Source organism: Hoplias malabaricus, chromosome 5 (assembly GCF_029633855.1).
Source record: "Hoplias malabaricus isolate fHopMal1 chromosome 5, fHopMal1.hap1, whole genome shotgun sequence".
Lineage (NCBI taxonomy): Eukaryota > Metazoa > Chordata > Actinopteri > Characiformes > Erythrinidae > Hoplias > Hoplias malabaricus.
This window is the reverse complement of record NC_089804.1, coordinates 43,958,409-44,087,768: the sequence shown is the minus strand read 5'-3', so window position 1 is coordinate 44,087,768 and position 129,360 is coordinate 43,958,409. Positions and strand designations below refer to the sequence as shown.

Here is a 129,360-nt window from a genome sequence, read left to right as displayed (position 1 = left end):
CTAATTGTTACTGGCCACTACAATTATTTTTCTTGATTTATTTTAGTGTTTCTTAAAGCCAGAAAGTTGCCATTTAAAATGCCTTTAGTTTTTTGTCATATTTGTGATCTGCTTTTTTTCTACAAAATTAAACAACTGAAGGAACATCCTCAGAGACTGGTGATTCCATAATTTTTGCCAGGGGCTGTATTTAAAGAAGAATATCTTCTGTTATTTGTATTCATTTTGTTTCCAATTTTTTTAGATCATTAATAAGAGGCTTCAAAATTTCATTAAAACCATATGTCTTCAGATTGTTGGTGTAGAAAAGAGTTGCAAGATGTACATCCATTAGCATCCAATTAGAGTTACATTTAGGAGGAAGGTTTTTCAAAGTAAAATAGACACCACCAATTTTGTGTACACCCTTCTTGGAACTTAAAGGTTTTGCTGTTTCAAAGTCAGCATAATAGAGCAAAACCTGTAGAGCATGCCTCACTTGTGAGAAGAGGGAATGTTTTTGGACCGCTGCACTTCCAACACCAGGTTAAAGTGGATGTGATTGAGTGAGGAGGAAATTATAACATACAGGGCAGAGGCCCATCATGACCAGGATTGAGAACCACTGCCCTTAATTTACTTTGAATCATTCCTTCATTAATCAAACAATTCATTAATTCATTTTCTGAAATCAGTTCATCCAGTTCAGGGTCATGGTGGGTTTGAAGTCCGGAATCACTGGGCACAAAGCAAGAATGCACAATGCACAGGGCACTAGCCCATCACAGGGCAGCACACACTCACACCTTTAGATACTTTTCAATAGCCAATACTTCAACCAATTAGCATGCATTTTTAGACTGTGGGGGGAAACCCCAGCACCTTGAATACACAGAAAGAACACACCACATCAGAAAATGATCTGAGGCAGGCTTTGAACCCACTCTTCCAGAACTCTTGAGCTGTGTGACAGTGAAACCATCTGCTACACCAATGTGCTGCCCTTACTATAAATGGAAGATTTCTAAATGACAAGACTCAAAAGACAACATTGAATTTCTAACAAAAAGTCCAACACTACATACTTGAAGGTAGAGATGGTTGGCTGCCTGGGCTGAACTGATCTTCACTGATTTTTTCCCCCTCTTGAAGTTGGGGGAAGTAGATGCAGAAGCAGGAGAATCGCTGACATATAACTGTCCCATCCTAGAGAACACACTTAAAGTTACAAATGCTTTTTAAAATCTTCAGCAATATATTGGGAATAAAAAGTCCCACTTACCATAGATATCCTAGATATACTGATTTGGGCTGAGTGTCCTGCAGTCACTGATAACCCTGGGCTTGAAAAAAGTAGGCCACTTTGCCAAAATCCTATTGAACACCTCATCTCCCAACATCATGGCGAAGTCCTGGTCAAAGAAGGAGTCATACAATTTCCATACTTGATTAAATATACAGGTTGTTTAAAGAGTAGAGACCTATCTAATATTTAAGATGATATTTCTTACAAATCCAGGAATGTCAAGGATACATGGGAAGACATCTAGGACTGAAACTGATGCATCCTTATCATGAACCATCTTCTGCCTATACTGGAAATTTGCTCTCATTCTCTCTTTGACCACACACTCATCTGTTGAGTGCCTCTTTGTAGATTTATCCTCCCTGTAATAGTCTCCAAACAACTGTTCACCACTTGGGTAGAGCTTCTCATCTGCTTTTTGGACTATCCTGATAAGTAGGCCTTGAATGACAACAGAGGGGAGCCAACAGAGGTGTTGCGCTGCTGAACTCTCTCAGTCCTCCATGGTAGGTAGCCACAGGATCATAGTATTGCTCCTGTTTTGGGAGCAATTAATAAATGTCAATTACTGAGACACAGCAGTTTGGGTCTTCAGCAAAAGAATAACATTAACTCAGATAACAATAATATTAACAATTAGTTGAAGTAGTAAAATTAAGGATCCCTTGTGCCCGGTGATTCCGGGTAGGCTCCAAACACACCACATACCAGAACTAGATAAGCGGTTACAATAAATAACTGAATGAATGAGCAAAAGGAAGGAAATAAATAAAACACACACAAACTAGCATTCTTTATTATATTGTTATGTTTTCTATATTTTTATGAGCAAAATCATTCCATTCACTAAATAGACCTACCTATAACTGATTGCCTCGAAGACATCTTGAAGTTTAGTACACCTGACTTCACAAGCACCTCGATGATATCTTCATCTACTTCTGTTCCTGATTCATCAGTAAAAATGAGCTGACCCTCTCTCAAACATTCAGGTTGCAGAAAAGAATTCACTGTTACTAGGAGAACAAAAATATGCTGCAATAAGAAACCTAGGCACAGTAAATGTAATATAAAATGTACTATATTCAAATCATCCACTTGGTGATTTGCTTGCTGTTCTGTTTCACGGTGGTTCTTAAGTACTTCAGGCATTTATTTTTTTTATAAGAGAAAGGCCGTCCTCCATTTTGTTTTAGTCGTAGTTCAGGCAAGCTGCAGTGTGCATGGACCTTCATGTTCTCCCTCCTGTTTGAGCCTGGAAAACATATGCCTGTAAGTTCTTGAAATATTAAAACTTGTGATGAGGAGTTTAGAAAGATATAAAAATTTCACTAACATTTCTATCATAATGTTTACGTTGTGTTAGCTTAATCCATGCTGTGTCAGTGCATTACCTCACTAGTAGAGGCTTGCCTCTCTATATTGCCATGTTGGTTTCAGATGCCTTTATGTGACTTTAGTTTGAGTCTTAGAGTATACAGTATTGCCGATTTAAAGGGAGTTTGCATTTGTGAATATATACAAGAGCTAAATAGCTAACTATTTACATGACTATTTACAAACCGGATTCCAAAAAAGTTGGGACACTAAACAAATTGTGAATAAAAACTGAATGCAATAATGTGGAGATGGCAAATGTCAATATTTTATTCAGAATAGAACATAGATGACAGATCAAAAGTTTAATCTGAGTAAATGTAACATTTTAAAGGAAAAATATGTTGATTCAAAATTTCACAGTGTCAACAAATTCCAAAAAAGTTGGGACAAGTAGCAGTAAGTGGCTGGAAAAAGGAAATTGAGCATATAACGAACAGCTGGAAGACCAATTAACACTAATTAGGTCAATTGACAATATGATTGGGTGTAAAAAGAGCTTCTCAGAGTGTCAGTGTCTCTCAAGCCAAGATGGTTAGAGGATCACCAATTCCACCATTGTTGCGCAGAAAGATAGTGCAGCAATACCAGAATGGTGTTACCCACCATAAAATAGCAAAGACTTTTAAGTTATCATCATCCACCATGCATAACATCATCAAAAGATTCAGAGAATCTGGAACAATCGCTGTGCGTAAGGGTCAAGGCCATAAAACTCTACTGGATGCTCGTGATCTCCGGGCCCTTAAACGTCACTGCACCTCAAACAGGAATGCCGCTGTCAAGGAAATAACAGAATGGGCTCAGGAATACTTCCAGAAAGCATTGTCAGTCAACACAATCCACCGCACCATCCGCCGTTGCCAGCTGAAACTCTACAGTGCAAAGAGGAAGCCATTTCTAAGCAAGATCCACAAGCTCAAAAGGCACAAAAGAGGCATGAATGTATCCCAATTCCGCTCTCAACTCTCTGCCCCCTTAAACACTTCAACCCTCGCTTCTGCTCAGCTTTCAACAACATCATCAAAGTAAACATTTTACTGGAGGATTTTCGGGCAAGAAATGGGATGGGGCAAAATCTGCAGACAAAAAAATGCATTTTTTAGGTCCCAAGAAGATTACTTGTCCAGGGAAAAGAGGCCGAACTGGAATGTGAAATATGGCTGAACTAACAACAGATGGTGTAGTGGTGCCACCTTAACTTCTCTCTGTAAAATATAGCTGAATTAACAGTTCCTACTTGTGTATCCTTGTTTCAAAATTAGGTGTCAGTCAGTAAGCGTAAATGCGTCTCCTAGGCTATCGGTATAGTCCAAATATTCCATTCCAGGCCACCTTTAAAAAATTGTGCCATTTTCCTTAGGCACTCATCTTAAGTAAATGACCATTTCACAAAAACAGATTTATAAAAAATACCACCTTAAAAAGTCTCCCATTTTATTTTACAAGCCTCCTTCAAAAAATTCCAACTTAAAATAAAATTCATCCATTTTATTTAGTCTTCCTCATTGAGTTTATTTGTTCATTTATTGACTAATAATCGACCATTTTAAGAAACCTTACCACAATAAAAACACTCCCATTATATTTAGACTACCTTGTTCAATAAAGTGCTGCTAGAATTTTACATTCCCCCTTAAAAATCTGGCTTCTTTAAGTCTGTGCCTTATTCTGGTACTGCTATGCATTAGGCTCAATGTGCATGAGTCTGTGTGTCTATGAGTGTCATGTTCATAACAACATCCTTGTAATCACGTTACTCTTTTGTGCTATATGGTCTAATATGTGGTCAGAAGATTAAGAACATATTCATACACACATACTCATTTCAGCAGGCTGTTTTCTCAAAGGGTGGAGGTCCATGTGTTGTCGCAGCTGTGAGACTTGTCATGTTTTCTTTAGCACCTCACATATTGCCTGATAAACTGGAGGAATGGAAGGAGAAAAGGGGAGAGAGTAAGAAAAAAGTGAGGGATGTGTCAGTGTTCAGACCACGCCAGCTGAAATGGAGGACAGGAGACTTCTTGAGAGCCCACTGTCATCAGGAAAAAAAGGGAGAGAGAAAAGGATGACAGATGCTGATAGATTGAGAGATATTGAGAGAAAGAGGGTGTGGAGAAGACCGTCATCTCCAGTGCTATTTTGACTTGGATGCTCTTGATAAACACGAAGGCGTACGACAGAGATCAGGGGCTAATGTTACATTAGCATCTTATTGCCTCCAACAGCTGAGTCTTTGTCAGCTGTCATCATAACTCTCAGCGGTGGAACGTACACAAGCGGTTTATCACACCTGACATTAACGCCCCAGTGAAATGGCGCCCCCGTCTTTTTTCTATACATTTACAGGGCCTACAAAATCACATCTAATTATCGGCTGACATGTATCACACTCTCCAATAATAAACTGCAGCGGTGGTGGACCTTTTTCTGATCTACAGGAGTTCATTGTTCAGATTCACAGGAATTTGCACAAGTTGGCTTGTGTTTAAATGTCTCAGAGGTCAAGAACAGGACCTTAGTGGTCAAAGTTTTTCTTAAAACCTTCGACACCATCATCATCATGATTAATATCATCATCATCTTTTCCGCTTATCCATTTCAGGGTCCCGGTGGCAACAGGACAAGCAAAGAAACCCAGACGTCTCTGTACCCCGCAACCTCCACTGGCTCCTCCACGTGTTCCCAGGCCAGCCGGGAGATATAATCCCTCCAATGTTTCCTGGGTCTTTCCTGGGGGCTCCTTCCAGTTGGACACGCCTGGTATATATCCAGTGGGAGGCGTCCAGGAGGCATCCATACCAGACACCCGAACCACCTCAACTGACTCTTCTCGATGCGAAGGAGCAGCGATTCTACTTGGAGCTCCTAATCACTGAGCTCCTCACCCGATCAAAAAAAAAAGTACGCCCAGCAACCCATCAGAAAAAAAACTCATTGTGGTCGTTTGTAGCTGCGATCTTGTTCTTTCGGTCATTACCCAGAGCTCATGACCATAGATGAGAGTGGGTACGTAGACTGAGCGGTGAATTGAGATCTTTGCTTTATGGCTCAGCTCTCTTCACCACCATGGTCTGGTACAGTGATCGCATTACTGCAGATGCTGCACCTAACCTACAGTCAACCTCATGATCCCGTTCCCATCACTCATGAACAAGAACCTGAGATACTTGAACTCCTCACTTGGGGTAGGTTCTCACCCCCTACTTGAAGGGAGCATTGGGAGAATTGTGTTATTGTTTTGTTCCTGTCTCCCTCCTTGTCTCCGCCTTAGCTCCACCCTCTTGTTGTGCATCCTTTCTGGTCCTGCCACCTCGTTATCTGGCCCAGGTGTTCCTTGTCTGTGGTGTGTATTTAGTTCACTTGTTTCACTGTTTGGTTATTGTTGCTCTAGTCTGTCTGTTTCTCTCCCTAGCCTGTTAGTACTGTTGTGTTTCTGTGTTTCTCTCTCTCTCTTGCTCTCGTCTGTTGGTATCTCCTCTGTAACTATCTGGTGTGTCTTTGATTACATGCGCTTGTCTGGTCTGTATCTAATAATGCCTAGGTCTCTCTGTATTAGTATTCCTGTCTAGTTATTTCTAAGTATCCCTGTCTAAGTCTCTATGTCTAGATATCATCCCTGTCTAGGCCTATTTGTCTGAGTATCGTCTGTCTGAATGGCTCAGAATTTTATGGTCTTAATAAATCTAATGTGTTATTGTGTTTGTGTCTGCCTCAGTCAGTCAACCTGGTCGTGACAGGCAATGCATGAATCTAGTAGCCACTTCTATACCTCATTATCATTTCCTATCCATTGTGAATGCAAATAGACATATGGGTAAAAATTATTGTTATTGTTATTTGTATTTTGTATGTATTGTTATTTATTTATTTTTTATGGTTTTCTTGAGAATGGCGGAGCTACTGTGTCTGATCCACTGTGTTATGGAAACATGTGAATCAAGTACCATCTGATATTTAAACCAAGATGTCTTATCCAGTGTGAATACATCATAAGCATCACTGACATCTGTTAGTAAAATAGCATTACGCCAGCTCCCCACATAAACCTATGCCTGACAGCATAGGGTCTTGGTGGGTGTTGTGTTAGCTCACCTTCCTATTTGTACCCTTTTTTACCATTCTGCCCTATATAGCTGATATGTAATTGAACTCGCCATTCATGTAAAGTTCTACTGAGACTGCCTGTGCTGCCCCCCCCCCCCCACACACACACACAATTGTCACTGTACAATTTGCAGTCTGCCTTATATTTCCATTTTTATGCCAGCATTTATCAGCTCAAACTAAAACAACCATTTGGTTCCCTTAAATTTTCTTAAAAATAGTTCCTAAAAACTTGAAGGAAGGGTCATAATTCTCTATGCTTAAGTATTTACAAAATTCCTTTACAGCTTATGGGCATCTTCCCACTCATGCAGAAGGGCTGGACTCACAGCAGTTTCCTATTAGGATCAAATTGGCCTCGCAGCCCTTACCTACTTCCTGTGTCCGTGTGGCATTCCAGGTCCATGTTGACATAATTTTTATCTCTGCATTCCGGAAAAGGCCAAACATCTGACCTTGGGAACCCAAGCAGGAAAGCATGTGGGGAGGGGGGGTGTGATGTGCAATTTCCCCTCCTAAAGGCCAAATGCCACCTCGGGGACTGTCCCGGTGAGTAACAGCAGTCAGCATAGCCGCAGGCTGGACAGCATCAGCTGATGAGGAAGCAAAGGTCTGTCCTGACGTCGAGTTCAGTTTGGAACATTTCCAGGTATGTAAACAATACCAAAAACAGAAATATGTACAGAGCAGTACACACTAATACACCACCACCATCCTGCAGTGCTGAGAATGATCCACCACCCAAATAGTACCTGCAAAGGTCTTGACCATTGAAGATTAGAGTAAAAGGAGGTAACAGTCAATAGAGTTGATTAAATGTACAACGGGTGTACAAACAAGGTCATCTGACTGATGTATACATTAACAAAATCATGTTGTACACTGTAATATGTACTCAATGTGTCCATACCTACTTAAAGGAACACCACGTAATATTTTTACTTTACAATTAAAGTTTCAAAATCATTGTGAGGCTTTACTGACTAGGGAGAACCGAGCCTTTCATTCCTACTGCAGGCTCAGCACTACAGAAACTGCACTATGCCACATTTTGAAAGGGTAGGAAAACAAACCCATATCTTACTAAATCCCCCTAGTACTAAATTGAGGCTCCCCCTAGTATTTAATTTTTAAAGCATACTTAAATCTAGAGATGGGGTGGGAGGGGTTGGTTTTCTACCCTCTTCCTAAAGTTCCATAGTGTTTAGTTTGCTATTTTTGTATTTTCCCTCAGCAACTTTTTTTAATTAGCTGTTTAAGCAGTGACCCCACCCAGAGCGGGTGCTACATATTTTACCCTGACCATGCAGAGTTAGACAAGGAAACACTACCTAGTACCAAAATAATTTTTTGTTTGTAATAAGCAAAAATGTTTAATTAGTTAGAAAGGATCCTCATAAATTTAGCAAAGCAGAGGTGATGGCTTATTTCAGGCAGCGGAATTATGAATCCAGTGAGTATTTCATCAAGAAACATGAGAAATCATCACAAATGTAGTTGCAGTAACTGTAGTTAGTAATATAAAGTGCAATCTTACAGAGCCCCCAAAGTCTCGTGCTGGAAAAATATTGTTTAGACACTTGAACCGTTCCCTCAATTTAGTAATTATTTCCCTCAATATAGTAATTTGTTCCCTCAGACATGACACATGAGCGAGTTTGGCGTGGGACAGGGGGCTCCTGTTGTGAGGCACATAGCCGCAGACAAAATCGCATCTCATTTTCAAGCAAATTATTCAGTTAAAACCAGTTGACCTGCTGTTGTCTTTATTTATCAATTACCACATACAAAATTAAATAAAACCTAACTGTTCTTTTGTGGACAGAATTAAGCCTCAACCGAAAATGAGATCAGACAACACCTCATTGTCCACAAGAGGGCACCCTAAGATTTAATTTAACACCTCATTCACAGTAATGAATAATATGACACTTCGGGAATTTTTGACCCTGATTTTGGCAAAAGGGACACATTAAGACAACCAGTGAGTCCCTTATTGCTGGTCAGATCCTAATATTGACCAGTGTGATATGTCCATAACACAATCCAATGCAGTGTATGTTTGTAATTAATATTCACATAAATTACACTACTCCAATGGAAAAAGAACAGGTCCAGCTTTCATATGTTACCTTCATCTTGTATCTGTTTATTAAAGGTAGTGTACCTTTATTTCCTAGGTTATGCTTTGCTGCAGACAATATAGAATGAAGAAAATAGTTATAAACATATGCAATAGCCTAAATTAATCAAATAATTACAAATAAGCAGCTTCTACACAGCGTGCTTATTTTTTTATGGCTTTATTCATTTTTTAAACATTCATTCCTGGAAAAATATGACAATAGCAGGTCAGCTGGATTTTACTGGATAATTTACTTGAGAATGAAATGTGATTTTGGCCGTGGCTATGTGCAGCACCACAGGAGCCCACTGTCCTGCCTCCAGCTGAATGCTCAATTAAAAAGAGTCCTGTCAGATTAAAAATTCTGCCTTTTTTCACTCTCTCCTCGACCTGGACTATTAGTATTATAATCTATTAAAAAATATGGTTGTAACGTGTAAATAAGGAATGGACAGTAGAGATCAAACGTGTGTCCTAGTGCATAGCCTGTGTCATGTCTGTCTAAATTGAGGGAAAGTATTACTAAATTAAGGGAAAACATTACTAAATTGAGGGAATGAATTACTAAATAGAGGGAACAGATTACTAAATTGAGGGAAAGAATTATTAAATTAATGGGGAAAAAAACATACTATACTCTGCCTCCACACCAGCTCTTTTTTGACACAAAGTGATAATAGAAATGCATTGAATGAAATGGGATGTGCTGGAGCATATGGCAATGTTTACCATGCCCATTGCTAAGCATGAGCTAAAGGTGTATAAAACCTTTCCAGCACTGTGCTGTTGAGCAGTGGTGCTCCATTCAATACATTTAGACAGGGCCGTGGTGGTATTAGTGATCCAAAACTAATCATCATACACCAGTACCAGAACTAACTCTTACCATAGCAACGAGAGCACAAACTCCCTCTTCATACCCTTGATTTTAGACATTCTTACTGACGAATTTGGGGAGGATTAAGCACCATTATGTTCCTTTTAGGGAAGGTTTGTCCTCGTCCATGTATGACCTCAGCATCAGGCATGGGTGTGTTGAAAACAAGCCTTTGGCTGCATACACATGGAGCCATTAAAGACACGTCTGTGCTCCAACACGTATACAATCTTCGCTGGCCTTCCCTGGAGTTTTCAGCTTCACTATGCGTTAAATACAATGCAGCTAGTTTTAATAAACACTTGCACACAAACTCCTAAACTCTTAATTTTGATGAATAAGAGTTATTTGGGCTCATGGCATAGTAGAAGCAATTTTGGCTCCCTGAAAAAAATCTTTCAGTGATCCATTCTTCAAAGACGATGAGATAAAACAACTCTGATGAGCAATGCAATCTATGCAGCGGATAACGAGGACAGCTGGTGCCACTTTACCATCCATAAAAACATTTACAAATATGCTGAATATGCAAAGCAAATCAAAGTTATCATACACTCCCCTCACACAGTCTTCACTATGGAGGCCCTGAAGGGTAAGATTAAAAAAAAATAATTATATATATATATATATATATATATATATATATAATATAGTGACCTTGGGAATTAGAAAGGTGCCACTGTCAGGGACGCGGGGTGGACTGACGGAGGCAGACGCACTTGCTAAAACACAGAATACTTTTATTTCTACAAAAGATAACAAAATAGATAGACAGACTAGAATAATGAGACAGGATACTGAAACAAAGAAAATAACAAAACAGAGAGACTTGAACAGAATGACCTGGACAGAGAGACTTTGACAGAAGGACAATACATGGAGAGCTTAACAGGGGCCTAGACAAAGAAGCTAAACAGAATAAATATGAACACAGAAAGCTAAACAGACCTGAGACAAGAGAGATACAAAACTGACTTAAAGGGAATGAGTAACAGACAGACAGACAGTAGAAAGCAAACTATAGGTGGAATGTCCAAACAAGAAGCACAGAGACAAGGGAACACCACAAATGAACACCATAGACAAAGGACACCTGAACTGATAACAAGGGACAGGATTACAAATTAGACACTGACAAGGAGGAGGAAGAAAGGCGGGACATGGGCGGAGACATGGACAATAACAAACAGATTTCCGCCACATAAAATAATAATAATAATAATAATAATAATAATAATAATAAAGCACCAATATTGTTTCATTAATATGTAAATTATTGTGGGTTATTGCTATCTCAATATTGTGGGATTCTATCTCATTATTGTGAGATATTAAGTCAATATGTTCAGATACTATCTCAATAGACTTTTCCACCGTGTGGGTCCAGCTCTACCCAACCTGACACGTATTGACTCAACTCGCTTAAAGCTTGTTGCTTTTAATTGGCTAACCCTCAGCATATTACACCAGTTTTTACCAGCAGGTGGCTTTTTTTTATCATACCCTTCCGGGCTTTCAGGGAACAGGGAACATTTTTCAGAGACACTAAGTACTAAGAATTGGCATGTTGTACCATCTTTGACTAGCAAAGTTGTTTAACTGATATTTTTTTATATTATTCAATTCATTCTTACACTTCCAGGCTTCAGGGGGATCAGTGGAGGAAAAAAATCTGAGGTGATGTTGATAATTACCAGCTTTGACCACAAGAGAGAAATACAACACAATAGCCTGCCACTGCAGAGACATGATCATGGAACACTGAACTTTTCCATCGCTTTCTTAATTCGGTGCTAACTGAAGGACTATTGAAACTGAAAATCAACTACTATTCCATCTGTTAAAATAGCGTGATATATTTTTACATTTCTGTTGTCTCTAAATAAATTTACCATAGTATACTGCACTATATTTTATTTATATTACTTACACTGTGGACTGTTAAACAAATGCATTGTCTCCACATTTCACTCACCTCTTTATCACTGTCCACAACTCTATGATCTGTAACCCCTCCCACCGCAGGCGTTCCAAGTCTTGTCTTGTGTAAAAGTAGGCCCTATGCAGCAGTATCCATTTTCTATGTCTTACCTTTGTTTCAATTTGATTTTAAAATTTCATTGTTGTTTCATATTTATACATTTGTTAATGATTATCGAAAAAATGAGTGTTTACTTTGATGCTTTACAACAGGGTCACCATTTTGTGTTTGCCATCAGAATGTTTTCTTAATGCAGTCATAAATATTGTCTTGACCAGGGCTTGCCCAAGGGTGCAATAGGTAGGGTCATTTTGACACAGCTCCAAGGTCTTCAGTGCTGGATTCAATCCTTGAGTCACTGTCTGTGAGTAGATTAGTGTTTCATTCTGGTGCTCCAGTTTCTTCTCACTGTCCAAAAACCCGTGGTAGGTGGATTTGCTGTGTGAAATCATTCCCTGTTGGGAATATTTGGGTAAACTGATGAGATTCTGACCCTGTCTAGTGTGTGTGTTCCTGCCTTGAGCCTAATGACTCTGGGTGGGCTCCACACCAATTGCGACTGTAGGTGGAATTAAATAGTTAGATGACTGAATGTGGGCGGCACGGTGGCGCAGCAGGTAGTGTCGCAGTCACACAGCTCCAGGGACCTGGAGGTTGTGGGTTCGATTCCCGCTCCGGGTGACTGTCTGTGAGGAGTTGGTGTGTTCTCCCCGTGTCCAAAAACACACGTTGCAGGTGGATTGGCAACTCGTGTGTCTGTGTTGCCCTGTGAAAGACTGGCGTCCCCTCCAGGGTGTATTCCCGCCTTGCGCCCAATGATTCCAGGTAGGCTCTGGACCCCCCGCGACCCTAAATTGGATAAGCGGTTACAGATAATGGATGGATGGATGGATGACTGAATGTTGGAATTATGGCATTTACCCAGATTCCATATCTGTGATCTGCTGTGATTACATATTAGAAGCATCTAATTGTTCCATTATAAACCCACCGTGAACAAGTCTAATGCCAGCCTTTCAGTAAAGCGTTCACTGTTGCCGACAAGTCACCCACATGAAAATAAAAGCCGAGTTTTGCTAGATGAGTGGTATGTTCCCATCATCTTGATCAGTTTATGTAAACTGGTCAGGATAGCTGTCTTCAATCTTCAACACATCTTGACATCTGCAAAAATCAACTGTATAATATAGGTTTCCAGTTTTATCTTACAAAACAGTGACCAGCAAGACCCCCTATCTTTACAGAATCATAGTCTGACTAAATAAATCTGTCTTTCCTGTTAAATTTTTAATTGAAAGATGAAAATGTAATGTAAGTAAATAATATTTTTATTGCATAAACATATTTTAATATGGTTATATACACCACCTAAAATATGTGAATTTGAAAGACTTCATACCACACAGTGAATAAAGCCTCTTGGTTGTGTTGGTGAATATTTTTACAGGTCTAGGTGTGGCCAGTCCCATTCCATTGAGCCCATAACTCTGTTGTAATAGATTATTGTTGCTTCATAACGCTTTACAGTCATACAAATGTCATTTCTGCTTTCAGCTTTCCCTGCAGATGCAAACTCCCATTTTGTAAGCAGTAAAAACACAACCTAATTATTTTTTCACATGTATAATTTGTTCACATGATGAGTTTTAGGATTATTTAATATAATGACTGTGGCAAATCAGGAAAAAAAATGTAAATGCATGCTGCAAATAAACAGATTTTAAAATTTAAATCAATATATTACACACAGTGTGCTGAGGTTTTTAGACACCTTGAATAATTAGATTTTTATGCTTTTAGCGCCACCTCCAGGGTGTATTCCTGCCTTGCGCCCAATGATTGCAGGTAGGCTCTGGACCCATCGCGATCCTGAACTGGATAAGGGTTACAGATAATGGATGGATGGATGGATTAACCAGTCATAAACAAATATCTGGATAACTCTGCTCAAAATACTGTTTTCTGGATAGTAAGTAAAATAAAATGCACATGATGGCACTTTAGGTGGATTGGCCACTCAAAAGCTTCCATAGGTGTGAGTGTGTGAGTCAACGTGTGAGTGTGTGTTGCACTGTTAAGGACTGGCGCCACCTCCAGGGCGTGTTCCTGCCTTGCACCCAGTGATTCCGTGTAGAGTCCGGACCCACCATGACCCGGAACTGGATAAGTGGTTACAGATAATGATACAGATCATGTTTTTTAGCCACACTCATTGCTGACACAGGTTTTCAACACTGGACAGCTTGCATAATTGAAATAGGGAAGCCTGAAACAAAATGAAACACTTAAGAGCAGCCCACAATGTATTACCACAATGCTCAATGATGATCATTGGATAGAGGTGTGTGAATAGCAGTAAACATTTTCAGTAACACATTACCCTAGGGTGCTGTTCTTAAGGCTACATGATACCTACATAAAGCCTTTATGACAACTGAGATAAGCAAACATAAACATATATAAACACTTATTACAAAAGGCTGATCATGATCTGTCCATTAGTAAATGTTACTCTGTAAAAGTACATGGTCTGTCCAATAATAGCTAAATGTTAATTTTACTGTGCAAAAGGTCATTATAAAACCCTCGTACCTCTAGGTTTGTCCATTTGTATTTCTTGCCCTGTGACATTATTTTAGCCCCATGCTTGTTTATATTTTGACACAGTGTTTGTTCAGTTTGTTCAGGGAAGTAAAGTTTGAACACATCAAGGGATGTACATGTAGAGGTGGAGCTGAGCTGTGGCCCTGTGTCTGAGCTGGTCGAAGCCTAGGGACAAGAAGACTGGTCTTTTTATGCTTGCCAGGAATGAAAGCAGAAATGAAAATAATTTTTTTGCAATGAGAAGAAAAATTACTAAGGGACAGACTAGGGCTGGGCAATTAATCGAAATCGACATTCAGAACTTCTAATCGAAATAATCTTGTCTATATTGATTATTCTTATTCGTTTATGTCCCCACTGTGTTCATGTACAGTCCCTTTAAACCACACTACCAAGCTGTATTTAAGTGACTCTGCCCCCTATCTGCCACATGGAAGCAACCTAAATGCCTAGGCGACCAAGCGACTCAAGCAGCTCGTACCAAAGAAAATCACAGTGTCTGTGGTTTGGACGTTTTTACAATGTGAAGTAAATATTACTAAGGGACAGAATTTTGCCAAAGTTCATGACTGTATCACATCAGTTTCATGTGTTGTGCACATAAGCAGCATTTAAGCAAACAAATTAACCAAATTACTGAGATATTAATGTGAAAAGGTTTTTGTAAAATACACTTACCCATCAATGAATAAAATTAGTTTTTACATTCCTCTTCGTCATATGAATAAAACCCCTCTGTCTCTGAAGCTCCATTATCCTCACTGCTGCTTTCAAAAGCGCTGCACCAACAAAAGCAAACTTTTTTAAGCCATTTCTATTGACGTCGACTGAATAATAAATGAAGAGCAACTGAAGGGATTGGTAAGTCCTTTGTGAATTATACAAACATTTCGAAATGGGTTCCCAGAGGCTTTAAGGATTCATAAATGTAATGTATTTTCACCAACAATCTGTGTCACTTGCTGTCTTTTGGAATAAGTGTTTATAAATATTTATGTATGCTTATGTAGGTGTCATGTAGACTTAAGAACAGCAGCCTACAGTAAAATGTTACCAAATTTTCACTGGTGTGAGAATAATATTAGAGAATGATCTAATACCTTTGGGATGAGTTAGAACTGTCTGTGATGCAGAACTCATAATCCAAAATCTGTGCCTGACCTCACTATTATTTATGTGGTTGGTTCCAATCACATGCTTACAGTAATGTCCCAATATCTACTAAAGAGCCTTCTTAGAAGTCAAACTACATTCAAACTACAGCACAATTTATACAAATTACCTTACATTGAGTGCAATATGCAGGAAGTAATAAGTGCATTAAAGAAAGACTTTCAGTGCAAGAGATACTCTCGGAAGAGCTGGGTTTTCAAGGATTTCTTGAATGCAGAGAGGGTTTCTGTTGCTCTGATGGTGCTTGGAAGCTCGTTCCACCAGCGTGGTACCAGAGATGAGAATCGCCTCGACTGACCTGTACGGGGGGTTGGTCGTGTTAGTTGACGCTCCTTTGAGGAATGGAGAGGGTGGGTGCTAACGTATGGTTTTAAGAGTCTATTGAGGAAGATGGGAGCAGAACCAGTGAATACTCTGAAGGCCATCATTAGTGATTTAAATTTGACGTGAGCAGCTAAGGGTAGCCAATGCAGCTCAACTAATAGGGGCGAGATATCTTTACTAGATTAGGATATTATTTGCCCAACATATCATTTGCAGTGCACCACACTCAACATAACCCAGCCAAAAGAATGTTTAGTTTGAAGTACAACTAACAGAATGCAATAACTTTTGCAAGCACACAAGACTGTTTAATATGCAAACAAATTACTAAATTAGTTAGGGGGGCTAAAGAATGCTAATAGTGGGGTTTCACTTTGGTGATCTTAAGTTGGGGCATGAGACTCAGAGGGCTACTTTAATATGTTCTCTACAAGGGAGGCACCATTCAGCTTCTCCCTTTCCAAAGCCAGAACGCCTGATGTCATTAAACTAACAGAGGAGAGCCAGGAGAGTGCACATCAGCCGTGAGAGCCAGAGGAATCTGGAAAACATTCTCTCTCCCACTTTTCCACCATGAGGCAATGCATAGTCATTTACTGTTCGCTCCAGCACCAAACGTCACAATGGCTTGAAACACCAGGCCTCCATTTCTCTTCATTGTGTTTATTCAGATTTGTGTGTGTTTTCCAGACCATTATCGGGTCTATAAGTAGTTATGAGCTAAGTCTATTGTCCATGAGTACTCAGTAAATGAAGCTCTGTAGTATGCTAACACATTAACAGCTGTGTAAAGTAAGGTGACCAGATGACCTAAAAATGAGTCTGTCCGAGATTTCTAATTCCCCAAAAATGTCTGGGATTTTGCTGTCTGCAGGCTTTCTCCCGTCCCATTTCTTGCCATAAGGCCTAAACCCTTTGTTCACTTTGATGACGCTGTTGAAAGGTGAGCAGAAGGAGCGAGGTGTTTAAGTGTTCAAGGGGTCAGAGAATTGAAAGCTCAATTGGGACAATCGCGCCACTTCAGCACAGTAGATACACACCCACCGAAACATTTTGGAACAGAAATGTGTTGAATGTTGTTGAGGTAATATTTATCATAGTCTCTGTGCCCCTATAATGATTTGAATACACAGACACATCTCATCATTACTGATTTTCTGATGAGTTAATTAGCTACACCTGCACAGCTTTTTTTTTCAATTAAATCCAGAGCACCACAGCGATGTGTTACTCGATATAAACGAGGCTGTGAATTAGTTAGCTACAGCAGTTTTTATCAACTAAACCTTTATAGGAATGTAGCTAGCTAAGTCAGTACATAAATATCTTGTTCCCAGCGATGCCCTCTTCCTTTATCAAGTATAGATTACATGTTTGATAAAATGTTTAGGTGTTTGATTTTTGGAAATATTCAAAAAAATCAATGTTAAAATGTTATATTTTCTGGTAAAGGAGTTGCTTTAATGTCATCTCAACACAGTGCTTCAATTTTGTAACTTAGTATGAACAGAAAATAACAGGCCTTACAAGATCATACACTGTCAGCAACTGACAAGACAAACTGTGACAATACAAACAAGTGTCCTCTTTTTTGGAAACCAAAATATGGTCACCCTATTGTAAGACCTTGTACATAATCTGCAATATAATGACAACAACCAAAACATAAACAGAATAACCTGGGTTAGTTATATTTCTAACAGAAGGTACTGTTCACACGCCACACATGAGTAGTAGTAGCATATGTATGGAAGCAAATCTGTCTCATCAGACTTTGAAATATTACCACCTTTGAATCTTTTGCACTGAAATTATGCATCTGAATATAATTGCTCTTGAATAGAACTCGTGAATTTTTACTGTTATTATTCAAGGTTAATAAATTCAGATAAAAATATTCAAGCTCAATAAAATTTCGAAGTTGCTCAAATTCGGTAGACGACATTCAGCTTCCAAAATACGAGTCACTAAACATTCAGATACACATCCGGGTCAACATGGATGAATCGATTCATTTGGATTTTCTCTTTCACCTTTAAATGGTGCAGTAGTTACATTCTGTCGCCACTAGATGGTAAAATACGAACACAACTTCTACACCGTGGAAAAACTGCACGTTTAGCTTCGTTCCGCGGATATCTCTTTATTTTCAAAGTGTCTCAAAAATCTGAAAGTCTCACTAAAGACACAATATAAAGACTATTGATGTTGTTCTTGAAAATTCACGAGTTCTATTCAAGAGCAATTATCGAAGCAAAATATTCAGAGTTGTAAATCTGAAGACTTAAATTCAAAAGCAGCAAAATTCAGATGCATAACTTCAGTGCAAAAAAAATCAGTGCTACAAATTCAAAGGTGGTTATATTTCAAAGTCTGATTTGCTTCCATACATATGTCAGCATAGATTTCTAATAAACAGAATGAATTATTTGACTTGTTTACTGGGAAACGTCTTGGTGAATGTCTCCCCCTGCTGGGGTAAAACCAAAATAACCTATTAAATGATAAGTAGTCGTTTAGGATTGGTAGCTTTTTCTCAGAGGTGGGCGGGGAGGCGCTTTGCATTTAATTTAATGCAAAGTCTAATTTGTAAAATGTAGTTAGTGATAAAATTCAAACATGAGTTGAAATTTTGCATATTTTCCCCAACATATATATATATATATATATATATATATATATATATATATATATATATATATATATATCATCCTTTGAGTGCCATTTCAGTTAACAGAATTACATATAAAATATAACAGACAAAAATCTGTGTGATATCTGATCTTAAATATATGATATAGTTTGTTAACGGATTACTTTCATTAATTGGGGAAAAGTGTGTTCTTTGATTTTTTTTAAGCATATGTCCACAAAGAGAGAATAACAATTTATTTCTGTCACTGTTTTATTTTGTATTAAAAATAATGTTTCATATTAAATAACATGAAGAGGAAGTGACATATTACATTTTAGAAAATGTGTATTTTTTTCAATACTGAACTTTTCAGTAAAACTTGTCAAAACTGTCAGAAACTTATTTATATGGTAATTAACTATTTCATAGAATTAATACTTTTTTTAATGGGCAGTATATAATTAAAACTGAGTCCTAAACCTGATACAGTTTATAAACCATATCAGCCAAAACATTAAAATGACCTCTTGTTTCTACGTTTGTTGTCCATTTTATCAGCTCCACTGCACTTTGTAGTTCTATTCCATTCCATCAAGGGACACCACACACTCACCCAGGCACTCACACATATGGAAAGTTTTGCATAGCCAGTCCACTTACCAGTAGTTTCTGTTTGGACTGTGAAAAGAGACTGGAGCGCCCAGTGAAAACCTGTGCAGACAATGGGGAGAACACACACCAAAATCTGTACAGACAGTGACTGGAGGTGAGGATTGAGCCCAGGACACAGGAACCCTGGAGCTGAGTACAAGCAAAATTGCTGTGCCACTTAGCTTTAAATCAGACCGAACGTGGGCTTGCAATGTAGGTGAAGCAACAGATGGACTACAGTGTCTAACTGTAGTAATACAAAGTACTCCTGTGTGGTCAGTGGAACTGATAAAATGGACCATGACACAGAAACAAGGCAGTGGTTTCAATGTTGTGGATGACAGATAAATAAAAAAAGACACTCAGAACAGCCTCCATTTGACACTGTTCTGAGTGTATTGCTCGTGTGAGCGTTAACAGAGACTGAGGGTCTAATAACTCAGAGGAACCCATCTACCCGCTCTGTGCAAGTCAAAATGGCTCTGCGACACGTGACTGGGCAGAGTGTTTGTAAACACGCGTCGAAAGCATGTGATCTCAGTGACGACAACTGGCGACGGCCAATCAGAGCGCGGGGGTGTGTGAGGGGGCGGGGTTCGAATGTGGCGCTGTGGAAATTTCTATGCTCTCGGACAAGGTGTTTTTTTTTTTTTTTTTTTTTTGGACGTTCCCAATGGTTGACAAATGAAGACCAAACCGGAGCGGTCCTCACCGTCACACTGCCTTAGAGTCAGAACAGGGTCCACCTCCGCCCGGCCAGGTGAGTGAGGGACTTCACTGAGAGAGAGGAAAGCTCTGCACGGGGTGTTTTTCACCCCCCCCCCCCACCCCACCACACAGTTCATTTTAGGAGGGAAGCCATCCTTTAATGTCAACGGTTGACGCAGGTTAGTCACGCGGTTTAAACTGCATGTCTCCGTGCTGTAAACCTGTTTACACGCAAACCCGCTTCGGGAGGCTTTAAAGCGATGATGCCGTAATTTCTAAATGCGTAAATATTCTCACTGGCGAGAAAAACAAACCAAGGTGGGCACTGCGGGAAGGGGAGGGGGTGCTGCGACATAGGTGTGTGTGTTCAGTTCTCACTAGCTGGTCCCCACAACGTAAATTTTAACATAATATCAAAATGTAAAGTGAATAGATGCTTTAAAATGTGTGTAAAGTTGTTGTTAGAGTTAGTGTACGGTTTAGAGAATGAATGAAAGTCTATGGAATGCCCGCTCATTTGATGAAAACAAGGATGGAAGAGTTTGTACACGTTCAGGGTCCTAGGAAATTTCGAGAACTAACCAAAAAATGTTGAATATTTGTAGATACGAAAGCTGCGTGCTTCGTCGCTATTTTTTTTTTTGTGATACCCCCAGGCACTTGAATATACGAAATATTTATGAGATATATAGGTCACATATATATATTTTACGTAAGTGTAGCTTACATATGTTGCATATATATATATGTGTGTGTGTGTGTGTGTGTGTGTCCTGGAAAGTCATAAAAACCAACTACGTGTGTATAAGCCAAGCCCTGATGTTACGTACTACATATTTACACCCCCCCCCCCTCCCCATGCCCTGAGCCATTCACACCGATAGACACTCCCTAGCATGAAGGCTAACAGGTCGGAGACAGACGTGTAGGCTTTAATTACTTGAACGAGCAGGTTATTTGGCTGAAATCTCTTCCCCGAAATGAATGAAGCCGTGTGGTGGAGCGGCCGAGCTGTCGGTCTGCCTCAGGTTTCCTGTCTGCTGTCTTTAGTTTATGTAACGTGTGCGCGCGCGCGCGAGATGTACGCTTTTCCACCTCTAAGGTCCTGTAAGTACACTACCTCCAGTGGTGCGCTAAATCCGGTCGTTTAGGGTCGTATTAGGAAAGTGCGCAGCTTTTATTACCCATGTAAACAAAACGGTTGGGCGTGTTTCTTTACTGCCTCGCTTGATGGCGCTGTTGGGCACGTTTAACCTCTGACACATATGCGGTGACGTCTATATCATGTCATATATTTGAATAGAGCCGCCTCAAGTTTATGCAGCTGACGTTGTTGGTATAGAGCAGTACAAATGATCGATATCTACTTACTTTGTAAGCTGTTGAGGGAGGCACAGTGACCACACAGGCTTCCTATAATCAGACCTAGAACAAATGCTAACAGGAGGCAGGAGACTCATGTTTCAAAGCACTGGAACACCCATTAGTTTTGTTTAGGAAAGTGTCCATAGAGGAGAGCTGTGTTGCTCTGCTCGTAACAATCTAAATCTGAACCCTGGGTCCTAGAAACTACCAGAGTTCTGAGAAATGTTGGGGTAGATAAAATACAGAACACTAGTTGGAAAAAGGACTACTGTCAGTGTTGGAGTTTGTAACTTGGCAAGAGATTATGGAATTGGAAAGAGGGAAAATAGAACAGATAAGATTACTCATTTTAAAAACAACCAGAAACATGAAACAGGGATGGGACATCATTAGTAAAGGGTTCTTTTGTCTCATGCTATATATATATATATAAGTAAATAAAACAACTGAGTTCTTTGGCACATTAGGACTAGATGGTGATTAGTATTTAAATGCTGAATTGGTGCAATAACCCTATCATTTAGAAGAGGGCATGTAAATAATGATCATGAAAGTGATCAGTCCAGAGGGAGTGGAACTCCAGCGTTCCCATGAGGCTCCGTCATGTTATGGCTTATGGACTCCTACGGTAAACTAAAGCCTTATGCATTACAGTCAGTGGCTGCACTAACGGGGTTAGTTGTTATGTCGTGTGGATGTGTTTAATAAATAAATCTGTTCACTTCATTGACAGCTTTCACAACTCACTCTATGGCGCAGACTGAGTCTGTGTTTAAATATTATAATAAATAATAATCCAAATATTATTTCTCTAAATATTCTGACTTATTTATTTATACTGACATTTTTCTCAGAATTTTTCAGACTTTAAACTCAGAATCATTCTGACATTCTCATTTTTTTTATATAATGCCGTGGCCCTAAAACTCTGTTGTATATATTATATGCATAATCTACAATAAAATGAAATATAACAAAGAATTGTTTATCACAATTGTATCAGTGATTAAATAAATTATTGTCATATTGCCCACTGCTAATTACAGTTCTTTACGTCTTATTTTACAGTCAGTGAAGACTGGACAGCTAATAAGGTAAGTTCAATAATGCACAATGCATATCAACTACTAGGTAATAGTTTTACATTAAAATAACAGATTTAAAATCATTGTGACCTGTAATAGACAGAATAGAACCTCTGTTGTTGCTACTCTGGGCTTAGCACTGCTGAAACTGCACTATGTAATCTTTGGTGGAAGGTAGGAACCCCCTACCTTGATTTAAGTACAGCTCTGTAAACGTGAATCATCCTCTGCAACCCCTACTAAATCTTAGTGTTCCTTGAAAATATCCAAATAATTGTAATCATTTTCCCCCCTTTTATTCTAACAGTGTTTAACAGTGAGTAAAGACCTGCCTGTGTTAAACTTTGTTAAACCTTGTAGTTTTGCCTATGATATAAATTTCTTAATGAAATTCACAGTTTTTAATTATAAAACTCTATTGCACTTGTAGCTTATGGTCACACCACCACAAAAAATAATTTGGATATAAATGTAATGGTAGCTTTGAGATCTGCTTCAGAAAATGCATGATGGAATTTGCTTGTAGTATGTTTCAAGTTTTTCTGTTTTTTTTCCCATGTAAATAACAAATATTCATCCACAGTGGATGAATGCTTACATATTCCTCTAAAGATATTGATAGATGCTCTCCAGCATTTTGTGCTTTCTTGGCCAAAACTTAATGTTCCATGGCTTTTCTGAATGGACAAGTCAGGGGCAGTTAAAGTGCGTCATTCAGGGCCTGTTCCACACAGTTTAGGCTTTGCAAGGCAGCTGAGGCTTGCCTGACTGCGTAGCCAGTCCACCAGGCTGCTCTGCTTCTGGCAAATTAAGCCTGCAGGAAGTGCAGCTCACAGGAGAGATGACACAGCTAAAATTAACCGGCCCGTCGCCTGCTGCTGAATGACAGGGCATATAAATAGCAGACAGGAAGGACCTCTGTTAGCATGCTTTATTAGCCACTGTTGGCAGTACCAAAAACAGTGCAGAGTGGAAAATGGCCCTGTAAGCAAACAGTGGGGAGGGGATAATTAAATCCAATGATTGAACAATATATATATACACACACACATTGGGTGACTGCCTTTGAGGAGTTTGGTGTGTTCTCCCTGTGTCTGCATGGGTTTCCTCTGGGTGCTCTGGTTTCCTCCCACAGTTCAAAAACATATTGGCAGGTGGATTGACTACTCAAATGTGTCCAAAGGGGTGTGTGTGTGTGTGTGTGAAGGACTAGCATCACCTCCAGGGTGTGTTCCTGGAGATTCCGGGTAGGCTCCAGATCCACCGCAACCCTGAACTGGATAAGTGGTTATAGAAAATTAATGAATGAATATTCTAGCTTAGAACCCCAAAACCAGGGGTATTTATTTAAAATTCATTAAGATCCAGTTAGAGAACTTCCTTAAGCCAAGTTCTGGAACATATATTGTGTATTGTAGTAGCTATAATCAACATTTTACCTAGTTATCAACAACTGAATGACTAATCAAATTACAGTAAAAGTCAAACAGCATAAAAAAAATATTTGTCATATCACATGGAATTGGACTAATTATAAATAACAGGTACTCTGTTCTGTTCTTATCTCAAGTATAAAAAAAACTTTTGAAAATAAAGTGCCTAATGATTTGTCTTTGATTTTTTTTTACTTTGCTGCTTTCTCCACTAGCTTCTCAATATTGTGGCCCCTACCCCGTTTGCGGCACAACTAGCAAGGTTTTTGGCTTTTTGCTGAAGTGCAGTAAACAGACTCAATGTTGAATGTTCTGAGAACACCCATTCATATTTCAGCTGGAAATCATTATCTTTATTTATAACCTTTCTGGTTTTACTCCGTACAACACTGCCATACCGAAAGTGTCCCAAAATAACTTTGATCTCGTCCTGTTGGCTATTTTTTACTGACCCCAGGACAGCAGTGTATAGAGCCCTGCTCTGTATGCGTCATTCTATCTAGTTGCAGTGCGCACCATAATGCACAGGTCTGATTGGCTGCATAGTATAGCGTGTAATATGTTCAACACTTTCTATTGGTCAGTGAGGTTCTGTACTGTTATGGCTAAGAAAGATACACCAGTTAAAATAAGCACTTTTTAAAACTAAACTATTCTCAGTAGTTTATCAGTTAAAGGTTCAGATCCGGATCCAGGTGTTCTCCCTGTGTCCGCGTGGGTTTCCTCACACAGTCCAAAAACACACATTGGTAGGTGGATTGGCAACTCAAAAGTGTCTGTATGTTTGAATGTGTGTGTGTGTCTGTGTTTCCCTGTGAAGGACTGGCGCCCCCTCCAGGATGTATTCCCGCCTTGCGCCCAATGATTCCAGGTAGGCTCTGGACCCACCGCAACCCTGAACTGGATAAGCGGTTACAGATAATGAATGAATGAATGAATCCGGATCCAGACGCCTATTGGTGACACTTGGTTTAGACCCGCAATGCAACCCTGACACAATTTGATTAGCCTTTCTCTTCATACCGAACTACTATAAGCATAGATACAGGTGCTGGTCCTACATTGGAATATCATGATAAAGTTGATTTATTTCAGTAATTCAATTCAAAAACTATAACTTGTATATTATACTCATTCATTACACACAGCCTGATATATTTCAATTTAATTTGAATTACTGCAGCAATGCGGCGTGGCACAAAGTAGATCAGTCTATGGCACTGCTCAGGTGTTGTATGAGAGCCCAGGTTGCTCTGATAGTGGCCTTCAGATCTTCTGCAATGTTGGGTCTGGCATGTTCATCTTCCTCTTCACAATACGCCATAGATTTTCTATGGGCTTAAGTTCAGGTGAGTTTTCTGGCCAGTGAAGAACAGGGATACCATGGTCCTTAAACCAGGTACTGGTAACTTTGGCACTATGTGCAGGTGCCAAGTCCTGCTGGAAAATGAAATCTGCATCTCTAAAACTGCAGCTCTAAAACTTCCTGGTAGATGGCTATGTTGATCTTGGACCTCAGAAAATACAGTGGACCAACACCAGCAGATGACATGGCACCCCAAACCATCACTTACTGTGAAAACTTTACACTAGAAGCAATGTGGATTCTGTGCCTCTCCTCTCTTCCTCCAGACTCTGGGACCTTGATTTCCAAAGGAAATGCAAAATTTACATAACTTTGGACCACTCAGCAGCAGTCCAATCTTTAGCCCAGACGGCTTCTGACACTGTCTCTGAGTGGCTCGACACAAGGAATGTGACATCTGACTTAATGAAAACAATAAACCAATTTGCCTCTCAAACAGGAGGAGGGAAGTCGATGTCGGTAGTGATGTGACATTCAAAACAAGGCGTTGGAGCCTGTGTTGAGCAAAAAGGGGTGTGCCAGATGAAGCCACAGTTTGAGGCTTGCATCGTTACCATAATAATCACATGACTGATGACACTTTGTGTGTTTTATTCATATCTATATTGGTTAGCGCTGACATTTTTATGCACTCCAGCCTCCTCAGTGTTATAGTGCTCCTCAGTGCCCATAGGAAACCCAACCAGACACGGGGAGAGTACACTAAATGCTTCACAAGCTATCACCCAGACCGGGATTCAAACCCACAACCCCAGACCCGTAGAGCTGTGTGACTGCGACCTGTTGCGCCACCATGTCTCCTTGTCAGTGTACATCACATACCATCACAAATATCACATTAAACTAATACTATTTCCATGCAAAGACTCATTTTTATATTAATTGATAAAGAGTGACACATATAGTTTCTTTTAATCATAGACATTCCAGGACACTCTGGCTAAAGATTAATTTAGTCTGACATATATCCCTTTGCAAAGCAGGTGTCACTAGTGAGAACGATTCAATGAGGCTTAAGATAATGAACCTTTTGGCGGACTTTTGGGCTGGAAAGCCCCATTGGCTCATTTTGCTACCACTAGGCGTCGGTCTTCCAACGTCCCATAAGCAGCTACTGTGTTGAGCTTGTTTGAGCTTGCACCCTGGCATGAAGATTTCCCAAAAACACTTCTTTTATGCTTGTCTGGATTCTAGTGGAATACTCATTTAAGAAGGTCCTCAGATGCTGATAAAGAAAACAATGGATATACACTGACATCCAAAATTTTGAATAATTTGTTTAATTAAAAATGTAGTTAATAAAAGTATAGCCAGTTATAATCTAGACACAAAACTTAATTCTATAATGTTTTCACAGCTTACGTTTGAGAAGAAACAGACATGTTGAAAGGCAAAAGAAATATGGTGATATATTGATATATCGATCTTAAACTACCCCATTCACTGTTAAATAAATGTGTATACTTTTTTAAAACTAGTTTACAACCTGTAGAATATTGTTCATATATATTGCACTGAATAGTCAGCTGAACCAAGGAGTTTTAATATTGATAGATTTTCTAAATTGTAAATTCAGATATTTTTTCAGTTAATCAGCGCTTGGTGCTTTGGGGAGTTTCAAAGAATTCACTTTATTACTCAGCACTGACTCTGTAAGGACGTGTGGCCCTTTGCAATATGTGGCAAAGTATTTCTGTATATACTTTGTATACTCTGTATATCCCTCAGGGTCTTGCTTCCTTCAAGTGTTGCAGCAGTTGCAGCATTAGTGTAAGGGTGAATGTCAGGCACTTTGAGTTCATAAGTTGAGACTTACTATGCATTAATGCAGAGAGTGTCTAGTTGGTAAGATTCTTGTGATTATTTGGTGGAGGGTGACATAGGGTTGTAGGATTGAATTGGTATAGAACATTTACACATTCCAGAGAACATCTTGTAGCATTGCCTCACCTGTTATATTCCAGTAACATATAAAAGTAATGAAATGTGGAATTATAATTTAGAAAAAATAAATGTTCTCTCCAATCTTCATCTTATAAATGTTATTTCTGATATATATATATATATATATATATATATATATATATATATATATATAATGAAAGTACAGTTAAGTGCAACAGCAGAGACTTTGCTTCAACTCAGATTGCACAATTCCATTAAAACTGAACACTGAATGGGGAATGAGCACACGCCCAAGATTATTGGCATGATATTATTGATGTGATAATGTTATATCAACATTATGCTGTATGTAGACCTTATATTTGCATGTCATCGCCTTCCAAAGTAGAGGTGATTATTTAATAAGTGTTTAAATGATATTAAGGCTTGTTGCTGTTGATTAAACCATAATGAAAATGTACCACAGAAGGCAACCTCTGCCTCAATAATGAGGGAATGTGAGAGTCCAAGCACCGACAATGCTCCCCTTCAACAACTTATACAGTGGAACCTCTACCTACGAACTTGATCCGTTCCGTGACCCGGTTCGTAAGTAGAAAAGTTCGTTTCTCGAGTCAGTTTTCCCCATTTAAAATAATGGAAAAGCAATTCATGTGTTCCAGCCCCCACCCCGAAGTCACCCTTTTTGTACTGATATATGTTTACAACACTCTCAAATTAGTAAAAAAATACATGAAGTATTACTAAAAATAAAAAAGAAATACTGTGGTAACAGTAATAAAAAAATAAAAATAAGTTTTAAGTGGTTACACATCGCTACCTTGAAGACGTGACGACTGGCTGGAGGAGTAACACAGGCACTGGCTATATGACGGGAGGTGGGTGGAATAACGGAGAGTAGGTGGTGAATGTGGGGAGATGAAGCGTAGATACGGCTTAACTTAGCACGAATTTCGATGTCTGCTATTTACACTAATGCTAAATTGCTAAAGCTACAATGTGCTAATCTTAAAAGCTCACTCAAGTCTGGGGAGCACTGGGAGACTCGCCTATTGGGGTCAGTGGCCATTTCCAGCCGCCGGCTCGGAGGAGTCTCGGGTTCATTTCTAGAGTCGTGGTTCGTTGGTGGAGGTAAAAAAATATTCAAATGCCTGGTTCGTATCTTGGAAAGTTCGTTAGTAGAGGTTCCACTGTATGTATAAATCTGGCTCTGTTCAGTGCCTCACCCGCCCCTGACCACACTGCATGTCACCGCTTGAAGATATTTTGGAGTTCTGAAATACGCATTGCTAACGTAGTTGTATTAATTATTTAGTATGTATTTAGTTAATTTATTAATATTATATATATAGCCATTAATGAAGAACTTTAATGTTATTTCACAAGACGACTTTACATGCTGATTATCAGGTGAAAAAAAAATCTGTTTTTGTATTGTTAATATTACTGAAAGTTTTTTTGAAGTCATACGAAGTGACATTGTGTTAATGAGCCCTTAGGCTGCTTCTTATGGTCCCGTAGTTAAATTGAAACACTAAGAGGCTTATCTCGCTCTGCTGGTGTGTCATCTGCCTGCTGCCTGCCATGCTTGCTGCCAGCTGACCTGCTCTGGCTATCCCCACCCACTTCTGTAGGCTGATGAAGACATGAGGGAGAATGGCATGCTGGGAAATGAAGTCCTGCCAAAAGTGTGTCAGCACCACAGTAGGGAGGGGTTTGTTTTCATCAGATTCATGCTTTATACCTATCATGCAGTAGACACAATGAAGTTCTTCAAGATTAGAAATTTATTTATTTATTGGATTTACTTTCTTCTATGAATTTAATCCCTAGGTGAGTCATCTGATGAAGATTGTGTTTCTGTTTTAAAACTAGTAGATTAGTCTTGGCTGGGGTTTTGGAGTAAATGCTTATGCAGTATTTGTATGTAAGCAAATATTCTTAGCTACCCCTACTCCTAGCCTGTTATATACTGCATCATTTAGCATCATTTGTTAAAATCTCAACTTGTTGCTAGTCTCTTATTCATAAGATCTGAGTGCACATGATTCAAAGCACTTATTCTCAAATTACATCTGCACAACTAAGTTAAACTGCCTTTCCGAGTAGTTGGTAATGCACTCTAATAACTAATATCACCAGCTGATGATTATGAATTAAATTTTTAATTTAATTTCCTGAGATGAGAAGAAAATGATGTAGAACAATACTGATCTACACAGCAGTTATATTTGGATATGCTCACACTTAGCCTTGTACCAGTCCTTATTTTAGATGTGAACTTGCTCACATATTCCATATTGGTTTTGTACTAGTAATTACAATGTTTGCAGTCATGCTGTCTCAGTACAGGCAAAGGAAATATATGGGCTGTTCATATAATGGCAACATGTCGTTTATTCTGTGCTCCTCCATCACATTGTCAACATTGTTTAAATTTTAAAATGTGTTATACATGCTCAGTGTCATTTATGCCTCAGGAGGTGTAAGGTGTAAAATTACACATTTGTTGTGTTCGACTTGAATTCTTAATTTGATTAAAGTTCGCAGCGACATGTGACATCAAACATGAAGTTGTAAACAAAACTAGTAATTAAGGAGCATGTATTTTATACCTTATTGCCCCAGTAACTGGGTTAATGTCCAGGTAGCCAGCCTGTAGGGTTCATGGAATAAGCCTTTGAATTAATTGCAGCACTGGTGGTGACTGACCAGTGGAAATTCTTATTTGTCTTGATGTAATCTTGAACTTATAAATAGTACTGATTACATATTTCTGATTAGTGCAGTCCAGTGCCTTGTTTTGTGTTTTGTGGATTCCATTTGAATGCACAATCCATGGGTTGCACTCATATTTATTTATTGATTTTGCATGAATGCCATATTCGAAACCAATTGTCTGGTTTCAGAGTGCATCACTTATGGAAACAGATGAGAAAAATGAATTTATTCATACACAGCTCCTCTCCTTGCACTGGAAAGAAGTTCACAACACTCAGAAGCACAGAGGCTCACTGCCTCTTTACGTCAGTGGGTTAAATGTACCTACAGTGTTGAATAATGATGAGAAAGACCATTCTCGCTATTAGCCATACTAGCATTTTCCTCATAGAATCTGTATGAGTTATTCATGCACATGCTTCAGTTATTTCACTTGTTTTGTTTTAGTGAGTAAGAAGATACAGACTCAAGCCAAGTATTCTTTTGTTTTCATTCATTTGTTTACAGGGTAAATAATCTGATCCCAGTCACTGTCCCCACACTCTGAGAGCGGAACATGTTTGAAACATGATACTGTTTTACTGCGACTGTCTGCCTAAATTATTTTTCTAATTTACCTTAAAGTTTAATAAAGTACTTTACCTTGTCTGAAAATGTGTGACCAGTGAGTGATGTTTGCACATCACAGTGAAGCCAAGGCCGAATCCCAAATGTTTCTCTACACCCTCTGTACGGCACAGAGTTGGTCATAAAATAAGGTTTTGTACATTCGTGAAGTGTGTTGTATGTTGAAAATATTGTTTAGTCACCTATGTTTCAGGTTTCCCCATCTGATTACTTTCTGGGTGCAGTATTATTAGTTTAATTATCTGTAAGGTTCTGTATTTATGGTGTTTGACGCTATTTGGGACACAGCCCAAACTCTTTTACTGACTGACAAGGACGAACAGAGCTCTGCTTACGAACATGACAAGCATATATATTGACATGCATTTTTTTTCCAACATTTAATGAGGACTGAAAAAGCATTTTCCAACATTTAATGAAAAGCAATAAAACAATTGAGATGCTTGTTTGAGCAATACATATATACCCAATATGGTGGGTAATATACACAGTGACATCTACTGCAGCCCAGCTGCACATGAGCCTAAGGATGAGTGTTAACTAGAGCAGTGTAAAGTACCCCAGTAGCAGGCAAAGCAGCAGTGGAACTACAATCCTGAGAGTGACCTCGAATTCCTCTAGCAGTGCAGTGAATAGCAGTGTTACCATAGAACCAATTCTAACCGACACCCTTGATTTGGTTAGAAGATTTGGATGAGCAGATTTCTGCAAACGTTTGGTTGGACCTATTCTCTGTGTGTATTTGGCAACGTAGTTCTGGATTCTATCCAAGTGTGCTAGCAGAAGCCCCACCATGGTGTGATTCAGCTGAACCATAGCTGCCCAACGTAAACACACCCTTGACTTGACAATTGGACACATGTAATGTTTACTGATTGCAGCCCCTCCTTGGACCGGTGACGTGACCCGGATCCCTTACACGACGTGGTGAAGCGAGGAGGAACACAAAACAAAACTGAGCTGCCTAGCTGTTACATAAGAGTCGCAAGGCTGAGCTATGTGCCTTTAAAAGCTGTGTGGGTTGTCAGGTGATGAGGGTGGCACAGTCATCTCAGTTCACAGAGACATGATTGAGAGTGTCTCGCCGTGCAAACAAGACAAGAGGCAAGACATGAAAGAGGAAGGAAGAAAGAGGCAACAGGAGATGATGTCCCTTTAATTGTAACCAAGCCCTCTCTCTTTCTATCTCACACACGTGGTTCTCTCTCTCTTTCTTGCATTTTCTCTTGTTTCTCTCACACAGTGGCAGCTAGTGTGCTGCTGGGTTGAGTTTTTCAAAAAGCACAGCTTGTGTAGCCATAACAGAGAGAGAGAGAGAGAGAGAGAGAGAGAGGGGAAAAAATCCCAGAGAATTAAGTGCTGCGTCACACTCCGTGCTAGAGAGAGAGAGAGAGAGTTACATGGAGACAGAGAGAGGGATTGTGTGCGTGTTTGTAGCAGATATGTGAATGTTTGCTTGCAAGTGTATGTGAGTGTTTGAGGTCTATTTGCGTGGATGTGTGTCAGTAAAAAGTGTCTAAGGCTGAAGGAGCGAATTTGCTGTTGCAACCAGATGAAAATAGAGTGAGCAGGAGAGATGAGGGAGGCAGGAGTGATGGTGGAAGGAGAGAGGGAGGGAGGGGGAGAGAGAGAGAGAGAGAGAGAGAGAGAGGGAGGGAGGGAGAGATTTTGGATTAGTTACTACGTCACTTTTTCACGTCGAGAGGAAAACAGCATCTAGGACGACAGGAGTCCGAGTCTGTGTGCTTTTTATTTCCCCTCTCCTGCCTGAGAGTGAGCGGCCGTGAGTGAGCCTTAGCCCTCCGTCGACTCGTCTGCCTCTCATCCTCCTCTTTTCTCCCTCTCTTCAACCTCATGCTCTCTCCCACTCATTCTCTTTCTATCCCTGTCTATTTTCTACTTCGGAATTGCAGCTCTGAGTTCCAACATGGATGCTGAGGATGTGACATACTTCCTCGTAGTCCGAAGATGGGCGTGTGTTTGTGTATGTGTATGTGTATGTGTGTGTGTGTGTGTGTGTGTGTGTATAAGTGTGTAAGAGAGAGAGAGAGACAGATGATGTCCGAGCCTGGGCGTGTGATGCTGCCGGAGCAGGCGAGCGGGTGGGTGTCGGGCGAAGGGTTAAAGCCTCTTCTTCTGGAAGGTTCCTGAATTCAAGGACAGAGGTGATGGATGGATGTGCTCCATTCAGGGAGATATACGCAAATGTATGTGTGTGTGTGTGTGTGTGTAAGTCTGTTATAGTAGTGTAGAATTGAAATACGTGATCGTACTAAAAGTGAACTACAGGCTAACTCACTTTACATCCCTGTGATTGTAAATGTTTGAGAGTTTTCTCCAGTTTGCCGAGGGTAAAGCACCCACCTCCAAGTTCGGCCTTGCCGACCTCAGCCAGAACACAGACGTCCAGGCTGTATTGCCAATATCTTTCACTGAGCATTTGATTATCAGTCTTCCATTCCCTTGTGTTGTATTGTGATGGGCTGGAAAGTGTGTAAGCCGCAGGTAGAGGTGGGGTGCCTTCAGCCTGCTTGTTTACAAAGGGTGTAAGGGTGAAATTTGTAACCTCTTGGTAGGGAGGAGAGCACAACAGGCTGGTAATTGGGGCAGTTTCATCAGAGGCGGATGGAGGGCTTCTTAGGCTTGAGTGTCCCTCAGAACCTAGCACTTTCCCTTCCCTCAACAGTGTTCCGTTCCTGCATAGCTACTGGAAGCAGAGGATTGTGACGCAGTCATATCTGCTGCACTCACTCAAGTGTGCAGCTGTATTTCACTGTGTCATTCTCTCGCTTTCTGTATTCTGTATTTATCTCTCTCTCTCTCTCTCTCTCTCTCTCTCTCTGTTTCTCTCTCTTCTGAAATGCAGGAATTCCTTCAGAAGAGGTGGCTATGTTGCAAAGCATCTAAATGTCATGGCAGGGCATCAGGAAGAGAGAGAGGAATAGAGAGAGAGAATTTGTTTACCTTGCTCTCTTGGTGACTCTGCACTGGCTGGCATCCAGTTCACATGCGCTAGACTTCCTAAAGCAGCCGCATCATGCAGCAGAGTGGCAGAGCTGACCTCCAATAGGGTTGCGGCAAACCATCCAGCTGCTTTCGCAGCTCAAACGCCATTGGATTAGACTGAACAAACAGGTGAAGGGGTGGCTGTGATTGGACAGGAGGTAATGTTATTGGCTATAGGCCCTGTGTGATGTTAGATGGCGTGTACAGAATGGTTTGGGACTGAATTAATTTGGTTTATTGGAGTGTAAACCTTTGTGCATTTTTACATTTTTTATGGTTTGGTTTAAGGAATCACATTTAGATGAGATGACATTCACAGTGTAGTTTCTAATATTCCTTGTTGTTTTAGCGGTGCATTAATAACAAACATGAGGTTGTTCTATGGCAGTGAAATGTTGACGGGGTTAATTCAAATGATAAATGTTTCTCTAATGGGGTTGCAGCAAACCCTGCAGCTGCTTTCTCAGCCTGAACACCATTGGATGAGACTGAACAAACAGGTGAAGGGGTGATTATGATTGGACGGGATGTAATGGTATCATTTGTAGGCCCTGTTTGATGTAAGATTGCATGTACGGAAGAGTTTTGGGCTGAATTAATTCTTTTTAATACTTGTCTTTTCAATTTAAGGTTCTGTTTAAGGAATAACATTTAGATTCAGTGACATTCACAATAGTTTCTCATGTTCCTTGTTAGTTAAGATATACATTAAGATCAAACATGGAATGATATAGTTATAATGAGGAGGTTAAATGTTTTTGAAGGTTGTAATATGTCGCATACGAGATTCTTGTATTATCACACTGCTGTTTGTTTTCATGCCTGTCACCCGACTGTGGGTCTGAGAACAAGCAAGGAAAAAAAGAGAGACAGAGAGAAAGCACTGTGACGCAGTTGATCTGTGCCTGTTGCTCTGGTGTTTATCAGCTCCCCTCTTCCTCTGCTGGCTGACCACTGTGTTTCCTGTTTAGATCGACTGCGTTAGAACTGGGGCTCGCACCTGTACGCCACCAGTTCTTAGGATTGAGTATGTTATAGTTCAGTACAGTTCATGTTTTTTTCGACGTTTTGTAATCATAAATTCCTGCCCACCAGATCTTTTAAGGGTAAGCAAAAAAGACTCTCCTCATCGCTACAAACCTCTGCCTCAGATATTCTTTACACTTTCTAGGTGCTTCCCACTGATGCAGTCCTTTTAGTAATTTATCCTTCTGGGCTTGTTTCGAAATCACATCCACAGCAACCCTGACTGCAGCCCAGCACTTTGAGTTGGATTAGGTACCACAAGGGTAAGATTTTTCCATCAGGAACCTGTGGCATCACAAGCAGTCCAGCATCTAAGTGTGTGTGTGTGCGTGTGTGTGTGTGGCCAAGAACCTGCATGGATTCCAGGGTCCTGCAGTGCAGCTGTTGCTGCTGCAGTAGACGCCACAGCCCGGAATACTGGCACACAGCACGGTGGCACTGTGGCACCAGAAGGGGTCTATGGTGCAGTCAGATTGCCTGCTTCAGACAGGGGGTCGTTCTTTATAGACAAGGCTAGCCACAGGAGTGCGTTAACCTGTGGGCAGTTGTCCCAGAGCTTTGAGCTCTGATGCAGATAGGAACTGCTGGCTTTGGGTAGGGCTTGTTTATCAAATTTCGGATTTGTCAAAGTTCAGTTTGCCACTTAAAAGGATTGCAATGCAGAGTTTGTTGTCTTAAACTCAGAATGCAGAGCTCCTGCTAGGCATTAGCACATTATTTTAAAATTTGGAGCATAGAATACGGAAGTCTGGAGCTTGATTTATAGAAAACAGTGGTGCTGAAACTATAATATCAGTCAGAAATATTACAACAAAAATGGTTTCCCCAGGAGTTTGTCCTTAATATTTCCCTGCAGTTGCTTTGCGGTCGCCATTCATCTTGCGAGCTCACTCCTTTTTGAGGACTTTTGTTCAGCCATCAGTGTGTATAGCTTACGGACGTCTGAGTTCAGGATGCTGTTAACCAATTGACAAATGAGTTTCATAAATTACACAAGCCCCCCATATGCCAGCACTAGTTGGTTTCTTGATTCTGAGGTTTGTCTGCTAAGGACCATCAGTTTACAGTAATTTGAAGTAATAGATGTTATCTCATAACTACTGTTTATTTAAGTTCCTATGAGCTTCTTTTTAATAAGCTGCTATCTGCATCCTGGCTTCTTTTGTGTTTAGTTTCTCAAAAACAACACTGTCCCTTTAAATCTTCTATAAACATTACACAATGCGCAGAGGGCTGGGACACAACAAACAACCCAGGAGTGAGAAACTAAGGGGGGGGGAGTGGGGCAAGCCTCCAGAAGCAACCAGATACCTCCAAATAGCAACTGTCACCAAGCTCCTCTCCTGTGTCGAGGAGAGTGGGGAAACTCCCACGAACATTGTCCCCTCAGACAGATAAGAGTTACAGTCTCCTCGTGGCTCTGTGCCTCCTTTTATTGTAGCACTCAAAGCAAACATGCACTGTTTTCTTTGGACAACTTGAAGAAGTGAGGGAAATATTTTTGGCGACTGTATCCCTTGCCTCTACCTCTTTCTTATTCATTTGTAGTACAGTGGGTGTTCCAGAGTGGGCACTGATCTAAGAAAACAGAAGAAAGTGTGAGGAGGAGATCAAAACATTTGAAATCCCAGGGTGTGGTGAAGCTAGGGGTCTGTTTACCTGCCAAAGGGCTTGGCTCCATGGGCACAGACACAGAACCACGCCATTTGGCACTTTAAATCCCTCGGCTAAATCATTTTGGCAGTGTGTCAGTGCGCTGGGCAGTACCTGTCACCACACCCTTTGCAGCGTTGCTGGCGTCAGGAGCCTTCTCTTCCAGAATTCCCCTCTACTTCCCTAGTTTACTCCATTTTAGAGTGAATGCAGTTGACGAGGCAACACTAAAACTTGTTGAAACGTTTAATGGTCACAAACGAAGCCTTGCCTGGTGCACTGAGGCTACTCAGGTGAGATGAAAATAAATTTTGGAGCAAGGGCTCGACTTTGGATTTCTTTACTTTGTTTTCTCTTCTTCTCTCTCCTTGTGTTATGTGATATAGAAAGTGTCAGGAGGTGTGATAAACAGGATGCTTTACGTTTGACATGTTGCATGCTAGAACCTGCTCACTCTCACTTTAAGACTTCCCAGTTGCCAAGGACCCAGTGGTGTTTCTCTAGCTCAGCTTTTCTGACCTCCTCACAATGCTTCCCATCTCTGTCTCTCTCACTTTGCTTCCACAGTGATACCAGTGATTGGTTATGGCATGATTTCTGTGAATGTGACTAATAAGTTGCTGGATAGTTCATAGTAAATATGAATATACTGCCTATAAAATATGTTTAAGTATTTCAAGTCTTTCAGGACGTTCGGTGTAAGACTTATTCAGTGATTTGGACAGTTGTTTTAGGATACAGATAATAGTCTACATGGAACCAAGCGGTCATATCAAAGCCCTTTCAGATGGAATTAGTTTTACCTGTGGATATGCGTGAATGTAATTTTTACTGGAGTATCTCTGTGGTTTTGGTCCTGTCCAAATAGACCCTTTCAGTGATTTTGCTGGTGTGTGTGCTCCCATTTCTCAGCTTTTTACCTACTGTTAAACAAACAGTTAAAATAACCCTAGGTCATTGTAATCTCATACAAATTGGCATGTGGGGGAATATTCCATCTAATCCCTTGGTAAAGCAGTTTTTTGTGGGTTTTCTCAGGAACTGAGGTGCTGGAAGTGGCATAAATCAGATCAATCTTTGGAACCTGTGGCAAATTACGAACTAAAGTATTACATACGTCAGAGGTGTGAACCTTTTTTTTTTTTTTTTGCACAGTAGTAGCCTCCATATTTGGTATGAAAGTGTATACAACTTTCGTCTATGTTACATTTTATTATACTACATTTTATATATTCTATTCTATGTTATATCTTTAATCTCTCTCTATAAGATAAAGTTGTCAAGGGCTGACTATTTTTGGTTGATGGGCTTTACTCAGAAAATTACTGACAATCTAAAAACTCCAGAGCTTGTTAGAACCAGGAGGCATTGTGCAACAGATCAATCCAGGGTTAGAGGTGTTGGTCTAGAATTAGGCTATTCCCAAACGTGACATATCATATACCTCACTGGAGGTCAGTAGCCTTTGTAAATCTTTGTGAATCTAGAAACAAGTTGTGGTGTTACTGAAATGTTTTATTGTTATTATTTCTTGTTTATTTTATTCATTCATGGTCTATAACCGCATATCCAGTTCAGGGTCGCAGTGGGTCCAAGGTGGGTCCAAGGTGGGTCCAAGGCAGGCCCTTTGGATAAAATGGTGATATATCTATGAAAACCAAACACGTGTTTATGAATGTAACTGTATATTTACAAATTGCAGACTGTGAGACACAGATTGGGATGTGTTCATTTGTGAACAGTGAAACATATTTGTGATTTGTGTTTAATCTGTGGATTAACATTTATGCATTTGTAAAGTATTTTGAGACTAATCTCTCTCCATACACTACACTCAAAAATATGTGTTTTAAATGGTTAACTTTACTTGGATGGATCACATTGTTTATATGAACTGACCTTTGAGCCAAATGCCAAAAGCCTAAAAAGTCCCCATGTAAAGGTGGCCCCAAAATTGCAGTTAAACATTTGGCCTCAAAGATTTTTTTTTTCTCTGCAGTGTAAAAATGTACCAAACAATTTTAATGTAGAGTTAACATTGCAACCACACTCTTATGAAATCCACTATTTACAGTGGAACGTAAAATTCAAATGAAAATTTAAACTTGTAAGCCCAATTAAGGCCGAAAATAATGGTTTAGATTAGAAACATTAATGTAAATTTTGCATCATTTAAAGTGGAATATTGAAGAAGAATCTGGCAAAAAAATCTTTCCATCCATCCATCCATCCATCCATCCATCCATTATCTGTAACCGCTTATCCAATTTAGGGTCGCGGGGGGTCCAGAGCCTACCTGGAATCATCGGGGGGGACGCCAGTCCTTCACAGGGCAACACAGACACACACACATTCACTCACACCTCAAACACTTTCGAGTCACGAATCCACCTGCAACGTGTGTTTTTGGACTGTGGGAGGAAACCGGAGCACCCGGAGGAAACCCACGCGGACACGGGGAGAACACACCAACTCCTCACAGACAGTCACCCGGAGCGGGAATCGAACCCACAACCTCCAGGCCCCTGGAGCTGTGTGACTGCGACACTACCTGCTGCGCCACAAAAAAATCTTTACATTTGCTTAATTTTACAGTTTTTAATGTTTTAATTAAGGATGATCATTAATTAAAGATGCTCATTAATTTAGGATGCTTTTAGTAGTTTCTTGTGTAGAAGAAACTCCCCCCAATTTTTTTTTTCATAATTTAAGTAATGAAGGAAAATTCTAAGCATTTTCCTTTATTCAATTAGCTTTTAAAGTGTGCCCCTCAGCTCTTACGGGAGACCATTGTCAGAGCATGAGGGAGGGAAGATAACCAAGATTAAAGTGCACCGTCTCTGCTCTTGCTGAGTATCTATTGTAGATCCTCTAGAGCTGTTTGACAGATAATCCTGATAATCAGCAGAGAAAGAGGACTGGAGGGTTTGAGTTTCCATGCTAAATGGGTGGTGTGTGATTTTCTCTGTGAAGCCTGCTCAGTCGGGACTTGGGTTTTGGATTGCAGCTTCAGCTTAAAAGGAAAACAACCCAGGACAATGCACAAAGTGGAATGGATGCAGATCACTTCAGAGCAGGGGGAATCTGAACAGGCCTAAAATGAACTGTGCCAAAGTACAGTTAGTCAACAGGCATTAGTAGGCTTAGTAGTTGCATGTCATAAAAGGCATAAATGTTGATATTTAACCGTTTTTAATAAGATAACACACATTAACATTTAAGGAAATTAAAATAAAATATAATTAACTGTGCTGTTTTACCGAGAGGACGTAGTAGAAAATAGAAAGTATAGTGAAAGTAGAATTAGTTTTTTTGTTAGCTTTAATATTTGAAGCCATTTCATAATAGTTATATTACATAATAATAAGATGTAGCTGCATGTACACCATGTAGCTTAAGGACAATTATTTACCCTTGAAGGAGACCCCTGATATAAGCAGGGTTGCCCTGGAATCACTGGACGCAAGGCGGGAACACACCCTGGAGGGGGCGCCAGTCCTTTGTTCCAGTAAAATTAATATCAAAAATCAAACAGACCTTTAAACAAGTTCAGCTTTAACATCATTTTGAAAACCTACAGTACTCGACTCTACTTGCTGTTTGGAGCCTGGTACCTTGTTTGTACAGATCATTATTGTTTTGCCATTCCTTGTTGCACCATCCAGCTCTTGCTGAAGTTTTTTGTCAGCCACAAGTCCAAGGAATGTTTGTAATTCTTCAAAAGGCCATGGCAGCATGCCTCGTTCTTCTTTGAAATTTTGTTAACTTTTAAAGATTTTTCCTCCTCCCTCACTGCAGTACTAGCTGATGTGGACATTTACTATGTAACAGTGTTGGATGTTAGTACAATGCACTGATATTTTTGTGATGTTGTAAGACCATTTTACTTTTGTCCAGCTTCCTAGCTCCAGTGCTATAAGTATATTCTCATGAAAATTATTACTGACTCTTATTACTACAATGTTTATTCATTCAGATGTTATAAATATGGGCAGCATGGTGGCATTGCAGGTAGTGTTGCTGCCACACAGCTCCAGGATTTTGGGGTTGTAAGTTCAGTCCGCTCTTAGGTCACTGCCTGTGAGGATTTGTGTGTTCTCCTAGTGTCTGTGTGGGTATCGTCCCACTGTCCAAAAACACACATTAATTGGTGGATTAACTATGCAAATCTGTCCACAGGTGTGTGTGACTGAGTGTTTGATGCCCTGTGATGGACTAGCACCCCATCCAGAGTGTGCTCTTGGACCAGTGATTCTGGTAAGTTCCAGACCCACCAAAACCCTTATTTGGGTAAAAAAAGAATACAGAAGTTGAATGAATGAATGCATGAATGTTCTAAATATTATAAGAATATCACATTGTTAATTGAACCCAATTGTGGGTAGAGTGTATCATAACTTCACTAATAGGCATTTACCTCCAAGCATGCTGAGCAGTCCAGTGATATTAAATTAGCTTGTAAGCGGTGTGAGATGGGAGATACTCGTGTAAGTAATTGAGCTGGTGTGTGTAACTGGACAAAACTAAATTTAAAGAAAAATAAACCTGAGTAAAACTATGTTTATTAAAACAGCTCCAGAAACCAAAGGCTCAAGTCTGTGGCTATGAAGGTGAAACTTCAGCGATGTGATGTTATGTAACATAATGTAGAAAGTTGATATAAGGGTCGGAACGGCCCAATGTTAACAAAATTAGCTGGATTGGGTATTGGATAAATAGGCCAATCCATGGGAAGAATATGTGTACAAAACTCTGCAGAGGGCTTTAATTTGAAATAATGAATAAAGGAAGTGGAGATGTGACAACGCATATCCATGGTGGCCCACTGAGCTACATGACAAAATGTACAAACATGCAATACATTTCAGAATGAATGTTTAGTCGTTATATTTTGTTTTACAAAGTTTGTAAGTCATTCCTCATGTCCTAATTATCTCTCACATGGTGAGGTTTATTAATTCAACAATGGTATGCTAATGGTATCGGGTATCTTCCTATGCGCAAAGTTTATATATCTGTATCGGAATGTAAAATGTTGACTTGGTGCATCCACAGTTTGTTCCATTGTTTCTGTGTCCTGTATACTAATCCTTATGTAATATTATGTTTCAGCAAACTGATGAGTGAAGCCACACAGAGAGAGAGGATGATAATGACTCCTCTTGGAAGCTGGCTTCAGATGGTGGCTTAGAGTGTTTCTGTAAAGAATCTAGCACCATTTGAAATCAGTGTTCTAGGGGTGGGAGAAACAGCTTTTTTTACTTGTGGCCACAACATTTCTGCTGTATGTATTTGAGAAGTGCCCTGCCTTAAAACCTGCCTAAATCGTAAACTACGAGACAGTGTCCTGTCACAAGGCTGACCGATTTCTTTTGGTGTTCAGAGTCTTTTGGGGTTTCTAGCACCATTTGAAATCGGTTACAATGAAGGACAGATATCAGCGTTGGAAGGAGACTCTCTGCTGACGTCTCATGCTTCAGTGAATATGAATATGTTGATAATTTAGTAGAGTTATAGAAAGCTATACATGGTATATAGTATCACTTTAATTTTTTCTGATATCAATACTGATACCAAACCTTGAGCAATTGCCGATACAGATCCATGCATTACTGTATAAATGACTGAGCTTTAAAATGTGCAGTTTACAATTGAAGCCTCTAAAGTAAGCTATGATGCTCCAACACAATCATCTGCAGTATGGAATATACAGCTAACATTGTGTTAAAAGGTTTGTTACAGGATTTGATACCAACCTTAGTATCAGATCAGCACCATCTCTAATAAACAAACAGACGTGGCTAGAAAGAGTTCAACATGGTTATTTATCATGATATCACCTTCAAATATTAAACAAATTATGCTCGTTCATAATTATACACATACAATAATTGTGAAGCACAATACACTGATGTACACCTCTGATCTCAGTGTGAGTAAAACAGTCAAAATCCATTATGATTAATTTAATCTTTTATACAAATATAAAGTTTTTTTTAAATGATTTATAGTTCCCGACATGGAGAAAAACAAACACATCTTCCAGAGTGTCAAAAGCTTACCTTTGAACTTCTCAAAGGTTCTGAATACATCTTCATGACTGTGAAGGGTCTCCTTTATTCCTATGAAACACAAACAAGCCCATCATTGGCACTGAGCAAGTTTTTAACCTGACGTGAATGTTTTATTATGGCAAGTTTCATAGAATAAAATATAATTTATTTCTTATTTTGAAACAGGTACAGAAGTTTCTAAATAAGCATCTAGGATTTGGAGCTGGATAATCAGAAGTTTGATTTTGGGCTTTGGATTGTGCAAAGGATCTGTCAGTTATTGCTACCACCAAAAAGTAGCAAATAATATTCATGAAATTGATTATTTGTTACTATTACTCATAGAATAGCTACAGCTAATAACCTCCAAGTATTTGAAGATGCTATGACATGGATCAGAAAACAATAATTTGGGAAGCCCTCAGCTTACATGACTTCATGCTATTGCTCCTGACTCTGGGTAGGCTCCAGGCGACCCAACCCTTAACTGAATAAGCGGTTACAGACAGTTAGTGAATGAATAATTAGTTCTGGATCACAAACACTACTCCGATTCATCCCAAAAGTATTGGATGGAGCTACAGTACATCACTCCAGTTTCCACAAAATTAATCTGTTAAGCTGAATTCACTCATTTTGTGTCTATACACGTTATGGTGTATAGTGGAATTGAGAAAGAACAGAGCCTGCTGGGCAACAACCTTGTTGGTATGTGTGTGTGTGTGTGTGTTTTATATTAAAATTAGAATCACTTTATTAGCCACTGTGCTTCCACACAGAAGAATTTGCTCTCGACATTTAACCCAATCCGTGCAGTGAAACACACATTTACACACACATACACACTATTGAACACTAGGGTGCACACTACATCACCCGGGGAGCAGCTGGGGGTTAGGTGCCTTGCTCAAGGGCCCTTTTGTCATGACCTGCCGTCTTTGGGAATCGAACATACTTGTAATGGCAAACTTCCAGGTACAAGCCCAGTTCCCTAACCACCAGGTATTTGATTTAATATTTGTATTTTCCAGATGGCCTTATATATATATATATATATATATATATATATATATATATATATATATATATATACTGTTTTTTTCTGTTTCATCTAAAGGCCAGGTAAAACTAAATAATATTTTAAAAAATATACCACTACATTATACCAGTACAACTAAGGAAACTGGTGATATGTGTATGTTATAAGTATTCCTACTACAATTCCCAGCAACCTATAGGAACGGTGATTATGGAGGTGGCAAGAGGAAAATGTGAAGAGCAGTGTGCAGTGAGGAGTAAATAACTAGAACTGTGTACGTGGGATCTGGTTTGAAAAAAAAATACCCTTTAGGAGTTAACCCTCCCTAAAACTCATGACATGGTGTCAGAAGTCTAGTATACCCACTAACGAATTGCGTGCAGTGAGTTAGAGAGTTCATGTTGATGTTTCATACCCCTGAGCCCTTTGATTTTAGCCAGCCTCCTCAATGGCCGCTGTGGATCCAGTGCTTCTAGAGAGAAGGAGAGTAAGATTCAAGTTAATTCCTTGCTTTACGCCCTGGGGAAAGAAGAGGCTCTATTCAATGTGTTCACATTTGCATCCCCTGATGATACTAATGACTACGATGTGGTTGTAGGGAAATTAAATGAGCACTTAATTCCTCATAGAAACGTAATACATGAGCAAGCCTGTTTCCACCAGTGTGGAAACAGGCCAGTAGAGTCGGTGGAAGACAATCTTGATAATGATGAGACACATTTTCTTGGCAGCGTGGAGGGATTTCATTGAGAAGATAATTGGCAAGTGATTCTTCCTGTATGTGGTAAATCGGTAGCCTTTAAAATTGACACAGGGCTGATATCACCATAATGTCTCACTGCACATACCTGGCTCTCCCCCAGCACCCCCTACTGACAAAAACTGACATAGTCCTCAAAACTACAGTTGGGTCTGTGAAACTAATGGGGAAATTCCTGGCTGATGCAGAAAGGTAGTGTCGCAGTCACACAGCTCCAGGGACCTGGAGGTTGTGGGTTTGATTCCCACTCCGGGTGACTGTCTGTGAGGAGTGTGGTGTGTTCTCTCTGTGTCTGTGTGGGTTTCCTCCATGTGACTGTCTGTGAGGAGTGTGGTGTGATCTCCCTGTGTCTGTGTGGGTTTCCTCCGGGTGACTGTCTGTGAGGAGTGTGGTGTGTTCTCTCTGTGTCTGCGTGGGTTTCCTCCGGGTAACTGTCTATGAGGAGTGTGGTGTGTTTTCCCTGTGTCTGTGTGGGTTTCCTCCGGGTGACTGTCTGTGAGGAGTGTGGTGTGTTCTCCCTGTGTCTGTATGCGTTTCCTCCGGGTGCTCCGATTTCCTCCCACAGTCCAAAAACACACGTTGGTAGGTGGATTGGCGACTCAAAAGTGACCGTGTGAGTGTGTGTATTCCTACACAACCTTCTGAGCAGAAATGCCGCATGTAACATGGGCTTAGTAGTAGAGCTGACCAAATCATTGGCCAAGTGTTTAGGGAGATAGGTCTCCTGAATTAAAGCCTAAGGTAGAGTTGTACAGTCTAACCACACCATGCAGGGTGTAATTTCCACTTATAAAAAAGGTAGATGAGGAGTTGCTAAAGATGCAGTCCATGAAAATTATACGTGAGGTTACAGAGCCCACAGAATGGTGTGCTCCCATGGTAGTAAAGAAAAATAGAAAAATAAGAATTTGTGTGGACCTATAGCACCTTAATAAGGCTGTTAAGAGGGAAATGTTCATGTTACAAACACTGGAGGATATAGCCCAAAAGCTGACTGGGGCAGGTGTGTTTTCCAATCTTAATGCTTCTTCTGGATTCTGGCAAATCACTTTGGACCCCAAAAACATACAACACAGCTCCTCGTTCAGACGTTAGTAATCTCCCGTCTAGACTATTGCAACGCCCTCCTGACAGGTCTTCCGACCTGTGCTGTGAGACCGCTACAGATGATCCAGAATGCGGCAGCACGCCTGGTCTTCAACCAACCAAAAAGAGCACATGTCACGCCCCTATTAGTTGAGCTGCATTGGCTACCCTTAGCTGCTCGCATCAAATTCAAATCACTAATGATGGCCTTCAGAGTATTCACTGGTTCTGCTCCCATCTACCTCAATAGACTCTTAAAACCATACGTTAGCGCCCGCCCTCTCCGTTCCTCAAAGGAGCGCCTACTAACACAACCAACCCTCCGTACAGGTCAGTTGAGGCTATTCTCATCTCTGGTACCACGCTGGTGGAACGAGCTTCCAAGCACTATCAGAGCAACAGAAACCCTCTCTGCATTCAAGAAATCATTGAAAACCCAGCTCTTCCGAGAGTATCTTTTGCACTGAATGTCTTTCTTTAATGCACTTATTACTTCCTGGCATATTGCACTTAATGTAAGGTATTTTGTATAATTTGTGCTGTAGTTCGAATGTTAGCTCCTCTTTTGTAAGTCGCTTTGGATAAAAGCGTCTGCCAAATGCATAAATGTAAATGTAAATGTAAATGTAAAAGTGCAGCCTTGATTCTGTAGATTCTGTTTTCAGAGGCTGCAGTTTGGAATTACCTTTGCACCTGAAATTTTCCAAAGAGTAATGACCAACCTACAAAAGAACCATGAGGGCACTGTGGTAGTGATGGATGATGTTATAGTTTATGGGGAAGACCAAGCTGAACATGATTACAACCGGGAAGTGGTCTTGCAGACAATTCAAGAGTCAATAGAGATAAGTGTCACTTCAGCAAAATTGAGCTCAGATTTTTTGGACACATTATCAGCAAAGAGGATGTGAAACCTGACCTCGCACTTGGCATGGTAAATTACTTGGGTAGATTTGTACCAAACCTCTCCACTGAGCTCCACCCACTGACGGATCTGCCAAAAGGAAGACTGCATGGGTGTGGGACTCCTTGCAGCAGAAGGCATTTGACAGAGGCACCTGCACAACTGTATCAGCTGTTGTATCAGTTATGGGCTAGGAGCCACTTTGTTGCAGATACATGGAGACAGGATCTTTCCAGTAGCTTTTTGCTCTAGAACAATCGCACAGGCTGAGCAGTATTCACAAATTTAAAAGGAATGTTTGGCAGTAGTGTGGGTTTGTGAGCGCCTTGGCTATTATCTCCAAGACTTGAGTGAATTTACCTTGCAGACTGACCACAAACCTCTGATTCCCCTCATAAAAACATGCAAACTCGATAAGGCAAATCTGCGCTGTCGGTGGCTGCTCATGCGCCTGATGCGTTACAATGTCAGGGCTGTACATGTTCCAGGGAAGTTTTTAGTGGTGGCTGAAACGCTGTCTTGCAATCCAATTGACAGCATTACTGACTCAGACACAAAGGAAGATGTAAAAGCCTATGTGGAAGCAGTGGTAAGTTCAAGGCCAGTGTCAGAATCAAAACTGGTGTGCATTAGAGAAGCCACTTAGAATGATCCAACCATCCTGAAGGTAATGTGCTTTATCCAAAATTGAATTACATGAATTACAAAACTACTCACTGCCTCACTGTCAGAGGCAGAGGGAATCAAATCAAATTTATTTCTATAGCGCTTTATAAGACTGATGTTGTCACAAAGCAGCTTCAGAATTCTGGTAAGTTTTGACATGAAATCTAACAATGTAAAAAATGTAAAAATCCCCAGGAAAGCAAGCAAAGGGCGACGGTAGCAAGGAAAAATTCCCTCAGCTGAGGAAGAAACCTTGGGAGGAATCAAAGCTCACAAGGGGTGACCTATCCTCCTTTGGTCAATCTACTGGTGATAATAGTTAGTAGTCCGTGAGAACTTCAGTGTAGGGGCAGCTTCAAGGCACTTGGTGGTGGAGTGTGGGCAGCTGGTCTGAAGCGTGGAGCAGGAGCTCGACAGTCATCCATCAGTATCCAGCCGGACAGGTGGGCGGTCGTTTACTTGTAAAAAGGTAAAGGGATGGAATTAGTTTTAATCTGTTAAGTGTTTGAGGGCGGCACGGTGGCGCAGCAGGTAGTGTTGCAGTCACACAGCTCCAGGGACCTGGAGGTTGTGGGTTCGATTTCCGCTCCGGGTGACTGTCTGTGAGGAGTGTGGTGTATTCTCCCCGTGTCTGTGTGGGTTTCTTCCGGGTGACTGTCTGTGAGAAGTGCGGTGTGTTCTCCCTGTGTCTGTGTGGGTTTCCTCCCACAGTCCAAAAACACACGTTGGTAGGTGGATTGGCGACTCAAAAGTTTCCGTAGGTGTGAATGTATGAGTGTGTGTGTTGTCCTGTGAAGGACTGGCACCCCCTCCAGGGTGTATTCCCGCCTTGCGCCCAATGATTCCAGGTAGGCTCTGGACCCACCGCGACCCTGAATTGGATAAGGGTTACAGACAATGAATGAATGAATGAATGTTTGGTGTTTGTAAAGCAGAAAATGTGAACATTAACAGTGTGGCTAATGACTCCAGCAGATCTGACTATGACAGCTTTCGCTAAAAGGAGAGAACCAGAAGGACACACAGACACGGGAGCTTCCTGAAACACTGGCATCCCTCCGCTCCACCTTCAACCTGAGTGATCGCATGAAGCATCAGGATGACACCAGTGTCTCAGTTTACTATAATTCCCTGTGTCTATGGGCCCCTGGATCTACCACCCTTATCTATTGGGGAGCATTAATTACCAAAAAATAAACTAATGAGTTTTTAGCCTAGATTTGAAGATTGCGATTGTGTCGGAGTCCTGAACATTTTCTGGAAGATCATTCCAGATTTGGAGGGCTTTATAAGAAAAAGCTCTTCCCCCAGCTGAATCCTCCTGAATTCTGGGAACTACTAAAAATCCAGTAATCTGTGATCTGAGTAATCGTGGAGGCAGCCAATGAAGTGATGATAGAACTGGACTGATATGTTCAGGTTTTCTAGTTTTAGTGAGGACCCTGGCTGCAGCACTTTGAAATAGTTGAAGTTTACTGAAATTTCTGCTGGTTACTTTCTTGAAGTAATAAAGGCATGTACCAAAGTTTTTCTGCGTCCTGCAGGGATAAGGAACTGGAATTGGAAGATAAGAATTTTTCACATCTAAGATTCTTATGTAGATATGAACTAAGTTGTTGGGTCACAGCTTTTTCTAATATCTTGGGTATAAATGGCAGATTAGAAATAGGCCTGTAATTAGACAATACACTAGCATCAAGGTTTGGTTTCTTGATCAGAGGTTTAATAACTGCTAGTTTAAAGGCTTTGGGTACATGGCCCAGGCTAAGGGATGAGTTTACTGTAGTTAAAAGAGTATTGATAATAGCTGGCAGTACTTCTTCAAGTAATTTTGTGGGAATTGCATCAAGTGTGTAAGTTGTACAGTTTGCGGTGGTCTTTCTTTAACAATTACGTTATGTTTTATATCATTTACATCGGGTGGCAGCCAGGTAGGGTTTAATACTGTGGGCTGAGTTTGTTGTCTAATATTCTCAATTTTATTATTAAAAAAACTCCATAAAAACTTTACTGGTGAGAGTTGCTGGAATTAGTTGTTCGGAACCTGCTTGATTTTTTGTAATTCGTGAAAACACACTAAACAGTGCTGTAGGGTTATTTTTATTATTGGAGATCAGCGAGGCCAGATATGCTGAGCGATCTTCTGTGAGGGCATTTCTATACTCTATAAGGCTGTCCTTCCAGGCAGAGTGGAACACCTACAGCTTGGTTGATCGACATTTCCACTCTAGTTTCCGTGATGTTTGTCTTAAAGTATGGGTTTTATCATTGTACCATGGGGTGAGCTTTTTCTGTGTCATACTTTTTCCTTTAAGTGGTGCTACATTTTCTAAAGTAGCTCGACAGGTATTTTCTAAGTAGTCAGTTAGTACATCTAGCTCCATTGGGTCTGATGGAGTGGGAACTGGTGTTGATATTTCTGGGAGGTTTTCTATAAATCATAGAGCAGTCGATGGTTTTATTATACGCTTTGTAGAATAGTGAGGGGACATACATATATTATGACTAAGACATAGTTCATATGAAATTAGGTAATGGTCGGAGATTGCTGAGGTTTGTGGTATATTAATTAAGTTTGTCTAAGACCTAGTGTCCAAACTTTTAGTGCCAGGAACATAAGCCGACTCCTTTCATACTGGTGATCAGTGGTTGACTGATTTGAAAGATAAAATATTCCCAGTAAACATTTAGCCGTTGATTCAACGTTGAAATAACGTAATGACTGCCGTCTAACTAACGTTCTCTTAAGGTTGAAAATGAAAGTTGAAAAGACGTCCAAACACAAACATTGAAAAGACGACTATTAGACGTATTTTGGACGTCCATTGACGTTATTAATTGATCCCGAAATAAATTACTTGTATAAAACGCGCTTTGGACGTCCACTGACGTTATCGATTGGTCACCACTTAACTAATTTATTAAGATGGATTTTGGACATCCATTGACGTTTAAAATATGTCCTTGACGGACAGACTAATTTTAGACCTATTTTGAACGTCCAGGGACGTTCCTTGTTTACTGGGTACATGAACCTTCCTAAAACGATGTATGGCTCAATTCATGACAGGAACATTTTGTATTATATTTTATTTATATTGCCATGGTCACGTAATCGTAACAACGGTTGCTATGGTCACATGGTTACCATCAGTACAGGTTAACAAGAAGAAATGGCAGCATGTTATACAGGTCATACGAGCTAGTGTGTGTTTACAGTTTTTTTCTAAGGGCTTTCAGTTGTTATTCGATTATTAGTTAATTATCGTTTCTAAATTATTGTTTATCTATAGGGTGGCGTTCGGGACTTGTGAACAGCGGAGGATGTTTCCCGATCCTTGTGTGTACAGTCGCACGGGCAGCGTTTCCGCCGCAGTTCTGTTCTCCGGATACGGGCCCTGGTCTGACAGTCACGAGATGGGCGGGGTTTACTGTGATTTTCATATCCTTATTCTGGGAGGTCCTGATAGGCTAACAGAAGAACTAACAGTAGACTGAAGTCTTTCACTATTGTGATAGAAGAAGAAATTAATTCCGTTTTAGATTTATCACTCAGCAAAGTTGCAAAAATTGTAAATGACAGACAGGAAAGGCTAACTTGTGTTTGTGTGTGTGTAATGTTACACACTCTTAAAGGAGCAATCTGTAATACTGACATCAAGTGTTTAAAATCGGAACTATAATACAGTTTCAAAACAGTGGAGAGAGCCGTCTGTCTCCTCCCCAGACGTGAAGCTCGAACATCTTGCCAGTTTGAGGAAAACCGAACGAACAAGCAAAAGAAGAGTTTAAGAACTCAGGGCTGTAACAAGAATGAAAATTTTAGTGAGGTCCACACTGCGTGCATGCAAACCTATGGAGTCAAAAAAGGGTCAAAAAGATTTTGAGTTTGTAAAACAATACTCACAAATGTAACAGATTTTGTAACTGCGTTTGAGCAACTACGTAAAACTAAAACCCACAAATGTATTGGAATGATCAAATTTAAAACAACAACAATAATAACTTAAAATCACAAATGTGTAAAAAAAGAAAAAAAGATTTGCATTTGTAAATCAAATGTCATGCATGTGCAAGAACAAATCGTTTTAAGGTTCCAAATGTGACAGTGGGAGTTTTTGAATGAGGTTGAAAAAATCCACACATTCGCCTTCTCTGCTGCGTGTGCGAATCTCTTTTTGCAGATGCGGATTTAAGACCCTGTTTTGACGGCCAATTGATGGACCAATAGGAAAGCTTTAGCTGGACCAATCAGATCGCGAGGTTTGTTTAACCAATCAGAACATTGATTTGTTGCTGTCAGCCATAGCGCTTTTCCACAAAATGAACTCCAGCTTTTGAACAGGTCCTGTTCCTGATTCTTTGAACCTTTTACTGCTTTGGGTTGATTTAGGAACTTATCCAAAAATTATTTCTGCAGGAGCAGGTGGCAGTTGTAGTGCCAATGTAGCAAATAATCCTGTGGAGATAATCTATAGAATAAATCTATAGATGGTTAGCAAGTGGTAAGAACAAAAGAAACAGAAATATCAAACAAACCAGGGCAAGCAATACAGCTTCTTCCAAACAAACTCAGATACAACAGATACAAGAACAGCCAAACGGGTATTGAATGTCATATCCGATAACTTTTAATATTAACTGTTTAAAGCTGCATATGTGTATATATATATATATATATATATATATATACTGTATTAAGAGGTCCTATCTTTTTATTTTGGGAGTTATACCAGTAAATACACACTAGGTAGTGCAATCTGAAAAGGTAGCATAACTTGACATGTATTAAGTCTGCTCAGCTAACATTGCTGCATCTAAAGAACAGGTTTTGAATTGCATTGCTACATACACATTTCTGACTAACCTTCACGTATGCCATGTATGCTAGTCTATAATATATGCAGAACATACCTCTCAACAAGCACTTAAAGACGGTTAGTAGTTGAAATGTCTTTTGAGAGCAGGTTGGCAATCCTGTCTGCAAATTGAGAGCAGGTTTACCAGGTTCATCAAAAAATATGCAAACCAAAGTCTGTCTAAAACTGTGTCCTAGAAATATGGGAGAAGGGAAAAACATAAAAAAGAACCCCACTGAGGTCCGGACCTCTGTGTCCTCATTGCTAGTTACGGCCATATGCCCAGTGACTCCCAGTATGCCCACAGAAACACTGTGATCTGGATAAGGATGAAGGGGTTACAGAAAATTACTGAATTAATGACCTACTTGCCATCAGTACATTGCAATAGAAAAATCCGAAGCCTAGAGGTGACAATTAAAACAACAGTAGATTTGACTGATTTAGACGTCTGGGCTCCCTCTAAAGTTTCAGAATGTAATTCCCTTTTACAGCACTGCCCTGAGAGGAAGGGAGTTGGGGGTAGGTTTCTATCCTCCTCCAAAAGTTACATAGAGCAGTACAGTTTACAGAGCTGTGAAATTTAAAATACTGTCTAGTATACATTTAAACCTGATGTAAAACACACACCATATATTAACATCTATTAGCTTAACTTCTTTTCTCCATTTAATGTTGTGTCTTTCAGGGTCTGAACGGAATCCATTGAAGCCTCCAGTGTGGAGTGTGATAGGGTTATGTATATCATGCACAATGGTTTTTTCACCAATGAAGTCTTAAAACCTCAAGGCCTATTTGGTGAACAATTTTTGTCTTGTCCTTTTTGACAAACTGAATAACCATATGGTCGCTTTTTTTTTTTACTTGTGCTTTTTTCAGTCAGTGTTTTTACATTGTGTTGCTGCAGAGATTCTATCTAGCCTGTAGATCAGATTTCAATTTGCCATAAAATGTGACAAATCTGAGTTGTTAAAGGTGATCTTGGACATATAGCACATCTAGACAACTTTTATAATTAGTGTATTCTGCAACGTAAAGCAATATGGGTTAAAGGCAAGGCAAGTTTACTTATAGAGCACCTTTTGTAAACAATGTCAATTCAAAGTGCTTTGCAAAACAGAAATATTACAGTAGAAGAATTAAAAAGCACAGGAGAACAGGAAGGTCTTTTGTCTAGATTTGAAGAATGCACTAGAAATACTTAAAGGTCCTAAGCAATGGGCTGTGTAGCAATGAAAGTGTTTTCTAAAGTGATGGAGCTCCATACAATTGAAATGATGTCTGTGGTGCAGAAGAAATCATCCAACTTTGGTAAGATAACCCGACTTCACTAATGCTCAGTGTCAGACCTCCCAGAATAGATTAAACTGCTATTGTGGCAAAGAACAATCTCCCTATTATGAAATATATGTGGCTAATTTTATTTATTATTTTAACTTTTAAAATGAAGGGGAAAAAAGCAGTGCCTAAGTATTTTCTGTGTTTAGTGGTGTGTGTTTAGTGGTTGTTCCACTTTCAGCAGCACCCACTAGGGGTCGCCATAGAAGATCACCTGCCATCCAGGCCACTAATCAGAACAAACACACACACATTTAATTCCAGATGCTCTTCTCAAGCAACAATCTCTTTTCCCCAGGCTTGAGGCTTGCACTAGGAGTGCACTAGCACACCCCCAGTGGGGGTTAGGCAGCGACCCAAGGTGGGGCTCAAACTTAGATCCACATGGCAGTGACATGATTCTTTAAATGTAATGAAAACCCAGCTTTATTTCTCTGATAATAATAAAACAGACAGACATTTACACATTTTCCCTTTTTGTGTAATCTTGTTAATCAGTTTCCATTGTTTCTCCACAGGTTTTAAACAAGTTGATGTTTTAGTGGGGGCAAATGCCCCAGTTAACCCACATCAGCCCCCCAAAATGGCACCTGTGGAAGTGGGCTGGTGGGTTGTGGATTAGTAGCTGCCATAAAAGTTGTACATACAAAGGTGGCAGCATTAATGTAACTGAGATGTCCTCAGTTGGCAGGTATGCCCTGATGGCGGTGTTCCAGTGGCATATAGGGAAACTAAAAGGTGAAGTGAGGATGGGTGTATGGGTGATCTAGAGGGCTGATGGGTGTGGCAAAATAAGAAGCCCCAAAAACAGGAGCAGACAGTCAGCAATGCAGGAACAGCAAGAGAGAAGGCAGCTTGTCACATGGGAGTGAACCCTGAAAGAGACCGAATCCGAATGGTGCTGAGGAGCTTGTGCGTGGTAGAGATGCCTACATGGCAAAAAGCAGGGGTCAGAGGACAGGCAATGTGTGAGAGGGTGAACTGAATTTGAGGAAGACATCCAGGTAAGAGGTAGTGTTGGGCGAATGGAGAACCAGGCAGGGAGATGGTCCACGACATCAGCTGAGGAAAGAGCATTAGCTAGAAACTAGCGGCTGGGAGCAGTACAGGGGACAGTTCAGGTTGAAGGCAGCCAGAGGAGAGAGCTGTACCACAGGAGGCAGGGGAGAGACAGGGACAAAGGACCTCAGCAGCACTAGCTGGAAAGTTAGAAGGAGAGGAGAGGATGGGACGAAAGTCCACAGCGGTACCTGAGGACAAAGCGAGGGCTGTAAAAGTAGAGTATGGGAGCGGTGTAGCTGGGAGAGGTTTGGCCGAAGGTCTGTGGTAGGAGAAAGTGTGAGCTGCAAAGCTAGGCCTGGGACCAGTGTCATGGTTTGGGACTACATGAGTGCTGCTAGCTGCAGGGAGCTACAGTTCATTGAGGGACTAACATGTATTATGACATACTGAAGCAGAGCATGATCCCCTCCCTTCAGGAATTGGGCCACAGGGCAGAATTCCAACGTGCAGATTGGTTTTGATCGGGCAACCCGTTTGGCCATTCCTGTACCTGAGTTTGTTTAGAAGAAACTGTTGTGCTCGCCCTTGTTTTCCTGTTATTTCTGTTTCTACTGATATTTCTGTTCTTACCACTTACTCACCATCCATAGATTTATTTTATTATCTCCGAAGGATTATTTATTACAGAGGCACTAAAACTGCCACGCATGCCCCTGCAGCAATGTTCCTGGTGTAAGTTCTCACCACCATGCTTGACTATAGGCAAGACACTCACCTGGTTGCCGCCACACACACTTGACACCATCCACTTGAACCAAATAAGTTTAGCTTGTTAGCTTTAGTCTGCTTGTTTGTTTGTGGGCTTTCTTGTGCATCGTTTTTAGGAGAGGCTTCTTTCTGGGAAATTAAAGAAGACTGTAACTGTAACAGATGGGGAGAAACAAATACTATGTTTCACAACCTCAACTGTGATGGTTTAGGGTTCATTTCTGCATAATTGTTTATATTTGCTGTTTACAAAATAAGCAAATGTTTAGACAGTTTGTCACTTCTGAATGTTTAAAACTTACATTTGTAATAAAATTAAAAATTTAATATAACTAATATTATTAATATATATTTAATGTATGTAATTAATATTAATAAAACTTTTTTGCAGCAATAGTGTGTTCTTGAAAGTAATAAAATTGTGTGGCCAAGGATATTATCTCCAAATATATAGCAGTTATCTCAATATATTAACTTTGTTAGGCAAGAATCTTTGAAAAAGATTTAATTTCTACTTTTTTTTTGTAACTATAACAAACTATAAAGCATAACAAAATCTATGCTTGAGCCAATGCATGAAAAGATTAAGATTTAGGACTGGCATAAAGATAAAATTAGACACTTAAAACCTTAATTAAAAACCTTTTTGCTTCTAAGTTTGAATGCCTTGTAATATCTGACTGTAGGAATACAATGTGTATAAATATGAACATGGACCAAGTCATCTGCCCATTAATGGTCAATAATAACTGTTAGACTACAAATGTTTGTCTAATTGTTTAAACTGATGAGATGTGCACTGGGAGGATAAGGCAGGTTTTACTCCAAACTTGCAATTAACCATATTATATTATATTGATATTGGCTCACGTGATGTAAGAGAATAAATTGGCTGATGAAACTGGTAATGTCCTAATAGCCCACATAATACCTGGATATGGGGTTTTAAAAAATAATGAAAAATAAATAAATAAGGGTATTAGGTATTCCTGATGTTAACCTACAGTTTAGTGTATTACGACAGATTCCTGTCCTAACACAGTCCATGTTGGTGTGGATTAATATTCACACTCCTACCAATATTAGTCACAAAATAGCAAAAACATGGATACTCAATAGTTCTTATAACAGGTTCTGCTCAAAATATACTAAGTATATAAAATAGAGTTGTCACAGCCCTAGTAATTGATTTGTGTGTGTGGGGATATGTAGTATTATTTTAATTAAAAATGTAAATATTCTCCTGCTCTTTTGTCATTTTATGGTAATTGTTGCACAGTAAAAAGAATCTAAAAATGAAAACAAAATGTGAGAAGAATTTATGTCATTGCATCCATAGAGTTCCATCAAGAAAAACACTGAAAAAGCATGTGCATCAATTTGTTCTGTCCTTGCAGATAATACAAAGGTACAATTAGAATAGTACAGGTATAATTTTAAGATGGTGATTCCAATGCTAGTGATTGTGAAAATAGCATACCTAAATATATGCAAAAGTTACCATAAAATGACAGAGTGGGAGAATATTTGATTTTTTGCATTACAAAAATACCTTAAACAAAAACACTTTAAACATTCTGTACACCTAACATTATCCATATTCATTCAAAAATTAAAAAAAATATCAAAGGCAGTTCAATAATTCAAACAAGTTTATAAAAATGCTTTCTTATGTACGCAACCATCTCCATATGACATTTCTTTCAAAAATACCAACAAGCCAAACAATTAGCCAAACAAACACCTGAAAGAAGGAGATTAAACAACTAAGGATCAAAATCTTCGTAACCCATTTCTGAGATGCATATAGCAGCCTCACGTATTTATTAGCACTGATCTGAAAAAAAAAAACACTTGGTCTGTTTACTGATTAGTTTATATTTTGGATAATGGTTTCAAACTTCACCAAAGTAGTTGCTCATCATTTGACTGCATCTTTCCATAATTTTCAGAGGCACAATGTGGCCCATGAGCACCACAAAATCAGACTGTTGTCTTGTCAGAAGCAGAGTCTATTTATCTGCCCCTCATTTTTTCCGTCTCACTTTTGGCTTCTTCACTGGCCGTAGGTAAGGGTTATCGATCATATTTTCCTCGTTGGATTTCCCTGACGGCACCACACCACCAGGCGGCAGTACAGCGTTCTCTTTATCCGCTCCTGCATCTTCCTGAATTGAGGAAAGATCACCATTTAAAATTTCAGAGTTCTTAGAAAGTCATACACCATATATTTGAACTCCTAACTGTAAAACTATACAACATCTGAACATGTGCATGTAGAAACAAAGCAAAAGTTAGGCAGTTTTCATACATGGATGTTGTTGCTATGGTTGTTCTCTGTGTCCGTCTGTTCGTCCTGCTCAGACGAGTCCGTCTCTTCTAGAGTCTGCAGTTCCAGCTCAGAAGGCAACAGGGCACTCAAGTATGGGATAGAACTCTGTTGTGCTGCAATCACTGAGAAACAGAAGGAGGCTTTAACATTCACTATAAAGGTGCTACCTGATGTTTTAAAGGCTTTATCAATGCTACAACAGTTTAAGAACTGAGTATTATTTCAGCACTTTATTATTTATATAGGTAAATAAGTTAGCCTTCCAAATCAAAAATGCATACAGTCAAATGTGACCCCAGAATGTGGCACAGTCATTGCATTTAAGTTCTCCAGCAGGGGGAGTGCCATAATAACTGCCGAAACCCAAACTGGGCCAGTGAGGATTCTGGGCAGTTGAATGCTCTATATGAGTCTATATCTTTGAGTAGATTATTTGTATATGCTCGCAAACTGAGTCTAACTCTTTGCACAAATGCATAAGGAATCAGTTCTCAAGCACTTGGTTCTGCGTGTAAAAAGCCGATTCAAAAATTGTACTCAAAAGACTGCTTGACAGTGTCCTGAATTAAATATATGTATCTTTTTGTTTCTAAAACTTGACAGTATTCACGGGTGGAAAACAAATCAGCAGACGCTCATACATAAAAATGTCTAATACTGGCATATACTCTTGTATACTTTAGAATAATTATAATACATAATATAATGTAAAAACAATGCATAGATTTCTTGAGAATGCCAACTAGGATCCAATCAGGGGTGAGCTTGTTAATGGATCATACCGACAAGATGAAATTGCAGCATCAATTCTAATTCAGTTGTTGGTCATGCATTTCTGTTTCCACTGAGCAGCTATCACTGACTGTGTGTGTTTTCATATATCTTTGTACTACATGCATTTACTGAATGGATAACTTTAATTAGAAGTCATTTTAGTGCACTGAGTAGGTAGCTTTTTCTAGCTCTAGTTATACTAGCTAAACTAACGTAAGTGGAACTTCAGCCTCACTTTCTTAATTCTGTATGAACAGTACATGCCTTCAACAGCCTGATACATCAAACTCCTTTACAACAGTTTTACTGTACAGAAACAAAGGGTTCACATGAGCAGAAAATGAGGCAAATCATACTCAAAAAACAAATGCAAAAGGGATTGAGTATCTGTGAAATGGCAGCAGGATTGGTATGTCTACACATCTCTTCGTCTGAATGAATACAACGTAGAGCTGTGTGTGTGGTTGGCTGAAACTTGCAGATGCAGAAACTGAGGATAGGGAAAGGCTGACTACTTATTTATTCATTTAAACTTTTTGCACTTGTAGAGTACTTGAATTTGATAATCATATTTATGTTGTTGTACCAAGTGCAATTTTTTTCCAGCTCGTGGTCAAACTTTGACTCAGTGTGCTTAATACCAAAATAATACCACAATGGACAGTACAAAAAAAGCCTTCTCACATGCACACACACATTCTGACCCTCTCACTTCCAGACGTATGCAGAGGAAACCAAAAAGCCCTCTGACACACAGACATGCATCAACACTGTTCGCTAAGGCGGGTCACACAGGCAGGAACTCTTACATGGAAAGGTAGTTAGGTCATCCTTAAAAAGGCTTTGTGTTTCCCCAGTTTTGGCCATGAAGCGTGTGAGGGCTCTCTCAACGTCTCTCCTCTGAGATGCTGCCTTCTCCCGCACCACTTGGTAGTCTGACACGGGCTCACGAAACGCCTGCAAGTGAGGAAGGCTTTTAAACTTTCACAGTGGAAATGATTATCATTAGCTACACTCCTGTTCTGATTTTGTGGGTTCCTGTACGTCACAGTTATGTGCCCTTTCCCTAAATGGACCTTGGTGACGTGCATTAAAATGTCATCAACTATTGGTTTATGTTATAAACCTAATTTACATATTTGTAACGCTGTCCCCACTTATGTAGTACTGAAATATGTTTGTTTGAGTGACATGGCGAAAATAAAATAATGAATTTTATCTGACATGTAAAACACCATGCAAACGGTGAAGTCTTACTGGGGTCTTGATGTATGTATGAGGGTCTGGGAACTCTGGGAAGTAGCTGGGAATGTAAGCTGGGTGAGTTCTCTTCTGTCCAGCCACGAGAGACTTGGGAATCACAGGGGCATTTGTTACTGGAGCTGTAAAGCAGCAGATATTTTGAGATCAAAAAGGATTGTCTTATACACAAACTATCAATTTGGTCTTTCTGTCTCCAGTGCGAGACTTACGTGCAGTTATGACCATCCTCTGGGATCTTTTAGCATATACTGGAAGTGTGTCTACGTTGAAACCTGGGGTGGTTATTGGGGAGAAGATATGTTTTAATAATGCCTTTCATATTATAATCAGGCCTGGAACATGTTTAAAATAAGTAAAACTTCATAGAGAATAACTAAAAATGTACAACTGAACTCCAAGAACAAGACTATTTAACAAGTTAGTGTGCTGTTTCCCCAGCTGTACTGCTTCTTAGAAAATCCAAACAGAAAGTTAACCATTTGGCCTACAGCCTAAAACCCTCCAGACAGGCCTTGTGTTGTAATTTCAGTCTGACCTTTCACTGGAGAAGGCTTCTGAGTTCAGTTATCAACAGAGTAATACATGTGTTTGGCAGTGGCAGCCAACACAATCCCTGCACTTACCCATTTCCACCAATGTTATGACCACGTCTGACAGTGTGGGGGTGCTTCTTGCTGTATGCTCACAGCTTGCTTTTGCACATCGCCCTACTTCAGTTATATCTGGAGACCAATTCAGAAGGGAGTTTAGTACAAAAAAAAGCAGACTATTGTTCAATTATTTGATTTACCAAAGCTACCACAGCCTTTAATGTCAACGACATCATCTCAGATTTGAATTCATTTCATTTGCTTGGTCACATGACCTACTTCAGGGTGAAACAGGACAACTGGCAAGGACACAATGGGCAGGACACCATGTATTCATTAAGAATGGACTGGATAGTGAAATGGAGGGGTGATGGTGACCATGAACTAGTTCATTTTTCTTGCCTGTTTGGTCCAGGTGGAGGTTTGAGCTGGACAATGACATTATTGGTTATTTTAATATTTCCACTTCTGTATATCAGAAGGCATTTTAGACAAAGACAAAAATTATGAAAAAGCAAAAACTTTGAAATGTATATGATACGGGACAATTAATTCTTTTAATATTTATCTGAAACATGAACCTTGTAAAATAATAGTAAATAGAAAATAATACCTTTTAATTCAAGAAAAATAGAGTTGGCCATTCTGGACAAAGGCATAATTAAAGGCATAATTCCCACACGTTATTAAATAATTTGCACTTCTTATATTTTGTAAGGGATGTCACAAGCAGGGCTCTGTGATATAAAAACAAGTCCTATAGAAACAAGAAGCACTCTTTTGACCAGCATATGCTCAAATGATTAGTGCCTCATTTAAACCTCAAATGGAAAATAAATATCCTGATGCTGCAAGACGCATGTAATTTTTGAAGGATGTGTTAAGTTAAATATGCTGTTCTCTCTGAAATAAGTTGATAAAATGGCTTTAATTTATTTTTTTTTTAAGAAAGCATTAATAATGGTTTTATAAAAGCTCACCTCCACTGGTGAAAAAGTGTATATATGTTTTTATTTAAACCAAAATTTTAAAATTTCTTTCAACAAATAAGCGGACACATATTTTACAGATATTAGTAAAGTCCGAGGGATTTCTGCATTGTTGATCTTGGTCAAGGTGAAAAATATTATGAATAAGCAAAGACTATTTAAAGAATGTAAACGATATGGGAAATTGAATTCTATTTATGAGACCATACTAGGACAGGAACCTACAAGAGAAAGCTCAATTTCTGACTACACATCCCGTGACTAGAAATTCAGCACAGTGGAACGGAGGGATTGATGAATGACAACATGGCACTGAAGTGAGTGTTATAATTGCAACCAAATTAAACTGATTTTTTTTTCTTTACTGTGTGTGAAACTAGGGCAGTGCGGTGGCGCAGCAGGTAGTGTCACAGTCACACAGCTCCAGGGGCCTGGAGGTTGTGGGTTCGTTTCCCGCTCCAGGTGACTGTCTGTAAGGAGTTGGTGTGTTCTCCCTGTGTCTGCGTGGGTTTCCTCCGCGTGACTGTCTGTGAGGAGTGTGGTGTGTTCTCCCTGTGTCTGCGTGGGTTTCCTCCGGGTGACTGTCTGTGAGGAGTGTGGTGTGTTCTCTCTGTGTCTGCGTGGGTTTCCTCCGGATGACTGTCTGTGAGGAGTGTGGTGTGTTCTCCCTGTGTCTGCGTGGGTTTCCTCCGGGTGACTGTCTGTGAGGAGTGTGGTCTGTTCTCTCTGTGTCTGCGTGGGTTTCCTCCAGGTGACTGTCTGTGAGGAGTGTGGTGTGTTCTCTCTGTGTCTGCGTGGATTTCCTCCGGGTGACTGTCTGTGAGGAGTGTGGTGTGTTCTCCCTGTGTCTGCGTGGGTTTCCTCCGGGTGACTGTCTGTGAGGAGTGTGGTGTGTTCTCCCTGTGTCTCCGTGAGTGTGTGAGTGAATGTGAATGTGTGTGTGTGCATGTCTGTGCTGCCCTGTGAAGGACTGGCGCCCCCTCCAGGGTGTATTCCCGCCTTGCACCCAGTGATTCCAGGTAGGCTCTGGACCCACCGCGACCCTGAACTGGACAAGGGGTTACAGACAATGAATGAATGAATGTGTGAAACTAAGGCAGCAAAAAACAGTGTTAAAAACTAAGAACTTACAACCATTTGTTCACATGCATGAGGAGTACTCTCACAGAGTTGTGTTAGGGATTTCAAACACTTGACATTAAAGTTCTACCTAAATTCACATAAGAACTATAAATAAAAATGCTAAGATCAAAGTTTTAGTCAGAGAAACAAAAACTGAATAACATCTGTAAAGATACACTACACAAAATAAAGATGATATCAATTAAATATCAAAATGACTCACAACTCTGCATCATTTCTGTTAGGGTTTCTACTGCAGCTTTGTCCGCGCTCTCGAAGCCACATTCTGTCAACAAGGAACTGACCACAACCTGAAGGGTCCGCCGCCGAGCCAGGTGATAGTTCTCTGCAGGGCTTGTGTTAGTCTTGTTACCTCCTGAACGCTGCGTGAATGTAAAAAAAAAAAAAAAAATTATATATATATACACACACACACATAAAATACAGGGAAAAATGAAATAAATAAATAAATAATAAACGTGGACCACAACGTATTTATGCAATTTACATGAAAATGTATGTATACATTTTTATAATTACGTTATTTGTGCGTTTATTTTATACTTGAGTCATTTTGTACACACACACACACCCCAGTACTGCTCATAACCACGAAGCTGAAGTCGTCTACATAGTAGAAAATTCCGTTCCACCTTAAATGAGTTCTGCTTCATTTAAGGTGGAACCGAAAAATCGAACTAAAAAAATAGAACAGGAAATATAACCGCGGTTTTCTTTTTAACTCGTGAAATGTGAGAGAACTAGCCTACACTTTAGGTCTTTGTTTCTAACCCTTTGTCCAAATTCTACAGTTAGGCTACATTAAAAACCACATTTGGTGTAAGATAGCATTAAACATTCAGTTTTATTCGCCGCTCTCGTGTTGTGTGGAGTGTAAGGAGTCGAGACCTCGACGGTGAGCATGCTGGAGCTTCTCCCCGCTTGATTAAAGCTGTTTGTAGATGGAGATGAAGCAAGTGTCCGAGACCGAGGTTCAGAAACCTCCCCCGCCTCCGAGCGCCGTTCAATCGTTAACGTTTGTTCGGTTCAGCTCACTGCATCAGTGGGGTCTGAGTGAAGATTAACGCAGATCTGCACTTGAAACTCCGTCGCCTCAGAGGTTTCTACTCTGTTCACACACACAGAGGGATGTGTTTTTTTCCATCAGTGATTACAGACTTTTTAATGAAGGATTAACGTCCCGCAAAGTACTGTGTATGAACAGACAGCATTATTTTCATTTTCTCCAATATGGTCGACTGCCGGACAAATAAGAGTCCTGTGCCAAGTCGAAAAATTATATAATAAAAGTTTAAAACGGATCGTATCATGGAAACCCATTTATTTGATGGTGAAATATAAAAAAATCCCATTGTATTTTTGTAATGTTTGTCTGAAATATGAACCATGTAAAACATATCTCGATTTAAAAATAATACATTTTATTTAAATTAATATATATTTCGCCAGTCTTACTGGTGACAACCCTTCAAAATAAATAATGGCTTGGCCTTTATTCCCTCAAATTAAGGGTACAGTTCCCACGCATTATTAACTCATTTGCATGTCTTATTTTTTTGCAAAGCATGTGACCAGCAAGGCTCTGGAATATAAAGACATTCATTCATTCATTCATTCATCAAGCTTTCCAGAATCTCTGGGCACAAGGCTATGGAATCAGATTTGTGCCAAAAAGAATCGCACAAAAACATTCATCTCAAACGTAAAACTTATCATTTTCAAACAAAATATCCAGCTCTGACCTTTGTGCTCCATGGTTTTAGTGCGTGAGCTCTGAGTTTTGTGCGCATGCTCTCTGAGTTTTGTGCGCCAGCTGCACGAGTTTTGTGCGCCTGATCCCTGAGTTTTGCGAGCAGTTTTGGCACAAAGCTCTCGCGTGGGCGGGACTTCTCAGTGGTGCCTTCCCATTGGCTAATGAGTTTTTGAGTGACAATTCTGTGCCCACGGCATTCGTTGCAGCTCACTAGTGGAGAGACAGGAAATATTTCAACATTAAAGAGTTAGTAATTTTACACAAACACGAATTCTCTTTGTACTTTACTGTTTAAAAACTATGAAATATCTGCAAACTCCGACAATAAATGTAGATATTGAGGTAATGTTCTGTCTAAATCAAAATATTAAAGATTTTACTGTGAGTACAAACCTGTTTGTCCCTCATTACCAGATACTGATCTGAGGTAAATGCACACCGATGTCTGTTTACTCAGGATGAAACAGAATAAATGAGCGTTTATTTTTTTATTTCCATCCACCCATTATCTGTAACCGCTTATCCAATTTAGGGTCGCAGTGGGTCCAGAGCCTACCTGGAATCATTGGGCGCAAGGCAGGAATACACCCTGGAGGGGACGCCAGTCCTTCACAGGGCAACACACACACATTCACACACTTTCGAGTCCCCAATCCACCTGCAACGTGTGTTTTTGGACTGTGGGAGGAAACCGGAGCACCCGGAGGAAACCCACGCAGACACGGGGAGAACACATCAACTCCTCACAGACAGTCACCCGGAGCGGGAATCGAACCCACAACCTCCAGGCCCCTGGAGCTGTGTGACTGCGACACTACCTGCTGCGCCACCGTGCCGCCCAATTTGATTATTTGTAAAATATTATTTATAAATGCTTGATTTTCTGTTCAGAAACCTATCGTGTACTAACATAGAGGGTCTTCCCTTTCCCGTAATCACTGTTAGACAGTTTAAATGCTCAAATTTTATTTTGAAGATCACAGTCAATCTGTTTTTAACAAATGCCATATGTGCATTTTGTTACAGGAGGTCTCAGAGAAAAGAGAAACATCACAGACAAGAGTGTTCCTGCTCCTTTAATGACTACAAATTTAATAAAGTTGTATCAAACTTCTGCAAATTCCACTGTCATTTTTGGATTTTGAGAGGAAATGTGAATAATTAATGAATCATTAATCATTATTAACCATAAAGAATTATTAATAATAACAATGATTATTAATACTAATATTTATAAACAAAAAGTCAAAATGCGCGAAAATACGTTATATTCTGCAAAAGCGGAATCTCAAAGCCCAATACACACGCTTCCTGCACTCAGAGTCGTGAACAACGTTCAGGGCACTGAGTTGTCACTCAAAAACTCATTAGCCAATGGGAAGGCACCACTGAGAAGTCCCGCCCACGCGAGAGCTTTGTGCCAAAACTGCTCGCAAAACTCAGGGATCAGGCGCACAAAACTCAGAGAGCTCGCGCACAAAACTCAGAGAGCACGCGCAGAACTCAGAGCTCACGCACTAAAACCATGGAACACAAAGGTCAGAGCTGGATATTTTGTTTGAAAATGATAAGTTTTACGTTTGAGATGAATTTTTTGTGCGATTCTTTTTTGCACAAATCTGATTCCATACAAGGCAGGCATACACCCCAGAAGGGGTACCAGTCTTTTGCAGGGTGACATACACTCGCACATTCACACCTACAGACACTTTTGAGTAGCTAATCCACCAACCAGCGTGTATTTAGGACTGTGGGAGGAAATCTGAGCACCTGGAGGAAATTCATGTGGACACTGGGAGAACACACCACACTCCTCAGAGACAGTCACCCGGAGCAGAGCTTGAACCCACAACCCCAGGACCCTACGGTTGTGTGACAGCGACACTACCTGGTGCACTGCTGTGCCACACTAATATAAAATCAAATCCTATTCAAAAAATACTCTTTTGAATTCTCAAAAGATTAGCGCTTTTTGTAATCAATGATTATGGCTTTTTGTTCACTCCCACAAAAAAATTATTGTTACAGAAGCATATAAAACTACTGTCAAACAAACAAGTGCTTACATTTATAAAATATAGGCCTACTGTTTGTTCCACAGTCATGGACTGTGCAGTCACAATGTGCAGTCACTAAGACTAATAGGACAATGTATTTGTCTATCCCCGCAACAGTAGTTTAGCTTTAATAGCAAAGCTACTGAATGTTTCAGTTCAGACTGATTTTGCTTTTTTTCTTTCTTTTTTTTTTGTGGAGTGAATGTCAATAAACCTGAGAAGTTTAGAAGACATCCATTTAAATAAACAGACAAAAACTCTCAGACAACTGCTTCAGCAAACAAAAATTTATTAAGTCGCAGAAGAAATGAAAGTCAGAGAAAGCACATTATATAAAGACTTAATACATCCTGTATAAATAAAGTTCACTCAGTAGAAAATCATAACATATTACATGTAACACAGATAACATGGAACTTCCCAAAAAAATCTCAACATTTGCTGCTCAGCAGCATCAGATCCCAACAGACACTTGCCATTTTCCTCTTTGTCAGACTTGCATAACACATCAGTGCAAAGCAGGAGATTCAATATGACTTTTTCCCCACTTTTTCTCTCAGCTAAGTGCATGTTGCAATAGAGTGCATGTTATTTATGAGGCGTGTGCTCTGAAGCTCATACGCCTCTGCCGGAGCATGGGCAGTTCCTTAGCTTTGGCCTCTGTTTCGGGATCCATGTCGTCCAGCTCTGGGATAGTCGTCTGTGCCTCCTGGGTCACCTCTGTCATGGATACCACCTTCTCCTCTTCCATCAGTTTCTCAAGCAAAGGCTCTTCCTTCTCAGGGAACAGTGAACAGGCCACCTCCACCATCCCACTGACTAACCCCAGAAACGCAAAGGTGCCACCGACCAAGTAAACCTTCATGGAGCCCTTTGAGGGTCCTGTACTCAGCATCTCTTTCACAAATGGAATAATCTCCTGCATAGTCTCCATTTTATTCAATGTTGGAGTTGTCTGTGAAAACAGAAAGAAATTCTTAATTCTTTGTACCAATGTGTAGTGTTCAGCATTATTACGTTTGGACACCTCTAATCAAATGACAAATGGGAAATAAAATTAAGGAGACAAAAAAAAAACTTAAATATGGCATGTTCTGTAATCGTTTTCTATGTGCTGGGTTACACCAGGGATGCCCAAACTTTAAATTGTGTGTTCAGAGTCATTGGCTAACTTTACATAAATGTAAAGTAAACCAGAGATTGTTTAGAAAGTCGACGCCAAGATCAGTTACTCAGGTGCAGCAGAGGAGAACAAAATAATAAGCAAATCTGATGTGTAATAAATAAATAAAACAACAACAACAAAGAATACTTACTCGACAAATGTAAGTTGCCTTTTCTGCTGATAATTCCTTATGCGTTTATCTTCAGGTATCAATATTCAACTCTCTTCAGACTCACTCCCTTTTTAAGGCCAGCTGTATCTGTAGCCACACCGACTGAGTATGAATATTCATGACAAACACAGATGTCGTGCCAATGTGTTTGCTCAAGTTCCTGTATATGGTGTGTGCCAAGTCAGTAGAGAGAGCTCTGTTCAGTAATCTCCTGGTCACTTGACGAAAACACTCACTCTTTCACACTGTACGTGAGCAGTGTGCATATCATGGAAATAAATGTTCCCGTCAAAAGAACTTGATACTCCCATGTTCAAAGTCCTTAACCCAGGATATAAGGTCATTGTTGTTGAAGCACAATGAGAAATGTATAATTTAACGACCAATCTTGAACTGACTTGCACAAATTTTTATATTTTGGAGTTTTTTTGGGGTAAAAAATGTGGGATTTCCTTTGTCAGTCCCATTGTAGAAGATTCTGATGAACTACTGTTCTCACAGCAAAACAAACTCATCCCAAAGTCTATGATATTCACAAGTTCTGTGTCTTTTAAGGTCAAATGGTATATTTGAGTAAGAAGTTTAGTAGCACTCTCGGCCTGTGTTTCCTGGCTTTGAGGTTTGGAGCCAGTTCGTTTGAGTTATGCACTGAAACAGCCAAAATATGTCATTATTACCCACCTATGGAGCAGGAATAGAACAACATCCTCTTTTCATTCTTTTCAACGTTTTGAGGTTTCTCCACCATTCAAACCCCTCCAGGTGCTGTTTCTCAGCTCTGAGTCAGCAATGGACAGAGAGAATTCCTGAGCCATTTAGGAGGAGACGCTTTTTCGTTTGTTTCCTATTTACCAAGTCGGGGCTTCATACAAACCCCAGAACAGACAACAGAGCTAGCAGAGCGTGGGTAAACATTCTCTGAATTTTTATAAAAAGTGTATGGGATCAAAGTCATGTACATTGCCTTTTTTAACTTAACTGTGGATTGTTCATTTCTTGTGTGTTTTAAAGTTAATGTACACCTTTATCTTAGTTTATTTATTTATTTATTTATTTTATTAAACAAACTGACAATTTGATTAAAAAAATCACTGAAGTGAATCAGAATCAGAGTCAGAAAACTTTATTGATCCTAGAAGGAAATTTCAGTTTGTTTTTTTCAGAATCAGAAATACAGTGATCCCTCGTTTTTGGCGGGGGATGCATTCCAAGACCCACCCGTGAAAAACGAATTTCTGTAAAGTAGAGGAAAGATATTTTATTTTTATATTATAAAATATAAGATATTTTTTTATGTATTTAACGAGTATCTGGACTTTTAAACCCCTCCCTGTGCTGTTAACAACCCACCCTTTGCATTAAACAGTCTTCTATAATGTTTTTCAGCTGGAACTACATGTGATATCCTACCAGTTTCTTTAATAGAGTCATTCCTAAGCTGTGATTTAGCGTCAGTAAATTTCACTCGGATGTGGACATAAACAACACATTACTGTACGTAAGAAACACTTATAAATGGTATATTGTGTCTCCTACAGCCCTAGTCTAATACATGTAAATAATAATGAAATATTTTGGCTATTCATCTTTCACAGTTTTCCTAGATTTTCCCTCAATATCTCCGCAATATAGCGGCCATAAGCCCCCCTTAAAAAAAGCTGCGAACCCGCGAAAGATGAACCGCAAAGTAGCGAGGGATTACTGCACTTTATTTTTTTCAGATTTTATCGAAGTGTAATAAGTGTAGTCACTGTTACTGGTGACAGATGGCAGTTGTTGTACAAGGCTAATCTGTACAATCATGCTAATCTGTCCAACTGTTGTGGTCTTCTTAAATGGGATGAAGGGGCATTTGAATGCTACCCCACACCCCACCCCCACCCCCACATTAAACAATACAATAATTAATTTGTAATGCAAGTTAAAGAGATATTATGTAGTCATTTTGGAATATTTATGTTGGTCCGTTGATCATGTAAATGTAACAGCTGCTGTGTTCTCTGCTACATAGTTGTAGGGCCTCCTCTGGATCCTGGGATACGTCCTAGCCCTTGTTTCACTGTCTGTGAGGAGTCTGGGGTTTTCTCCCTGTGTCTGCATGGATTTCCTCTATGTGCCAATCCAAAAATACATGTGGGTAGGTGGATTGGCTGTGCAAATTTTTCCACAGGTGAGAGTGACTGGGTGAGTGTGATGTCCTGTGATTAGACTGGTGTCCTGCCCTGGGTATTTTCCTGCCTTGAGGCCAGTGATTCCAGCTGGGCATTGTCCCCACTTTGATCTGGATGAAGTGGTTACAGAAGGTAAATGAATAAAAGAATGAATGTTTGTACTGATGACAAAATCCGGGTTGTGGTCTACAGTATGAATCATACACCTGGTTCTAAGCACTCTGTGGATTTTAACAGACAAAGTCAGACTTGCATGAGTTCACTTCTCAATTGTGTCACTATCTAATTACTTACCAACTTCAGTTGTAATTATCCATTTGTAATTTCCAGAGTGTGAAACAAAGCCTTCATCCATTAAATCCTTCAGCAATTTCCTATGAAAATGCCACTTCCATTATATGTCCCATGTATAGAATCAGTATCCAGTTCTCATTGCAAGTAGAAAAATTATAATGTATAACACTGTGTTTGCAGTATTAAAATAAACAGAACAAGTATCTCTCTCCTGTGAGATATATTTAGATATTTAAATATTTAGATACAAAGTTCATACCAGTCAAAACACATCTCAATGTTCCCATAAAAATCCCTTTGATAAGAGAGTAGTAGAGATTAGACCAGGTTGTGGTGAGACACATTATCTGTGACCCATGCTCTAGTGGGTACTTTGCCAGCAGTTGCCATTATAAAGCTGCTGAAATTGCCCAGTAAACCCATGCAAATGAGATAAATTGGAGTACATGACCTTACCTTGAGCCAATGATAAGCTTTTTTAATTGAACCAATCATGTATCCCACGTGTCCTATGTTGTGTTAGTGTTATCTTTAGCTCTGGAAAGGAGTCCCAAAATGATATTAATACGGGAAAAAGTTTGTTTGGAGACATCGATTACAGTAAACTTGAACTTCAGCTATTTAAATTGCACTAACTGAGGAAACCGATGTTGATTTTTTGCAAACTCTGCTTGTATAATCTCCATAGCAGTGCATTCAATGAAATGGCTTGCTCTGGAGTAGCTGCATATGAGCCTACATTTGATTGCACTACTCAATGTCAAATGTGAGATACTATGGGTATAAGCCCCTCTTTGTGATGGAGACTTTTGGGGTGGTGTTTGTGATCCAGAACTAACCATCCAACATCCATATTGGGACTAATCATTGCTGTTTTGTTACTCTCCATGAACCTGTTAATTTCAGAAGACACATTTCCAAAGACTTTGGGCCAAAGAGTAACTGAGACAAACAATAAGAATCTTCCACTAGAACTGACATTGCCACCAGTTCCTGTTTGTCTTTGTCACGCCCTTGTCCTGTCGTGTCTGTTTTCCCCGCCATGTGCTCTCTTAGCACATGGCTCTGTTTGTTATTGTTCGTGTCTCCGCCCTCATCAGTCTCGTTGGTGATCCGTCCCCCTCGTTATCTGTTCTAGGTGTGTCTTGTCTGTGTCATGTATTTAAGTTCCCTTGTGTCACTCCTGTTTGGTCGGTCATTTGTATTGTTTCGCTCCATGTTTGCATGTCTGTCTTGTTGGTTCTTTGATTCAGTCCATGTTTGCTTGTCTGTTTCTCGATTGTCAATTTGTATTACTCTGTTTAGTTCTGTGTTCTAGTTTAACTCTGTGTTCTAGTTTAGCCTCTGTAGCTCTCTCTGTCTGTTTAGCTCTCTCTGTCCAGTTCCCTGTTTGTCCAGTTCTCTCTGTCTAAGTCATTATTTCAAAGTCTCTCTCTGTCTAGGTCTTTCTTTAAGTATTCTTTCTAGTTCTTAGTCTGTCTTTGTTTTGTAATATTTTGGTTTTAAATAAAGTCACTGTGTTTTAGCGTGTGTCTGCCTCCGTCAGTCCACCTCTGCGTTCCTGACAGTCTTAACTGTTAACATGGTAGTCTCTCCTTTACAGTCAACATGACATTTTGTATCTTTTGTAGTTTTATCATTTCATATCAGAATTTTTAACATTTCAATCCCTTTTTGATAACACTTTTTTAAAATTATCTTATTAATAATAATTATTTTTTTTAACCCAGCTCATTGTAATCTATAGCAATAATTAGCTTGTAATACACTGTCCATATTGCACCAGTGAAGTATTTCCTCTGAAAAAAGATGCTGACCTTTTGCAGAAAGCTTCATTTGTGTGTCCCCAGGGTGAGTGCCTTCTTGTGAGGTGAAAGAGGAGGGTGTCATTGAGCAATGAATTTTTTTTTTTTTTTTTTTTTTTGCTTTGCTTTTCTTTGCTTGCTGTAGACATGGTCTCCGTTATGTAGACACCAACATATCAGAGACTTCTGACCCATATTGCTGGGCTCTGTGCCATGGCCTGTCCCCTGGATGTGCAGACAGCATTGAGAAAGCAGCTGGAGCACAACCAGATCACGGCAGAACCACAGTGCAGCACGTAACACTATAAAAGAAAGCAGGCATGCTGCATTATATAGAAATTATTACTGAGCACATTTTCAGTCTACAACCCCACTATATATATATAAATCTGTCATTTCTATGTGTAATATAAATAGTCTATAAATTATTGCTAATTCTCTTGAGCCTTTTTAAAACGGCAAATATATACAGAAATCTTTTAAAATTTTTGCATTGATCAACTTTATTTTATTTTGCAAACATACATTTACAGGTTGATGTGGCATACTCCAAAAATCAGGAAAGAGGCAAAATTTGAGTAAAATATTTATAGAATATTATTAAAATAGTAATATATTTTAAAGTTATGCCAATTCAAAACATTCCACAATAAGCAGGTGAATATAAAATACATAAAAGTAGCATCCACAGATAGCGCTGTCTTTGTAAATTCTCTCATGAAATTTGGAAACTTGCAAGCAGTTCTAAAAAAATAATTAAAGACTTTCACCATTTGCTGTTCATAGATTACTAGAGAACGTAGAGGCACCACTATTGAAAATGTATAACATTCCATTGCTCAGATGGCATTACATGACAAACTATCATGCTACTGATAAAAACATAGCCACATGAGCTTAGGCATTACAGGAATCCAGTTTGACCATAATATGATCTGTAGCAGCATCAAGAAATGAATCATTGAAAAAGCTTTACATCAATTTTATGCAGAAATGCTCTCTGAGCCAACCTCATCTCAAATGTTCTGAATCACTGAACATTAGACTAACATTCTGAAATGTTCTAAGGTTGTGTGCTGAAGCTCCACTCCAAGTGAATGTCTGTGAGGAGTTTTGTGTGTTCTCCCCGTGTCCTTGTGGGTTTCCTCTGGGATTGGCTTCTCAAGTGCGAATGTAACAGGTAGAGCTGTCACTGGGCCGTCAGTTATGTTTGGGCTTGGGCAGGCACTGTAGTTGAGGAGCATATACAGTTAGCCACATATATACCACATATATACCACATATATACAGTTAGCATGTGGTAAGCTAAGCGCACACTTCTCATCGTTTGCTGAGGGTCCTTTGAGAACGACGGGTTCCACTCTCTCCGTCGTTTCACCACGTTGCTGGCCATTAGCGGCAGCTTAATTTGGAACAGTGCATATAAATAGGGTGTCCAGACGTCCTCTTTCACCCGGACATGTCCTCTTTTTTAGACTTAAAATAATGTCCGGGCCGCATTTCACAAACGTTTCACAAACACACAAATTGTGTTTTTCTAGAGCTTACATAGAACTTCGAGAAGCGCTTTGTTCACAAACTAGTCCCTAGAATGGGTAAAACCCCACTGTATTCTCTTTTTTTAAATTATTTTTTTTAAATAAAGTTATTAATAAAGTTGTGTTACTTTAATGTTTATATGGCAACTGGTATTAAGTAAAGCACTTTGTATGCTGAACTCCATTTCATGTCTCTGCCCCTTTCTGAACGTACCTGTGTGCTTTTTGAGAAGTATTTAGGGTCATTTCCTAGGGTGAAACTGCCTAGGTGGCGTAGTCGAGCTAAAATTATATTGCTCCAGCCTTATTCGAACATGAATAGTTTTACGTAGGGACCTGGCATAATGTTATTTTATCAAAGGATGTCAGAAGAGGCAGGACAATTCTAAAGTTATGTAAGATTCACCACAAAATCAGAATGACTCATTACAACCATGTTTTCTTTTTGGTCTGGCACTCTCTTACTTTTTCAATTTTCCATGGACTCTTATTCGTATAGAGTTGAGTGATTGCTCAAGTGGAGACTCGTCTCCCACATGCCAACCAAAAGAAAAATTAAGAGTACTTCAAATATTTGTATTTTTGATTCATTATAGTTCATTACAGTACAGAAAGAGCAATGTCATTTGTTTCATTACAAAATCACGATTATCAACATATTTCAGTTTATAGGTTTATTTTAATAGTTAGATGCAGTTCCTTAAAGTATGTACCATAACAGTACACACAGTCTGATAAACGATGATGTCATCCAAACCACTCCATCACTTCCTGCTAAGCCTTTTTTTCTTTTTTTTTCTTTACGGGGGGTCTGCCTTTAATTTAGACAGCTGAAATATAACAATACATTGAATGTTACAGTACACATTTCTTAAACTGCTTTAAATGTTAGAAGTATATATTCTGGAGGAGATTTTTGATACTTGTCTTCATCCTCTCAGTGCAGATGTTATTATAATAAGGGAGAGTTAAGCTAACAGCTAGTGGTGTGGAACTGGAGGCATATAAATATTGTGTGACAATTTGGCAAAATGGTGTTCAGCAGATCACTCGCACTCACACAGCTCCAGGGAACTGAAGGTTGTGGATTCAAGTCCTGCTCCGGGTGGATGTCTGTGAGCAGTTTGGTGTGTTCTCCCCGTGTCCATGTGGGTCCAAAAACACATGTTGGTAGGTGTATTGGTGACTCAAAAGTGTCCATAGGTGTGAGTTTGTGAAAGAATGTGTAAGTGTGTTCCTGCCTTGTTCCCAATGATTCCAGGTAGGCTCTGGATCCACTGCGACCCTGAACTGAATAAGCGCTTACACAGATAATGAATGAATGAATGAATTTGGCAAAAAGTAGGGGATTAAATATGTATTTGTAAAGAAAAATAAAATAAGATGACACAGATGTGGAGGGTTTGACACTGACACAGAATGCAGGGTATGTTTTTAATTTGCAAAATATATATTATATATATACAGGAGCAGTCTACACAAATGTGTCTGCAAGAATGAGGACACTTAAATCAAAACTCGTACGATTCCATAAGATGATCTTTAACAAATGTTTTTAAAGTAAACCCGCAAGAGTATCAGGTGCATTGGCAAAGCAATACACAGAAGAAGGAAATCATTCTTTAGTTGTGTGGTGGGTAAGAGGTGCAGGTTATTTTTAAGTAGATTTTTATTAAAGAAAATACAGCAGTCTGCATGTGAATAATAGCTATATATTTATATGTATTACAAAAATAATCATTGGCTCTAATGTAAAACAAAAGAAAAGGACCCCTCCAAAATGTCTTCCTAAGTCCCTGCTGGACTGTTCTCATCGCCGCCATTCAGTCTCCCCAACTGAACTGACCTAGTACATCATGTGTATAAATACAAGACAGTGTGCTTCAGTCATTTAGGATGAAATATAGCAACAGGTATACTGCACACCATTACAGGCTACAGAAAGTGGATATTAATGAAGAAAGCATTTACACACATCAATACTGAAGGTAATATAAAGCACACAATGGGATAATGGTTATACGCATAATACAAGGAGCTGTTCAATGTTAATTACAAACATTCAAGCCATGCCTAAGCACCATGTTACTTTTATGTGGATACTGAATGTGTGTATGTGGAGATATGGAGGCACTCCTCTGAACCTCAGTAGTCTCAGAACGGTTTGCTCTTCAGGCAACATTCAGCTGTCATGTAAAAGCTCATAGCCTGAGCTCAGAGCAGTGAGAATGCACACACCAAGCAGCCCAGCGACTGATTGTAAGGTCAAAGACCTGCAAGAAAACACACACAAGCACACAGGTTAGGTCTAGAGTGGATGGCATAGTAGGCAACAGCATTGCCCTCCATGGGGCAGACTTACCCAATTTAGGCAAGAATACCCAATAAGAGTTATACAAATGAGAGGACTTAAGCAAGACTCCTAAAGTTGCATTAGCCCACTTCTTAACATAATTGAAAGGGCATCTGCTAAACGCTGGAAATATAAATATAGGGCAGGTTTTTTTAAACCCTGGGTCACAACCTTTAAAAAAAAAAAAAAACTTTTGCAAAGAAAAATTACAATAATAGTAATCACAATAAATCGGTTCATGCTGAGGCTTATAAGCAGCATCTAGCTGCCTTCAGAGATTACTTACATGCTGCCAAATCATCCTATTTGTCCAACCTTATTAACAGTGCTAATACAAACACTCAGTCTTTTTTAAACAGTCACTAAACATTTTAACCCTCTTCACAGTGCTATAGCTACTTCTCCGGCTCTTTCATTCCTACATTTCTTTGAATCTAAGATCAACTGTGATATTGCGTCCTATGCCACTAATGACTCTTTCATTTCCATTTCGACATTCCATTCTCCAGGTGAATGGAATCATCCTCCTTTTTTCTTTCTGCTTTTCATACTGCCAACTCTTTTTTCATAGTTAACATCTTAATAAAATTTAAAGCTACAACCTGTTCACTAGACCCTCTTCCTTCATCCTTTACTAACGCCTATCACTCTGCCCTGATCAAAAAACCTGGTTTGGATCCTCTGGCTCTAGTTAACTTCCAGCCTATATCGAATCTTCCATCCGTCTTGAACGTCCTCGAACATACTGTTGCTAGTCAACATGAAAACTAACTTGAAATTCACAATCTCTTTGAACCATTCCAGTCCAGAGCTGGGCATTGATGGATCTGCCCTGGATTGGTTCACTTTGTATCTAACTAACAGAAAACAGTTAATTACCCTTTTTGGTCATACTTCTTACATTACTCCTCTTACTCAAGGGGTACCTCAAGGATCAGTCATTTGGCCCCTTCTTTTCATTGTTTACATGCTTCCCCTTGGACATATCTTGCATCATTTTAATCTTGACTTTCACTGCTATGCAGATGCCATCCAGATTTATTTTAGTACAAAATCTATTAAAAACCCACTTCTTAGCCACTTAGAACCCTGTTTATCAGAAATCAGGAAATGGATGAATCACAACTTTCTCATGTTAAATAGTGACTGAACTGTTGCTAATGTGTTGCAAATCAATTCTCAAAAAAAGTAGGTTCCCTTTTTTTTTCTATTGATTACTCAAGTGTACCTCCTTCTTCCCTGAGTCGTAATCTGGGTGTCACCCTTGACTCAACTCTTTCACTCTTTCAACTCTTTCACTGCTCACATCAGTTCTCTAATCAAAACGTCATATTTTCATCTGCGTAACATTGCCAAAATCAGGCCATGATTTTTCTTTTTTCTTTCTCAATCTAAATCAAAATTTTCAAAAGACATGTTTATATTAGCTTTACACCTATTCTTAAATGAATATCAATTGTCTGTGTTTAAATATGTTAATATGACAAAGGTTTTCATGGGGTTTCCTATATATCAAGATATCATTTACTGTCCATATTGCCCAGCCCTACACAGTCCTTCTCAGAAAAGAAGGTACAGTAGCGGTACATTATCGGTCACTAAAGATACAAATATTGTAAATGTACCTTTAAAGGTACAACAGTGTTTAAAAGTCTAGCTTTGTTCCCTAAATGTACATTACATTCTCTTCTCTAAAAGGAGAGATAAATGTTTGTAATCTTTATAGAGCTGTGTCATATAAACTTTTTAGAGCTGTGTCATATAAAAAAATCATAATATAAATCCTGGAGATGAAATTGGGCATATGAAATCTACAGAATTTTAAAATCTACAATTAATAAAAAAGGTACAGTTATGTTCCCTATTAAAAGGTACTAATTATTACTAACTATTAGAATGTACCACCACAGTGACAAATTTTCTGACAGTGTGCAATGTGTTAAAATGTGATGGAAAAAAATATGACCGTCAATAAATGTTAAATATTACCATTTAGCACACTAAAAATGTGTTTATTTTTTTATATTAATCTGACTGAAAATTCTGAAAATAAAATTTCATTTTAAAGAACAGGTAAGAAACAAACATGGAAGGTGACTTACTATGACACATTGTGGAATTTGTACAACTTGCAAAAAAGTGTAATGTGTTTAAACACTGACATTTTAATTGTTTTTAGATTTTCATGCTGTCTGTTGAGTAACTTCTAATCACAATATCATATACATAGCCACACACAAAATGTGGTCATACGTGTAATGTTCATCAGATTAAAAACATATTTTCAATTTCATGATAATGTATTTAGAAAAGTAATACATTTTATTTATTTTTACAAAAAGTGTAATATATATCTTTTCTAATAGTTAAAACTTCAAAAAAAAAAAAAATACAGATTACCACCATTTTTCTTAACTTAGTTAAATAGGAAATAAATCTCTTTAAATAGCTTCCTAGAAATGTTTAGTTTGGTCTGTCAGTCTATGCAAACTCTTTTTCAAAACATGGGGTATTCATTATAATAATATCCCTACAGAATAGAAATGGGCTTTCAAATCCACAAATGGTTCCCACATGCATCCATGCAATGTTATATTTAATACCTATTTACAACTTTCGAGCCATTCTGAGAATGCCCATAAGACGTGGCTTTATGAGTGGTGGGGATGTTGTTGAAATGTGAGGATGTCAGAAAAGACGCCCTTTGAACGGTTTCTGGGACCCTACAAAATAATCTCTGTAAAACATTTTTTGATGTCCTTGCCAATTTAAAGAATGTCATGGGGATGTCATTTTACTGTACAAGTTTAAAAAGCAGTGATTATAATTAAACATTTTGTAACACAATCATCAAAAGAAATATGTCTGTAACTGAGATAGTCTAAACTGTACCTATAAGGCAAGTGACGCCAGATTTTCACACTAATCCTGAAATAGCTGTGATTTTTTTTTCTTTTAAGCATATATGTAACCACATACATTGGTCGATGTGCTGTAGGAATATTGTAAATGTATGTATTTATTGAAGACTAATGATCAAAAATGCACAATTTCTGTCCCTGAATATATGAATTGGCTACCTAGAGTTTCCTGAAGCTATTTGGAGACTGCATAAGTCATGTGACCACTAAGCATTTTGGACTTCCGTTGGCACAACTCTCTCTCTATACTTCTCTGGCTCCACCCACACAAATAGGTCCCCAACTTGGGACTGGAACATTGCTAAGCAAAACATTTTCCTGTACACTAGCTTGCTACTATGCTGTCAGGTGCATTTTATCTGTAAAAAAAACATGTCCAATTGGTGGAGTTATATTTGCAAGAATCCATGTGAAAACTGGCAGCAATCTGCCTGCAGCAGCAGCGGAGCACATTTTTGATGGGTGGTGTTTATGGCATTTTCTTTTCAAGGTGAATTTTTTTCTAAAGTCTGTCTCTGAATATCTAGGTGGAAAATAAACTACCTGTGGCAAAACAATTGGGGACAGCAGAAACCATATCCACATATTAAGCTGGATTTAACTCCACCTGCAATCTAATGCAGCTGCTGAGGTTACAGATCATTTCTTTAAAACTCCCACTTGTGATAGTGCTAACAGTTAATAGAACTATCCTGTAAAGTGGAGTAATACAGGTGGTTTTATACTCTACAGGGTGGGCCATTTATATGGATACACCTTAATAAAATGGGAATGGTTGGTGATATTAACTTCCTGTTTCTGGCACATGGGAGGGGGGAAACTTTTCAAGATGGGTGGTAAGTTAAGTTTGATGTGTCACATGACCCTCTTCCCATTGAAAAAACAAAAGTCGGATCCAAAATGGCCAACTTCAAAATGGCTGCCATGGTCACCACCCATCTTGAAAAGTTTCCCCCCTCCCATATACTAATGTGCCACAAATAGGAAGTTAATATCACCAACCATTCCCATTTTATTAAGGTGTATCCATATAAATGGCCCACCCTGTATATCATTGCTCATGGAATGGCACTTGTCCAATCAAATTATGCCATCAGAGCTAACTGTTTTACAAATTAAGACATTGTAGCAACTAATTATTTGTAAGTTATTTAAAAAAGTTATGAGATGCCCTCCAATCAGCTGCACTTGGTTACTCTACAGTAGTTTTTGTTGTTGACTCTTTTCAACTGAGAAACATTTTTATATCCTTAACATCTTTTTACATTATTGTTTATTATTATTTTCATTTTAGATTTCCCCAGGTTTTTGCCTAAGTTTGATCCATAATTATTAGTTGCCAATTCCATCCGTCAACGAATCTCCTGATTGCACACAAGGGTGGGGGCCAACGTGTTCCCTCTCAGACACGAGGTTATATTGAATAGGTGCTAATGCAATATCTGTCCACATCAGTTTACAGATGCACATGTTAGCTAATGCCTTGAGCAGAGTTGTGGAGAGGGACAATGCTTTTCCACCCAAAGTGGGGGAGATTCAGTCATAACAGGGGTAACTATTGATCACGTTGTCCACCTTTAGCAATAGGTCAAAACAATCTAAAATCTCATCTTCAGTGGAAAATACTTGGAAAACCCTTTGTAACAATATCATACGCTCAGAAAAAAAGGGTACAAACTGTGTAAATGTACCAATAAAAGTACAAAAGTGTTTGTCACTGTTGTGTTCCCTAAAGGTTCATTACATTCTATTCTCCACAAGGAGAGGTGAACACTTTTTCATTACAGAACTGCGTAAAATAAAAGAACATAATATAAGTCCTGGATATGAAATGGGCGTAAGAAATCAAATCATAAAATATGGTACCATTAAGTTTCCTAATTAAAGGTAACAATATGTACACTTGAGAGTACCACCACAATGACTGTCAATTCTGAGAGTGCACATTTAAAGTATGATTTAAAATCTTGGCATTATAAATCCATAAGTAAACTATATATTTCATTACGCACAAGACAATGTCCCTGTTTATTAAATCCATTCACTTTACCTGTTAAAAACCATGTCATATTGCTGCCACAGTCCATCACATGATAGAGCAGACGCCGGTCTGGAACTTCTCTCCACTGCGGCTGGTGCCTCTTTTCCCGTAGCTACACAGAAGAGTAATATTACCCCATCATATTATCTCATCATATAGAATGGGATTAAATTGGTAAATAAAATGAAAAAAGAAGTTGTGGATCCTAATTCCACCCCCTGTATAGAAATATATATATATAAATAATTTAAAAAGCAAAAAAAATAAAAATATGTTCAGGGAATGTTCAGCTCATGTTATTATATATATTTGTATATTGTTGCTAGCATTTGACCTTATTTGTGTTTTTGAATGTGTAGATTCATAGTCATACATGTATTAGTGCATATTTAAGTGATATATATTTAAAAAAATGAACATGAATATTATGGTAATATATAATGTAAATATATATGACATACTTTATAGGTACTTTTGTATATAATATGACATACATGAACATGCTCCAAATTTAGATATTGGATAATTATTATAAGTCTGTACCCATTTAGATTTGCTGGTTCGGAGTGGTACACATGCTTGCCCTTCTCAGCCACTGTGAGTGTTCCAACATGAGCTGTCTCCCTGTGGCAGACTTTTGGGGGCTGGTATTGACCCTTTACATCCATAGGACCAGCTGGGACTGTCATGTGGAAGTTGGGCAGGTTGCCGTTGGGCTCTTGAGGCTCGGCGACCAGGTTCTTGCGTACTGTTTCAGGGCTGGATGTGGGGATGACTTTGATAGTGGGCAGAGGAGTGGAAACTTGGCTTTGTTTGATTGAGCCTTCACAGTGGGCCAGCTGGAGCTTCTTCATGTGGTTGATGGCCACTGTAGCATTAATGGCTTGCTGGAATTAAGAGATAAGTAGATGGTTAGGAGTGGTGAAATGGCAAAAATGGAACAAAAGTGTGATTGAAGGAATTTTAATGACACAAACAGGTGTGCTAAACTATTTAACTAAAAGTAAGATAATACAATAAGCTGGCATCCAATCAGCAATCTGTTAGGATAAACTTGTTGTTGTTGGTTACACTCTTTGCATACTTGTCTACATCTGTATTTATATAATGCATGCTGCTGTTTAGGAGTCTACCCAAGATATAATATTATTTATTCTCCCTTTCCTATTTTTAATATATGGGGGCAGTTTTGCCCTTGAGGTTACAGAAGTGAGCTTGAGGTCTACACTGGCAAGGAAAATTAATTCATAGCCGAATTGCCTTTGAGCAAGGCACCTAAATCCCATACTGCTCCCCAGACTGTATTTTCCATGGCTAACATCAGGAACAACCAAAACAAGCCTAGACTGGAAAACTCACAGAAAGGGGACATCTGAGCTAGTGATCAAGACTACGAAATGATCATTGCTGAAGCTCTGTTGTGTAATCAGGCCAGAGATCGAATAAGTCAATCCATTGAGGATATGGCAGAGGAGGCAAACTTTAAATAGTCAGGGAATTAAGAGACTGGGCTTTAGTTTACCTTCCATTTGGACTTGGCAAAGTTCTTTTGGATCTGCACACTGACAGACTGATATATGTCCTGGCTCCGAGCAGTCTTTCCGATGATCCTGAAAACAAATCCATGAACAAATCTCACTTCATATATCTTAATATATAACAGGCAATTACCATTTTGTTAAGCAAAGCCTTAAAAACACACAGAGATTTTAAAAGGAAGTTGAGAGAGAATTGTTTTTGGTGACTAGAAATATTATAGTTTTAAAAGCTATTTTCTTTAAATGTTTTCTGGCCAATAAATGAAATAGAACTCCAAAATACTTGAAATAAAATATTTTCACATTAATATACTCATATTAATATGGTTATTATTATTTTTTTGCTCGTGCAGTGCTGAGCTAGGGAAGCATCAACGGTGGCTCTGTTCTCCTTATTCCAGATCAATGAAGTATCAAAGTGATTTCAAGGTAAAAATATTGCGTAGTGTTCCTTCAAGAGAGAACTACTCACAGGGTTTTGTTAGGACAGTGATGTTGTTCTATTCTTGATTTGAGGCAAAGAACTTGATGAGATACTTACCAAGGATGTCTTAGGGCTTGATCTGTTGTATAACGCAGCTTGGGATTCTTCTGCATCATGTTGCGGATGAAGTCCTTGGCTAAAAACAAGACAAATGCATGTGATGTTAGAAGCAGGTAGGCTAAAGGACTACGATAATTATTGTTTTACATTGACATAATGGAAAGTTGCAGAGCACCCCCACTAGTGATGGTTTTGCTTAATTACCCGTGGCCATAACGTAGGTGCAGGGATAAGTTAAAGCCCCCCTATGGTCATTGGTTAAAACCTTAGTAACTCATCTCTGTCCATAAAAATAGACTATTTAGAAGAAGAAAAAAAATCCCCTAATGCTTTTCAAGTAGCTTAGATGTAACTCTATGTAATCACATTTTTTTGCCTAGAAGAGGCATTTTCTCTTACTGACTGACTCACTGACTCCTAAGGTTGAAACATGCATGCACGAGTAGGAACTGTTAGTTCAGCCATATTTCACAAAGATAAGTTAAGGTGGCGCTAGTACACTGCCTGTTGTTAGTTCAGCTATATTTCACATATTGCTTTCCCTCCAACAAGGAGCTGGAATGGTTTCAGTTTTGAACTGTGGAACCATTCCACTGACATAAACATTTTTGTGAACCAGAAAAATGTCTTCCCAGCTGGAACCAAAGAAGAGTATGTTCTTCAGCGTGAACTGCTCCATTTATTTATTTCTGGGGCTGTGTTTGGTTCTGCGTTAGCATTCACATGCTTTACTTGTTACATTGAATAACTACACAGTAAATTCACCAGTGCTAAATCAACACTATTCGTGTTAAATTAACACTTAGTGTAATAATTTAACACTCTCAGTCTTAAGTGTTAAACAACAAAATGTTCTTGATCTTCTTTGTACTTTGGTGGTAGATCATCTAGTATTTATTTTTAAATAAAATTAACAAGAAAAACATTGATGGTATTGTTATATATTATGAGCAAAATGTTGTGCTCCTTTTTTTCATTTCTGCATTTATTAGCCCTCTATATTTCCGGAACAACACAATCACAGATAAAAACACTTTATTTTCACCATATGGGTCTTTAATGATGTTCCCCATATATTAGAAAGAATCGAAGTGGGATAAGGAAATGTTTTAAGTTAGAAGACCACAGGAAGCCTTACCAGACTCTGAAATTTCATCCCAGAATGGAGAGTCAAACTCGTATTGAGCTTTCATGATCTTGGAGAAAAGACGAGTCTCTGTCTCTTCATAGAAAGGGGGGTAGCCACAGAGACTGCAAAAAGCAACCATTAACATAGGTCATTATTATTTAATTGTAATGGCCAATTCATTTCATAGCTATACAGTGCATTTAAATATGTCCAGTTGTACATACTCAGCCCTTTCACTAGAAGGCAACCTTTCACATACAACAAGCTAACTCAAGCATCACAGTGGTAAAATGAGCCAGATTAGGACCCAACACAGCATGGCTAAAGTTGTAGATTGTGCAATCAGTTACTCACACTGTCTTACAATTACAATCTCAGAAATTAACAAATCTTAAAATGCTTTCTAAATGTAGAACTCTGCCACTGCCAAACCCAGTTGAGCAATAGGTTTGCTGTGTGCCTACGTAGCTACATGATCCATGGTGGCCTTGTAGCTTGTTTTTCAGAGGGCAAAATGACCAATGTAAAGCTAGAGATGGTTCTTACAGGATGTAAGTAATGACTCCAATAGACCAGCAGTCCACTGCTTTACTGTAGGGCTTCTGAGCCAACACTTCTGGAGCTGTAGGGAACAAAATCAATAGAATATTTTAATTTAAAACAATAAACCAAGAAATCTGTGTAAAACCATAAAGAACTCTCAATCCTGAGTTGTGTTATTTGTTTTGGTACTGTGCTCGATGTGTTTTAAAGCCTCCCTTACCCACGTAGCCTGGAGTACCACAGGCAGTGGACATGATGCCGTTGTCTTCCATCTTGGAAAGACCAAAGTCGCTGATCATTATCTTGGAGTTTTCATCTTGACTGTAGTACAGCAGATTCTCTGGCTGTGGAGAAAAAGAGACACAGGGTTTTTTGTTTTTAAACTCCCTGCTTCCAAAAGAAGTACTGAGAGGGTAGGTCACCAGCAAAACCATGCATAAACAACACTTCCAGAAAAAATGACTGTGGTGGAACCCTCAAGGGTACATATTCATACTTTTTAATTAGGTAACATAATTGTACCTTATTCGATTATAAATGTCAATGATAAAGTCATTTTACACAGTGAAAGATTACAGATATTCACCACTCCTTCTGGAAAAGAAAATGTAATGTAACTCTAGGGAACACAACTGGATTTAATAAACACTGTTGTACCTTTTAAAGGTATATTTACACTCTTTGTATCTTTAGTAACAAATAATGTACCCCTACAGTATTTTTCCCCCCAGAGTGTAGCTTTGACCAGCATGGAATTCATACTGGTTTTTATCTGGGGTTTTTTTCAGCAGCGATGTAACAATAAAATATGTTCTTCTGGAACTTACCCCAAACTCAAATTAGTGCTGGGCAATATGAACACAAATCAATATCATGATTAATTGTACATTTTTCCATGATTTTGATTAATAAACGATTATTTTGTTTTTGTATTTGTGACACTCGTAGTTCAGTGATGAGTCTTGTACTGGAAATAAGCTCCAGTGTTAAAGCTGAGATATTTTTTCTAACGTAGCAGAGAGGTTGTTCCTCTCTTGTTTTTTGGTGTGTGTGATTGTGCTATGTTTTTTTTTTCTCAACATTTACATGTGCCTTACTTAATTATATTCAAGTACTTAATACATTACTCAATTATAGTCAAAACACAGCACGTCCAAACACAAGCTGGTACAAGCTGCTCAAGTTGCTTGGTCTGCCTTAGCATTTAGGTTGCTACCATGTGGCATATATGGGCAGAATTACATGACTACAGCTTTGTAGTTTGGTTTTAAAGGGACAGTACATGAACACACAGTTCTGACATAACAGAATAAAAATAAAAACAAAAAAACTGTAAAAAAAATAAATAAATAAATAATCAATTAATTGCCCAGACCTAACTCAGATCTACCTTAAGATCACGGTGGACAATGCCGTTCAAGTGCAAATAGTTGACCGCCTCCAGAACTTGTCTGATCACCAGGCTAGCGTCCTTCTCTGAGTACATGCCCCGGTCTAGAATCCGGTCAAACAGTTCACCACCTGAAACACTGCAAAAATAGTGGGACTTATTAGCTAATAGTTATGTAAACATGCAGATAAAAAGGATCAATTGAAGAAGTAACACTCACAGCTGCATGACAAGGTAGTAATGGGTTCGACTTTCATAGAAATCCTCCAATCCCACAACATTCTCATGTTTGATCCTAAAACAGAGTAAAGGAAGAGGTAAGTCCCATTTATAATATACATATCCACACCCAAATGCTCTGTGGCTGTTTCAGCATGGTACCTCCTCAACACAGCAATCTCATTTTCCAAGTTAACATCTCTTTTGTTCTTCTTCTTCACACACTTCATGGCAAAGAGCTTGCCTGTTTTCCTCTCTTTCACCAGGAAGACCTCAGAGAATGCCCCCCTAAAGAGACAGAGAGGGCAGAGACAGAAAATGGTTGAACAAGGCCCTCCATACCAGCATGTATACATTCATTATCATTTTTTTCCACTGCTTCATTCTGATCAGGGTTGTGGGAGTTGGGGTTGGGGGGTCAGGAACACACCCTGGATGGAGCAATAGTCCAACACAAGGCATTTCTCACATGTCAACCTATAGGCAATTTCGTACAGCTTCCACAACATGTGTTTTTGGAATTGTGAGAGGACACCAGAACACCTGCAGGAAACCCACACACCAAGCTCTCCACAGACAAGGTGGGGTTTTAACCCACAATCCCAGGACCCAACATGTATACAGAGGTTCTTCAAGGTAGTTGGATATTTATGCCATATTAAAAATGTATTAAATTAATTTGTCATTGGGTTGGTTGTGGCATTTACTTAAACAGTCAGTGCCATTTGTGTTTTTCCTTTTTTGAAAAAGAATGATTTAAAAACAAAAAATATAGAGTGTTTCTAATCATGGGTTTGATTGCATCCAAAATGACATTCCACACTTCTGACAAATCTACAGTCAGTTGAATGTTCTGATGAAAGTGTAGTGAGTTTTGTTTATGAGCTTTTACACTCATGTTGAACATTTTAAACTCTATCTATGTTAATAAACATGTTCAAAAAAGAAAAAAAAAACTCTGCAGCAAAGTAAAATCCATTTCTTGCCATAGATATGAGGCCATTTTGAATGCTGACGGGAAGGATTGACGTCCACTCCTTGGTGCGTTCCTGCCTTGTGCCCAATGATTCCGGGTTGGCTCTGGACACGTGACCCTGAACTGGGTAAGCGGTCACAGATAATGAATGATTGAATGAATGAATGGTGAATGAAATTCACTCTTCCTTCTGAATGCACTCTTAAACCTGCTGGAAACAAAAGGAAGCTGCTAATGCAGTAGATCTCCCATTTAAAACTCACTCTCATGTCATTCATTCATTATCTGTAACCCTTATCCAATTCAGGGTCGCGGTGGGTCCAGAGCCTACCTGGAATCATTGGGCGCAAGGCGGGAACACACCCTGGAGGGGGCGCCAGTCCTTCACAGGGCCTCACTCTCATGTGATAGTTTTTAATAAATGATTAATAGAACAGTCCTGCACAATGAAGTGATACATGTAGATTTTGAAAACTCAGTGATTGTATATTCCATATCAGCTTTCATGGAATATTTCTCGTCCAAGTCAAGTCAATACATACATTTTTCACCCTATCACTTGAGGCATCCTCCTGAGAGTAAAGCATTTTTAATGAGGGTGTAAATGAAACCGTTTAAAGCCCTTTAATATCTTTTAGAGTCTCTTTCATGCCACACAGCTCTGCAGGAGATGTATGTCATAACACCAACAACTACTTGTACTTGCATGCCCACAAGAGTGGGAGGAGGAAAACAAATGCCCAATTATCTTAAGTGATTGCAGTCTGTTCTTCACATTGTTGTGAAGGTGTGAAAATAATTATCAATTATTCATCTGTGAACCATTTAAATGTAGATCTTTCACTCCATATCTTGTTTCGTTAAAGCACTCCAACATGTTATAATGTGTTCAATATTCGTTGCATCTGTAGTATACAGTAACCTGCTTTCCCTCTATGTGGGAGCAACAGACAAGCTGTAGCAAGTCAGATGGGCAGATGCTGAAACATAATTTTACATTAGCTTATATTTTCTTATTTTTAAATAGAGAATTTCCATGGTTATATTTTACTTGCTAGATCAGGTGCAAAATAGCAGGGCTAAGGTTTCCAAACATGTCTATAAATAGAAAGTAAGTGGCAAGAACTTATCACACAAACCCATAAATTAATTGTTTTTTTGATTTCTATAAAAGCATTTACATACAACCAGCTAGCCAGTCTAGAGCATTCCAGCCCCATATACAGGATTAATGTTGAATGAATGTCTCAGCCTTTTGTCTTTTTATGTCTGTTTGTTTTAGAAGCAGTACAATACACTATCCAATCAGAACATAGATAATTTGCACATATCTGTTTTAAAAAAATCTGAATCTAACTACTTAAATTAAGAGATGGAGAAAATCACCTGGCACCTACAACTACACAGACGTTAAAAAAGGACCTCATGCAGAAAAATTATGGTAATGGTCCCTTAGAAAGGTCATCCTTACGTGGCCTGAGAAAGGGGCTTAAGAGGTCAGGACAAGAGCTTAATTTTCTGTTCTCAGTGCTTTCTGAACTAACTAAAGCTGCAACTTGGAATAGCTGTCCCAGGCTGGGGATTAGGTTCAAAATCCCTTACGCAATGGAAACAGTAGCAGCTCAGGTATCCAGGTGTGGAGCCCGGAGCCTGCAGAGACAAGACCCAGCCCAGCAACTGGGTCAGTGAGCCCTCCATGGGTCAGAATGAAGGATCAAACCTTCTTAGCATACAGGGCCAACTGGCAATTAACTCTGAATTGGCTTTATTGTAAACTATGGAAAAAATAAAATACTTATGGTTTCTTGAGAATTTGAAACATGGCAAGAACTGATTTCCTGTTTTCTGGATAGTAAGTAAAATAAAATGTACATGATGGCACTTTAGGTGGATTAGGTGGAATGAATGAATAGCACTTTTCACACAATTTTCTGCGATCATTTTTTTGTCCCACTATTTAAACCAAGAAAATACATAGAAATAATTCAAAGACAATTTCAATATCTAATTGTGCTCTGACATGTTAAAAATATTAATATATTAATATATATATATATATAAAGAGAGAGAGAGAGAGAGAGAGAGAGAGAGAGAGAGAGAGAGAGACTCATCTACGTCACTCTATAGACACTGTAGCTTTAGAAGCCACACTGCTCCTAGCCCCTAATTTCCAGCTCATGCTCTTTCTTCAGGCAATGCCTTGGATCAGCCCACTGCCTGGCAATTCAGGCACCCGATGCCACTTTGAATTGAATTCACCCTTTCACCTGCTGTCTCTCCTCTGGCACCTGCATTTCACCATCCAGGCATCTCTGCCATCCTTGAGTCAATTTTCTACCATGCCACCATGCTTGAGCTCCATGGAACCTTTCGGATTTTGTCTCTTGCAGAGTTTGCTCCTGTGCGCCGAGCTGCCTTCTCTCTGTCTCGCTGTTCCTGCGGTGCTGACCGTCAGCTGATTTTTTGGGGTTTCTTATTCTACTTTATCTGTCATCCCTCTATATTCCATTTCTCAATTCCCTCTAAGCCACTGGAAAGATACCATCATATCATAACTGCCTACTAAGGACATCTCAATAAATGAATGCTGCCCCTCTGTCAGGGCCACTACTAATCCACTTTCCACTGGCCCGGTGATTGTAGCTGTTTTAAGACCAACACTGACTACCCCTTGATCGCTCCTGCACTTTAAGAACTCGAATTCCCAGTCATAATAAAGTACATTCAATTTACTTAATGCTATTCCTCTACCGTCTGACTCCAGTCTGTTAAAGGCAGTTAATTTGGATTCACTAACCCCTTTCATTCACCTACTCATGGTCCAGGACACCAACCAAACCCTGGACCAGCGTACCTCAACCTGTCCATTCTATAGCATTCATATGGCTTCATATGCATTCATAAGCCACCCTGAATTTCTCCCCAAAGGCTTCTGGGTTCATGTCCCCATTTTAGCCTTTTATGGGCGTGCTCTGTACTAGCAAAACTCATTCAGGTCCTAAATGACCTTGGCCCCGTAATTTATCATTTCTCTTCTGCTCCCATGGCTCAATTTACACTGCTATGCAGACGACACACTGATCTGTTTTAACATCAATCCCACTGAATCCTTCCCCACCACCCAAGCTACTGTGATGAATCCAGGAATTGCTACATTGGATAAACTCCAACTTCCTCAGGCTAAATGCTAAAAATCTTGAATCAATGATTTTTGGTACAAAATTAACCACATCTGCTTGTTCAACCTCCATCCTTGTCATTGACAACACACCTGTTAGCACATCCTCTGTTGTCTGGAACCTTGATGTTCTGTTTGACCCCCTCCCTCACCTTTGTCTCACACATTAAAACTCTTTCATCTATGTAACATTGCCAGGCTCTGACGCATACTTACATCTAACGATGCTGAGATTCTGGTGCACCCTTTCATCACTTCTAGATTGTTCCCCCCACCCTCTGGAACACTTTGCCCTCATTTATTTACTTCCATGTCTCTTTCCATCTCCAAAACTAAAAACATGCCTTTTTCCCCTCTCGCTCACTAACATTGTAAAGCAACCTTGGGTTTGTGAAAGGTGCTATATACTACTATATATATTTTTTGGTAGAGATTTGGACATCTGCAAAAAAAAAAATAAAAATAAATAAATTATATATATAAATTATATATATATATATATATATATATATATAAATTATATATATATATATATATATATATATATATATATATATATATATATATATATATGAGAGGTCAGTCGGGGTATTGTTCAGCTGGCATATTGCTCACGTGAGAAGTGTTTTTGTGTGTTATGCTTGGGAATTTGAGGTGCAAACATAAAGCTTATGAGAATAGTGAAAGAAGAGGTAGGACGTCAAAGATTTGTATAGGGATTGTATACAAAAATGCACTGAAGATTATAGAGGATACATTACACCATCTTAACCCACAGTTTGAGCAGCTTCCATTAGGCAGATGGTTTTGGATGCCAAGGGCCACAAGAAATATTTATAGGAAGTCATTTTTACCAAATGATTTCTAACCATTATTTCTATGGTTATGGTTTATGCTTTTTTTTTTTTTTGTATTTTTGATTTTGTGTTTGTGTGTGTGTGTGTTTGTTGTGGGTGTTTATACACTGTCAGTGTTTTTAATACCATGAATGACCAAAGATTCCACACTGTGGACAAGAAATATATTGTAATCTGTTCAATTCCAAACCAATGTATAGGAAAATAAAGATACAGATAGAGTTATATAAAAAACAGAGATGAGACTACAGTGCTGCAGTTCCCTGGCTGGTAGGAGTCTGGGAGTTAGATGAGGTTAATGCTGTGTCAGATACTAGGACAGTCTGAGTATGTTAATCACTCTTGCAGACAAGAATAAGTTTCACAGAACACCTAACTGGATGAAGAAAGCTTTGCGCTAATCTATAGCGACTGTGCATTAGCTGCCAAAAAGAGCAGTGTTTTTCCCTGAGCAGATGAATCAAGGGTGCTCTGTTATATTTGAATGGAATCAAGTACGTTCAGTTATGGATGCTCTCAGAAAAAGTGTATGGTTAAGGTAATGTTTTTTTAAATCAAATAGAATAGTATTTTATTCCAGGTCATTTTGGGCAAATTCTATTGCTCCATTCCTTGTTCACTCAGTTCACCCAGTGTAAATATGAACTCACCTTTTCAATTGGGGTTATAATGTGCAATTATTTGTCATTGTACAATGTATGACATTTAAGCATTTAACCCATCTGTGGCAATGACCACACACACAAACACATTGGTGCACTAGGGACTGTGAACACACACCGTGTCCCTTCTTTGTCTTAGTTTCCCTCTAAGAATAGGGAGTGTTAGAAACACCTGCAGTTTCATTTAGTCACTTATAGAAAGAACTTTAATAATTAACAAGCAAATGTACAAGCTAAGTATGGTTGTATGGGTTATATGTTTTGTGATTATGTAAGTTTAAGTCTGTTCCTCCATTGTTTTTCCCCACTTCTTGTCCAATGCCTAAGATTGTGTGCTGCTGTAACAAGTGAATTTCCCTGATGTGGGATCAATAAAGTCAAGTCTAAGTCTAAGTCTAAATGTACAAGTGCCAGAGTGGCGCTAGTCTTCTGATACGGCACTGAACCTTGAGAACATGCATAAAATATAATACAGCTTGGCTGTCCTGAAAAAGCCACAGGCTCACTCTAGTATCTCTACTTAATATTCAACTTACATAAACAATAAACACCAGGCTGCTTCCCTGAATCCTCAGTCTAGTCAAGTGTCTATTGTCTCAGTGTGCTGTGACGTCAGCCTTGTACCTGCCAGGCCAAATACCACATGAGCCACCGGAAACACTCCATTGGTGAATGTATTAACTTATGTGAACCACTTAGCCAATGACATCATTGGCTTTGGAAACCAAGAAAATATATACACAGAGTTGTGCAAACTTTTGAATATCCTAAGCAAAATGTCATATTTAATACAGGTCACATTTTATATATTTTTCCCAATATAGTAAATTCAGCTATTAAACTGCATTATAATAGTGTACTTGCATTTTTAAACATACAAATTAAAATAGAAATATCAAAAAAAAATCTGCATAGGACTATAAACATTAAACATTTATGCTAGTTGCTTAGCACTTATTTTTCTGATTTATAAATCCTTTATAAATCATTGTATTATATCTGATTTATAGTTTAAAAGCTATTTTTTGAAGATTATTTACTGGAATTAAATTTTCTGATGACCTAAATTATATCTATCCAATGGCTACCGTTCCCAGCTAGGGTTAGGTTTTGCTATGTCATTCCAGTAGGAGTGTTAGCAAACATTGCTATCATTTTGCCGTTCCATTGAAGACAGCCTTGAGCTATTCATGAATGAAGCACTAATCTCTCATTGTCTGCGAGTGCCCATTGGCAAAGCTTGTGGATAAGAGAGTAGGCCTCATTCCAATCCTACCATGTGTGTTAGCCTATATGCATTAGAGGGCAAGCACAGGTCAAAACCTTTAATGGGACTAAAATCCCTTGCTATTATTGACAGGATAACTTCCATTACGTCAAGTTTTGTATTTCATTATGTATACACACACTACGAATTGTTTTGGAATTGGCTGTAGCTAGGCTACAGCTTAGTAGTGGCTTGCATAAAGCATCTTAAATAAATTTCATTCTCATTTGTCTTAAGTGAGCTCCAGGAATATTTATGTAAAGTGAAATAAAATCCTGTAAAGTCCCTAAGATTATATTTGGATACAAATCTGACAGCTTTAAATGTATCTATTTGCATTTAAGTCAAATACATACAATGATTTATGCAAGTGTATCTACATTTACTATGTTTATACACTTTCCTTCTTAGTTGATACATTTTAAGACTGAATTATTAATTACTAAACTAATTTCAAACAATTAGTTCAAAAAGTAACCTGTTATATTGGATGAAGCTGGCCAGCATAATGCTGATTGGTAGAGAAGACAAAGTGATATTGTACTACTTATATATAATAGCAGTAATAGCAATTTTAATGAATGTGGCTTTTAGATTTGGTAAACAATAGATCATCATTGCACTTGATTAATGGCTTATTAAATTTGACAAAAAAAGCTTTAAGAACAACCTTGTCATAAAATGGAAACTTATGTAAGCAACACAGGCCAAAAGTGTACTTTGGTATTTGCTATGGGGGAAAAAAAAGATCAAATGTACTTACGATCCCAGCCCTTCTATGAAGTCGAACACTTCTCGAATGTTGTCCGTGCTTTTTTTCCAATCGTAGTCAGCCTCTTTGCGACCCATTTCAGCGTTAGCTTCTACAGGGATTTCTACAATGCACAAAACATTCCAAAATGACCATAACGTCAGACAAACCAAAGTGCCATAGCTAACACCAATTGTGAGGAGGTGGGCACCATTCACAGATCAGAACAATCTAAATATGGTCTACCTTTGCCAGCAGGGAAGACAACTCCTAATATTCCAGGTGCCATGAACCAGCTCAGTATAACTTTAAGATTTTAGATACAGGTAAAATTTTCCTGTGACGTTTCCAAGGCTCTAGCAGTTCCAAATTCTGGGATGTAGAAGAAGCAATGAAGTTCACAACTTATCATCAGCAGATTGTCAACTCTAGGATGCTGCTGCCTGTATGAGGCTTTGCCTGCTCAAGTGTGTCTGCTAATTCCTGCCTTAGGCAAGGGCTACACCCACAGCCAATGATAAAAGTGGTCATTGGTCATCCCTTTGCAGCCCTACTTTACCTAACACTAATTCAAGGTCTGGCACCATTCTCCAACCATTCTAATATGTTGGCTGATTTAAGCAGTGAGGTAGATGGACTCAGAGGAATTATAGCTTTCTCCTGAAATTTTTGTCTGTCATAGTATGAGGTGCATCAGTACCCATTGCATGGGTCACTTACATATGTGTACACTAAAATATGTGTGTAGATATTACAGTCAAAAAACTGTCAAACCATGACTGTAAAAGACTGTAAACTCAAATTTTGAATATCACTGAATCAAATCAAAATGTATTCATATAGCGCTTTGTACAATTGACGTTGTCACAAAGTAACTTTACATAATTTGTATCAGAACATGTACTAATACCGATACACGTTTCTGTAAAAGTGAGATACATTAAAGTCTAAGCAGCAGCTCTATGAAAGTGTCAAACAAATAAATACAGTGGAATTTGAGTTCCTAACTTGTGTTTATTGATAGTCAGAAAACATGTTATTTCTTACTAATTGAAGGAATAAGGTTTAAAAGGACGTTGGTCAGCCCCCCCCCCAACGATGTTCGCAAACTCTAATAGGCGTCTTGCCTGTGACGTAGATGGTGGACAACAACTCTATAAGTTGCACTTAATTTAATGCAAAATGAGGAAAAGGTGTGTTGTTTTTGGCTACAATAATTCAATGTACAGTGGGACATCTGTGCACAAATAGCCCAAAGATCCCAAAATATCCAGAAAATGGACTAAATTTGTCAACTTTAAACGGGCACTTTGGAAAGGATCATCCGCTCACTCCGTTATCTGTAGCTCATTTCACTGGCGCTTTTCCAACAATATGGGCATGTAAGGACACCAATGAAAGGTGTTCAAGAGCCTCTGTAACATGGAGGTAAACAGGGTAAGGACACTCACTTCGCCTGTTTTAGTTGGTGTTAGTTAACGTTAGCTTGACTTGCTAAACTCGGTGGCTCAGATTATACTCGGCTACGTAACTGCATTACGGAGGGTTATAGTGTCGGATGAATTCGAGTTTGACTTCGATCACATTTACAAGAATAACGGTTCCTCTAAATTTGAGTTTAGCTTATTGCTAGGCTATTGTCATGAATAATGTTGGTTATTTAGCTAGCTAGATACTGTCATAACAGTCAGTCGTAACGGTGTTTTACCGCAGCGTTGTACAGCTGTTGTCCACCAGTGATGTCACGGTTGCATTCGAGAATTTCCGTAGCGAGCTCAGGTTTTTCCGTCAATTTACTAAAATTGTCAGTTTTAAAGCAAATTAAGCTGCTATTTTCATTTTAATTCATATTTATATATGTCAGTAACTACAATAATGTCAAATATTCATGGAGGTCCATTAAGTGGTGCTTAGCCTTTAAATACATATATTTAACCAAAACAATTATCTTCTAAAAATCACATTTCTGGAAATCATATATTATTCCAGTGATAAATACTCTTGCACTGTGTTTGTAAATGTAAATATTCAGTATTATTCATCCAACTGGCAACACTTTTTGTTGTTGTTGTTGTTGTTGTTTTTGTTTGTTTCTGTTGCTACATTTTGTCATTTTTAAATACACAAACCATTAAGAGCAGTACAAGTGCCAAGGACTCCAAGCATGCCTAGCCTCTCGCTTTTCTGTGTTTTTTCAGGGTTTATTCAGGGATTTTTATTGTATTGAGGGGATTATATTGTGAATTTTGTTTATGTTCGGTGTTGGTGTGTAAGGGGATGTGTGTTAGTCAGGTGAGTTCACCATCAAGATGTGTTCGTGCCCATGAGCCTGGCATCCCCTGAATCTCGTCACACAACAATCCCAAATGCTGCCTCTTTCTTTGCTACTTGCTGCATGATATAAACAATGCTTATTTGTCGTATGGCTACGTCTGATAATTGCATTGCAAATCTGTGTTTCATTATGTGGTAAAAAGCTGTATTAATACAGTAAATACAAAAAACTGTAGAATTTAGGGATTGCATTATTCTAAATTAAGCAAACACACATTTAATAGTGTGCTCTCTACGGAGTCTAAATTTGTTATGAATAGGGTACCTTTGCACCTGTACCTACAGTGACAAGCAAACCTGCAATGACCTTAGGTTAAAACTTAGATTAGAAACTAAACTCTATGAACTTCACATATGCATACCACAACACTTTTAGAAAGGCCACAACTGAGAAATGGCATAGAGGGAAACTGAAAGAGCAATATATGAACCAAACCCAGTGCAACAGCAGCCAATGTAGGAAAAGTCTTAATTTTTTCATTTACTGCTACTATATTCATTTCAGCTAACAGCATGTAAGAGCCACACAATTAATGTGAAGGACAACAGTATAATAGGATGATAGAAAGAGTTCATCCATCAATGTGAAAGGTTTGAACAGGATTATAAGGTTAATGCACAGTCCCAGTTTGTCCGTAGGCCTTGGCCTCATTCTTCTTATATAACTGTTTGAAGAATCTTGATCTACTCACTTAACCCCAGAGGAATTAACACCTAAATATCCAGAGGTCACTTACAGTTTTAGAAGATTAAAGATAACTAATGTAATACTGACAAATTAATCATTGTCATTGTCATATGCTAGAAGACTTGGAATCCCCTCAAATATTCTGTTTGAGCTTTAGTTTGAAGTGTAATTGACTTAATAGGCTAGAATTGGGTAACCTGAAGACAAAAAAGAACATCCAATTAAGAAACACGGATACCCAACAAATCCATAGGCTGTGTGCCAAACTAAGGGCTCACAGCAGTTTAAGCCATTGACACTGCATCCTTCCTTTCCTCATTTTCTTCACAATGTGACAAACAATTGAAGCTGAATGTTACAATTCAATTAATATTTCCTAATCATTATCAGAGGCAGGTAGAATAGCCTATTTCTATTAGTAAAAGTATCTTTATTCAGGTAGAATAATGACTCAAGTAAAAGTAAAAGCACTGTTCTCAAAAAACTTAAGGAGCAGCTCATAAAGTACTTGAATATAACAACTCATAAGCTACCTTTCAATTTATATCGCATATGCATGAATTCAAACAGAGCCTCACCACATCCGCACCGTATCAGGCACAGCACAAACAGAGGACAAGCAGAGGGAAATTGCTCAAGACACTGCAGGGAAACACAAGGAACTGGTTACATAATTCTTTCTGTAGTTTGTTTATTTCAGAAATGTGTTGGGTTTTGTCCCAGAGTGATTCTAAAGCTTCTAAAGGATTCTCTGTAACTGATTTACACTTCACTCCTATGTTGCATGCACATACACCATTTACTCCAGCTCATAATTCAAACTTGGATTTATCACCTTTTGTTGTAATATGAGAATTGTTTAAACTTACTGAGAGCATATTGAAAACAAAAGCTTATCTATTTTTATCAGCCTCAGGGCCATATTTCGTTGCATAATTATGTATTAATTCTGTAGACAGAACATTTTCAGGTTCTTCAGGAACTTACAGGTTCATCAAACACTATGTAGTATTTTTTATTTTACCTTAAATTTTCAGCTTCAATTTCACTGTGATTCTACACTGACATGTAACAGAGAGAACTAAACCTCTGTTGTTGCTACACTAAGCTCAGCATGGCAAAAACTGCAAAATGCAACTTATGGAAGAGGGTAGGAAACCACACCCCTCCTGCCACCTTAGTTTTTGGAGAGTGCTCTAAAAGTGAGTTACACTCTGAAACTACAGGGAAGCCCAGGAGCAAAAATATAAACTCTTTTCTAATCTTGCATCTTAATGTGATCTGATGTTTTCTTCGCCATATGTTAGTCTCCTGGGGTCCACACCAACACAGCAGATTTCTGTTTATTTATTGGGAAAAATTATAAGGAATTCTTTGTGGAATTATTTAGTTGAAAAGGAATTACTTATTGAGTAACTTTTGAAGTGCTGTGGAACATCCAGCACCTCTTAGCACAGCAACTGAAGTTTGTGGAGCTCTATTCTTCTCAGTGAACCAATCACAGAGCAGATAAAAAAAAGAATAAATGAAATATGGCTGAATGGCTGGGACTAATTTACTCTTGAATATACACAAGGGGAAGGAAAAGTACAATTTGAAAATAGTAGTCAATCAGTCTATTAGCTTGTTCACCTCTGCTTACTCTCAGATTAGGACTGTTTACCTTTTAGTGCTCTAACAAGCAGAGAACATCCCTCCTGTATGTGCGTGCACACACACACACACACCTCTGCTCCCACATCGTTTGGTTTGTAATAACTATGTAGACAGAAAATCATTCTGTGGGTGGACAGGTGCATTCCGTGCATTTACAGAAGCAGGCCAGCCAAGGACAAAGGGGACTCAGCTTGGGCACAACTTGACTCACTGATCATGCAGGTAGTTTTAACCAGTTTACATACAGCTCTACAAAGCCCTATGCACCATCCTGATGTTTTGCATGCTTGCAAGCTAGTTCATTGCAACCAATCAACCAATACATACCTCCATATATATATATATATCATATTATAATAAGCAAACAATCTTATTCTTCCCCTTGAGAATGCTCCCCTTTTCACCCTTACCCTCAGCCTTTTAAGAGCTCCAGCAGCTGCCCTGTATACGGCACTGGGGAGTGATGCAGGGACAGCAGTGGTAGATGACTGTGTGTGCAAGAGCGAGGGGGCGCAGGGAGCTCAGAAATATGGACATGAGCCAAGAGTCCGCATACAAACAGAGCACATCCCTGCTTACTGCACACACATAGGCACTCATATACACATGCGCACACAGCTAAAAGTGCACAGACACTACACACTGCTTCACACTGAACACACACTCAGCTCAGACACCACACACAATGCCCACTCACAAGGCACGCATTTACAGAACAAAAAAAATAAATAAATTACACCATGTACAAATTACACCACTGCGCACATGAATGAGCATGCGCTTGCAGCAGAGAGAAGTGGCACATACCATGCTGTTGATGAATGAAATGTGCCCTCTCTCTCTCGCTGTGTGTATGTGTGTGTATATCTCTCTCTATGTTGAACTTACCAGAGCTCAGGTCACTGGCTGTGGATCGCCTCTGACTCTCCTGCCAAAAGCTTGCTGTGTGCGCAGATCAGCTTTGCCTGGGAGCCTAGAAATAACCGCGCTAGAGATTACATATACTAACCACGCACCACAGAGGAGGAGCAACCCTCCCTCTCTCCCTCTCTCTCTCACTTGGTCCCACACTTGACACACACATAACCAACCACTGTGGCAAACAGGCTCACATGCTCAACCATAATGCCTTCCCAATCACCTCAGTCCCAAGTGACTCATTAGGGAATATTCCCTAAAGGAAATAAACTTCCTCTAGGATAATAAACAAGCAAACATAGGTGTATGACTGGGCCAGTATCTACAGGGCTGTCTGAATCAAATGTGCTTTTGGAAGAATGGTCAATAATTCCTATAAACACACTACTAAACCTTGTGGAAAGCCTTTCCAGAAGAGTTAAAGCTGTTATAGCTGCAAAGGGTGAGCCTACATCATATTAAGCCCTCTTTTTTTCCATGAATGCAATTTCTAAGATCCTGGAACCTTCATACCAAGTCTGATTAATTTTTTTTTGTTTCATCTTTCTGAAATTGCATGACACTGCTGCTAAATCAGAGCTACCTGGAGGTCTCTCCTGCGACATTTCAGCTCTCCCTTCCATGGCAACATTCAACATGGGTTTGCAATTAACAAGGTGTCTGACAAAGCTTCCATTCCATTCACTCTAAAAATCACCTCAGAGACTCCAGGATGTGAAAAGATAACAACCTTCCTGATGAGAAGGAGTGATGATAAGTTTATCATTTTACTTTATTAACTGCATATAATCAACACCCACTGAATTCACCCCCAGTGAACTGAACAACACTGGGATTTCAGCAGTGTGTCCAAAGGTCACTGTGGGAGTTTGAGGCTCGGTGTGAAAAACATCACTAATATACATGTTTTCATTTTAAAAACCTGACGTGCGTTTTTCATTTGTAAAAAAAACAGCCTCTGTGTAAATAGGTCTTAAGAATAGGATATCACTCAAATTCATATGCAATGCGAAGGCAGACGACTTTTTGCAATATAGTGTATATAGGGATAACTACAAACGATTGGATATTTAGTGTATAACACTAGCTTTTCTAGTACAGATAACTATAGATGGCTCATTATTTGGCAAGCAACAGGTGCTTATTGCTAAGTTCTGTATGGTACAGCTGATTTTTAAGGTGACATTTAAGGTGTTTGAGCTCAGTTCATAAACATAACTTCATAGAAACCATTCATTAACCCCTTATACCGTACTTTAAGCCTTAATGTAAAGTGGTCCCATTCCAGCGTTATACACTACTTTACTGTACTCTACTGTGCAAGATAGAAACACTCAAATAGGTAAATAGACTTACCTGGATAGCACTGTCCTTGGTTAACCAATGTTCCACATGTTTCAAAAATATAGGACCCCATCTCTGGGCAAAAAACAAAACATATATTTGATTATACCCCTTAAGACAATAGGAGCTCAGTACAATCTCTGTAGGATTTCCAATGTTATTTTTTCACATCCTGGAGTCTCTGAGGGGATTTTTAGAGTGAATGGAATGGAAGCTTTGTCAGACACCTTGTTAATTGCAAACCCATGTTGAATGTTGCCATGGAAGGGAGAGCTGGAATGTCGCAGGCGAGATCTCCAGGTAGCTCTTATTTAGCAGGTCATGCATGTGGGTGAATCGAGAGAGTTCTAGAAATTCCATGTTGGCTCAAACATTGGAGTTCATGCAGACGTCTCCAAGGAAGGATGCATCACTTTCTCCATTACACAGCCAGAGGCTGAGGAAGAAAATGCTCCAATGTTTTTCCATATCTGGGCTAACACTTTCAAAAGTAATCTCGGAGGCCTACATATTCTTCAAAAGTAATTTGTCAGAATCCTCACTTCCTTCTCTTATTATGCTTGTTCACACCCTTCATATATATTTATATATATATATATTAAGCCTGTTCAAATCTGTCAGTTTATTTTCTTATTCAAGCAAAACCTCCATCCTGAATGTTTCCAAAACATGTGTTTCAAAACTAATTCTGAAATCCATTAATACTCTACCAGCGTACCAACAATCTACATCTCATTTTCTACAGAACAAAATTAAGCCAATTCAAAAGAGGACAACACAGAGGACCTTTTCTCTGGAAATGTTTGCCACCTCACTTGAGAACTTGTGACAATATGATCTCCTTCAAAAGACTAGCTAAAGTCCACCCATCTCTTTTTGAATCAACACTACACCAACCATCTCTTTTGTACTACCCTTTGATTCTATATTTCTAGACTTTTTAACTGTATATATTCATCTTCTAAATGGGTTTAGAAAACCTTTACTCCTTAAGAAATGGAAGGCAACTGTATTTTGTTTCACCAGACACTTTAGCCCATGCACGGCACTGGAATTGTGCCCAAGGGTCACCAATTCTCCCAAACTATACTTACACAGCTCTATACTGCTGCAAATATTGCGAAGGATTAGCAGAGACAAAACTTGACTTCAGTTTGTAATTGTAATTTTTTTTGCTCAAGTATATGTGTGAGTAAATACATTTTTAATTGTTACATTATCACAAACAATTATCATTTCATATACTAATATTTAAAATGTGAAACACACTTTCACTTTATTATCATTGCACAGCAATGCAGAAATATTTAGATAATTCTACATTTAATGGTAATGAAAACACATGTATGCCCACACACACAGGGCAGTGAGCATATACATACACCCAGAGCAGTGGACATCTCTGAGAGGGAATGCCTAGCACAGGATCAAGACTCTACTGTGTGATTCTAGGTAGGTAGGCTCCAGACCCATTGCGACCCTTAACTAAATAAGTGGTTACAGGCAATGAATAAATGACTGGTTGCATCTTGAATGTCAGCATTTTGGTTTAGACCAGAAGGGAAGAACATATGTATATTGTGTAAGCTACACTGCAGTTCTGCAAGTTCTAGCTCGTTTTGAGAAGGTGTACATTTGATTGACTTGGTGTGGTGACTGTAATCCAGAACTAATTTTCCAACATCAATGACTGGCCTCACTAATACTCAGGTGGTTGAATGCAATCAAATCTTAGTAATATTCCAATATTGAGTGCCTTCTCAGAACAGCAGAGGCAAACAGCAAATGCTCATGTCAGAATGAACACTGGATGAGCAGGTATCTTCAACTTTTTCAACACATGTGTCTCAGAGATCATGTGATCATATACTGAAATTTATTTTATTTATTTTTTGTGCATTGTGTGCTGTCAGTGTTATTTTAGATTCTGTGTATGTTCGGTGGTTCAGCAGGTAGGGTTGCAATCACACAGCTCTAGGGATCTGGAGGTTGTGGGCTCGAGTCCCGCTCCGGGTGACTGTCTGTGAGGAGTGTGGTGTGTTCTCCCTGTGTCTGTGTGGGTTTCCTCTGGGTGACTGCCTGTGAGGAGTGTGGTGTGTTCTCCCTGTGTCTGTGTGGGTTTCCTCCGGGTGACTGTCTGTGAGGAGTGTAGTGTGTTCTCCCTGTGTCTGCGTGGGTTTCCTCCGGGTGACTGTCTGTGAGGAGTGTGGTGTGTTCTCCCTGTGTCTGTGTGGGTTTCCTCCGGGTGACTGTCTGTGAGGAGTGTGGTGTGTTCTCCCTCTGTCTGCGTGGGTTTCCTCCGGGTGACTGTCTGTGAGGAGTGTGGTGTGTTCTCTTTGTGTCTGTGTGGGTTTCCTCCGGATGCTCCAGTTTCCTCCCACGGTCCAAAAACACACATTGGTAGGTGGATTGGTGACTCAAAAGTGTCGTAGGTGTGAGTGCGTGAGTGAATGCGAGTGTTTGTGTTGCCCTGTGAAGGACTGGCTCCCCCTCCAGGGTGTATTACCGCCTTGTGCCCAATGATTCCAGGTAGGCTCTGGACCCACCATGACCCTATCATTGGGCTATGTCAAAATGGATCCTCTGAAGTGATGGCACACCAACCTGTTCACTTTTGGGATGAGTTAGAATAATAACTATGATCCAGAACCAGTCCTCCAGAATCAGTATCTGAACCCAGCAATGACCCTAATGGCCGATTACAATAAAATCCACACAAATATTTTCTAGCATCTAGTGCAAGCACTTTGCAGAAAAGTAGAAGCTTTTACTGCAGTACAGGGGGTACAAGCAGCCTATGAATATTCTTCATTTTAGAAGAATTTGGAGGAGGAGGAGCTGGTGTGTACTAACATTTGGACAAGTATATGTGAAGGACCACAATAATATCAACACAGAAACTGTCAAAAAGCATAGATAAATAGTTTTAACTTGGGAAGAGATTATAGATACTTATGGAAATGTTTAGTAGTACAGTCCCTTGAAATCAGATTATAGTTACTAAGTAACAACCAGCCAAAAAAATGTATCTGTCAGTCATGCCATTAATCTGGCAGCGTTGCCTCTGGCCTTCAGTGCAGGTTTAAAACACCTGTAATCCCCACACACAAACACTACTGAAGCATATGTCATTAGGGCCAAGGATTATTCTGTCCACTGATGCAGTGTCTTATATAACCAACACATGCGAAGTAAGGAAGGAAGAGAAAGAAAAGAAGTGAAACTGAAAAGCAACTTGAAAACCGTATACTACAATTTTAACACTCATCGAATGTTTATTAGGAACACCTTCCTTGTCTACACTCATTATCCACTTCATCAGCTCCACTGATAATACAGTAGCACCTTATGGTGAGTTAAATACTAATCCATCAGTTGCTGTGCACCATTAATCCCCCTTTCACCTAGTTATTCCATGGTCAGGACCACCATGGGGCAGATATTATTTGGGTGGTGGGACATTCTCAGCGCTGCAGTGACAATGACGTGGTTGTGGTGTGTTAGCGTGTTGTGCTGTTACTAATAGATCAGACACAGCACTGCTGTTAGAGTATTAAATGTCAGTAGTGGCCTGTGTTCACAGATGAAGGATTAGATGATAGTTTCAGGCTGCAGATGTGTTTTTTAGGTGCTTGCGACGTAACTTCATCAGCTTTTAAGGTGGAACAGAACATTCAAATAAGAAGCCAGGTTAATTTTTTATGTATAAATCATCAAGAACTTAACATCTGCTACAGGCTCAATGTAAGTTATGCACCACTTAAAGGTGAAAGGGAAAGCTTGTACAAGAACCTGAAAACGTCATAATCTCATGGCAGTAGTAGTGAGGTATTAGTTGCTGCTGTGAGCAGTTCTACAGTACACACAAATATTACCGCAGGGTATCAATACATTGATGTATAAACTTAAAGTACATAGCTGAGTCACATTGGTTAAAGTGCTTTAAAAAAACTTGTTTCACTTAATGTGATTTACTGCAAGAAAGTTTACTTTGGGGACTAAGAATAGCCAAGCTTCTATATAAAAGCATTCTACTACACTCCCATTTAAATTTCACATTGTAGGTGCAGTATTGGTCCCAGTGTGAATGGATGAGATAGTACAAAAGTCTAAGCTGCAGTGATTTTCAGTGACATTATTCCCATTTATTCAGAATTAATTTACACATAGTTCTCATGGAAGAGATACTGTATAATATGAATTTCATTTTCAGGGCAAGAAAACTGCTGACAGATTTTGAATATTGGGTGGTCCATGCCTTTAATGTTAGTCAGGTACAGGCCTAAATGTTGTATGGTAGTAACCAATAGCACTGTGAGATTTTGCTCTATAATATATTATTGGTGACCCCTGACTACAAAGGCTGTGGTGTGGCATGTGACACATTAGCTGGTTTAATGGATTTATCATTAATGTACTGCAGACATTACAGTAAATAAGCAAGACTCAGTAAGGATTGTAAGACTTCAGTTCACTGAAACACATGCCTGTGCTGGAAAAATTTGACCCCACCAATTGTCATTTTATAGTTCGCACCCTGACTGTCTGTAATTGTAGAACTACAAAGTGCTCCTCTGGTTGACCTTGAAACCAAAAAAGAGCAGCACATAAAGAGAGAGTAATATGAATGAAGAATTATGAACTTAAGCTGACTGTCCAGAAATCTGTAAGGTCACGTTCTGAGTGTGTTTGAGTGAGCATGTGAGCAATGAGCATTTCTAGCTCATGTAAAAGCCCAGTTCCATCCATTAATCAGTAGGCGTGAAGGTGAGAGACTCCAGCACACACCGATGTGTGGCTACAAATGCTTGTTTCAAAGGGACAGTGGGATGCTGCCCTGTGGTCAAAGCTGTTCATATTTCAAGCTGGCAGGGACAGCCCAGTCTGGACAATCTTTATTCAGCATCAGGTTAGCCTTTTAGACCGCTGATTTTACAATTTTGGATGCCGGCGGGCAAAAAAGTCTCAAGTACTACAGGTATGTCGACAGGTACCAAATTAAAGCTTAAAGTCACTGATTTCATTGATATAATCATTTTATATATAATCACACTCGATAAATAAGTTTTTATGGTCGAAATATACCTTGCCAGGAAATTGTTATGAAAAAATATTAGGGACAGTACAGATTTTCAAATTTTACACTTTCAAACGGGTCAAACCGTTCGTGAGTAATCCTCATGTTTGTGTCAAGAGTACTGTCCGGAAAAAAATCCAGAAAAAAAGAGTACACATTTTCAAAAAATAATTAAAATTTGATCCCCTGGAGCACCGCTGTCACGCCCTCGTCCTGTCATGTCTGTTTTCCCGACCTTGTGTTCGTTCTCAGCACATGACTCTTTGTTGTTGCCCTAGTCCCGCCTTTGTTCCGCCTCCTTGTCCGTCCTCCTCGTTATCTGTCCAGGTGTATCTTGTCTGTGTGTTGTATTTAAGTTCCCTTGTGTCTCTCCTGTTTGTCGAACATTTCACCTTTGTTGTGCTTCGTGTCGAGTTGTTTCATAAGTAGTATCGCCCCCGTCAGTTTGTCTGTTCCTCGCTTTGTCTCGTCCGTGCCTCGCTTCGTTTCCTGTCATTGTTTTGTTTCCCTGTCGTCATTTAGTCTTGAGTCTGTCTGATTCTGCTTTCCCTCATTTTGGTTTTTGTCCCAGTCTCTGTTTCGTGATTCCTTTTTGTAATAAAGTTTAACTATGTTTTAGCAAGTGCGTCTGTTTACCAAGTGCGAGGCCATTTAAATGCAGCAGGGGGTGTGGGGGAGGGTGTCTCACTCTACAGCCAATCAGAGTGCCTCTCTCGCCTTTTAACACGTCAGACATTTAAAGAAACACTGCACTCAGTGAGAAACAAGTGTAAACATCAGAAATGCACTCAGTACTTCAGAATAAAACGCACCATAACTAAGGGTTTTTACTGTTTGGTGAGGGGTAAATGGCTACTTGGTGAGTTTCTCACAGAAAGTAAAGAAAAGCACTACGATGTTGACATTAGGTCTAGACCAGATCTATACACTGTATTTCTGCAGTAGAAGTAATAATTTTCCTTATGGAGAGCGTGGGGTCTAAAGAGACACTTGGAGAGGCCATCTGCCCACTGTCTGCTCCAGCTTCAATAACATCAAATCAGTGGGAGGCATCAACTCCAAATTTTACCTGATAAAAGTAGACCCCTGGAGACACAAGTTTAAAAAGAATAAAGTAATGGGAATCATGAACACTTCCATTTTTTTATATATTTTTTTTACATTTTTATTTTCCAAAAATAAGACAAGCGCTTACATTTTTTTTGTGTTTTTTCGTAAGCTTTTGACCACTTCATGTATATTTCAGGACTCTAAATTATTTCTTTTACAAATTTGAAGGGTTTTCAGTAAAAATAAATTATGATAATGCCTCTAGTTTTTTCACTGCCTGAGCAGATAGCCTCTAGATTTGGGCATGTAATTTTGGACGGAAAATGAAAAAAAGGCCTGGATTGTTAAGAGGCTTAGACAAGATCACAGGATGTAAAAGGCAATGCCATAAATGTGACCTTCATGCCTTCAGATGGCAATGTATTACAATCAAGCATGGATAAGACAACACTGGCTAGGGTAATCACAGGAGGTCAGGGTCTTTTGGAATCTCAGAACCCGCACGTGCAAGTTTAGATTGTACTCTCTGTACAATGGAACACATGTACACTTATTGTCAAAAAAATACTTGCACCCTAAAGTAAATGTCGATTTGCAATGACATTCGAATTACCAGAAACAACAAATAATAATAAAAAAATACACTGATATGGGCAATATGTAATGAGCTACACATACAGAAATTGTGTCTTTCAATGCAGTGCTGGGACACATTTGCTGAGACAACATGTCAGAGGTCTTGGCATGGAGTTGTAGAGGTTCCCATAATGGTGTCCTGTAATAATCAATCCCATGCCTGTAATGAAGTGACATCATAAGAAATTGCACCCCACACTGTGACACTAGGCCTTCTGGGTGTGTTACACATGACAACAAACCTTTCATCTTGTCACTGACCACGGTGCTCTGTCCGTCAGTTTTACATCTCCAGGGTTCATGTAGGTCTCCCAGACCCTTTATGTCACTGGTGTGTGCCTTCCTCTATACACTGCCACCAACAGCGTGCTACAGTAATATCTGTGCGACCAGTGTGATATGCAATGAGAAGAGTAATGATGCAGATCGGAAACCAGGCATGAGCGGGTCCTTGGGAAGGACCCTGTCAATCATTTTTTTTGCATCAGTCACTGAACAACTGCAATTGGCCATCAATCGCATTTTGCATTGGCCAATCATGGATTAGAATGAGCTGTCCATCATTTTTTGCATCAGCCAATCTGATCAGAGCTTGTTAAGTTCAGCCCCCAATGTTTTCACAGGTTCTTTTAGAACGTGATGTGGTCTTAGTTATATGAACTCATGTCAGTTAGTAGAAGTAGAGTAAGTAGTAAGAGTTTTAAACAAGGATGTTACAACACTAATGTAATAATAAGCTTTTTGCGAAGAGAATTTACATCAAGAGATTATGGCCTTCAATGAGCCGGACGATAACATGGAAGTGGGGAAATGAGACGTAACAATGCTGCAGTTTATGTTGTTTATTATATCCCCTAACAAGGGCGCTGTGGACAAGAACTAGTTTTCAAAGAGTATTGGGCTTGATATGCGATGGGAACAAAGCTGTTATCTACTGCTATCTGCTTCTTAATGCTCTGCTCTCACCAGCCGCCACACACCCAGCTCAAAACACACACAAATACACAACCCCTAAAATAACCCCAAATCAGTCAGCAGGGGAGTCACTAAGGAACTAGGTTCACTAAGTGAACCTCATCCCCTCCTGGATCACACTTTCTTTAACACCATTGGTTGATGCAAAAAATGATAGACAGGTACTTCCGAATTTTTATTAGCTTGAAACTTGAATCATTCACATATCTCACAATGTCAAATCTGCCCACCACTGTTCTTTCCTGTTTGTTGATTCCCACTGGCTGCAACTTTTATTATCAGGGTTTTTGTTTTTTTTTAATTTTTAGGATGTTTAGAGTTCTGAGCACTAAAGTGCAATGAAACCTATTGTAATTCTTAGATTTTTATTATTCTGCCACAAAACAATTCTGCCTTTAAACAAATTGCACAGCCCAAACCATAAGGCCTACAGACTTGACACTTGGTCAACAAATAGTAAACCCTCCCACTACTTAGGCGCAAATAATCAGCCTAATTGGCCTCAAGAGGGCGCTACACCGAAGGAAAATGCTTTTATTAAAAGATTTTTCACACTGTGATGCATAGAGATTAAATAATTTTATCTACAAATCTATATATATCTATAATCATTGCATCCAGACAAATAATTTTGGCAAAATTATTAAAATCATCAGCCAATCAAATTTCAGCAGGTGACAGGCTTAACCATCATGAAATTTGACTTGTATTTCAATGGACACACTTTATAAGAGCCTACAAATTTTCATGTTGATAGCCTGAAAATATGAAATATCTCTTTAAAAAATTTACATAACAACATGATATTAGCTTTGTAATATACTCTCTCTAGTGTGTCATAACTCTGCAATTGCAACTATTTTTTAAAAATGCATATTTTTTCACAATTGTCAGGCATGTGAAAATGGAGCTTTTCAAACTAGTCCCTGGATTTTCATTCTGTCAACAAACAACTGGTCTCATTGCAATCAGTATTGCGCATAGGAAAATTATTATCGAAAAGTTTGTACTCACTGTGGACACACTGTTGATGCAATATTTCAACAAACATGAGTAGGCGGAACTTAATGCACTCTTTGAGCTATAACTTAATCAAACTTGGCCCAAATGAAACAAAAATGTGTATAAATGTGCATGGCATCCCTCTGAAGAAGTGTGTTAAATATGATAAAAAATGCACACACAGCAGGTGCTACAACTGGAAAATGTATTATAAAATTAAGTTTTTAATTTATTATAGTGACACTTAAGGATGTGACAACAAAAAGTAATGATCTTTTCTGAATCCCACATAAAAAAAAGCTTTTCATAACAAATTTAAAAGCATTTTTTACTTTTTGACAGTTGTTTATGTGTGATGTTTAGAAGCCAAGCTGCACACCGCTTATAAACAGAACCTGGATGCCATGCATTTGATGAAATTCCAACATTTTTTTGGTAATTATTAAAGGAGGTTTTATTTTAAATTTAGGTTTTCATGATTCTGCTGGCCTTGCGCCCACTGATTCTGGGTAGGCTCCAGACCCATCGCGACCCTGAATTGGCAAAGTGATAATGAATGAATGGATGATTGAATGAATGATTCTGCTGATACCACATATGTCCATATTAGGTTATAATTCAGAGACTAGATTGTATTCAAATATATGTGGGTTTAATCTCGTCAATGCATTATGGAAGAACCCCCTGTCCCTCCTACCTTTTCTCACACAACGACTGAGAGGCAGACAGTGACCACTCCCCTCTCTGCCTCACTCTCTCTCTCTCTCTCTCTCTCTCTCTCTCTCTCTCTCTCTCTCACTCTCACTCCAACTCTCTCTCAGATTCAAATTAAGATTCAAACAGATTTATTGGCATGAATGTTATTAGAACTATATATCCAAAGCATTAAAACAAGAAACAATCACAGAAAATATAAAAAAGCAGGAAAAATAAAAGCAGCAAATAGTTACTAACTAATACTTACAATAATACAAACCTATTAATAGGTTATATGTTATAAGTAGTGAAGAGTGGGATATGGTGAGGTAGGTGTTACCTCAGGTAAGGTATGGTGAGGTAGGTCTCTCAGGTGATGACAGGCTGATACCCACTCTGCAGCGAGGGGGGCTGTGTGCCCCTCTCCCAGGATTAAGTCTAATTTCTTTAGGTCTGTAAGTGTGTGATAGTTTAGCATCAGCTGTATAACCTGTCTGTAAAGTGTTCTCTAGTTATTCTGAAATTTTGACAATGAAACAGGGACTGTATCTCTGTCTCCACCTCTCTGCTCTCACAGTGACCACACACACTCTTCTCTCTGGGCAGCCGCGACTGTTTATACCTGCCCTTAATCACAGCCAGGCTGTGGTCACTGAGCTGATGATGATGATGATGAAACTTTATTGTCATTGTACATTTTACTTATACAACGTAACTGAGTTACAGTGAAAAAAAGACGTTGCTGGGCCTTCTTCACCACCACTGAAGTGTTAGAATCCCATTGGAGATCTGCGTCCATATACACCCCCAGGAACTTGAAGCTGGACACCCTCTCCACATCCTGTCCATTGATGCAGATTGATTGCAGGTTGGACTTCTTCCTTCTGAAGTCTACAATCAGTTCTTTGGTCTTGGAGGTGTTAATGACCAGGTTGTTCACTGAGCACCACTCCACTAGCCGTTTCATCGCCCTTAGAGATCAGTCCGACCAGAGTAGTGTCATCAGCGAACTTGATTGTGACGTTGTCTGAGTGGCTGCTGATGCAGTCATACGTGTACAGTGTATAGAGGAGTGGGCTCAGCACACAACCCTGTGGAGATCCAGTGTTGATGTTGAGGGCTGTGGAGAGATGTGAGCCAAATCTAACTCTCTGTACGGGGTCTATGACGAAGTTCCTTGCCAACTGCATATAGTGTATGGAAGACCAATGCCCATTAGCTTAATAGTCAGTTTGTCTATCTTTCTTATCCCCACTTTCTTTGCATCCCACCACACAGTTCACACTCACAATAACTTCCAGCTTATTCTGCTCAACTCTCTGCTTCTCAACATGCACTGACTGAGAGGCCCACAGAGGGATCACACTTGGAAATGCTACATATACGAAAATACCCAATAGCTTTGCAATGGTGTATGAGGCCTCATATTTGCAAATGTAAGCAAAATTTACACATAGACTGTGAGGAAACTGTAAATCGATGCTTGTGGCTTATCGTATGTTTGAACGTCTATAATTCCAGCATACTGTACTCAAACTGGCTGAAATTTCAGATGTTAGTTTCGGACATGAATTTTGAGGTAGCATGTCACTTGTGGTGTGACAGTAATATATATCACAGCTTCCAAAAGGTGGACCGTGTTGACATTTGGCATGCTGCTTCTATGGGGATATCTGTAAGTGGAAAATTAAGGACAACCCATTACGGGCAAAATTGTGACTGTTATCGGCCAATAAAGTTTCATCAGCTATTTGATCACCTTAACGAGCTACAATCATCACAAAACTTGAATGTTATGTCCCTGGGTGCACTTCCATAAATTAACTTGTAATTATAGCCACCAGGGGTCGCATTTTATATTTTAACAATTCATTCATTCATTGTCTGTAACTGCTTATCCAATTCAGCGTTGTGCTGGGTCCTAAGCCTACCAGAATCACTGGGCACAAGGCAGGAACTCATCCTGGAGGGGGCGCCCGTCCTTCACAGGGCATGTTCACAATTAATATATAAAATATCTCACCAAAAATTAAGCACATCAACAAGCAACTTAGTCTACACTGCAGTCTGCAGTGTGTTTCACAACTTTGCTATTTATTTTGTCCAATATGAAAAATATCCACCACAAGGGGCGCTACAATTGGACAATAACTGCTTACATGAGTTTTTTCTCTTGATACATTTAGTATTCGGTATGTATTTTCTTATCATGTAAAAGTTTAGGCATACTTTCAAACATACTTTCAGCCTCAATGATGTCTTGTCAGGCCTAACTGGACCATGCTGCCTAAGGCCTCATTTTGCTGAACGGACAGCTCACCGACTCATGTTTATGGTGTAAACATTGTTCTAGGTCAGGGGTCGGCAACATATACCACTCAAAGAGCCATTTGGACCCGTTTCACACAGTAAAGAAAACACTGGGAGCCACAAAACCCTTTTGAAATTTTAAATGAAATAACACTGCTTATAATAGGGGTCTTTTTGCCTTTGTGCTCTGTATAAACAAACTACACTGTGTTACATTTATGAAATCAATGAACGACTGCAGAGAAAATGAACTAACATTTCTGCAGGCAACAAAACATTTTTAACTCCAAAAAAAGACGTTGTGTTGACGGTTAAGTAAAATACTCAATGTCTATTTGAGTCCTTGTAGTAATGAAAAAAAAAAAAAAAACGCCGAACTTAAATTATCCACTGGCAGCAAACAAAAATGCTGTCCTCTCTCTGCGTGCCGTCATTAATTTACTGGCGCCGTGCAGTCAGCTGTCAAAAAGTTCAAGAAACCGCACACTGGTGGGTGTCGCACATTGGAAGTTGTGACGTGTATTAAGAGCGACAAAAATATTTTAAATATTAAAATATTTTAGATGTTACAAGATCGCCATAATCTTCATAGAATTACATTTTGAAAATGAACGAACCAAAATAAAATACATTTAAATTAAATACTCATTAATTATTTTCAAAAGCTGAGGCATCTGAGCTGAGCATCAGAGGGACCAAAGTCTCTGCGCTCTCTGGAGCCGCAGGTTTCTGACCCCTGTTCTAGGTACATTAACACTTTAGAATTTATTTAATGTCCACGTGAAAGCTTGCACATTAGGTCTATTGCTTCCAAAAAGCTGTATTCAGGTGAGAACACCAATAATTGGGTCCTAGCACGTAGTCCAGGGACCCTATTGTTATTGTCAGAATTCTTCTTCTTCTTCTTCTTCTTATTATTATTATTATTACTATTTTTCTTGTTATTATTATTTTTGTCCATGGGTGTAGACTCTATGGGACGTGTTTTGTTACGTATTTTTGAGGTCACACTTTTATGTTTGAGACTGAAGCATGCTCTCAGCTCCTCTCGGCTCCTAAACAGAGAACACGCTTTGATTGGTTGTCACTTTTATTTCGCCAATCAGCAGCCAGAGTTATCAGCCCATCATTCAGTGCTGCAGCCAATGGAGTCACAGTCCCTGAAACAGCGGTTTGTTTTGCAGCAGGCCAGAGCTGGGAAGTACAGCTCTGCTTTAGATAGATAATGTTATCTTAGCTCTTTGTGGCTTTGCTTAATCTGTACCTTATCAAAGACATTTGCAGCTATGAGGCTTAATCCAACTTATTTTTATCGAATACCATTTCTGCCACTGACTTATGTTTATTTAGTTGTTTACTAGTGCATGCCGTAATCTGTTTCTCTGCCATACGCAAACAAATACACGTTCAGGTCTGGTGTGAGGGCATGGATTTTGGGCCAGTAAGTAGACTGTCAGTTAAGCCACTCAATCTTTTTTTTTTTTTTTTGGTCGAAAGGAATGATTTAATTAAATATTTACAGTTTTTGCTATTTTTTGGCTTACGTACACAACAAATATCTTTATGTCATCAGATCTTAAAGCTTATTGGCTGCTATCAGGATGTTAAGAGTATTTTTAGAAATATAACAAAAATATTTTTAAGACAAATCACCTACCTTAGCTTTAATGTAAATTCATGGTCCACATTTTTCAAGCTAAAAAGATTATAGAATTCAGTCTATTTACTGTATGTATCTATGACTGAACAGTTTATTTTGTTCACAACAGACACTGCTGCAGTTTGCCTGGACTTTAGACAGAGCGATCCATATGTCTCCACCACATGCTAGTGTTCTAATCTCCAAAGCCAGTGTCCATCTATATCAAATTAATACAGAATCAATGTGACCCTGGGATTAAGAAGGCAGTGCTGCAGCCAACTGTGAAGTTGAATACTGTGTGATACAGAACATGATGTTTTGAAAGATAATGGGATTGATTCAGTTATACTATAAACCACACAGCACATATTGAACAGTTCTCTCTCTCTCTCTCTCTCTTCTGCACTTAAAAGCAAAAAAAAAAGAAAAAGGTTGTCTTGAGGAACTGCAATTATAACCAAACACTGTTTCACAATTATAGGAGGCACATTACCGATAGGCCAATAATCTTGAGCAGCCAATGTGCTCTCTCACTGTTCCCATTTCCAGAGCTCACAGATGGTGCTGCTTTGTTTTGTTCAGCCAATATTACAGAGTGTGATTAGTGCTTTGCACATCCCTCATACATAAACACACACACACACACACACAGGTTAATGAATGTTTCTGCTGCTGGGAGCTGAAAGGTCATTTACTGCAGGCCTACAAGAAGAAATTAAAACAGCAAGATTCCCTAGCCATCTTTATTAGGAGTGCTAATATATATGGGGATTCTGGGCCAATGACTGACAGACTGATGACTGATAGACTGATAGTATACATATGCTGTGACACTACCTGCTGTGCTACTGTGCCGCCCTTGAGTAAATTAAACATCCTTTATTGATTATGATGATGACAGAAATTCTAGAATGAAGGGGGATGGTGTGGTTGGAAGAGGCATTTTCTCTTACTGATTGACTGACTGACTGACTGACTCCTAATGTTGAAATGCACATGTGTGAGTAGGAACAATATTTAACCTTCTGCTGTTAGTACAGCCATATTTCACATAGCGCTTTTCCATCAACAAGGAACCAGACCAATTCCAGTTTGTGAACTAAATAAGGAACCGTTCAGCATATTTCCACAGACATAAACTTGTTTGAGGAGCAGAATTTTTTTTCCCCGCTGAAATCAAAGGAGAGTAGGTTCTTCTGCGCGAACCGTGGCTTTGTCCGTGGGCGTGTCAAAGGTTCAGTAACTCAAGAAACAGCTCAGAGCCTCAAATACTCTGTTATCGCCCAGTGGAGCCTGACGGGGTCTAAAGTAGGAAATAAGCTGCTAATATAAGCTGCTAATTCTCTCTTGGCTAACACCACACTGCATTATTATATTACATATGTTGCCGAAGTGTTCCCTTAAATATGGCCAGGGGATAATTTTACTTCCAGAGCAACTCAGAATTTGACTGGGTTTCACATTTAGCTGGGTAATACTCAGCTGGGTCTGAGTAATGGACTTGTCAGTCTCCTAATTTCTTATGATTTTAGCGTGATTTCTCTCAAGACATGCATTCCGGTGCACAGTTTTTAAAGTAAAGTTAAAGTACACTAAAACTACTTAATTATAGTAAACTGAGTAGATGTAATTTGTTACTTTCAACCTCTGTATAAAAAATAGGGCTGTCGCAATAGCCTCAGTATTGTAATTCTGTGCAGTGGTCCAGCCAGCAAAATGGCAAGCATCCGCACATGTATCACAACCACAATGTATACACTGAGTGCTCCTTGGTCTGGTGTTGTGTGCGTAGATGTGTGTTTCTCAGTCCTTCTGTTTATATGTGTCTACCCCAGTTCATGGCTCTTCCCTGTCTGTCCTTGTTTAACTCTGTTTAGTTTAGTCTTGTCTTTATTCAGTCTGTATGCATTACCTGTGTTTATTTTGATTCTGTCTTTGTTAAATAAAATTCCTTGCATTTACATCTGCCTACTTCATCCTCCCTGCTCAGCCGTGACAGGGAGTATAAAGTAAGATATTTGGCATTGAAATGTAGTAGTTAGGTAAAATGAACCCCAAAATATACTTCAGTAAAGTACAGATATACAAAAAAATTTACTTCGTTACTGTCCACCACTGGGAAGTTGTACTGTAAAGCACTTTAAGACCTGCACTAGAAAAGTGCTAATTAAATAAAGGTTTAATTACTTACTAATACTTGTTAGCCTTTTACAGCTCAAGTGCAAAAAACAAAGCTGTTGGCACCAAATATATTTTGATGCTTATTTTTATACCATTGCCTTGAACTGCAAAAGCTAAAGCTTTGCACCATCACAATTATGTCACAAGGCCCTAGAATACAAACAAATTAAAAAGCTTCACTCTTAATGCTCATATTAATATGGTCCTGATTAATCATCTTTTATCTAGTTCATGGAGTAATCAGGAAAAGTGTTGGTCATTTACTTACGTAAACACTGCTGGACTGACTTGTGTTAATGGCATGTGGTGAGGAGCTGATTCAGTTACCTAAGCCATTATATAAACAGCAGGCCAACCCTGCAACATACAAACCCTTTCTAACACCTGCTTCAGAGATAGTGCACCTGACACCGTCTCCTAAAATCACCAGAAAAGTACAGTTACACAAAATGGACAAAATTGTTGGTTAACGAAAGAAAAACCAACAATGGTCACAGAAATAACTTGAATCTGACAGAAGTAATAATAAATAAAAATTCTATAAAATATGAACAAATAAAAATCCAGCACTGAATTTGAACCGTGGTTCAAGAAAATTATTTTAAAAAGTAAACTCATTAGAGAGTCCTGGACAAAAATCATAGTACCTCTGAAAATAATGTGACCATAAGTACATGTTAAATTAAGGTGTGTCCACTAATTAGCATCACAGGTGTCTACAAACTTGAAATCAGTCAGTGGTGACATGGTGTGTACCACACTCAACATGGACCAGAGGAAGCAAAGGAAAGAGTTGTCTCAGGAGATTAGAAAATATAATAGACAAGCATGTTAAAGGTAAAGGTTATAAGACCATCTCCAAGCAGCTTGATTTTCCTGTCACTACAGTTGCACATATTATTCAGAAATTTAAGATCCACGAGGCTGTAGCCAACCTTACTGGACGTGGCCGCAGGAGGAAAACAGATGACAAATCAAAGAGACGGATAATACGAATGGTAACAAAAGAGTCCAGAAAAAACTTCTAAAGAGATTAAAGGTGAACTTCAAGCTGAAGGAACATCAGGGTCAGATCGCACCATCTGTCTTTGTTTGAGCCAAAGTGGACTTCATGGGAGACGACCAAGGAGGACACCATTGTTGAAAACAAATCATAAAAAAGCTGGACTGTAATTTGCCAAACTACATGTTGACAAGCCACAAAGCTTCTGGGAGAATGTCCTATAGACAGATGAGAGAAAAACTGAACTTTTTGCCAAGGCACGTCAGCTGTATGTTCAGATGGAAAAATGAAGCATATCAAGAAAAGAACACTGTCCTTACTGTGAAACATGGAGGAGGGTCTGTTATGTTCTGGGGCTGCTTTGCTGCATCTGACACACAGTGACTTGAATCTGTGTAGGGTACAATGTAATCTCAAGACTATCAAGGGATTCTAGAGAAAAATGTGCTGCCCAGTGTCAGAAAGCTTGGTCTCAGTCGCAGGTCATGGGCCTTGCAACAGGATAATGACCTAAAACACAGCTATAAACACCCAAGAACGGCTAAGAGGAAAACACTGGACTATTCTGAAGTGGCCTTCTATGAGCCCTGACCTAAATCCTATTGAGCATCTTTGGAAGGAGCTGAAATGTGTGTCTGGACAAGGCACCCTTCAAACCCTTCACCCTGAGAAAGCTGGAGCAGTTTGCTCATGAGGAGTGGGCCAAAATACCCGCTGAGAGCTGCAGAAGTCTCACTCACAGTTACAGGAATCATTTGATTGCAGTGATTGCCTCAAAAGGTCGTGCAACAAAGTATTAAGTTACATTTCATAGGACATTTCTGTCCAGACCTATTTCATTAGTTCATTTTTTTAAATAATTCTGTTGAAGCACGGTTGAAAAGCAATGTCTGACTTTCATTGGTTACTTTTCATAGCATTTTTATTTATTATTACTTTTGTCAGATTCAAGTTATTTCTTTGACCATTGTGGGTTTTTCTTTCATTAACCGAGGGGTACCAACAATTTTATCCATGTGTGTAATCTAGCTGTACCCCAATCAAGCCTATACTTTAAAATGACCCCCTTATTTTATCAGCTCCACATATAAATACCTATTGTAGTTCTACAATTACACACTGTAGCCCATTTGGTACTCTGCCTACTTTGGTAGCCCTCTTTAACACTGTTCTCTAGTTGTCAACAGAATGCCCACAGAACCACCATGCATACTTTTAAAAAGTATGCAGGAAAGCAGATGTAGTATAGTCTATAATTGCACCCTGAATAATCACTGGATTCACCTTGTATCTACATTTACAAGGTAGGTGTTCTTAATCCAGTGATCGTTCAGTGTAGAACTACAAACTGGAGCTCATCAAATGAAAACCATTGTTGAAATTGAGGCCATTCTAATGTTGTGGTGTATTCACTTTATCTCACTCAGTCGTAGTTCCAGTTTAGCTCTTTATAACATTAGCAGGGTGCGTCCTCTAGTGGTCATTTGGAATAACGTAAAACGTATAACAGTGCATGTAAATTCACACAACAGTGCATGTAACTCCATTTCATTTCAGGATTTTCGGTTAAGAATTGTAAAAGCCTTAAGCAACTGATTTTCTTCGTCCACACTGCCACCTTCATACATTTGGGTCCTGTAGAGTAGTGTCAGGTCAATAGATTTTTACATAATAAAAGTTTTATGCAAAAATTATATTTCAGTTCAAGTGTAAATTAGGCATTGGCTGGTTTTTTTAGTAACGGAGGAACATACCTTGGAGGGGGCACCGGTCCCTCACAGGGTGAAACACCCACACGTTCACTCACACCTATGGACGCTTGTGTCGCCAGTCCACCTACCAATGTCTGCTTTTGGACCGTGAGAGGAAACTGGAGCACCCGGAGGAAACTCACGTGAACATGGGGGAGATCAGACCAAACTCCTCACAAACACAGTCACTTGGAGCGGGACCTAAACCCACAACCTCCAGGTCCCTAGAGCTGTGTGAATGCGGCACCACCTGCTGCACCACCGTGCCCCCTGAATTCAGAAATTAGACCATTTTATTTACTTTATAAAATGACAATGAAGGCCAGTGGGAGTTCATTCCACTATCACTAACACACACACTAATACATCATCCCCATGTCACTGTAGTGCTGAGGACGGTCCATCACCCAAAGCTCTGTGGGGGCTCCCAACCATTGATGAACACATGTCATTTATGTGTCTGTAATGTGTGACTAATTCTGGATGTCTGAAAGAAACCTCCATAAAAGGTTATTCGAACACTGACTGGGGTTATCCTGAGAAAAAGCAGCCTGCCCTGGGGAATCATTTTAATCTACTGCATGTACTGAATAGTATCCAGCAAAGCCCATATTGGAAACTACAATACAAGAGTGTAGAGTGTGACGTGATGGCAGCCTTAATTGAGCTGCTTTATGTCTCTGAAGCTTTATGACATAATACTGTCATTAAAAAGGGACACAATGTGTAGATGCAACACTGAGCCGTAGCTCACATGTAAATGGATATAACCACCACCAAACTCAGTACAGTAACAAAACATTTTATTTTCAAAATATTGTTATTTTAAGTTTTAATAAAGAGGTAAAAATACATTAAATCATATTAAATATTATAGAATTATATTATAGAATTATAATGCAGAATATATGTTACACATATGTTTAATATTAAAAATGGGATTGTACAAGTTATTATAATAATTTAAGTATAATAAACTCTTGTAACATATCTGGCCACACAGTCTGATCTGGCTGAAATGTTATTACATATAAATTAGCATATTTTCCCACCATACTTGTTACACATTAGTTATTGATGAGAACAGGAGAAATGATACAACACTTTGAAGTGCTGTAGGTGATTTTTTTGTCTTTGCTGCTCTTGGCTCAGCACTGTAGAAATGGCATTATGTAACTTTTGGAGGATGGTGGGAAACCACCCCACCCCTTGATTTCAAGTCAGTGCTGTAAAAATGAATTACACGCTGTAACTGAAGCTGAAGGGAGATCAGTAGCAAAAATGCCAAAACATACCTAGTTTTTCTTTATGTGTGTCTCTTCTCTTATGTTGATTGTTTGGTGTTTTTGCTGTGTATTCTGCACTGTTACACACTGTTGTATACAACTGGTATTAAGGAATACCCTTATAGACCCCATGTAACTTGACGAAACTGTTAAATAAAGTGAATAGAACACTCAACTTTGACCTGTGCCTGTGACCAAATCCCAACTGTGATAATGTTTTTGATAACACACTCCCTCTGTGTCCTCTTGCTCACAGAAACATTTAAACCCCTTTTCAAGTTTTTTAAACACTAATGAATCAGCTGTGCACATCTGTAGTCCATCTACTGCACATCATCTGTGCTGATCATTTTCTGGTTTGTACACTAATGGAGCAGAGGATGCTGGTGTTCGGAGCTGTTTTTGCCCATGATCCTGTGGAGAAAACCAGACAGTTAAAGTACAGAATTTCCATTCTTACTCTAAAACTTTTCATACATATAATATCAAGCAGTGCCAAAATAAACAACAAGTTATTACAACTGAATAGTCTTTACACTAAATATGAGAACATTTCTGTTAGGGTTTAATGGTTTCAGACACTTAAACCTTAGTGAGGTATTGATGTTGGATGATTCTTTTTAGACCAGAAATTGCACAAATGTTTTTTTTTTTTTAACTATTATTATTGTTATTTTATTATCTATTATTATTTCATGAATAGACTTGGCTGCTATTTTCCTATCCAAGAAACTTTACCTTTTTCACCCATGCTTTATTTTATTAAAAAGACCTTGTTTACTCACTCGCTCACCACATTATGAACGAAGCAAACAAAAAAGATCCTCTACACCGTCCAATGAAAAAGTTTGGTGGTCCTGAATTAATTCAATTACTATTTATTAAAGGGATATATATATATACTTTTTGGAACTAAACCATGAGCCTGAATATTTTCTAAACATGACACCCATTTCAAGGCTGTTTCTACAGATGTTAAAAGTGTGTGAAGTCTCATTAAAAGAGCCTGAGCCAAACTCATAGATTTATGCTCAAATGTGAATTCACAACATTTTATTTTTGTTTTTCACTGATTTCCTGCACAAGTTATTTTTTCCCCAACCTCAAACTGCCAGACGATCTAGTGACAATGAATGCTGTTGCATTGTTGCTGTTTGTGGTATTGAATATTTTAATGTAATTTGGGCAGTGGAAGATGTCATCTAGTGAGAAAACAAGGATATAAGAACACACAACAAACTACACTGAGAGCTATATTTAAACGTACGTGTCTATAGACTGTTTTCTACTGCAGGGCGTAAAAGTTCTAAGCAAAGACATGGATATGCTTAAAACTCCATCACTTAATCTTAAGGTTCTTTACCCATTTAAACATATTCGCAAAAGAGTTTATTTCTTTTTTTTTCTTATATAGATTTCAATTTGCTCATGTCTCTCTCTGTAGTCTTTGTTTGTGTCCAGTAAACAGCTGAAACCGTTTTCTCTACATGGATTTAAAATAATATTGTATATTTAGTGTAAACCTCCTGTGGTTTTAAAAGCACCTGTGACAGTGAAATGTGTAGTTTGTAGAAAATAGTCACACGTGTGAATCAGTAAATTTGAAGGCACAGAGAAAATCTCTTTAGGAGTTACAAACCTGTAGATATTTTTCCTCTCCCACAAATACAACTTAACACTTACACCTTCACAAACTCTTCACTGCAGCTGCACAAATTCAATTCTACACACAAGTACAAATATATCATACACTCACGGTTTTGCTGCAGTTGCAGGCGTTAATTTGGTGCACATCTCATTCACACACTCGCATTACACATGCACAAAAGTTGCACCTTCGCAAACCAATATGTGAATCTGTGTAATTCGTGTTGCACACCTGTTTTTTTTTTTTTTTTTTTTTAAAGGCATATTTGTCTTTTCAATGACTACACCTGCACGATTCTGTGGCTATGAGTCTCAAATGCTGTATTTTTCGCTCACGCGTGACTTCCGCACTTTCACTATTGCACCAAATATCTCAGTCAGTGTGGTGCAAAACTAATGTGTGCATCTGTACAATTAATACAATTAAAACTGTGCGCGTATGATAATTTTGTACTTGTGTGTTGGATTGTGCACCCGCAATGAAGAACTTGTAAAGGTGTAACTGTTAATTTGTATTTGTATTTTAAACTGTATTTGTGGGAGAGGAAAAATATCTACAGGTTTGCAACTCCTAAAGAGATATTCTCTGTGACTTAAAATGAACTGATACACGCGTGTCTATTTTCTACAAACTACAAATTTCACTGTCACAGGTGCTCAGGAGGTTGTACCAAATATACCTCCATAGATCGCATTCCCTCCCTGGAAAAAAGCAGGGGAACATAATGATGTTATGAACTACTGTCTTTGCGTAGCCCATATATTTATATGTTTTTTTTAAAACAAACAGATTTCATTGAAGCATAATTATGAAAACTGAAATATTATTACAATATCCTTTTGTAGCACCTTTTATTTTAAAGAGAGTAGGCTTTGGTTATTGTAGGAACTTTAGTTATTGTAAAAATGCTTTTAAGTAAATTTTCTTCAAAAATATCTTTTATATATAATAATATATCTTTTGTAAAAGGGAGTTTTCTTTATTCCTTACATTTTTTTCTGTTCTTTTTAATGCATTTTTTTGTACTTAAATTCTTTAGGTGTCCAAACGTTTCTTCATTGCTCAAAAAACATTTTTGGATCCACATTTTATGTTTTAACATTTATATTCTGTTTTAATTAGTTAAAGCCCATAACAGATTGTGTTTTTACCAGGGATGTTTTAGAGCTTGCTCTGTTGAGTAACGCAGCTCAGGGTCCTTCTGGAGCATGTTCCGCACAAAATCCTTTGCTGTAAAAATGTAAATATATCGAGCATTAATTGAAGTAGTTGACTGGATAGAACTCAATTAGATCCACACACTGCAGGTTATACACAACATTCTGAATCTGTGAGCAGGCTGTGGAGAATGCAGGGTCCTTACCAGACTCTGAGATGTCATCCCAGAATGGAGAGTCAAACTCATACTGTGCTTTCTTGACCATAGAAAAAAGAAGACTCTCACTCTCCTCATAGAAAGGGGGATATCCGCAAAGACTGCAGCAACAAATTATACAACTTGTTTATCATTTCCCATATGTCAGAGCTCTGAGACAAGTCTAAATGTACATACGAGAATATGAAGATTATAATGAATTACCCCTTTGAGGGCTATACATTTTGCACAAGGTGTTAGGTAAGTTTTGTGCTGAGGGTGAATTTAAAGTTCAAAGGAAGACCTGAACTTTAGAAGTTGTGGTCGTGTGTGCGCGTGTGTGTGTGTGTTAAAGCAACTTTTTAACCGCTAGGGGGCACTTAATTCCTCAGCACACTGTCACAGCTACAACAACATGGATACTGAGTGATTAAGATTGACTCTTGAATGGAAGTCATTTTATTGTATGGCTCTTGTTACATGTCAGCTGGTGATCTTAAACACTGGCTTTTTCTGTGTGTGTGTGTGTGTGTGTTATAGTAGTGTCACAGATGTTTTAATGGATCTTTGTGTGCTTAAGTCAGCAGTAGCGAGAGTCCTCACAGAATATAAGTGATGACTCCAATAGACCAGCAGTCCACTGCTTTACTGTAGGATTTTTGAGTCAACAATTCAGGAGCTGTAGGCAAAGAAACATCGTTATTTCAGTGAAATGATACCAGTGAAGTTATATATTTATGTTAATACATTATCTAAAGGGATCAAGTTCCCTGGCCTATTTCAAAACATGCAGAAGGCCTCCTCACCCATGTACCCTGGAGTTCCACAGGTTGTGGACATGACACCATTTCCCTCTATTTTGGAAAGACCAAAATCACTGATCATTATCTTGGAGTTGTCCTCTTGGCTGTAGTACAGCAGATTCTCTGGCTGTTGAAAGAATAAATGATAGATTGGCATAAATTTGATCAATGTACAGTACATATGCTCATAGGTACTGTCCTCTGACTTCTCCTTACCTTAAGATCACGGTGTACTATGCCATTCTTGTGCAGGTAACAGACACCCTCCAGCACTTGTCTGATCACTACGCTGGCATCGTTCTCTGAGAACACGCCCCGGTCCAGGAGACGGTCGAACAGCTCACCCCCTGAAACACTGAGAAAGCCATACAATATTCTCAGCAGGAAAACAGTTGTGGTGTAGGGCTGCACCATACGCACCTACCATTCTGTGTTCAGTAAAGATTTTGAATATTGTGATGAGGAAGTGATATGGGAACAGATAAATTATGAAGTATAGAGGCCACCATTGTACAGTGTGCTTATTTTATATCATTTGTAATTGACTATAGAGCAGATCACTTAAATTCTTATGCGCAGGGTTCACTCCACTTCTAGTTTTACACTTTTGCTCTGTGTGTTATTTGTTGAAACGTATAATCGCCATCACAATGAAAAATACGAATCTGTGTGCAGTGCTAACTTGTTTGTTTTTCTTTTTCTTTTGTTCCCCATAACATTTGAACAATATAAGATACCTACAGTTGCATGACAAGGTAGTAATGGGTCTGACTTTCATAGAAATCTTCCAAAGCCACAATATTTTCATGTTTGGTCCTAAAAAAGAGAAAGTGAAGAAATAAATGTAATATTTAATGTTTTATTAAATCCCCAAATCAACTGCATTATAATTGGAATGTGGAATCTGATCAAAATCTGTTCTGAAACAGCACACAATCAAATTGTAATTTGGATTTTTTTTTTGTGACTTAGTAGTGTATTTGAGTAGTTTGAGCATAATAGTTAATTTTTTATATTAAATTTAAAGGGGACATATTACAAAAAATAATCACTATTACATATAAGACTATATAAGACCCATCCGGTCAGTTATTTTTGAGCTGCCTAAGTCAGAAAACATAAGAAAATAAGAGCAGTTGTCATATTGCTCCCTTTGTCCTGCCCCTTCTGAGTCTCTCCAATTACAGCTCTGGACCCATTTTTATATGAGAGCACAAGGATGGGGTTAATCTTACACAACCATTGCAGAGAATAAAGAATAAAGTGAAACTAGTGAAAACAGTCAAAAAACAAAGTTTTTGCTTCTCAGCACTGACTGTGCTGGAGGAGTGGGTGGGAGGGGGGCGGTGAAGAGTGGCTAAATATCATTAAAGAAACAGGCTCTGAAATGGTCCATTCTGAACAGGACTGAACAGGACAGGGGAGAACACTTCTGTGGGGTTTTATCCTTGTGGTATTCTGACAAAAGAAGGTTACAGACATTTCATTAGGACCCCAGAACTGTGTTGACTTCTGGAAAGGGTATAATATGTCCTCTTTAAGTGAAGGTTTTCAGTTACAATTATTATTATTATTATTATTAAACCAGTTTTTTCTGAAGAACATATTTGTAATTGCCATTGGCTGATACTCAGAATTACTGGTATTGCAATTGAAAAGTTGGTATTGGGCTGTCACTCATGAGATATCTAACAGAACTTTCACCTCCTCAGAACAGCAATTTCATTCTCCAAACTGGTATTTCTATTCTTCTTTACCACACACTTCATGGCGAACATTTTTCCTGTGTTTTTCTCCTTTACCATGAAGACCTCAGAAGACGCGCCCCTAAAGAGACAGAAAGAAAGAGAGCGAGGGAGAGTGAAGCTTAAGGTAGGACATGTTCAACCCTACTAATCCTAGCCCTTACAGTTACACAATGCATGTTTCATTTTGACAAGGGCCTCAGTAACATTGTACCAAACACTGGTTATGATGTTCTCTGAACATCTCATGCAAACATTCAGTTCTAATAGAAACCATTTAAAACACAATTTATATAAGTCTCAAAAGTATCAATCTCTCCATCTGCCTTCCATCTAATGAGGAACTATCCATCTCTGCATCTGTCTTCTATCCAGCCCGGTATGAACACTGTTCATTCAGGTTCTCTGTAACTTATTACATAGATATGTTCAGCTGGTGAACCACTGTCAGTGTGTTTGTCTGCCAGACTGCTTAAGACACTCAGACTGACCGTCCAACCCTAAGCCTCCTTCCATTCAGTGAAGAGTGACACATATTTCACTTTCATAAAGAGGTCAAGTATATCAGGTGAATAAAAACACCAATACAATAATGCAATTCAGTGCTCTTGATTTTCAGTTTTAGTATTTATATTGTTTGTATTTATAATTTTAGCAGTATATTTGTGTTAAAAATTCCCATAAAATAGAATTGTCTGTTGCCAATTCATACAATTTTTAGCTCTATAAAAAACACTAGGTAATATTTTCACCTTAAAATTACACCTTCAAAATCATGATCCACTGACCTATAATGGGGAGAATAAAGCTACATTACCACTCCAGACTCAGCACAGAAAATGCAGTATGTAACTTTTGGGGAAGGGTAGGACAGCCTTTATTACCGGAGAGAGCTGTAGAACTGAATTATGACCTGCAACTGTAAGAAGAACCCAGGAGCAAAAATACCAAATCTTACTTGATGTTGCTTTAATTCTGTTTAATTCATTTTATTGTGATCCTGCTCAATCATCATCATCTTTTCCACTTGTCCATTTCAAGGTCGTGGTGCTGCTCAATTATTTTTATATTTATTTTGAATTATTTAAAAAAGAGCTTGCCCTGTGAAGGACTGTTCCCACCTTGTGCCCAATGATTCCGGGTCGGCTACGGACCCACAACGACCCTGAACTGGATACAAACGATGCAAAATGAATGAATCAATCAGTAAAAAATAGCTGGGATACAAATAAATTACAAGATATGTGAGGTTTTTAAGACAAACTATTGGCATAGAATCTGATGCCAATATAAATAAAGAAAATAATGAATAAATAAATAAAAACATATTTGTATGTTTTACTAGTATTAGTAGACGTTTTCCAAGGTTATGTTCACTCCTGAAAAAAGCAGTGTTTGATCTAGTTTTTGGAGCGTATAGAGTTCGTTTTGTACTCCACGTACAACAAGAACAAGGTGCTACTTTCAGGAGATGAAAGCACGTGAGCTGGTCTCAGTGCGGTGATACATATTCCTGTCTGCCAGACTGATTAACACTCTCAGACTGACTGCTCAAGTGTGTGTCATAATCTAAATAAGTGTGTGTCATAGGTGTAAACCTATGACTCTTGCCTACCAGTGAGGAGAGACACACTAACTGAAATATTGCTAGAATCTAATGGAGCAGCTGATCCTTGTATTTTTAAAAAACAAATATCTGCTGATACAATATGCTATTGATGGCATTGTGCCACACAGCTACTTAGACAGGGGACTAGACTAGCCTAGCCAATCTGAGCTTTCAATCTATATAAGTAAGTAATGTTTATTTATAAAGCACTTTTAATACAACTTGCGTTCACCAAAGTGCTATACGTTTAAAACATCACATAAAATACAATACAAACCTCACATCAATCAGCAAAAAAACACAAACCCACATATCTACAATTTCCCCGGTTCATTGCTCAAATGTGAGTCTGTGTAAATAGGTTTTAAGCCCTGATTTAAAAGATGAAATTGAGTAGGCATAACAAACAGAGGACGGACAAGAACTCCACAGTCTCGAGGCGTAGACTGCAAAAGCCCAATCACCTTTGAGTTTCAGATGAGTTCTGGGCACAACTAACAGATCCTGAGAAGAAGATCTCAGAACTCACTGATTGGTGGAAAAAGAAAGCCTGCTACTAATATGTATGAGTGCAGATCCATTAACTGCTTTAAAAACAAATCAATAAATAAGTAGGCCACATTCAAATCCTGTCATGTGTGTGTCAGTCACTCTCTGTCTGCTTTAGAGGTCAAATAAAGGACAGATTTGTTAAGCTTTAATAGGAAGAAAAGCAGCTGATATTAGGGACTAGGAATTGTCTACTGTGCTATGTCTTTAAAGTAGGCTAATCTCTGGTCGAGATGTTTATTGTCACACTGACCCATACAAGCCATCAACAACATGTTTTCCAGAGATTATGTTTGTCTACCATAATGCAACTTTCCCATTTGGACATATTAGTCTTTTATTATGTACATAGGGTTTATATTATGAAATATATTATTTTGACAGAACAGTCACAACACTTTTAGGACAGAAGAACATTAAAATGACATTACAAATTAAACTTTTTATAGGCCTGAAATACATTAATCTGACATTAGAAAAATAAGTTTTCTGTATTTTTCCCAGGCTTTAATTATTATTATTATTGTTAATATTATTATTTGAATCTAGTGTTCTGGTTTTTAAGACATGCCTATTACCACACTAGCCTTACAGTTGGGGCAGAGTGAGTTTGTTCATATTAGGGATACATGATGAACTGTATTATATAAATTATTTAAAAAGTGATCAGCATTACACAACTGCAGGGGCTGAATCTATTTACGCCATTAGCCTACTGTGCTGTGTGCATTTTATTCAGTTATAACCATACAAATATAATTTTTTTTATTTATCAGTGAGTCTAATCCATGTAGTCCATTTTCTGCATTTTACAAATGTTTATGTAATGGATGCTGAAGTTGGCAGGTATTTACATTAATAAAAATTGTATACCGTCATTCATTCATTATCTGTAATGTAATCTGTCCAGTAATTGTCCAGTCCAGGGTCGTGGTGGGTCACAAGGAACACATCCTGGAGGGGGCACCAGTCATTCACAGGGAAACACACACACACACACACGCACACATTCACTCACACCTACGGACACTTTTGAGTCTCCAATCCACCTACCAACGTGTGTTTTTGGACTGTGGGAGGAAACTGGAGCACCCGGAGGAAACAGACACAGAGAGAACATACTCCTCACAGACAATCACCCAGAGCTACACTTGAATCCACAACTAAGTTCACATTAATAATATAATATTAAATCATCATGAATAATTAATCAATTCATTCATTCATTCATTTTTTTCTGTAACCACTTATCCAGTTCAGGGTCGCGGTAGGTCCAGAGACTACTGAAGCATTGGGCACTAGGCAGGAACACACCTTCACAAGGCAACACACACGCTCACATATTCACTCACACCTATGGACACTTTTGAGTCACCAATCTACCTACCAACATATGTTTTTTGACTGTGGGAGGAAACCCACGCGGACATGGGGAGAACACACCAAACTCCTCACAGTAACCTGGAGCAGGGCTTGAAGCCACAACCTCCAGGTGTTATTGCAACACTACCTGCTGCGTCACCGTGCCGCCCATCATGAATAATTATTTGTATAGCAAAAATTCTTTAAAGCAAAAATTAAAATTAAAAAGAAAACAGCGTAACAACAATTAAACAATTTAAAATATTTTCAGCTTATTTACTTTGCAAAAATATACATTTAAAAAAGTATATACTTACGATCCCAGCACTTCTATGATGTCAAATACCTCTCGAATGTTATCTGTGGTCTTCTTGAAACCATTCTCAACAATCTTGTGGCCACTTTCACAACTTTCCACAGGAACTTCTGCTTCACAGTTGAAAACAAATATATTCTTACAATCATCTTTCAAAAAAAAGAATCAGCCAATTGTGGTGCAACTCACAAAAGAGCAAGATATGTACCTTTTTTTGGAGGCAACACATTTCCAAATATCCCAGGAGCCATAGGATACGTTGCACAGTCATTAGCGAGTCAGAAACACTGAGAAGAGAGTGCACACTGTTCTCTACAGGCTTAGTAGGCACGTGTGTGGCGGCCCTACTCGGCAAAGCTTACAACAAGTGATAAAGGTCAGACTGCTCCTCAGCAGGTTGCTCTAGGACACTTGTGACAGGCTTGTGCCTTTATATATGTGTGCTAATACCTCTGGCATAAGCAGAAAATAAGAACAATTGACAACAATTATCATGTGCCA

At 39.0% G+C, this 129,360-nt stretch overlaps 4 protein-coding genes across 5 annotated transcripts; all 4 read right to left on the bottom strand.

Annotated features, from left to right (window-relative positions):
* Positions 1 to 55,695: 55,695 nt before the first annotated feature.
* taf8 (TAF8 RNA polymerase II, TATA box binding protein (TBP)-associated factor) lies at positions 55,696 to 63,438 on the bottom strand. 2 transcript variants are annotated; one of them, XM_066671590.1, is made up of 8 exons: positions 63,343 to 63,438; positions 61,803 to 61,962; positions 59,502 to 59,600; positions 59,088 to 59,150; positions 58,873 to 58,997; positions 58,425 to 58,572; positions 56,821 to 56,963; positions 55,696 to 56,677 (listed from the first exon to the last, which is right to left on the bottom strand). In XM_066671590.1, the coding sequence occupies exons 1-8, from the start codon at positions 63,388 to 63,390 to the stop codon at positions 56,537 to 56,539; spliced, it is 927 nt and encodes a 308-aa protein (XP_066527687.1). In that variant the 5' UTR covers positions 63,391 to 63,438; the 3' UTR covers positions 55,696 to 56,536. The 2 variants fall into 2 exon arrangements, with proteins under 2 accessions (XP_066527687.1, XP_066527688.1); XM_066671591.1 differs by lacking the exon at positions 63,343 to 63,438 and adding an exon at positions 62,489 to 62,831 and having other exon boundaries at positions 55,698 to 56,677.
* A 2,251-nt stretch (positions 63,439 to 65,689) lies between these two features.
* On the bottom strand, positions 65,690 to 66,807 carry g0s2 (G0/G1 switch 2). Its single transcript, XM_066672772.1, has 2 exons — positions 66,727 to 66,807; positions 65,690 to 66,365 (listed from the first exon to the last, which is right to left on the bottom strand). Exon 2 carries the CDS (start codon positions 66,342 to 66,344, stop codon positions 66,003 to 66,005), a length of 342 nt encoding a protein of 113 aa, XP_066528869.1. The 5' UTR covers positions 66,345 to 66,365; positions 66,727 to 66,807; the 3' UTR covers positions 65,690 to 66,002.
* Positions 66,808 to 73,991: 7,184 nt separating this feature from the next.
* Positions 73,992 to 98,601, bottom strand: LOC136696413 (calcium/calmodulin-dependent protein kinase type 1D-like). The gene is made up of 13 exons (XM_066670808.1): positions 98,491 to 98,601; positions 92,937 to 93,048; positions 85,396 to 85,521; positions 85,235 to 85,309; positions 85,015 to 85,153; positions 83,845 to 83,968; positions 83,628 to 83,703; positions 83,091 to 83,203; positions 81,950 to 82,028; positions 81,393 to 81,480; positions 80,414 to 80,757; positions 79,880 to 79,982; positions 73,992 to 74,828 (listed from the first exon to the last, which is right to left on the bottom strand). Exons 2-12 carry the CDS (start codon positions 93,020 to 93,022, stop codon positions 79,916 to 79,918), a joined length of 1,317 nt encoding a protein of 438 aa, XP_066526905.1. The 5' UTR covers positions 93,023 to 93,048; positions 98,491 to 98,601; the 3' UTR covers positions 73,992 to 74,828; positions 79,880 to 79,915.
* Positions 98,602 to 119,819: 21,218 nt separating this feature from the next.
* On the bottom strand, positions 119,820 to 129,110 carry LOC136696900 (calcium/calmodulin-dependent protein kinase type 1G-like). Its single transcript, XM_066671646.1, is given in 11 exon segments — positions 119,820 to 119,876; positions 119,878 to 119,887; positions 122,273 to 122,351; positions 122,485 to 122,597; positions 123,079 to 123,154; positions 123,282 to 123,405; positions 123,495 to 123,633; positions 124,020 to 124,094; positions 124,983 to 125,105; positions 128,861 to 128,969; positions 129,068 to 129,110. Coding segments are annotated over 11 exon segments (948 nt in total).
* Positions 129,111 to 129,360: the final 250 nt, after the last annotated feature.

Coding starts and splice junctions, on each gene's coding strand:
- taf8 (XM_066671590.1), bottom strand. CDS start 63,390: ATGCGCACAAAACTCAGAGCTCACGCACTAAAACCATGGAGCACAAAG. Junction 58,998..59,087: donor GAGGATGGTCATAACTGCAC/GTAAGTCTCGCA, acceptor GCTGCTTTACAG/CTCCAGTAACAAATGCCCCT. Junction 58,573..58,872: donor ATACATACATCAAGACCCCA/GTAAGACTTCAC, acceptor CCTCACTTGCAG/GCGTTTCGTGAGCCCGTGTC.
- LOC136696413 (XM_066670808.1), bottom strand. CDS start 93,022: ATGGGTCGCAAAGAGGCTGACTACGATTGGAAAAAAAGCACGGACAAC. Junction 85,154..85,234: donor TACTACCTTGTCATGCAGCT/GTGAGTGTTACT, acceptor CTATTTTTGCAG/TGTTTCAGGTGGTGAACTGT. Junction 83,704..83,844: donor TGGTACTCCAGGCTACGTGG/GTAAGGGAGGCT, acceptor TGTTCCCTACAG/CTCCAGAAGTGTTGGCTCAG.
- g0s2 (XM_066672772.1), bottom strand. CDS start 66,344: ATGGAGACTATGCAGGAGATTATTCCATTTGTGAAAGAGATGCTGAGT.